A 110,120-nucleotide genomic window follows, 5' to 3' on the forward strand; every position below is an offset into this window, starting at 1 on the left:
CATAAGGCTGAGGTGTGCCATCAGTGTGGTAATTTAAATATATTTAAAAAAATGCACAAATCTGCTGCTGCTTAGAACACTGCAGCTTCTAAACCCAGTTTCTTTTACTGATTTAAATTTAAAGAGAAAGAAGTTGTGCCTGAAGTGAATACATTTTTTTCTTTTTTGCAGCCGGCACCCAGTGTACTGTAAAAGAATAAATACTTAGGCTTTCCATAGCTGTATTGAGACTTTCATCAAGGTGAAATAGTTGATGTCTGTGTGCTTTTTTTTTTTTTTCCCCCTCCTCCTCCTCCCCCTGTCCCCCTTCCCCCACTTCCCTCATCACACTTTATCAAGCAAGAAAACTGAATGATTGGTCTAAGTATTACTTTAACCAAAAAGATCAGGAGTTACTTTCTTTGAATAGAGGGCAGTACTGTGTTTGGGTTTTTTTTTTTTTTGTTTGGTTTTATTTTTTTTTTCATGTTACCTCTATTCTCAATTTAGGGTTTTCTTCTCTGGGAGATGCATTATCTTTGTAAAACAAACATTGCTTTCTCCAATTTTTTCTGTTAATGGCAAAGAATGGAAATAGAATAAAGTTTTACTGATTTTGAAAAAAGCTTCCCTCCTGGCCCCTGTCTTCCTTCCCCGGGGACGCCGCTCCCCGCCGGCGTCACGTGCCCGGAAGCGGCGGGGGCGCCGCGCGCATCTTCCGTCGGCGGGTGATGACGGCGCGCCGGGGCCGGAAGCCGGAAGGGCTGCGGGCAGGGTGTTCCGCCTTCGCGGGAGCGGCGGGAGGGGGCTGGCGGCGGCGGGCGGCGCCGCGCTCCGCCCGAGACCGCGGGGAGGGCGATGACCGAGTACAAGCTGGTGGTGGTGGGAGCCGGCGGCGTCGGCAAGAGCGCGCTGACCATCCAGCTCATCCAGAACCACTTCGTGGACGAGTACGACCCCACCATCGAGGTGAGCCGGCGCGGCCAGGGCCGAGCCGGCGGCGGCAGCTGCGGTGCCGCCGGCGGGGACGATCGCGGGCCGGGAGCTTTCCGTGAGCTGGAACGGGAGGCCGCTACCGGGTTTGGGGTTTTTGGGTTTTTTTTTGTTTGTTTGTTTTGGGGTGGGTTTTTTTTTTGCTTAAAAAGCCAGATGTGAGATCAGAGCGCACAGATAAGAAATTCCGGGAAAACTCTTGCTTGTTCTACTTATTGCTTCCTAAAGCAGAGTGTAGGCAGCCAACAATGGCAACAAAAAAAGTCACCGCCATCTACGCAGATGGTAGATTCTAGTGGTAGTGTTGTAGTGATGGTATTTATAATGCTTATTTTCTGTCTACCAGTTAAGGAATTTATTAGGAAGAACAGGATTTTTCTTTTTTGTGAGAAAGGTTTGAGGGGGCTTAGAGTAGCCGTTTAAATGCTGATTGGTTTAGATACTGGTATTTTTTTCGTTGGGGAGGCGGGCTAGAAAAGCTTCTCTGAGTCACACTCTCCTTTTTTATTATTATTTTTATTTTCCCTTGATAATGCATGAGGCAGAAAGTAGTAGTACAATTTTTCTCTCTAATCTAAAATTCGCATGTGTATTTTGCAGGATTCGTATAGAAAGCAGGTTGTTATCGATGGAGAGACGTGTTTGTTAGACATTCTGGATACTGCGGGACAGGAAGAGTATAGTGCCATGCGTGATCAGTACATGAGAACTGGGGAAGGATTCCTCTGTGTTTTTGCCATTAACAACAGTAAATCGTTTGCTGATATTAACCTTTACAGGTATGATATGCATCTTTACCGCAGGGAGGGAAGACTGGAAAAGGCATCAGACCCATTTGCTGTTTGACTCAGTGAAGACTAAGTAATAGGCAAATATTAAATCTCCCACTTCTTTCAGAAATTTTTTCAAGTTTATCTACGTTCTGCGTTAATACATTATTAGTTAGTTGAGAGTGGGGCAGTTATCTGGGTGGCTGTGTTAATCAAATGATATTTAGAGCATACAGAACATGATCTCTGAGAAAATGAAGGCAAACACACATTGGAGTGGAGTTATACAGAGACTAGAAGATGGAGTGTATGAAGTTATTAGACATACTGCTGTAGGTCAGAACCCCTGAGGTCCCGTCCAGCTTTAATATATATTTTTGTAGCACAAGGTTGTTTGAATACTGAACTAAAACAGCTTTTATATTTAGAAAATAGTTCCTAACTTTTTTTAATTTGTCTTTTTAAAGAGAACAGATCAAGAGAGTGAAAGATTCGGATGATGTGCCGATGGTGCTAGTTGGGAACAAGTGTGACTTGCCCACAAGAACAGTAGACACAAAACAGGCTCAAGAATTAGCAAAAAGCTATGGAATCCCCTTCATAGAGACGTCTGCTAAAACAAGACAGGTAAGGTGCATCCATTCTTAGCCTGACTTCTTCCTGTATGCTAAACACAGAATGCTCTAACTTTTTCCTATGTACTTTTTTTCTTATCTACAGGAGTAAGCATTTTTTTTAATACATTTGCAATTTTTAGCTTTTGATTTCCCCACTCACTTTTAGCTTGAAAGAGTTCTGGTTTTATCACTGGGCTAGGTTAGTACGCAAATCACCTCAGACTTGCATTGACTTTCTTTAAAGTGGGTCATGTTCGTAAGAAGAAGAGAGTTTCATCTGCTCTTGCTGAGAAGTGGTCAGACTGTGTGGTTAGTCATCCCAGACCTGTTCAGTTTTCTTGGCTTCTTAATGAAGGCCAATTGTAAGATTTATGTTTACAGAAAGAATTTCCCAGACCGGACTAATAGACTTCTTCAGAGTTGCATTGAATATGTGGCTCTGTCCAGTCAGCCTGTGTTCTACCTACATCAGTGTGGAATGAAGCAGAAAAGGTGCAATTATTAAGCAGTAGCCAGAAAATTCTAAGAATTCTAAAACAGAGGTGGTTAGTTAAGAAGTAGCTTGCTTCCTGCATGGGACCTCTCTACAGTTACAATTTGCCTTGTTTCTTTTAATGGCTGTTACCCTGGATGTTTGCCTTAGAGGAAGAGTTAAGAGTGTAATTGGAGAGTTTGGGACATAAGTGCTAGTTTCTTCTTATGAACTATGGGATAAGTTGGCTACTACTCTTCCTGTAGAAGTATGTCTTTCAAATATATTAAGGGATTCTGTGATGGAAAGAATAGTGATCTCAAACGCTTCAGGAAAGAACATATTTTACCTGGATAATTTGCATTCAGGGTGTGGAAGATGCTTTTTACACGCTGGTGAGAGAGATCCGGCAGTATCGGATGAAAAAACTCAACAGCAATGAAGATGGGAATCAAGGCTGCATGGGATTGTCTTGCATTGTGATGTGATAAGGTGAGCTGTAATTTAAGATTTTCATTGGCTTACTGTCTGTATGTCTTTCTGTTGTTGATAAGCATGGCTTAGAAATACTAGCTGCTATAGCTGGGTTTTTTCCCTATTATACAACCCATTGATACTCAGAGATTTAGATCCTACAATTAATTACTTCTCCAAATTACTTCTTTTCCCTTCTAAGTAGATAGCAAAGCTTAAGAAAAGGAAATTCTATTCATAGCAACATTTTGGCTCTAACGTGTGGATTTCCACTGAACTGATAATTTTGCGATTCTCTGTATCATTCTTGTCAGTGTCCCCTTCCTTTGGTAAACCATTCTGACTGTTTGGAGAACATGTAATTTCTGTCTCGTACACAAGAAACACCATAAGTAGAAAGAAGAGTGTGCACAATTCTGCAGTCACCTTTTGCTGATGATTGATTGACTTCTGCACAGCTTATCTTGAGCTGTGTTCCTCTGAAATACGCACTGTTCAAAGATTAACCAAATAAAATAATGCGAGTAATGAAATTTATGAGTTCCCCAACTGACTGAAGTTCTTTTCAACAGTTACGTAAAACATGTTGCTCATCACTGTAAAGACAGGTAGACCAGTTCAGGACTTGTACTATGCTGTTGCATTACACATCCATCACAAAGTTGGACAGCAACTAATGAGAGTTGCCTTTCTGTTCCAGATGCCAAGAATATGTGGTTCAGATGTAGCTGCTGGACGAGTCTCGATGCTACTGTATTGCGTCTCATGCTGATGCCCTGCAGTATTTTGGTGCCAGTGACCAGAATCTTGGTACCAGTTAATTAGCACAAGGTCCTTTTCTGTGCTCCATCTGAAGAGAACATCTATGGCGTCTACCTCCTTGCTCAGCTAATGGAGCAGTTGCATCTCTTGGTGTACTGGGATTCTTTCCTCACTGTGTATCTGAGTTTGTTCAAGAAGAAAACCAGTCACAAGAAAAGTGAACTATAGAGACTAAATGCTGTGAAAAAGATGACACTTTACCTCTAGAGTAAAAGCTAGAAGTGATGTTTGTCCCCTTTCTGTTGGATTCTGATTTGTAGTGCTGTCAGAGGAGTGGCACTAATCGTTGCTTGGCAGGTAATGTCAGAAATGGTTTTGCCACCATGAATGCTCCTGTCACGTATCAGATTGGTATCTGCTCTCTTTGCGCCCGTACAGCATATTTGCAATATCTCCTTTGTGCCAGGAGTACCACTTAATTGATCCTTCTCTTTCTGTAATAAAAAGGAGATATCTTTTCTAATTTAAGTGCCTGTTTGCTAAGAAGATTTGAAGTTGTCCCCTGTTGCCTTGGGTTGAGGAAAACCTCAAGGACTGGAATTTCTTGGGACCTCATTGTCTTAAGCAGGCAAGTCTTGTGTGGGTGATCTCTTTGCCTGACAGGATACTAAAACAGGAATTTGTAGGCTGGAAATCTAGCAGGCGCTTGTGAGACGCTTGAACTAGGGAGGGGGACATACTGCATCTGTTTTTTACTTTCTTTGTAGGTGGAACTGTTTATATTCTATATTGTTTTTCTGCAGCATTCAGATCTCTTCCAAGTTGGACCAAATTAGTCAGCTGTTCATTTTTAACATTAACTGCCAACATTTATGGGCAGCTTCTCAATAGTTAATCTAGTAACTGGAGGTTAATTAGTCTGGACAGCTGTTATTCAGCTCTGTCTGTAACTTGCAAATTATTTTATTCTGAATTATTTTCTTACCACCAGACTGTAAACATAGTCTCTTCAAAATGTCTCTCTCTAATGTAGTTGGAGAGCTTCCTTGTCAGAGGAGGAGTGTGGGATTTCAGGTTGACTGTAGTTGGTGCAGTGGTTATCACAGACTTGGTATGTCCAGACTGGGGGCAGAAGGCAATGAGCTATAACAGAAAACTGAGCTAGCTTCTGATTGCAGCATCCTTGCAAAATGAGGAAGGAAGTGAGTTCAGTGATGGCTATGCAGAAGGTGTATGATATACTGATGGGAATTCTGGGTTTGTTCTAAGAGCCTCACAGTATGAGGGAGTTACTGCATAAGCTGTGTGAGTTCTTCCTAGAGCAAAACATTGTCACCGCATATAATTGGGACGTACAAGTGTGATCACTGTTGCAAAACCTACCAGTGTTCCTTGGAATACCGTGTCCTTCCCTAGTTCTTGTGCTTCTGATACTGGATTCTGTTCTCTGTGGTCAGACTGTATCCCACAGCAAAGTTGAATTCCCAGCTACTCTCTGATGGAAGAGTAATGAGCCTTCAGCCAACAGAGGGAGCGTTCAGTCAGTCTGCCGAACCAGTGTAGGCAGAGAAATTGCAAGAGGCTTAATTTCAGTTTGTTGGTGTCAGATTAATACATCTTAATTTGGAATTCTCAGTTTCAAATGGAAATTAGAAATCAGTAAATACTGAGAGAATAAATTGTTCCTTTTAATATTGCTTCCTTCACTACTTACATTCTTAATTCTCTTCTTGGAATGAAGAGGGTCAATCTGCATCACATTTTCTTTATCTGTGATAATCCTTGTAAGTACTTTTTGCAATTTATTTTACCCTAATAAGAATTAAAACCACAACATTTTTACATAAAACGTTATTTTCCAGCAGCATACACAACGGTGGGCAGCATTATGGATAGCACTGGCTGTGACTCGAGTTGAGTTCATTTGAAGGTGACCTCATGCCTGCAAGTTAAACGTGACAGAATTACCATTACTGCAAGCTGTCATGTCTGTAATCAGCAAGGAGTGTTTTTCTTTTATTTGGTGCAAGAAGAGAAGTTATTTGTGAAAGCATTCTTCGAGCACTGTGGCAGGAGATGACTGTCTGCTTCTAAAGAGATATGTGACATACTGTTGTCCACTTAATAAAATTACACGTGGAAAATGATAGCTTTTGGGATACACATCTGGTCACATAGACTCATTTTGGAAAGACAGGAGTGTGGAGTTTGCAATATGTTGAATGGTGAGATCTTGTCATCCAGGTCTATGTATGTTTTTTGGATTATTTGAGAAACTTGGGGGTTTCTTTCCTGGCAAGCAGGATTGCAGAGTTCAGAGCATAACTGCCTGCTGCCTGTGGCCATGGGAAACCTTTTGCAGCTGGCATTTGATGTTTGAAGGTTGTGTAGTCAAGTATGGAAAATTACGTCTTTTGGATGGAGGTTCATCATAATAATTCTCTACATTGCATGGTGTGTTCTAGTTGTCATTAAAAATGTACTAGCTGTAATTCTAAAAGCTGTGAATTCTCAGAATTGTATGGGAACTGGCAAATGCATCTACCTTCTCTTCGGTGTTTGCTTTCTCTTGGGCTATATAAACTCTTAAAAGGGAAGAAGACCTGATAAGGATAGGTCAGTATGTATTTCACCTTGGGAACCTTAGAGGGGATGCATCAGCTTTTAGGACGCTGCAGAGCTGACCTACACAGGTGGCAGTCCCATCTGCATTATTATGGTTTCAAATCTAGCAAGTGATACAAAATCAAGGTGTTGTACTACTAGTTGTGAGTATGAAGTAAATGGTTGTACTTTGTTTCCAGCTGCCTATATAAGAGAACCCTGATTTTGGTGGCAACAGAGAGCAGGCTGTGGAAAGACAAAACCCCAAGAACTTTTGGGAAAATTATTTAGAAGATAAGCACAGAAGTTTTTGCACAAGACAGGTCCCTGGAAAAGGTGTTTTGTAGACTTAGTCCAAATGTTGTTATTTAGAACTAACAGCACAACACCATGTTAGTGCCAAGCTAACTTTACTATCCTGACTGGGAAGAACAAGCATAAACAACTTTGAGGTAAAATATAAAAAAAGAGTAAAAGCTCTTGTTAAAAAATTATAAGTGCTAATAACTGAAAGAAATGTTTCTGTTATTAGGGACTGAGAACAGCTGTCTAATGAGATAATATATAACTCTGTGGCTTGTTACTGTTAATGTCCCCACTCCATGGTCTTGTTCAAACAACAGTGCTCAAATTTTGTTCTTATTGTCATTAGTAGGACTTTGGATAGTAACCATGATGCTTAAGCCATCATAATTTTTAGTACAGTTCAATGACTTAGAATTCGATTTGACGCAACTTCAGGCCTATGGGGGGAAGGGGAGTAGCGGAAGTTTGAATTACATTCTGATCCTATGTGTGTGTGGTCCTTCATTCCCCAAGCCTTGAGTGACTGTTTGTGTATAACCTCCAGGATGGTAGGGAACTGTTGGGATCTGGACTTTTTATCCAAGGGCTAATTTGTTGTTACTTTGTATAATTATTTGCTTTCGATAATGCATCTCTTTTGGTTTGAAGTAAATTATTTTGCTTCTTAAATAACTTTTTTAAAGAATAAACTTTGAATTCTTTGGTTGTTTCTTTTGTGGCAGTGATTTGGGCACGGGATCAACAACTGGCTTACAGAAAGCTAATCACAATGCCGTCTGCTTTCTCTGTGGTTTACACAAATTGTCACTTCTGTAATGTGGCATGAACAGCTGTATCATATATGTTCAATATAGCACGAATAAGCAGTGAGAGTGGCTTTGAGATGTACCATAGGCTTGCTCCAGAGTCCGCTTTTAATGACTTCACCAACCTGTGCCGTCATGCATCTTGCATTAATGTTGAGTCTATTTGTAGTGGAGTCCCTCATAATATTTTTGCTGACCTTGCCCTTGGAAAGGATGCTTGCTAAGTCAAAAAAGGGGGGAGGGGAAATTTCTTTACTTGGTATTCCAAGAATGAAATCAGCTATAAAGTTATTGCTGTGTCCAAATTATGCTCTCTGTTAGGCTTTTCAGTTGCTTAATTCAGTCTTCTAAAATACTTCTCTGTTGGCTTTCCTCCTGCAATAAGGCATATTGTGTTGGACCACAAAATAAGTGTGTTTTAAGTGTGTTTCTCCTAAGACATTGTGTCAGGCCTCTGGAACCCAGAGTCCAGTCTGTTTTCTGTGCAAGGAAGAGAACAGACTCCTAGTAACAGGAATATAAAACTCCTTGCACTGTGGAGCTGCAGTAGTTGCTGCCTGTTCCAAAAGGAGAGATTCAGAATGTGAGTACAGATGGGTGCTTAAAAGCAAGAGTTTTCTTGGCTTATTAGGAAAGCTTTCCTCCAATATGATTGTTATCTGTAGCAATCTGTTCCTAGAAACTAGTTCACACCTTAAGGACTTAGTGACTTTTGTTGCATACTGGAACAGAAGCTGATTTTAAAAGCTCTAGAGGAATCTGTGTAGGGAATGACTAAGAGCAATGTGGGGAGAGAATAACTTGCTGAGGCTTTTCTTAGTGCAAGGTGCTGTTGGTCAAAGGCACAGCACATCAAGGAATGCCCTTGTGAGTTTCCACACTATCTCCAATCTGTTAATACTTCTATTCTTCAGGAATTGAAACCATTTTCTAGCAAAACTTGCCCCTAGGCATCTATTTGGACAGCTGTGATACAGCTGCTCTGCTAGGCGAACTAGAGGGAGATCCTGCTAAATACCCTAACCTGCCAAATTTCTGGCACGTTTGGCCATTTTCCTTTGGCTAGACCTAGGTGGAGTGAAGGCAGCTCAGAGATAAAAGGGGGGTGGGGGAGGTTTAAAGCCACTCTGAAGCCTCTGGGTGTGAATCAGTCACTTTCCAGCTGAAAGAGAGTGGGAAGATGGCTTGTTTGTATTCAGTACTTCAGTTTAAAGAGGCTGTAGATCTAACTTTAGCACAGCATACCCAGGCTTTACTCATATTTCTACCGTGAACCCAACTAAGTTGACCCTGTGATTTACAAAACTAGGGGATCAAGAGACCTCTTGAGGAAAATGACCTCTGCATCATAAAGGTTATTTCTGGTTTCAGATGTGAATCCTAAGATCTTGATATATCCAGAAAGGTTAGGGGCAGATAGAGTACCTGTGGGACAGCAAACAAGCAGGAGCCAGTTTTTATTGACTATAAATGAAATAGTTAAACAATCATGTGGTGTGGAGACTTACAAAGTGGGGAGTGAGTAAGAACAAGAATAATTAAGAAACTGCAGACTATCCGCATGAGAGGGGAGACCAGATTACAGATCAAGACTGTAACAGCATCCCAGCTCTGCCCTATCAGCTGCACCTCTGCGTGTTGCAGGGGGGGAAATCAGTTTATATTCTTGGGGAATATCTGGGAAGTGGGGCTAAACCTCCCTGAATTCTGGAGAATTTATCAATTGTAACCCAGCATGTCTTGAAGTTGTGCACATCAGACAGTGACCTTTCAGAGAGACTTTCTGGATGCTCTGGAAGTTATCTGAGCTGGAGATGCTGTGCCATTTGACTTCACTGACTAGTTGTGCCACAAGCTTCCCATGCACCTATGGACAAAATCTGACTTGTTATTTCTAGCTCTGTATCTTAGGCAAGTAACTTTCACTTATTGGAGCTGCCTTCTGGGACAAGGCTTTTTCATAGCTGTTCCTACAAAATATAGCACAGGAAGCCCTTACATGCATGTGTAATTCCAGACAATGTTGTCTTTTCCAGGGGTGCTAATTTTTCTGTTCCCTTCAATATTATGACCAAAGTCAACTTTTAAATCAGCAGCAAGACTGTGCTGACTATAGCCTGAATGCTTTGCTTGACTTGTCCTGATTTCAGTGCAGTTTTTCAACTCCATCAAGAAGTGAAGTATACACAAACAGGAAAAGACTCTGTTTCAAATCAAAACTATTGTATCCTTCTGACCTGTTTAGGCTCACCGCTTCCCATCAGGAAGCTGAGTCAGAAGCTCAGAGTTACCCTGGCAATATGCAGGGCACTACAAATTCTGGCCATTTTCTTCAGACAGGAGGTGTTTTCCAACTTCATGTGAGAGATTTGAAGTAGGTTTGAGGAGACCCTGAAGGACCAGGTACAGCCCTCAACACCTGTATGTTAGAAAGAATCTACTTAAAACAAGCCAAGAGGTACTTCCCAAACTGATACCCTGCTCTGCCAAATCCAAGACACCATGTGCAGCTTAAAGGAGGAGTTTCTTGCCACATCTTGGATTGTACTAAGTGCTGGTCTCTGTCAGGTCTGCCTTGGTTATGGCTCACTGCATACAGAACTGAGTATCGCCTTACTATTATGATGCAAAGTTTTATAAAGGCAATTCCTGAAAAGCTCAGGAAAAAAATACATAGTTCTTTGCACTTCCCTTTTGTTTGATTCAGCTGGGAAGATGCGAGGACATCTGTGCAACTCCTGTTGCTAAAATCCAGTCTGTCAACTAGACCCCTCACTCAGGAAAAATCTTCTCTGAATAGCACAGTGGTTGGTGAGAAACTTGTGGCACATCATTTGTACCTATCCACAGCTCCTGTTCAGATGAAAACATCATCCCTGTGCCTTAGGGATTTCCTTTAAACCTTTGGTTCAGCACATAAGACATCAGTTTTAGTCTCTTAAAAGACTGACTTCCACAGTCCACTTTAGAAAGGTGCAGCTGTCCTGAGTAGTAGTAATCTGGCCAGACAACAGGTGAAACTCTACTAAATGTAAAATGAAAGTCTAAGGGGAAAAAAAAAAAAAAGTTAAATTTGAGCCTGGGTTTCACCTGTTTCAGTGCAAGTGCTTGTGGTTGCACTTTAAATAGTCTTATAGTTGACCTCTGTTCTCCTTTTAGAGTGGGAGAGTCTAATTACAGGGAAGGGAAGGTGGTAAAATTAGTGTTAGGCTGCTGTGCAGTCAGTCAGCTACTTTTGCTCCGTTACAGTAGGGCATTACTTGAGGCTCTGCAAGCTTGCTGCAAAGATGTCACGGGTGAAAATTCCAGGTAGGTCTGAAAGCAAGTAGCGAGACAAGGAGCCACAGGGCAGGCTGTTAAGCCTGCAGCCTCTGGGTTTTTGATGGTGTGGTATCTTTGCAGTCCAGGGGACCTTGCTGGGGACTTTGAGCATTTTTCTTCCTGCTTGGAGTCATTTTTGGATAGTGCAGAAAGAAATAGCATTACTGTTTAAATCTTGCTCTGCTTGTACTGAAGAAAAATATTGTCCCTCCTGCAGTGTAATGTATCCTGTAATGATACTGTTAAATAACTGTGGAAGGGGTCAGAGGAATTTCAGGAGTCTCTGGTCAGCCTTGGTAAGCTCAGAAGATGTGGGGTGCTGCAGTCCTGAAGGGATGGGGAGCACAAGCTGGGAAATAGAGGTAGGGCCAGCCAGGCTTTGCAGAACAGTACAAAGGGACGTGTGACTGCTATTACAGAGCCCTGAAGAGTATCAGCACCAAACAGTCCTGATAAGAGCATGTTTAAAATTGCAGTGCTGTGTGGTGTGATAAATACTGTCCTAGTACGTGAAGCTAGTATTAAAACCTGGCCCTGCAACATCAGTAAGAGTTTGTTGACCTTCATGAGTGTAATTTTCATCCGCTAAAGAGATGAAAGGTCAAACTAGGCATTTCTGGGATGCTTAGTTTGCAAATGAATACATGAATTCAAATGCCAGGAGAGTATGTTCTGCAGGCTGGAGTTTGGGAAGTCAGCAGCTGGTGACTTGTGATGCCAGAGCTGCAGTCTGAATTTTCTGGGTCAGATGGAAAGGGCATGAGTTGCACCCCCAAAATGTTGATGCCACACTGTATGACCGGGAGTGAAGATCTGTGGAACTGCAGTGCCTCAGCTGTCTGATCCTGTTAGTGAATAATTGGAGATGTGACCATAGGTGGCAGGAGAATGAAATTTAGCATCTTTGAAATGACCATCTATCCTGATCTTCACAAAGGATGGCGAGTCATGGACAAAAAATAGCAAAGCAGCTCCGGTGCTCCGAGTCACTAAAATATTTGCTTTCTTGTTCAGGAAGAAGAATGCCATTCTGCCCTCTTAAGTTGTTCCTATGCTCTTCTGCATCCCTGTTCCTGGAGGCAGGTATAGGCAGAGACCTTCCAAGACAGTCAGTCTTATTAGATGACTAGGTATCTGTTGGTTGCTTATAGTGTTCGCTGAAGTGATCTAGGTTCTAGAAAATGCATTCCCCTTGGACAGCTGCAGGGAATTCCAGAGACTGCTGTAAGGCAGAAGCTCTGCCAAAGAGCCTCAGGTTGGATGGCATCTGCAATGTGGTTCATTTACGCGCACACCACCGAGGCTGTATCATGGAACAGTCAACGCTGAACTTACATCTTTATGTTGTACGAAGTGACAAGTACTGTTCTTTCAAGTGGAAGACTTTGGCTAAACTTGTACTTTACTAATCCCTTTTTAATCGCTGATGCGATGATTAGGCAAAAAGGCTTAGATTTTGAAAGGCTGATCACATCTGTTTTTATTTTGTTTCTGTTTTATCTCAAACAGCAGAAGACAAAGGTGAGTATTGCTAGGCTTTTTATATGCTCTGCTGTGTTACTGCCTAGATGCGATCACTGGAAACAAACAGCAGTTACGTGGTCATGGTGATCTTCAGCGGTTGAAGATCCTATTTTTCAGCAGTGCCAGCTGTGCCCCTCACTGCTTCATGGAACGGTTCTGGCTTTTTGGTCCTTTGATATATGAAGCTGCTGTTTGTTAAATATTGTGCTAGCACCCCTGAGCACCTGCTTAGGAGATTAACTTTTTTTTAGCGTAGTTCTTTGTGGCAGAAGTGAAACATTTTGCAATTTCCTTTGCAGCTATTCACACCTTTGCTGGTTTTGGGGGTTGGGGGTTTTTTCTTTTCCTTTTTTTTTTTTTTTTTAAACAGAGATCCAGCCTAAAGTAACTTCTTTTGAATACATCCTGCTCCTAGTGGATTTGATCTATGAGGGGACAGATCCAATGCTTCATCTCCTTTATTCAGGTTGAAGTCCACAGTATGGTGCCCCTGCCCTCTTTTTCCTACTTCACGTTTGCTGAGGCCTTATGTGTCAGCAGAAGAAATTTCTTGCTGAGATACCTGTCATCCCAGAGTCCCTAACAATAATGGGATAGTACAAAAAAAATGCATTTTGTCTTCTAAGAAGCATGTTGGGGCCCATTGCTGATAACAGCAGCAAGCAACTTTTGTTACCAAAATTCTGTTTTTGTGACATTGCACTGCTGAGAAAGGGACATAGTGCCAGAATTTTCCCATGTGTTTTTAGCTCAGCACAAGCCCTTTTGCCTTACCATGTAACAGCAGGGAAAGGAAGCCTCTGTGTTACGACCCCCACTAACCCACAGTTAGGACCTTGGAACTGCAAATTCAGAGCTACAAGGATAAACTGTTTTCATCTCCCCCCCCAACACCCTGTAGGAGGAAAAAAAAAAAAGGGCTCATTTTAATAATGGTTCATTACTGCAAATCTGTTGTAGGTCTGGCATACTTCTGCCATGCATGTCAGTCCTTTCTGCTTTGGTCCTCTTCTGCTGACCATGTCCTGTCTGACATGTCAATGGTGTGGCCCATCTTTCAGCATCGATCCTCACTATGCTTCATGCTGAGCTGCCAACTGCTGGCAAAACCTGCTCGATTAGTGTCCATATGCTGCTATGCAAATGTGTGCTTCTGGGAGATGTTGCCAGAAGAGCCCTTGGATTGTTCTGTTACAGTATTTTGTTGGCAATGGAAGGGCTTTTAACCTCCTTTCTCCTACTTCATAAGGCTCCAGCCAACCTTGTGTCAATGGCGATTTTCACAGGGCCGTTATTAGCTGGCACCTTTGCAGCATGCTGCACGTGATGGGCTGAGAGGGGTCTAGTCCCCACGATGATTCCCTAGCTAGGAGCTCTTCAGCTGCACTGTGATGGTGGGAACTAAATGCTTGGGCTGCCAGCTCTTTCCATCTCCTTCTACACCTCTGTCTTCATCCTGACTGGAAGCCTTGTGGAGTAAGTGGGTCTTAGGCTTCCTAGAGCTGTAAGGGCTCTGCCAGTCCTCTCCTCTTTCCTCCAGTGCATGCTCTCGTAAATGCTTTTCCCAAGGACTTGCTTCTTTCCGGGCATTTTTGCACTACTCTTGGACTGTGGGTTGTACTACCTTTTCTGGTGTACTGGGGGTGCCTAGCTATGTCTCCAGCCCACTGTGTGTGGCCCTGCCTCTGTAAGCTTGTTGCAAATTTTGAAGGTTGCTGAGTCTTCCAGGCAGCATGGAGGTGTATGTGTCATAAGGAAATGACAGCTGAGCATTAAGCTGACTGCAAGGGGCACCTGCCTGTTAGGGTGGCTGAGAACCAGATGCCTGTGTGACCCTGCACTCTGCTCCTTTTTGCAGAGATGGATGAGGCAATGCGCTCCTTTGCAGAGAAGGTCTTTGCCTCTGAGGTGAAAGATGAGGAAGTCAGGCAAGAGATCTCTCCTTTTGATGTGGAAGAGATCTGCCCCATCTCACGCCAGGAAATGAGAACGTACATGATGCTTCAGGAGAGCTCTGGCACAACAGAAAAGCGGTGAGCAACAACCAGGGCAGTTGGGGAAAGGAGAGGAGCGTTGTCTACACATCCCCAGCCAGAGCTGGAAGAAAGCAGGGGGAACACAAATTGAGGCCTGTGAAAACAGCTCACCACACCCACGGGATAAATCTGTGGTAGTCCCAGGGCATCTGTCAGGCACTTCAGGGTTTCCTCTCCAACTGCTCCCACTGTTGGACAGAAAGACACCCTTGGCCTGTTCCCTGGGTGTCAGCACAGCAATGGCCACTGAGCTCTTGGAGAGGGAGACTTGGAGACCTTTCTCTGGAAAGGTGCAACTTCCAAAGACCATGCGTGAAAGTCTGTGACTACTTTGTGTGCTGTGAGCTCTACTCTTGCCGGTGTCTGTTTAAGGTGCTCAGAACACACCACTGAGATGATTCATGTTGTGCACAACTGGGACATGGCTGTGGTATGTGCCCCTGACCCTGCGCCTGCGTGTGGCCATGGAGTTGGGGTGGCCATGGAGTTGGGGCTGTTTGCCTGAGGCTTTCCTCCCTGGCAGGAAGAAGCGCCTGCTCCGCCTGAAGACAATTGCATTGGCAGTCCCTGTGGCTCAGAAGTCTATAACCAGACTGTCTACTATTGATGAGGTCATCTCTACCTCCCCTGTCTACCAGACTGTGCCTGACTTCCAGCGGGTACAGATCACAGGGGATTATGCCTCTGGGGTAGGTACTTGTATGGCTATACCCTTCCCCAAGCTGACTACCATCTCATCTAGCCCCTGCCTGTCCCTTAGTAGTGCCGAGCGTCACAGGACTCTGTACCAGGTGCAGTGGGGATAGTCTGCATCTTCCAGCTCAGTCTATGTCTCTTGAACATCTGATGGTGCCTTGCTGCATCCCCGGAGGATCTGGAGCTGAATTCCTGAGCAGGAGTCTGTGGGGTGCTGCATGCTTCCCATGGGATTCTCTGGACAGGGCAAGGGGGCAGCACGGCAGGGTAGGCGATGCGCGTTGTGTCGCAGCCCGCTCCTGCTTGCACACAGCTATACCTGTCTGAGACCTATGCATGTCATAGAATCCCAGAATGGCTGAGCTTGGCAGGGACCTCTGGAGGTCATCTGGTCCAACTCCCCCTGCTCCTTGAGGGGGTCACCTAGAGCCAGTTGACCAGGGCTGCTATTACATCCTGTGCTAATTCCTCCTCCTCCTCCACAGCCTCCTATTATATTTGTGCTGCTTCTGAGATACTGCTGGCAGGTTGCTCCCTCCTGGGCTGGAGCAGGTTGCTCAGCTTGGAATCACATAGCAGAGGAGCAATTAGGGGAAGCTGAAAATCCCTCCATGCACAGGCACATTCCTTCTGCCATGACTGTAGCTAGCTGCAAGTGCTGCATGGTATTCTCCCATGCTGCTCCAGTATGACCTCTCTCAACTGCCCAAAACACTTGTCTGTGCAATAAATAAAAAATTCTTGACACATTGGGTCAGTGTATGTTGTTGGTCCTGCTTCAGTTTCAGCCTGTGCTCCAAAAATAGCTTTTAGTGTTTTGCCCAGGCCTGGCTTCCATTTCAGTGCCAACTACAGTTTGCAGTGAGGAATATAAGAGGGGATGATGGCTGGAATTCATTGGTTCTGGTGTGAGGAACTTCCCTTTGCCATGTCTAGGACTTTGCCTATCATCCCTTTACCCTGCTCAAGCAGAGCAGTGGGAAGGAGGGGATGATAAGGTATGTATCTTACTGTGAACAAAATGGTCCTTTTTATGTCTTGGTGCACCATGGTATCTCTCAGGCAGCTAGGTTCCAGTTGTGTGGTTGTGTTCAGCAACAGCCCTCTTGCAGGTGACAGTTGAAGATTTTGAAGTTGTCTGCAAAGGCTTGTACCGTGCCCTGTGCATCCGGGAAAAGTACATGCAGCAGTCTGTGCAGAGGTTCCCCAGGACCCCATCTCAGTATCTGCGTGCTATCGAAGGCGAGGTCTGGAGAGCGAGTGATGCTGGCCCAGGTATACCTAGGCACCAGGAGGGTTTTCCTCTCTGGCTTCAGCATGGGGTGGGCAGGGGTCAGAAAGGGGTTGTGGAAGTGCTCCACAGGGTAGTCGCTTGCCCAGGCCTCCTCTTCAGTGTCACAGTGGCAGGGCTGCCCCTGCCCTCTGCCTGGGGTGGAGGAGCATGGCAAGCTTGTGGGGTTTCGGCTGGCAGCCTGTGCCTCATGGTATTCTCCTTTTGGCCCAGTGTTCACCCCACCAGTGAAGGATGGACAGGATCCCTTTGAAACTGGGAGTCTTGCTGAGAACCTGGGCTACCATGTCCAGATGAAGGACGGGGTGGTTTACATCTATGGAGACAAGGCAGCGGTTGGCAGAAATGAGCCAAAGGACCTGCCCTACCCCAGCCTTGAGCACTTCGTTGATGACATGAACTTCCTCTTGGCCCTGATTGCACAGGGGCCTGTGTAAGTGCACAACCCGGTGCCGCTGGGTGCAGCTGAACAGGTCTTGCCTCTGCAGGCAGAGGGAGATCAGGGCAGAGCCAGGGTTGCTCCCTCCTCTCCCTGGGAGGAGGGAGGAACCTGCTGATGACACACCTGCAGCCTGCTGGCTACCAAAGTGTCCTTGGCCCTTGTTAGCTGTCTCGATTGGGGTCTTAAGCAAAGTCAGCAGTCAGGGATTGGAGACACGGCCTGCAGGTATGCTCACACATGGCCAGGCCTTCCTTCAAAGCTCTGTACTAGAGCCAGGAGAGGCACCATAGGGAAGCAGGCCAGGCCAGCATGAGCTCTCCACCTGAGGTGAAAGCTGCATCCCTGCGTTTGATGTGCCATGCCCCTGTGTTGAGGGGTAAGGAGCCTAGTCACTGTTCTGCCCTTTGCTTTCACTAGTAAGACTTATGCTCATCGGCGCCTGAAGTTCCTCTCATCCAAGTTCCAAGTGCATGAAATGCTAAATGAGATGGAGGAGATGAAAGAGCTGAAGAACAACCCCCACCGAGACTTCTACAACTGCCGGAAGGTAAATGGCAAGGCTTACAGCTGTAGTGACTCTGAAGACAAGCTGTCTTGGTGCCTTCCCCTCCCTGAGAACTGGATATGAGAGTCAAGGTCTTTGGCACCTACATTGGTCCTGCTAATGGGATGGTGTTCTTGGCCTAGGCCTATTGTGTTCATCTGCTGGGCTCAGCTGCGCCCCTCACTCAACTTGGACTCACCTACGGGGTTTGTTAGCCTCCCTGTGATGGTACCCGAGCATCCCAACTTGAAGCTAGATAGCTCTCCCTCTGGTTTCTCAGGTGGACACACACATCCATGCTGCAGCCTGCATGAACCAGAAGCATCTTCTACGTTTCATCAAGAAATCATACTGTATGGATGCTGACCGTGTAGTTTATGATGCCAAGGGCAAACGGCTTACCCTGAAGCAGCTTTTCCAGCAGCTCAATCTGCACCCCTATGACCTGACAGTGGATTCCCTGGATGTCCATGCTGTAAGTGGTAGGGCATTTACTGTAAGACCACTCTTGGGTCACTGTTGTCCACCCCTGTAGGCATGGCTTTTCACCTCCCTGTGTACCTATGACATGTTGTGCATGTTAGTGTTTGTAGCAGGATGTAGCAGCTCCTGGCTTTCCCATTTTGGGTTGTTCGGATCAGTCCCTGCTCAGCTGGTATGCTTGGACCCATTCTGTGTGTGTAGTATTTGCCGTGATCCTCCCTACTCCAGGGGCGGCAGACATTTCAGCGCTTTGACAAGTTCAATGACAAGTACAACCCCGTGGGTGCCAGCGAGCTGCGTGACCTCTATCTGAAGACGGAGAACGTTATCAATGGCGAGTACTTTGCTACCATTATCAAGGTGAGAATACAGGGGAGGAGAGAACAGCTAAGCTGTGGTGCTGCTGTGCCCAGGGCCTCGAGGGTCCCCATGCAACTGTCCTGGTTTGCAGGAGGTTGGCTCTGATCTGGAGGATGCCAAGTACCAGCACGCGGAGCCTCGCCTCTCAATCTATGGGCGATCAGCTGAGGAGTGGCCCAAGCTAGCCAGCTGGTTCAACAAACATCGGGTCTATTCCCCCAACATGAAATGGATGATCCAAGTACCCAGGATTTAGTATGTGCTGTGGGTCTGAGAGAGCACTGTGCCTTACAGTGGACTATACCTCATTTTTTTATCCTGAAGGGATTATGGGGACAGTGGGCCGTGTTGTTCCTCTGCTAGCAGCTAATCCCTGTCTTTGTCCACAGTGATGTGTTCAGGTCTAAGAATTTCCTCCCACACTTTGGGAAGATGCTGGAAAATATCTTTGTTCCTGTGTTTGAGGCAACTGTCAATCCTCAAGCCCACAAAGAGCTGAGTGTCTTTCTACGCCATGTGAGTGTCACCTGATGATGATGTCAGGGTGTGGCGAGCACTCACATTCCTGTTTGTGCACAAGAAATGGCATATTAGCCCTGACATGGAAAATGTCATCAGTGTGCTTGTGGCCCTACTGCCACATTCTGGGAAAGGGGGTGTGTGTCCAGAAGTGCCTGGAGGGATCAGACTCCCTGAGCTGGCTGCTGTAGGGCTGTGAGAAATGCTGCCCACTCACCTCCTGGAGAAGTGGTTTGGTGTGAGCCCTATTTATAGCCCTTGATAGAGCTTGGGGGTTTGTGAGAAGCAAGGTCTGCAACCTAGCCACTGACTCTGTTCTTGGATGAGGCAGGGGTACAGGGTGCAGCTGGGCTATGGCAAGCTGCAGTGGGGCAGGGTGAGCCAGCCTACCTGGGCATGATGAAGTGGGGAGCTTTGAGGCACAGCTTTTTTGTTACCTTGCCAAGCAGATTACTGGCTTCGACAGCGTGGATGACGAATCCAAGCATAGTGGACACATGTTCTGCACTAAAAGCCCAAAACCAGAGGAGTGGACTTCTGAGAAGAACCCATCCTACACCTACTATATATACTATATGTATGCCAACATTGTGGTGCTTAACAACCTCCGCAGGTGAGGCCCAGGATCAGCTAAGGGACCTGCGAAGGGCTGGCAGAAGGGGGGCTGCCTCACGAGTTGTCTCAGCTCTTTGATTGTTGGTGTGGAAGAAGTGGGGCCTTCCTTCCTCCGCCACCAGTGTAGTTTGGAGCTTCATGTCCCAGAGCAATCCAAAACCTCCTCAGTAGGAAGTGTGACGGATTGGGGTGAAAAATTTGGGATTGCAGAGATGCATCTATTGCGTGCACAGAGGAGAAAAGAGACCAAGTAATGTGCTCCTAGGTCAAGCTGGATTCTTGGGTACCCACTGGTAGGGGCAGAGTTGGACCTAAAGTCAGGGGATCTTGGATCACATGCCACCTAACCCTGCTGCTTACCTGCTCTGAGTCCTTCTTCCATGTGCCTAGGCAGCGTGGTATGAACACATTCCTCTTCCGTCCACACTGTGGGGAAGCTGGGGCCATCACGCATCTGCTTGCAGCCTTCATGACAGCAGATAATATCTCCCATGGTCTCAACCTCAAGAAGGTAAGTGGAGTAGTCTGCCACAGAGCAGCCCAGGCGCGGCAGAGGAGAAAAACATGTTTGCAGCTGGCCTCCACTGTAGCTGACAGTTAGTTGTGCCTCTGCTTTAGGCTGGCATAGAGAACCTGGCTTCAGGCAGGTGTTCCATGATTCTGTGGGTTTCTCCAGGCATGTTTGGGGATGTAGCTGAGAAACATATTGAGATTGCAGGGGTTCAGCCTCACAGACCTGTCACTGGATATGTCCGTTATCACTGGAGCTGGCCAAGTTCTGAAATCAGACAGATTTGAACTCACTTGGCCTCTTGTGCTCCGTGTGGGCCCTGGAGGATTGCTGGCTTGCCTATCTCTTTTCTTGCACACGTGAGCTCTGTGCACCAGATTTCCTGGCTGGGGCACTGGGCTGATCTGAGGACTGACTCTGGAGAGGTGAAGGGTGCAGCAACTTTATCGCTAACCTGGCAACTCTGCTCATCTTTGCAGAGCCCTGTGTTGCAGTATCTGTACTTCCTTGCCCAAATTCCCATTGCTATGTCCCCACTCAGCAACAACAGCCTCTTCCTGGAGTATGCAAAAAATCCATTGCCTGACTTCCACCAGAAGGGCCTCATGGTGTCCCTTTCTACAGATGACCCCATGCAGTTTCATTACACCAAGGTACAGTGTGAGCTGATCACCTCCTCCTGTCTGAGGTGCTGGGGCTGGGCCCGTATGGGCCTCATTTTTCGGGGAAGCCAGCAGTATTTGCAGAGGGTCCGGCATGCCGGGCCATCGCTGGGGCAGCCCTTGCAGCAGCATGGGCTGTGCTGGCAGAAGCTACTGGCCTCTAACAGTGCCTGTGGCTGCAGGAGCCTCTGATGGAGGAGTATGCCATTGCTGCCCAGGTCTTCAAGCTCAGCACCTGCGACATGTGTGAAATTGCCAGAAACAGTGTCCTGCAGTGCGGCCTGTCCCATGAGGTAGGTGCCCTTCTGGGGAGGGCAGCTGTGGCCCTGCCTGCAGTGGTCCCTGCCCGCCTGCCTGAGAAAGGGGACCAGGACAGCGGCTCTGCCGGCGTCGTGCTCGGGGCAGGGCTCCTGCGCCAGGCCCGGAGGGAGCCTGGCAGCCGCCAGCGTTTCCCTCAGGTGCTGCCCGCGGGGGCTTCTGCCGTGTGTACCGCTGTCCTCGTCTCTCGCAGGAGAAAGTCAAGTTCCTGGGTGAGAACTACCAGGAAGAGGGGCCCCAAGGCAACGATATCCGGAAGACAAACGTGGCGCAGATCCGCGTGGCCTACCGCTACGAGACCTGGTGCTACGAGCTCAACCTCATTGCCGAGGGCCTGAAAAACGACTAGGAGCGGGGACGGGCTCCTGGACCCGGGGGCCGGCGGCGCCGGCGGCGGCTGAGGCCAGGCCGGGCCCGCCCAGGGGCGGGGCGGGGCGGGCTCTGGGGCCGCGCGGCGGCCGCGCAGTAAAACCCCGCCTGTGAGCAGCTGCGTGCCGTCTGCGCGGGAGAGGGGGGGCGGGGCTGCCGGCTGAGTGACGGCTGCGCGAGCCAATGGGCGGTGGATCGGTGCGCGCCGCGAGCGTTCCTGAGGGAGAGGGGCTGGGGCCGGGCCGTGGCACCGGGTGAGGCGGGGCGGCGAAGGGAGGTGGCGGCGGCGGGGAGCGGAGCGGCGGGACTCCTCCCCCGCGCCCCATCGCCCGGGGCTCCGGACGGGCAGTTCGGCCCGGCCCGGCCCGGCCCGGGGCGGGGTGGAAATTACGGCTTCCCGCGGGGTCGCGGTCGCGGCCGGGCTCGGGGCTGCTGGACGGGACGCGCTGGCGGCGGAGCCGGCCGGGCCGGGGTGCTGCTGGCCGCGGCGCGGTCCGATCGCTGCCGGTCCCGGTCCCGGCCCCAGCGAGAGCCTGGGACTGCTGGGATCGGGTAAGGAAGCGCTGCGGCGTCGTTTCCCGCCCCTGAGCGCGGAGGCGAGCGATGCTGCAGCCAGACGGCGGCCCTGCTGCGGCACGGCGTGCCTGCGGGGCGGCACCGGCCAGCGCCCGGCCGGAGCCCCGCCGGCCGCAGAGCTCTCTAGGGCCTGCGGCGGGGCCGGCAGCTCTGTCCCGAGGGGTCCCCGTGACTCGGTGTCCGGGCAGGCAGGGAAGCAGCGACTGGACGCTTTCGCCCGTGGGCAGGGCAGGGCAGGGGGCGAACGAACGGGAGCTGGACCCAGGGGGAAGTAGGTCCTGCTCCAGCCTGCCAGCTGCCCTGCATGAGTCGCCAGCCTCGAGTTTCACCACGGTCACTCGGCCCCTTCAGCCTGGAGAAGGCTCGGGGGGCGGGGGGTCTTATCGGTGTATCCAAAGGCCTGAAGGGAGGGTGCAGAGGGACCCAGCCAGGCTCCTTCCAGCGGTGCCCAGTGACGGGACCAGCGGTGATGGGCACAAACTGACACACAGGACCTTCCCTCTGAACATCAGGAAGCACTTCTTCACTCTGAGGGTGACCCAGCACGGGCATAGGTTGCCCAGGGAGGCTGTGGAGTCTCCCTCTTTGGAGATACTCAAAAGCTGTCCCGAGACAGTGCTGGGCAGCCTGCAGTAGGTGCCCCTGCTTGAGCGGGGTGTCGGACGAGGTGATCTCCAGAGGTCTTCTCCCACCTCAACCACTCTGTGCTTCTGTACAGTTTCTCAGGGGCAAATTATTTGCTAGTAGGCTGTGATGTTTTGGGTAGCACTAGATACTTGTGCTTTGTTGCACTGAGGTACGCAGGCCTGAGTAGTTACAGAGGTCCTTCCTGGCAGTGCTGTCCTAGAGCCTGTGATGTAGGCTGCCATGCTGGACCAGTCTCCCCTTGCCTTTCCCAGTTCACTGTGTAGACCCCTCTGTTCCAGTTACCATGGTTGAACGCAGCCTGTCTGAGTGGGCACCTGGCTACCACAACTCTGATAGAGCCCTAGTAGTGGTGGGAGCTCTTCCTCTTGACAGCTAGGACTTGCATCAGCCCTAATAATGAAAGAAAAGTAGGAGTTGCAGGAGAAACAGCCCCTGGAATTGTGTGTTCAGGCAACGGTGGTTGTGTTTTCTGCTGTCCCTGTCTGTCAGAGTTACAGAAGGGAGGGATGAGGAGTGAGCCGTGACTTTGCTGTGTGGAAAAGGAGAGTGGAGCGGAGAAATGAGAAGCTGCTGAACAAACCCATGTGCTGCCCTTCCAGGGCTCTGTCATCCAGAGGGGAGGTGCAGGAGTTTGGTCCAACTGTCTGCTCAGTCACTGATGGGTGGGTGAGGGAAAGGCCCTAAGCAGGGTATTTGCTAGAGCAATGGAAGTGGCCTGACTAGGGTCAGGAGCGCAGTGGCTCTCCAGGAGTGTGGTGTGTCTTTCAATCACTACTCAGATGGCTTGTCCCTTCAGGGGCTTGCAGGCAGGATTGGGCGAATTGTTTACTATCTGAGCATTTAGAAGTTAAACTTCTGCAGGGGTAGGATGTAGTGAGTGAACAAACAGACCCTGAAAGATTTTGGGCACCCTGTCCCAAAAAGCATGTCTTCTGGGCTGTATGCTCCAGTTTGCCTTGAAGGGAAGGCATGTGCAAAGAATGTCTGGGGGTGTCGGGTATGGGGGGAATAAATGGTGGTGTTGGTGGCCTTGTAAAACATTCCTGCTTCGAATAGCTGGCTGGAGGATCTGTCCTAGAGTGCTGAGTCCTAGTACTGTGTGTTGCTGCTTGGCAAAATTCTTATCTCAGTCTTCCAGTATGTATGTAGCTCTGGGAACACGTTATCTGGATGTGTGTCTGAAAGGTTTTCTGGTGCTGCCTTGGTCTGCAGCCTCTGAACCTCTTGGGGCAGCAGCCTCCATGCTGCTGAGACTTCTCCAAGGGAATGAGTGGCTGGTTGTTGTGGCCCCACGCAGCCTATCTCTGGCAACCCTTGTAACATAAAGGTGGTCGTGGCTTTATGGTGATGTCAGCCCTGGGAGAAGCCTGGAATCTCACGTCTGACAGTTGCACCAAGAAACAGCTCCAGGATAACTCATGTTTGAGTTTAACTTTTCTCTGTCTCCACCTTAGGTCTTAGTTCTTGTGTGAAGCTGCAGCATTCCTGGGGCATGCAGCCAGCCTGTGGTGTAGTGTCTGAGTCAACTGCTGTTTTCAGTATTGCTAACCTGAGCATTCAGATACTATGAGTCAGGTTAAAAAACTATGACTTTAAAAATAGTATGTTGTGGGTTCTGTATGTGTGTCCTCTGGCATAAAACCCTTCAGGGCTTATATGTTTAAAGTGTTGGGTTTTTTTAGCGTGGGTAAAAACTTACTTTCAAGAAGCTGAATTTCATCACTTCAGAAAAAGACTGAAAGTTGAAAGATCCAGATACATGTTTCTCATCAGTACAAAAGTCTTAGGACCCATGGCAGAGGTCAGACTTAACCTCCTTTTGCCGTGTAATTAAGATTAGCATCACATTTACTATGTCCAGGGGCTGTGCTCTACATGGCCATGTATCTGATGAGGTGAAACTCCATTCCCCAGCATGATATGCAGAAGTTTCGAACGAGTTAACAACTAGAGTTGCTTTGTATTGAGATGGATATGACTAAGCATACTGCATTCCTGAAGTGTTACTTATTTTGATATAAAATCTGCTTGTTTGGTACTGCCCATGTCTTTCAGACATCAGCATGGCAGAGTTTTGTTCAGTAAAACATCAGGTTTGTTCTGGAGCTGAACAGAATGGGAGTAGCTGAGAACTCTGGAAGGGGTCCTTGCTGCTGTGCTGGCTGTCCCCTCATCCCTCCGGGACAGAGCTGGCAGGTTCCTGAGACTTCAGAAGACCAGAAACTGTCTTTTATTTGGCTACCAACACAGGAGGCTTGGTGACAAGGAGGTCTCTTGGGTGGTTTAGAACTGCACAGCTCTCAAAAGGAGGGAAAAATTGCTTCAGAACTGCGTGGGCTTGCCAAGTCCATGATCTGCGTGTTCTCATGTCTGTTGTGCAGCAGGATAAGGTAAGGTGGTGTGTTAGTGCCTTTGTTTAGCTAGTCAGGTGCTGGTGTGAGTGTGGTCGGGGGCTTGTGGGGTACCAGCAGCACCTGCTGTGGGTGGGCTTGATCTCAGCATCAAAGAGTATTTTATTCTTGAACAGCACTGGCCACATTCTCTTCTTGAGTATGTGGTTTCAGGAAATGGAATTGTCTTGAAACTTTGCATGGAAAATGCTTAGTGTGCTCTCTGGCTTTCAGAATTGGAAAAAGAGTTAGGGCTGCCTATCATGTGGTGTGAATGTGCCTCATTCTTCTGCTTTGGATAAAGATATGGAAGCTGTCTTCAAACAGTGTGGATCAGAGAGGCTGTCTTTTTGGAGAAATGTGTGATACTTTGTCTAGAAATTATTTAATTTCTCTTTGCCCAAAACTACTGCTGTCAATGAAATAATTCAGTGTTCTTGACTACACTGAACTACTTACTATAAATACTAATGCAGTAAGGATGATAAGTTTGGCTTCTGTGGAAATACTGGGAAGCATACTGGGGCCACTGAAGAAGTTTGGAAGGAGTGGTCAGGAGAGCAGCAGTCATGTTAAGTCTGGTTAGCTTGTGAAAGGAATGGTGTGTGTGGTCCCTGAGACACAAGTGCTGGCTGCCTGACTCAGGTGGTCTCTACCCTGTGTCCCTAAGCTGTGTTTTGGCCTATCTCAGACTGCCTCAGAGGGTTACTTAGCTTGGGTCAGACCACCCCAGTCTGCTCTTTTTTTCACCAAAGATCAGTCTCTACCCTTGCCATGGCTCACATGATGAGCTTAGATTAAACACCTAGTTCTTGATAGCAGCCACCTGCCTTGCACGCCTGGACAGGTAAAAAGCTGCATTCTTCTTCTTGAATGGTTACCTTGGAAGATACAGTTCAGGCCTGTGACTGGCAGAGCAGTACTGAGCAGGAGAGAATGCTGGGTGCTTTAAGCTTGTGCTCTACTGTCTGTGTTTAACATAATCCAGGAGCCATGTGTTTATAATTGTATCTAGTAATTCAAAGATCAATGACATGCGTTGGAAGGTCCTTCACTGTTGCACTCAAAACTGTATGGCTTCTTAGGTGAGTGAAGCTTATTTCTTCACCTGCTAAGTCATACTACTTCACCAGCCAGTGTGTGGAGCTTCACTGGCTGGAGAAGTAGTATTACTTGGTAGGTTTCTGCTGAAGGAGAGGAAGTAAACTCAGTGTGGATTCTGTTTCTGCGTATGGGTCTATATAGCTCTGGATGCTAGTGTCAGGTAATTGCTTGAGCATGGGGTGAGCTGCCTGAACTCTGGGCATTCTTCAGTGAGCAGAATGGGTGGCAGCACCGCAGACGTAGTCTCAAGTCTTGCCAGTACCTGTATGCTAGCTGGGATTGTGTTGCTTCACTGTGTTTCTCAGTTGCTGGTTGTGCCTCATCATGGAAACACAGATGTGGACAGTTGGAGAGGTAGGAGCATTAGCCTGACTTGGGCCACGGCTCTATATCAGGAAGCAGAAATATGGCAGACTGGCTGAGGAAACTACAGCAAATGTACTTTTTGTTGCTCCCTTACCAATGTGAGTTGGAGGAAGGATATGGGGGCAGACTGGCAGCCAGCAGACCTGACCTGCTTGAGTACTGGCAGCCCTGCACACTCTGAGGTGGACCCAACTAGAAAGCTACTGAGCAGGGCTACTCAGTCTATTCTCTGCAATGATTTGCCCTCATGGATGATGCACGCAGACATTTTGCCAGGCTACTGGTCTGAGCCCAGGGGGAGCTGACAGGTGGTGTATTCGCAGAAGAAAGCTGCCAGTGCTGTTAGGAAGCAAGGGAGCATTTGGTGCCGTGTCTCGGCTTGCTGTCAGCATGGAGCAGCATGTGCTCCATGGGTGCATATCCTGGTCTCGAAGTGCTTAGTCCTGTGAATAAGCCCATTGCTCCACACTGCAAGGTCTTTCAGGTAACCCATGCAAGTTCTGCATCCAGTGGTCCCGTGTTTGAAGACATGGCTGGGGGTAAAGGTGCCTGGTCTGAAGCTGTACTGGCTGAGAAGAGGCCGTTTCACACCTCTCCTAGCCTGGCTTTCCCCATCAGACCCTTAGCTTCTTTGCTAGCTTGTGCTTCAGGTCCTCAGGAGCGGCCCTGAGCACTGTTGCTGTAGAGTAGTTGCAATGGCATAGGAAAGGGGAGAGTTGCTTTCCTGTTTGCTAATCAGGGCTGTGCAGACAGGGATTGAAGAAGGATGGCTCTGCACTCCCTCAGGATGTTTTGGAAACAATACCTATTTATAGGAGAGGGCAGGGGGCCCTCGCTGCCTGGAGCAGCCTGGCTGTGCGGGAAGAGGGTCTTGCAGTGGGGTGTGATAGCACTGCAGTACCCCAGGCAAGGGAGTCGGTGGGAGTGGGGTAGGTGTGGTTTGCTGGTTTGGGTGTTCTCTGTCATTCTCAAACTTGTTCTGCTCTCTCCCTGCCCCTCTGTTGGATCAGCAGCCCTCTTCTGTCCCCTGCCTGCACCTTGCTACTGGCAGGAGTGGGGAGGGGGTGCTGTGCTGTGCTGGAGCTGGTGCTAGAGCTCCAGGGCCATCTGCACAGTAGTAGCTTCACCTCGCTTCTTTGGGGACGTGCTGGGTTGTGGTCAGGAGCGGTGTGGCTATGAAAGTGTTGGGGACAGGGCGGAATGCTGATGAAGGACAAGAGGGCTGATGATGGAGCAAATATCAGTTGCAATATGAGCAAGTTCAGTTGCTTACCCAGATTGTCCAAGTTTAGCCCATTCACTGCTGAGTGGGAGAGTTACCGGTAGCTGTCTGGGACAGTGTGATAAGCAGTGCCAGACTGCAAGAACCCACGCTGTTCTCTCTGGAGACAGGCAGCAGTGAGCTTCTTGCCACAGCAGGCAATGCTGCTTTGGTAGAGAGTGTGAAAGTGCAGCAGAAAGCTGAGGCTTGGTGCCATGTGTGCCCAAGCCATCACTGGGTTGCTTGGGGAGCCCTGGGCTGTCCTGTGTCAATGAGCTTTCTCACTAACTATATCAAGTAGGTCTGCCAAGGCCAGTGCTTTTCTATTAATTGCACCTCATATGCCTCTGCCAAGCAGATCAGCAATGCCAGGGATAGAGCCAGGGTAGCGCTGGAGCCCTGGAATTTGAGGTGTGGTATCAACGGTGGGAAGGATGCGGGCTTCTGCTGTGGTAGGGGCTCTCCACACCCAGCCTGGTCCGTGGAGAGCATGAACCCTTGTCAGGCAGGTTTAAGCTCCTGTCTTCCAGCTTGGTTTGCTTCCCATCCTTGGTTCTGCAAATTCTTACAGGCTCTGGTGAGTCAATGAAGACTGGGTGTCGTAATAGCAGTTTTGGAGGACGCATACCCAATTTTTGGCAGTAAGGGCTAGCTGGATCTGTCAGGTGGAGCCTGAGTACAGGGTTTGTTTGACTTATGACCTGTGTTCCCACCTGGAGCAAGTCTGGCTTGCTTTCTGCAGAGGTCCTCTGTTTTTGCTGTATGTTTGGAATGGGGGCTGCTTGCTGCTCTTGTTCTGCCTTTTGCAGGGAGAATTCTTAGTGCCAGGGGAATGTTACTGAAGCCAGCGTGGCCAGGCTTACTGCATGGCAACCTGGCCTGAACCCAAGCTTTGCTGAGTGCTTGTCTCCTAATACAAATGGAGAACATTAAATAGACCTGGAGGGTTGGAGCTTCTGAAATGGGGTAACTGCCTGGAGAACAGGAGGGACAGAGTATATTAGAGCCGGTGGGCTGCTGTCTACTGTCCAAGATGAGTTTTCAACCGTGCTGGCATATCTGAAAATGTTGGGGATGCCTTGTAAGCTACAAGTAGAGCCAAAGGGCTCCGAGGCTGGGGACTCCGCATATGAAATGTCTCTGCTGAGGTCATACAGGACCTGTAGGTGCTGGGTCTTTAGCATTCCTTCTCCTCTGCTAATCTAAACACAGGGCTATTTTCCTCCTGAGCATGAGAACTCACCGGTTTCCTCAGTCTTTTGGCCTCTGTTGTATGCCTTTTAAAACTTCCCTGGCTGCAAGCCACAGGCTGGGCACCACTGCCCTCCAGTCTCGCTGATGGCAAATTCAGGTCAGGTGTTGACAAGCAGAACATCAGACAGGTTTTTACTTGTGTTGTGCAGCAGAACACTTCTGGGAGGAGGAGCGCAGTTTGGCTTTTCTCCACTCATCACAACTGTCCAAGTCCTCTTGTGTGAAGCAGCAGCTGTCCTGCTGACTCTCTGGAGAAGATGATGTGGTTCCCTTTCTATAGAGCTGATGTGGTATCTTGTATCTTGCTGTGTCTCTGCTCTTGTAGAAACATCGTGCTGCAGTGGTTTAGCTATGTACTGCCTGAGGTGCTCTGAGCAGTACGGAGCATTGGAAGAAACTGAGCACTCCTGCCTGACCTGCATCGGTACAAGCAAACTGCGGAGGGGCTGGCTGAGAGCTCTGTTGCAGACAGACTGTGCTGCTGTGTTCCTGTGTCATTAAATAATTTCCTTGAGTTTGGACCCTTGGGATCCCCGGCTGTGTTTTGTTCCTGTTGTGGTGTTTTGTTTGTTTTTTAAGCTGGTGAGATCCCTACTTCCTTTGGTTAACCCTCCCAGATCTGTGCTACAGAAACAGGCTTCGTGGGGAGCATGCTCTGGAAGCCAGTCTTGAACATGTGATTTGGGGAGGAATGTTCTTCAGCAATTGCCAGAGAGCAGCTGGGAGTGCCCAGTGGTGTGTATGGCTGGAGTGCAGCTGATGGTTCTTTTCTTTTTGTCCGCAGGTTGTGCTAGCAGGCAGTCCTTGCAGAGCTGACACCCAGGGGCTCCTGGACACTACTGGGTGCTTTGGAGTCTCATGCCAGCTTGATGCGTGCAGAACACGGGTGGACCTGGACAAGGCTGGAGATGGGGTGTTTGTAAGCACATTGGCACTTGCCATGCACCCAACAGGGTCAGTGGACAGTAGCTTCTCCCGTTCTGCTGTGCAGACCCTCTCCCGGAGCCACTGCCGCAACATCAAACAGAAGATCTCCCAGTGGGAGGGGAGGACACGAGAGTGCTCCAGCAAGGAGAAACAGCAGTTGAAGGACTTTGGAGTAAAGTATGATACCAGCTGCAATGCTGTACCCAAAGTGAAGCCAGAACATACAGAGAAGGGCAGAAAGACTGGGTCCAAAGATCCAAAGAGCCTGGGTTTGGACTTCAGGGAAGATGCACAGAGCTTCATGCAGACTGGTGACTGTGGTGACCTCAAGCCCTGTGCGTGCAGCCTAGCTTCCCAAGGCAAGGAGAAAGGAGAGTGGCAAGCAGGCTTCCTGGACCCAGGGGCGACACTGCCCCCAGGGAACTTCTATACCTCACAAACTCTGTGGAGGAGAGTAGATCCCCTTCTGTCTGGCAGAGCCCCACCATTTCCCTTGGCCCTTCAGAGGAAGCAAGGGAGCTGTGGCTCCACAGAGAGAGAACTTAAAGGAGTGGACTCTCTCTGCAGGGCAGAGAGGAGCTTGAAAAACATTTACTCTGAGGCTGAGGGGCAAGAGGAGCCAGCTGCTGTCCCACCACCCAAGCCCCGTAGGACTTTCCGCTATCTTGCAGAAAAGGGTGCTAGTAGCTGTAGTGATGCCAGCGCTACCAGGGAATCTCCCCTGCAAAAGCAGCATGAAGGAAACTTGGTGTCATCCTCCAACAAGCCTGAGAAGAGAATAGCCAGCAGGAGGATCAGAGGGAGAACCCAGAGGTACATCGATTCATCTCTTGTGTCTGAAACATATTTCCTTAAATCGCTTTCTAAATGGGTTTAAACAGCTTGCTTGCCACGATATCCTTGTGGAAGTGCTAGTACTGATGATGCCTCTGTTGATGGGGAGAGGATATTTCTGGATGAAAGTATCCCTTTTCCAGCATTGCGTGTGCACTGCTTTTGCTGCTGATAATCTTGCAAAGAAGGCTAAAAGCTCCAAACAGATGTCAGTCCCACACCTTAAAACAGAGTTGAGCGACAATATGCTGGCCCCAGGGAGAGTGCTGCCTGCTTCTTGCCCTGAGCTTGTCCTCAGCTGCAATTTGTGGATTACAGAATAGCTTTCTCTTGGGGCGGTATGGCTGCTAAATGTTCCGGCTTTCCTGTGAGTGGAAGATTCTCTTGTTGCTTAAAGTTGGAGGCTGTCAGCTGTGGGTGACTCTGTTGCAGTAGGTTTGGCTACTCTTCCCTCTTTCCTGGATGTAGGTCCCTTTTATAGGGTAAAAAGCCTCTGAGCTAGCTTGGTGGTAGTTCTGCTTACAGACGAGCTGCTTATGGCAGCTGTGCTAGAGAGTAGCATGAACATTATTGATGGAGATGTGGCTAGGACTCCTGAAACCTTCTTTCACTGTGGCAAAATGTGCAGCAATAAGCCAAATTTTTTGATGATGGGCTAATACCTGCCAGCTCTTTTGTGAGCTCTTTACAATGATTTTGAAATGGAGGCCAAGTGTGTAAAAATGCAAACTCGCAAATATGGTAACACCTTAGCATGAGCAGTAGGAGAGGTCCAGTAGAGAGCAGTGCCCTAATTCAGAGTACTGCTGCAAGTGCTTAGCTGCAAAATGTGTTTTGGGTTCTTGCCTCTGTGACAGGATGGGACTTGCCATACCTGCTTGGAGTGTGCTTGGCCATGGAGCCTCCAACTTCATTTTTAATTTAAAAATCTCCCAGAGTAAGTGAGTAGGACTTGCTTGGTGTGCTGGTTTTGGCTGGGATAGAGTTAATTTTTTCTTCGTAGTAGCTTGTGTGGTGCTACATTTTGGATTTCTGATTAAAATAGTATTGATAACACACTAGTGTTTTAGTTATTGCTGGGCAGTGCTTACACAGTCTTGAGGCCTTTTCTGCTTCTCAAACCACCCCACCAGCAAGCAGGCTGGGGGTGGGTAAGAAGCTGGGAGGGGACACAGCCAGGACAGCTGACTCCAACTGACTGAAGGGATATCCCAGACTATATGATGTTGTGCTCAGCAATAAAAATTGGGGGAAGAAGGAGCAAGGGGGGGGATGTTTGGAGTTACAGTGTTTGTCTTCCCAAGTCACCGTTACGTGTGATGGAGACCTGCTTTCCTGGAGATGGCTGAACACCTGCCTGCTGAGGGGAAATAGTGAATTGTCGTGGTTTAAGCCCAGCCAGCAACTAAGCACCACGCAGCCGCTCACTCACTCCCCCCTATCCAGTGGGATGGGGGAGAAAATCGGGGGGGGGGGGGAGTAAAACTCCTGGGTTGAGATAAGAATGGTTTAATAGAACAGAAAAGAAGAAACTAATAATGATAATGATAACACTAATAAAATGACAAAAGTAGTAATAAAAGGATTGGAATGTACAAATGATGTGCAGTGCAATTGCTCACCACCCGCCGACCGACACCCCGCCAGTCCCCGACCGGCGATTCCCTGCCCCCCACTTCCCAGTTCCTATACCAGATGGGACGTCCCATGGTATGGAATACACCGTTGGCCAGTTTGGGTCAGGTGCCTTGGTTGTGTCCTGTGCCAACTTCTTGTGCTCTGGCTGGGCATGAGAAGCTGAAAAATCCTTGACTATAGTCTAAACAATACTGAGCAACAACTGAAAACATCTGTGTTATCAACATTCTTCACCTGCTGAACTCAAAACATAGCCCTGTACCAGCTACTAGGAAGACAGTTAACTCTATCCCAGCTGAAACCAGGACATGAATGTATCCCTTATTTTGCTTTGCTTGTTTGCGCAGCTTCTGCTTTACCTATTAAACTGTCTTTATCTTGACCCACACTTTTTCTCATTTTTACCCTTCTGATTCTCTCCCCTATCCTACTGGGTGGGAGTGAGCGAGCGGCTGTCGGGGGCTGAGCTGCCAGCTGGGGTTAAACCTCAACACTTGGAAATCAGAGAGTCCAGAGTGGAGCATCCATGTGCTTGATGGCCCCAAGGAGGACCATAGTCTGTGTGGACTGGAGACAGCAACTCACTGGTACATGCAAGTGCCTTTAGAAGAAGTTACACTGGTTTTCCTCTAGGAAATCTTTTGAGTTTGAGGACATCCAGGGCTTCCGCAACCGGATGGCAACCACCAACTCCCACAGACTTCGAGAAGAGACAAATGGCACTACAGGATCCCGGCTAGTCTACACACAGTCAGAAGACAACATCTACGAAGACATTATCTGTACGTGCCTGTGCTTCTGGGGGATGAGCTCACTTTATTTAAGGGTAGCAAATTTGCTGGGGGGGGAGGAATGAAGATGAGAATGCACTGAGGCCCTTTCCAGCTCTGTGACTTTTAAGGTCTTCCCCATCTGGGGTGCTTTGTTGATGTTAGTATCTATCTGCATGTGAACAGCCTGATTTCGGATGTCATGGAAGGTTGCTAGAATTGGCCTGTGCTAAACTGATTTCTTTATTAGCTCTTCAAACGCTTTGCTTGAGTGCTGCACAGAGATCAGTGTGAACACTGACAAAATTAGCTGCTTTGCAATAGAGCTACTTTCTCTGCAGTGATAGAAGTGTTTTGTTTTCCTGAGTCTGTGTACAGTTTGCTAAGTTGATGGTAGCGGGTTAGAAGGATCTTTTGAGTGGTGGGAACCTAATCCATCTTAAACCAGGTCTCCCTCAGACCCTGGCTAAAGCTTGGCAGACAGCTGCACGCTCTCCCTGCTTACATCCCTTACAAGAATGCAGGACTTTATCTCCTTCCATAAATCCCCCATCCAATGCTTTTTCCAGGTCCTGCAAAAGAGAACCCCTATGAAGATATTGGAGCACTGCCCTTACCCCTGTGGAAGGTCCCATCTGTCTGGAAGCTACCACCCCCCCGGGGCACCAGTAGGGCTCCCAAGGTACGGTGAGGGGATTAACTTGTCATGTGTGTACAGAGTCATCCTCACAAGGACCCTATTTTGTGCTCCCCACTGGCCCCACATTCTCCACTGCTACGTCCTTGGTTTTCCTTATTTTTTGTTGTTTGTTATTAATGCAAATGGAAACGAACAGCCATGGCACCGGCAGTTGATTAAGCTGCTAAGGAGCAAAAGAATAGTAACAAGAGAGTGTTGATGAGATGCTTGAGTGTGTGGGCTGGGGCTGGGATGGAGAGCTTGGTAGAGCAGGAGGCTGCAGAAAGTTTATCAATTGTAATCTGGCTCCTTTGACTCTGAGCTTGGACCAAAGCTTAATCCCATGCTTAACCATCTCTTCCAATTCTGTTTTCTAGCCTCCCCCAAAACCTCCCTTCCTCAGTCGCAAGACCCTTGAGCTAAAGCCCTCCCAGACAAGTTTCCAAGGGAAAATGGTGAAGGACACAACCCTGCCTGTCACGCTGACTGAGTGGAAGCTGTTCCGAGCAGTAGAGGCTGCTAGCAGGAAAAAGAACTTGCCCTGGGTGAGATTTAAGCATGATACATTACTTTGTGCCTGGCATTTCAAACTCTTGCTGCTTTGTCTAGCACCTTCTAAGTGCTTTGTAAGTGGTCATGGAGCTATGTGTCTGGCAGGTGAACGCTGGTTAGCACTGCTGTATGTGTGGACAATTGACCCTGCTTGAATCGTTTCCTCTCCAAGTAGTAGGGCAGGTGTTTGAGGATCAAAAAAAGGAGTGCCAGTTCTAGGTGGGGCAGCAGTGGTTTTGTTGGCCAAGAATCTGCAAATGGAGTACTAGGTCTTGACCTGGAGATTAGTGCTGTGTGTGAATACTAGCTTTTGCTTGTGCTTTGTCATTTAAGCCTTGTTCCCAGTGCTTCCATGAAGTGTCATGATGCTGGTTTTGTGCTGAATGTCGTGAAGAAATGCAAGGAAGCTCTCTGTGAGTTAAAGGGCCAGCTCTGCACAGTTGTGTGTATGTGTCCCTTGCTCCTGATGACTTCTCAGACTGACCCTTACGTTCTTGCTGCAGGCACTGAGCTGTTAGATGACTGACAGTGTGAGGCTGCTGTGGGGAGCTGGCTGGGCCTTTGGTTACTTAGTGTGTTGGCTTGGAGTCCTTGACTTGCCAACAGGAACATACCCTGGCAGCTCTTTCATAGTCTAAAGGTGAAGAGCAGCTGTTAGGGATAAGTGCATTTCACAAAGCTTTCATACAGTTCTCCCCTCTGGTGCCTCTGGCTACTCCCTCCTGCCTGTGTGCAAAGGCAGATATGCTTCTGAGGTGAGTAGTGAGAAAGGCTTTTAATCCACCTTCACGATAGAGGAGTCTGTTGTCATTCTCATTTGATGCATTGGGAATCTTTCTAGATACTAGTATGGGTTACCAGCTCATGTCCCTCAGTGATAAAATGCAGCATGTAGTAGCACTTTGTGTGTAACACTCGAATTGCAGTTGTGGAGGTGGCAACAACTTAATTTTGCCATGGTAAAATCATTTAACTTCTGCAGATCTTTATTTCTTGTGAAAATTGGGTGTATTTGCTCAAATTGCACAAGGCTGAGGTAGAGGTGGACAGCTGCAAAGTACTTCAAACATTAAGTACTTTAGAGTAACAAGTGACTTCTGTATTGTTTTTAAACAAACTGTAGGCCTGGAAAATCAGGAAGGAGATGGCAGGATTATAAAAATGCTGTGATGAAGAGTATCTTTCATTTGGAGGGGGAAAATAAAACAGTCTCCAAAAGCAAACCTATCCAAAAATCTGGTAACAATTTACATGCAGGAAGCACACTTTACTCTTTTTGCTCACAAGGAATTGAGCCAAGATTGCTTGAGAGATTGAGAAAAGGATTAGAGTCTGAAAAAACCCCCAACTTTCTTATTGCTTAAGAAACACGTAGCTGCCTTAAACACACCCAATATCTTTCACTAGTGACTCAACTACAAAAATCAGACCAGAAATGGAAATCCTCTAGGTAAGGCTGGATGGTAGAGGGGAAAGAAGGCAGATTTTGCAGGAGAAGCACTGCTTTCTGCTGTGGGCTGTTTTCTTTCTTGCAGCCTCATGGTGCTAGGAGGACTGGCTAAAGCAGAAAATGGGGAGAAATAGATCTGAAAAGGAGAAGAGCCTAAGCCTAGTTTGCTGAGCTGGGGATAAAGGCTTGAGCTGAAAAACAGGTTCTCTTGCTGAATATCTTCCTTTTTATGCATTATTTGTGGTGACAAATGGCTGGGCCCCACCCTCCTACATTCAGTGGGAGCATTTAATGAATTCTTAACTTGAGACAAGAATGAACTTGACCTGCTCACTGCATTTAGCGTAAATCCTTCTTCACAATGAAGTGATAGCTGTCTTTGACGTGCAGAATCAAGGAGCCACCTGCAGCGTTGTATACTTGGTGGCTGAGGTGGAGGGGGGAGTCTGGAGAGGCCCGTGACAGGAGTAACAGAAAGCATTAGGACTTTGGTTTTAAGGCTGTTGTGACCAGTGGAAGGACGGTTAACAGCATCGACTTGGAGTGTCTAATGTCTGTAGCTTAGTCTGCACTGGGCTATGTTTTTTTCCAAATTTTTTCTTTCAGTGGACCAGATCTTTGGTGTCCCTGCAGCATAGACCCATTATTCTGTCCCACTGTCTTTCTTCACCTATGCAAAATGAAAGTACATAATCCTTTCATTTTAGCAAACTACCCTGCGACAAGGACTGTGCTTAGAGCAGCCTTGTTCTGTGCCTGACATGGTGCTTTGGAGAACTTTAGCTAGAACTTACTCTGCTGACATCCAACTACAGCAGCAAACCTAAAAAACAAAACAAGACAAACAAACAAAAACCAAATCCCAAGTTACATTGAGAGAGCTCTGCTTTGTCTGGGCTTGGAAAGAATTGGGATGCTTGAGAGCATGCGGAGTTCAGAGTTCTTTGTGGTGGAGGGTTTCTAAGATATGCTTGGAAGTGCCTTTGCAGTTGGCCCCTCTGATAGAAAATGGAGATCTGATGCCAGACAGTTTGCCGCTTCTGCTCTCTGTTTGGTAAGCAAAGTATGATAACTTCCAGAATGCTTGTATGGTTTGGTGTCAGCTTTGGGTGGTGCTAACAGTAATCTCTCTCTTGTAGGAGAAATTCTGTGCTCATCTATTATCCAGTGAGCTGTGCTAGAAGTAGTCTAGCAAGCAGGACTTGGGCAGCCTTTCCCAAGTGTTGTGGTGCTAGATGGTAGCCGTTGGGCTGCAGTCCTGTTGGCACCTGGACCCTTTTCTGGACCCCCACATTAACCTCTGCTTCTGCTTTGGATTTCAGCTGGTACTAAAAATACAGGAGATCTTTGATTCTAAGCGTGGAAAGAAGAGGGTGAAGTTGTGCAGTCCTGCTGGGAGAGAAGTGCCTCCAATGAAAGGTATAGAGGTCTCCAGCACCATTCTCTTTACTACAGACCTCTTGAGTGGCACAGTTCCTGTACATCCTCAGGTACTCCTAAAAGGCCAGGCACCACCACCTCTTGCAGCTCATGCTGGGCTGACTCGACAGTGCTAAACCCCATGTCTTGCAGGTGAAATTGTTGAGCTTTCGGGACAGCTATAATTGGGAACACTTGCATAAACAAAGTTTAACACTGTCACAAATGGAAGATTCTGCTATGGTCTGGGTCTGAAGAGCTGGGGTACTGGTTAAACGTGCTTTTTCAAAAAAGCAGAACAAACCCCAAGATTCTGCACAAAACCACTTGGCACAAGAACTACCACTGGCTACTCCACTCATCGCTTTTGTGCCTCTAAAGTGATATTCTTGTGTTCTTCTGATTCCATAGCTGTGCTATGGTCTTTACAGTATATTCTGTTCAGCAACTCTGTCAACTTTTATAACAGCCTCAAACAACGACCTGGTTTCTGTTCTTTGCCTGCATTCAGCTGACCTACAGGTGGTTTACTGGAAACGGTGACTTGATATCAACTCAGCTTTTTGAAATTTACTGTTGTAGCACATTTGCCAGTACTGGCTGTTCTTTGCTGATGCTTTGAGCAGGATAGGTGGGCAGCCCTGAGTGATGTTGGTCTGATGAGTCTAAAGTTCTTTCTCTTTCCCAACTTTGGGTGTTGCCTGTCTTCCTTCTGCGTGGCTAATAAGTGAAAACTATGTGTTACAGGTGAAACCAGTGGGAATGAAAGTGATACGGAAAATCAGCCAAAAAGTGAGTGAATCACAGGGGCTGGTCCTGTCCCCATAGCACTGCACATTTGGCTAAGGCTCTAATGGGATAATCACACTGACTAGTTGTGGCTTCTGCTGAGACAGAGAAAGGCAACATCTAAGAGGCAGGGTGGCCAAGGCAGGGGAGCTGTTGCTGTGATAAATCAACCTTTATTTCTGCCACTTCTCCTGAGCCCTTGAGGTTTAATGCCGTTAATCTACCAGTCGCTAGAAGTAGATTCATTTCTGGGTTGGTAGAGTCACACTTAACTAAAATATGTCTTGCAGGAGATTGTCCCTGGATCACCTTTGCTGCTAACACTTGAGGTTATTTTCCCCCTACTTCCTTCCCTTGGTTCAGTTTTCTATGTTGTGAAATGCCCTTTTCTCTGGGGAGAAATCACTTGGTTATTTGTCTGGTTCCCCAGTCCTGAGTTTGATCATAGGCCCAAACTACAGATTTGAAATACTTACTTGGTTTTAGCTGGTGTGGGAAGGACCAAAGAGGTCTTAGCTTCTATGCTGGTAAGGTTTGAATGCAAGATGGTAATGGTTGGCCAGCAGCCCTGATGAGTGATTCTGCCATGTCTCTAAGCGAGCATCTAGTGAAGAGGACCAATGGAATTGTTTTAGGTGTTTCATTTACTTGGAGGGAAGCATACAGAAGGCTTTAACTTGGAGCGAATAGGGAAGTTCTACTTTTTTATGTTAAGGAGAGTAATGGAGAATGAAGAGTCTCTGCAGAAATACAGTGAATGAGTCACTGCCTGATTTCCAAAGTGTCTGGAATGCATCAAGGTGCCTGGGCCACAGGGATTTCTTACATCAGAGTGCTGTGCCTGTGCTTGTGAGTCCGTACTGCCTGTCAAGACGTCCAAGCCTGGAGGTTTCTTGGCCAGGAAACTGGCTCTTGCCCCTTTTGAATGCCCATGCTGCTTTACAGAGTAGCTGCCTGAGACCTGGCAATTACTGAACTGGTGGAGCTGGGCTGCTTCTCACAGCTGGGCTTCCCTCATTGTTACCACAGCATGTTGCTCTGAGATGTGTGGAAAGAATGTCAGAACAGCAGAAGAATGCTAGCTATTGGTCAAGAGGGAATTTGCAGAGCTGCTGCAAGGCCAGTGCTTCCCTCTGTGGAACAGCCGTGCTTGAGGAGCACATAGAGCGCAGTACTGATGTTAGGCAGATGCACCCATTTCTTTTCCCCCTTCTTAAGGTGGTGATGAGTCCTCTTCTGTGACCTGTAGGTTTGTGGCAGTGATAGCCACAGGCTGGTTTTGGATTTGTTCCTTTCTTCAGGTCAACACAGGTGCCTGCTGCAGGTGCAGTCAGCCTCCAACAGGAACCCGCACTACCAGACTTTGGAGAGGGATTTGATAGAGCTTCAGGAGCAGCGGCTATTTGAGCTGTTTGTGGTGGTATCTCTGCATAAGAAAGCATCTGAGGTGACATACACACCACAGATCATACAGCAGTTTCCCATCAAGGTAGGAGCTGCAAGGAAACCTGCCCACAAAACACACTCAGCAGCTGTTTATTTCCTCTCGCAGTGTGTATCCCTTCCTAAACTCTATACTAGTAAAGCTGGCCCACTGGTTAGGATACAGGCTTGGAATATGAATCACCTTGCTCTGTTATAGATCTAATATATAGAGTTGGGCAGTTGTTTAATATCTTCATTGATAATGAGTTTACTGTCTTTTTTTGGAACTAGGAAGGCTCCACCTCTAATTCTAATTGCCTGGAAATATAAAGCCATACTGTATTGTGATACACTGCTAAGGCAATCTGCAGGAGAGGAAAGGGAGTGCAGTGCTCTGTTCCCAAAGGTGGTGTGACCTCATCCTGGTAGTTTGTGATTTACAAACAAGGAGTGAAGCAATTTGACTGATGGTGCACAGGAACTAGAATCCCAGGCCTTTTATGCTTATTTATACTGTTCTGGAAAAAACCAAAAAAATTAAAATGGCGAAGCCATGTGTACTAGCCCCCAAAAAGCAGAGGAGAACTGTGGAAGTTAAAGTACTGTAGCTAGAACAAGCCATTTGAAATAAGCTTTCTTTCTGTCTGTTCAGCCCAAATGGATGACAATATCAATATGTGACTCGGAATTATGACTCAGTGTACACAGTAGGTACTGTGAAGCTAAGAGGATGGAGCCTTGATGCTTGCTTCTGTGGTTCCAGATTGAAAGGACTATTCAGTTTTCACCATCTAGGTTTGTACCTGCTGCCTTCCACTAAAAACCAGAACAAAACTAGTAATTCTAGCAGTGCTGTCAGGAGTAAGCCAGAGATTATGAAGGAATCTGCATGTCATCCAAATAGAGAAGGAGATGTCAGATTCATTAAGGGAGGTTATGTGGGACTCCAGCAGGACCCATAGTGTCCAGCTGTGTAAGGGATTTGTGTGCAAATAACTCTAGTGTCTTAAATGTGTAAACGTTTTGGATTCACAAAATGAATAAGGGACTACAGCCAGAAAGAGTGCACAGTCTTAATTTAGTGGGCAAAACTGAACATACATAAGTAATATTTGCTAAAAGTGCAAGCTTTAGGGTGTTAGGAGGAAGAAAGGAATGTAACCAGATTTAGCTTTTCCCTGGTGCAACCTCTCAATCTGTTCATCGCCTTTGGGAAGGGCAGTGCATTGTTCTTTTCCTGCTGCCCTAGCAGACAATCACAACCAACTGTACCATGTGGCTCTTTGCGGGCTTTTATAAATGCACTAACAAACCAAATTATTTTCTCGGTGTTTATTTATCCTCTGCTCAAATTAAAGTGTTTTGGTGAATGACTTTATACAGGACAGTCTGTCATGGGATTTTGCAGGAAACATTGCCTAGTAATAATGGAGGTGTTCTGATTACAGAGTTGTCTCCCTTCTAAAAATAGCTTTGCTTCCAAGTAATCTGCTTGTCACCCTCTTCTTTGGGCTGCATTGCCAAAGGACATAAAAGCTTTTGTACAGCTGTTACTCTGTGAAAATGCTGTACTGTTTTTCTAACCACTCTGTCCTGCTGTCACAGCTTGGGACACTGGAATAGCCTAGATGTGCTGACTTGAGAGTACAATGTCTAAAATCAGCTTTATGCAATAAACTTTCCTCATGGGCATTTCCTACCTAAATGTGATCTCTATTATTTGAAAACCTTCCTTTTGCCCCTTCTGGGCAGTTTTGGGCATGGAAAGTTGTTCTGTAATCTTTGAGGGATTTGACTCGAGCCCACACATGGTAACTGGAACATGTGACTCAGACTGGTTTTGCAATTGAATTATGACACATTACAAGCTGAAAATATTCCTGTTCCTCTTATTGTCTTCAAATCTCCTAGGAATAGACCTGAGGCAAGCTGACACAACCATCATTTGGGGGCTCAGTTCTAGCTTCATTCCCCAATGAACTTGGCCGTGCTTGTAAATCCTTACTCAGTTTTTACCAAGACCAGCTGGGTAATTTTACAAAGGTCAGGTAATTTCACAGCAGGAAAGATGCAAGAGGGAACTGGGAATCTGTTATAGTTAGAATATGTTCTCCTATACTTATGCATTAGCTATCTGATGGTTCAGCATTTGGATTGTCAGGAAGATACTGTCTCCCATTATTTTAAATGCTGCAGCTGTGCACCACACTTCAGTGACTTCAAATGCATGTGTTACCCCTCCAGCCTGAACATCCCTTCAGACAGTCAAAGGATACTGAAGAGAGGCTAAAGGTCATTCCCAAATTCTGCTTTCCAGATCCCAAAGACTGGTGTCCTGCATCAGACCTTAAAAGGTAAAGACTTGTTTTTGAATACTCATGCCTGAAACAGGCAATGCTGAGAGCTTAGGTGTGTGCCAGTTTCCTGGACCAGAAGAACTGCAGCCAGAGCAAGGAAAAAATGGAAAAGGCTGAATCGCTAACTCCTGTGATAGAGGGAGATGAGATATGGAGGTGGACTCAGGAGTGCTGCTTCTGCCTGAGCACTGTCTTTGCTCTAAGAAGGAAGTTTGTAACGTCTGTTCAAGGCCAGATCCCGGGGCTGGCAAGTGCTTCTGTTGCTCCTTGGCAGAATGGAGAAGCAGCTGGGAAGGAGAGAGCTGTAGTAGCTCAATGATAGTCCATGGGCTGCAGGTTTTTACGCTGAATAGAGCCCGAAGTAGCTTGCTAACCACAGCAGGAGGTCTTCAACATGACCAGAAAAAGAATTTTTTGTAGTTTGTGTGCTTTGTTTGTTGGTCTCTTCTTTGAACTGCATGGTGAATTTAACCCTGACTGTTCTTTGGTTCCCCAGTGAAACATTTTCTTTTGTCTTGACGGGTGAGGATGGCAGCCGCTGGTTTGGGTACTGCAAGAAGCTCCTGGTAAGCATCTGTGTATTGGGTCGAGCGTAAAGAATGCACTGATAAATGCAGAGTCAAGTGCAGGACGTGAATCAGCGGTAATTTCCCGTGTGGGTTATGTAGTGCCTGTGCTGTTGCTGAGGTTACCAGCCCTTTGAGTGCATAAGGGAAGGAGCATGGTGATGCCCAGCAATACAGTGATATGGGCTCTGGGTGTGAAGGACAGCTCCTGGAACTGGTCATTCCTCAGGAATTTTTTAAGTCAGAAGTGTAGAGGGAACTACGGCAGAAGGAATTCTGCGAATCGGCTACAGTGTAGGTGCTAGGTTCGTTATTGCATCCCTGTTCTCAGTATAACTGTTCCTGTTGCCTTTCAGCCAGAAGGGAAAGGGAAGCGCCTTCCTGAGGTACACTGCATCGTTAGTCGCCTGGGCTGCTTCAACCTCTTCTCCAAGGTGAAGTGGGGAGAGCCTGTTAGTTCTTATCCGACTTGAGTCTCTGACAACCTGCAAGCTCCGGAAAGTAACTGGATGCTTATGTCCAGTCTAGAATTGCTTAGCGATTGTAACGCATCCCAGGAGGGTGGTGCTTCCTTGCCACCTTTGCTTTGACAGGGCAAATAAAATGATAGGAGTGCTGAGACTTGTCAGCCAATACACAGATGACTATTCCTTCAGCAAATGACTGTCAGGAAGTGGCTTCTAATACCTGATATTACTGACGATGCCCCTTCATCCTCTTCTTCCATGACTTGGAAATGGAAAATCAGTTTGGGGGGTGGGGTGGAAATCTCAGCTTGTTTCTCCTAGCACCATGAGGAGAGTAGATAAAGAGGTAAAGACTGGGGAAAGCTATTGCAGGTAAAGGGCAGCTATTGCAGAAGAATATAGGGGCAAGCTTATGATGAAAGCCAATTTCTAATTGTTGTAGCACAGAGTTTCTAGAACAGTGTTTCAGGAAGATTTCTTGTTGAAACAGATGGGGTGTTGGTCTTCTTACTCAGAGGAGAAGAATTAGTTAATTAATTAATTCTCACGAACTAGTCGTGAGAATTTGATTACTGCATACAAAACATTTCCTTGCAGTAGCAGGAGACTGGATTTGAGAATGGAGGGTTGTACTCACATGTATTTATTCCCATTTGATTGTGCAGACATTTGACGGGAGCTTTCACGGGGATCCCAAGTGAGGGAGGAGAGGGCTGTGAGTCTGTGTTGGAGCCTTCACATGTAGCTATGGCATGGGATACTCTAACAGAGGCTCATGTCTCTTCTGGCTCACCAGCAGGCATTGAACCAATGTCCGGTGTATTTTCTTGCAGATTTTGGATGAAGTGGAGAAAAGGCGAGAGATGTCCCCAGCCCTAGTACACCCATTTATGCGCAGTGTAATGGAGGCACCTTTCCCTGCTCCTGGACGCACGATTACTGTGAGGAGTTTCCTGCCAGGAGCAGGACATGAGGTAATGGAAATCAGGATGGGCTTTCCTCTGTCGATGGTATCTCTGGGAAGGGCTGCTTGGGAGTCCTCTGCGATGCCAACTGCCCAGGCCGCCGGGTTCCACTGGTGAGGAGCCACCAGTTCTGTGGTCCAGCCAGGCTGCCCCTCATCCGCCCTGGCTCTGTGCCGTGCCTTTCTCCTCCAGCGCTCTGCATCTCTGCTTGCCTCTCAGGTGATGGAACTCTGCCGTCCACTGGATTCTCGACTTGAACACGTTGACTTTGAATGCCTGTTTAAGTGTCTAAGTGTCTCTCACACGATTCGGGTCTTTGCCTCTCTCCTGCTGGAAAGGAGGGTGATCTTTGTTGCTGACAACTTAAGGTAAAAAATGAGTCTAAGCGACTAGATCTTTCTGAGGATACTACTTTTATTTCTGTGTTTGGCCCTGTTTCATGTACAAGTTTGTCTAACTTCTTGTAGTTACATTTAAAAGCTTTTTCCAGACTTTCCACACAACATGTGCATGCTTAGAATTTGGAGTATGTTATTTACCCAAGAGGGGATAAGGGAACATTTCCTTTACTGCTTTAGTCTGGGTTGATGCTATTCCTAGCTCCCCATAACTGACTTTAAAAGTGGATGCATGGGGCTTCTGCTGATGCATAAACAATGTATGTGAATTACATTTTCCCTGAGCATTTCTAACCTGTGTCTGTATCTGAGTGTACTGAACGAGACGTTGACAATCCACTCTGTGCTTCTCTTGCCTTTCTAGCACTCTGTCTAAATGTGGCCATGCTGCAGTTGCAACGCTTTATCCCTTCACTTGGCAGCACACCTACATACCAGTCCTACCAACTTCTATGATTGATATTGTGTGCTCTCCGACCCCGTTCTTAATTGGCATTCTCTCCTGCTCGTTACCACAGCTCCAGGACCTGCCCATAGAAGAGGTGAGAATTGGGTGAAGCACAAGTGGAGGGACAATGTCAGTGGTATGAGGCTGACTTCTGGAATAATCTTTCTGGATTCTGTCTTAATATAAACTCTTAAACTTTTCTGAGACAGATGGTGAACTTGCCAGATACATGTCAGGGTTTTCCATTGTTATCAAAGATAAATAATATTCACTGCTCTTATAGACAGGCTGCAGTTACGCAAAACTTGAGTTTCGTGTGTGACATCCCCTGCCACTGGGGACATTTAAAAAAAAGAAAAAAGTTATTGTTTTCTGTACAGCAACATACCTGGTTATATGAGTCAGTGTGTTTTGTACATCTTTCCCCAGGTTCTGATTGTTGATCTTTGTGCTGACAAGTTCTTGCAAGAGGTGAGTGAAATAACAGTATCAGTCACTCATGGTTATATGCCAGGAAAAGGCATCAATGAAAGAAAATGAAAACAAGAAATCAGCAAAAGCTAGTATTCATATGTAGACTCCAGCGGCTGAAGAAATATCTTGCGTTCCTTTTGATCAATAGAGGAGAGAACAGGCTTACAAATCCTTGTTGCAAGATTGAGGTCGCATGAGGTACAGAGCTCTGCGAAGCCAAAGATGCTGTTTATCTGAGCTGAATTTAAAAACAGCTACTAGTTGGTTCATTATGTGAAGTGAACCACCAAGATTCTTTGCTGCTTTCTGGCTGTCTTTCTGTGTCCTTGCTCTCTACAGGGCTTTCTCCTCTCTTGTCTAGCTGGGGTGTGTTTGTTGGTTTTATTTTTTATTTTTTTTCCTCCCTGGGAGGGATAGTCTAGGAGACAAATTATCACAGTTCACTTGTGGTTCTCTGCTGAAGTTGTACCTAATGTGCTTCTACATCACCAAACAAGTTGCTATAAACATACTGGAGTATTACTAGTTCAGGAGGATATTTCCATGTCCTTTTCCTTGCCTTACTGTTCTATTTTGCATTGCAGCCTGCAACTGGAGAAAGGTATTAAAGGATTGGGGTTTTTTAACTATAATGTTGAGACTTGTAATATTTTCTCAACAGACTTTTGTTGTTCTTGTGTGTTTTATCACTGGTATAATAAGCCTTGAGTCTGTCTTGTGGATATAGCACACATTGTTCTGTGTTGGCCAGTTGTGTGTGTGACACTAATAGTATGTAGTCAGAGGGTGCTGAGCAAACATTTTTCATTTCTGTGGCTACAAGACAAATGTATTGTCTCCACCAAGATATACCATATCACAGAGTAACTTGTAACTGTTTGAGGCATGTTACAAGTATTCCCCATCTGTTCACAATGAGAAGGTTCTACTAATGATAGATATAACACAAAAATGCTTTCATGGCCATTTTTCTCTTTAGGTATCAGATGAAGATGAGATCCTGCCTCATAAACTCCAGGCTGCGCTTGTACAAATCTTGGAAGAACGAAGTGAAATCTTGTCACATGAGCAGAGTGATGCACAAGGTAGTTCTATGGAAAAGTGTTTTCACATTAGCAAATCTCTACAGCTTCTATGTAGTTGATATAAAAATGAGTGAACAGAAATACATTAGGAAGCGACATTTTAGAAAGCTATTTTCCTGTGATCTTACTGAGAACATCTTTCTTGTGAACGTGTCAGAAAGAAGCTTGGTGTCCTAACAGTTGTTCCTCTTTTCACGATCAGTATGTGTAGAGCTCTAGTTTTCCTTGGGCCAAGTGCATCAGTTCCCACGGTTTGAGTGTTCTTCGATTTTTTGTAAGTGGCAGAGAGAACATTTTTCTGAAACAGAGAACGTAGCAAGTTTCTGTACTTTAGAGGGTAATCTGACAGATCATTTTCAAAGTTGAACTGCTTTATACATAATCTGTCAGATAAATAAGTGTGAGAATTTTAAAAAGCATTGAGTAGCTTGCGAGAATGGCATCGGCAAATTATGTAATTCCATGCACATCAGAAGTAACAAAGTTAGTTTTCCAGTGGGTTTGTGTTCTGTAATTTGCCTAATTTTTTAAGAGAATTAAATTTAGACTGTTAAGAGCTTACGGCTTATTAGACACTAGGTGTTTAACAGGGGAAAAGAACTTATGAATGCTTTAGCTACTGGAAAAGCTTTAGAATGGAACCTGTCTCAGCTGCAGCGGAAAGTTGACATGGAAGAGAAATCTTAATATTTGGGTTGTGGCTTCTCTGATATCAAACACTCATCTGAAATTTCATAGTCTGAGACAGACAGCCTGAAAAGTAACTGCTGTTCCTCTTTTAGAAGAGGAATGACCGAAGTGATGAATGTAAAGGGAAATTTCTCCTCTGTGGTCCTCTTCTCAGGTGACATGCCTCTTAACTCCCTGGTCTCTGAAGCTTTTGTGCAGTTCTTTGTGGAGATTGTTGGACACTACTCCCTGCACATGAATGTCACAGAAAAAGGGGAGCGGGTGTTTCAGCGGGAACTGTTCCGTAAATCTCACGTGTCACGCAATGTGCGTCATTTCTTGCACTTCTTCATGGAAACGCAGATGTTTGCAGGGTTCATACAGGATCGAGAGCTAAGTAAGAACGTGGCCAAAGGTGAGGTTTGATCTTAATTTCTTGTTTTACAAACTCACTTTCAAAGTATAATGTCACGTGACTTTGACTCTTAAGAAGCCCTTAGTCCTGGCAAGTTACCCCCTTGGCACTTTGGTATATGTACTGGCTCTGTGCCCTTCTAAGTACGCAGCAGAATTCATCTTATGAAGCAAAGAATTTTTGCGTTTCTTTCCTTTCTGGGCTTGATCCTGCAGCTTACATTACATGCATGATTTCCTTTTCCTAACCTCGTTAATGACATAAGATGCCACATGGTAAAGGGTGGAACAGCTCATCCAGGGGAATGTGTTTTGTTGGTTTTGGTTTTTTTTTTTCCCTCCCTTCTCTTTAGGCCTTTTTGAGGTCCGTGCCTTGGAGTATTTGGAGAGTATTCCAGAGACGGAACCAAGTGGAATGAACAAAATCCTTCGGAGTCTTGGTAAAGGGACACCCTTGCTTATGTGTGTGTGTGGGGGATCGGTTTGTATGTTTTTTTAAATAAATTTAGCTGTTGAACAACTAATTGCATGCACAAGAGAGCAGGGCCGATTCTTTGCCTTGTGCGCTTGTGTTCCTTTTGTTCACGTTTGCCCCTTCAGGGGAAGCCGAACACTTTTTCTTTCATTTTTAAGCTTTTGCATCTTTAGATGCAGTCTGTGGAACTTGCCTAATCTCAGAACTTTCTAGACTAATTTCTTAACTTTGGTCTCGGCTGAGAACATGCTATAAGGGGGCAGGAGTCGTGTCTGCCAGCAGAGGTGGCCACGCCTGAATTTCCACCTTAAGACGCTCCTCAGCCAGATGACTCCCGGCATCTCTTCAGCCCCTAACGCTGTTTTTTCTCCCTAGGAAGTAAAATGAAATTTCTTCAGAAGAAATGAACGTGTGCTGCTGCGGACCAGCGGAGCGGCGGCAGGCCGGGGCCGGGGGCGTGCCGTGCCGCCTGCCCCGCGGCCGGAGCCGGACTCCTCCTTGCCTCCAGGAGGGCTGGGGCTGCCCGGGGGCGCGGCCCCCCCTCCCGTGCCGCTGCAGCCGCTAATAACCGACCACCCCGTGGCTCTAATGAGCACCCCGTGGCTCCAATAACCAGCCCATGGCTCAAACCGCTCCCGTGTCTCCCTTCCTCTCTGCGGGCGACGGCCGCTCCCGCCCCGCCGCCGGGGGCGGGGCCCGGGAGGGCGGGGCCCGGGAGGGCGGGGCCCGGGAGGGCGGGGCCCGGGAGGGCGGGGCCCGGGAGGGCGGGGCCCGGGAGGGCGGGGCCCGGGAGGGCGCTAGGTCGCGGCTTGTGTCGCGGGGTCCCGCCGGCAGAGGGCGGGTGCGCACGCCGGGGCGGGGGCGGGGCGGGGCGGTCGCGCAGGCGCTCTGCAGCAGCGCCGCTTGGCGGGCGGCGCAGGCGCAGCGCCGGGCGCACGATGGCGGGGCCGGGGCTGGTGGCGGGCGACGTGGTCGTGGACGCGCTGCCCTACTTCGACCAGGGCTACGAGGCGCCGGGCGTCCGGGAGGCGGTGAGTGCGGGCAGGGGCGGCGGGGGCGGGCCGGGGCGGCGGGCGGCGGCCCTGCCTGACGCCCCGTGTGCGCTAGGCCGCGGCGCTGGTGGAGGAGGAGACGCGGCGGTACCGGCCGACGAAGAACTACCTCAGCTACCTGCCGGCGCACGACTACAGCGCCTTCGAGGTGAGGCGGCTCGGCCGGCCCCACGCCCTTCGCCCCGAACCTCCCCTGCACCCCGGCCGGCTCCCCCACCCCCCGAACCCCCCGGTCCTCCCTCGTCACCGCGGCCGGCCCCCCCCCCCCCCCCCTCCCGCCGCCTCACCGCTGCCTTCCCCGCAGACCGAGATCATGCGGAACGAGTTCGAGCGCCTGGCGGCCCGGCAGCCCCTCGAGCTGCTCAGCATGAAGAGGTGAGCTGGGGCGGCCCGAGCAGCCGCCCGCCCCCGGCGCTGGCCGCCGCGGCCCCCGGGAGCGCCGGCGGGGCAGCGGTGCCCGCCGCGCCTTCTCCTGAGGCGGGCGGGCGGGCGGCGTGTTCTAGGTACGAGCTGCCAGCCCCGTCCTCCGGCCAGAAGAACGATATCACTGCGTGGCAGGAGTGTGTCAACAACTCCATGGCGCAGCTGGAGCACCAGGCAGTCCGCATCGAGAACCTGGAGTTAATGTCGCAACACGGTTGTAACGCTTGGAAGGTGTACAACGAGTAAGGCTTTCATCTGCTTTGCTTAACCTAGCTGAAGCTCTGGCTTCAATTCCTGTGTCTTTCTCACGTTTTCCCGTGTAAGTCTGGTGGGGATCTTTAGAACGTATCCTGGAATGACTGAGCTCCTTTGAGAGAGCTGTATGTGGAAGAAAAGGAGGCTGCTCTGAAAGAGAAGGAGCCGTCTCTCTGGCCAAGAATCAGACTGTGTTTCAGTACGTTCCAGTCTTGAATTTCGTGGGTTATTGTTTGGGTAGCAGTTGGTGATAATGGGCTTTAAGGGAGGATAACTAAAGGGACTAATGACAGCCTGCAAAAGGGTAACTCGGTAGTGGAAATAAAGATGACACCACTGATCCCACTCAGCTTGGAGTCATTATTAATAAAGCTGTCGTAAAAGCCAAAAAAAGTTGTAGGCAGTGTGGCTGCAGGAAGCACCAGGGCTATTTCAGGCAGAGAATGTTAACATCCACTTTAGAGAAGGGTTAGCTTACCCTTAGATAAGTGTGTGGAGAAAGGGAAGGTGCAGCTTAACCTTTGAGAGAAGGCAAAGGGTTGCTTAGCTTAGGAGAAGGGTGGCAGGTAGAGGATCTACTAGCTTGTGCGTATGTTAGGAAGTGAAAAGAACTCTGTGTTCTGACAACGTTATGTGAGGGAAGCAATAATACAAATTCGTTATGGGTAGTTTTAGAATTAAAATTAGAAGATGAGTGATAAGGTAGGGAGATGTTACAATAGCATTCTAGTCAGAATAGGACAAGCATACAGTAACAAGCTTGAAGATAAAACTTGATCAGCTAATGGATATGTTTTTTTGATGGTATCTGATGGCAAGGGCTGACCATAGCGATTATTGAAGGTTTATGTCATAAAACTGCATATGTTACAGTTGGAGCATTTTGGCGTTGTGTCATTCCCATCAGGAGTGACGAGCACAGGCTGCACTGAGAACAAGTTGTCTGGTGTTCGCATTGAAGCAGCTTGTTGCTTCCTTAACTGAAGAGTTAAATTGCAGGTTAAATGGGTCCGATCTAGCAATTGTACATTTTCCTAATGCTTTGCTTGCATTCTGCTATTAGACATCTGGTTCATATGATAGAACAAGCCCAGAAAGAGCTTCAGAAGTTGAGGTGAGTTATTCTTTTTCTTATTTTCATACTGAAGTTGGAGGTTGAAAGTGAACCCCTCTTCCCACCCCCCACCCCAAGCTATACAAAGGCTTGTGTATATGCTGCTGCTGTGATCATAGGAAAAAAAGACCCAGTAATAACAATAGATAAGGAATCTGACCCTGCCTTCCCCAAGTGGTTACATTCATAATGCCTATGTCACTCAAACTTTTGTGTTGAGTTTTGTTTTGTCCGAACCTCTGCTTTGAACAGAATGGATTGTGGTGGAATCCTCTTGAAATGCAGTCATGTTTTCTTTTTGCTGCTGATAAGACACTTATTTAGTGTGCAGTTGTCTCTGCAAAGACATGTTCCCCGATGTTAGGCTCGGCCTGTCATTTTAAAGTGGATGCTTTAATGAGTTTACAGAGATGGATTATTTGAGGATGGAGGTTGTAGTATATTGAATTGATGGGCCTTCATAATTCACTCTATTTAGACAGCATGCTATGGACTGGGCAAGTAACGCTTTTCAGCTTTCAGATTTAGGTCAACTACTGTCATTTTTAGCCTGAAGATGGGAGTGTATACTGGGACATGGGTAGAAGGCAAGTTGCATAGTGATTTGTATCTTTTATCAGTACTTGCGTGTTGATTAGCTGGAATTGCTGTCTTGAACAGAATTGGTGTGGGAAAGGGTAGAAGCAGAACTCAAGTTGGGAAGGCTAAAGGAACACCACGATGTATGGCAAGGAGGCTAACAGAGTACAAGTGTTAGCAGTGTGAACTAAGACCAAAGTATTTCAAACATTCTGCACTTCTTGGGTGCTTCATTGTATTACTGAATTTTGTGCACGATTAGCCATTCATCTTTCCTTTTCTGACTTTTTTTTTCAGAGAGAACAAAACATTTTTTCTGTTCTGGACTTGTCCAGGAGCAGTAGGCTTGAATGTTTGAAGTTTTGCTGGTAGCAGAGTGGAAGATGTTTTGTTGTTGTTTTTGTTGTATTGGGGTTTCTTTGTGTTGTTTTTTTTTTTTTTTTAATTATTTTTTATTTATCTCAGGGTTCTGTGTGCAGCCCTGTACTGGGATTTGTCCATCTATATGTTGTAGTTATGGTCCTGGCTACGCAAGTGTTTTCTGGTAGTACTTTTAGGGATTAGGTATATTTTGAAATTAGCAGCAGATACTACAAATTGTAAGGAAAGTAGACAAAAAAAATACATGGATCTTTTTCTCCCCAGGAAAAACATTCAAGATCTGAACTGGCAGCGAAAGAACATGCAGCTCACAGCTGGGGCTAAGCTACGAGAAATGGAATCTACGTGAGTATCTAGAATTTTTCTGTTAAATCTTCCACAAGTATATCTCTTGCTTGAAATTCTTCCATGCAGAGCATCAGTGATCTTTCAGTAGTATTGTAGGATGTAATCACATGAATACTGGTGCTTTGCACAAAGTGTTTTAAAGGATTTGTAATTCAGGTCTACATAATAGTTACTGTGGTGAAGTGAATCAATGAGCAACAGATATGAAAAGGAGGGCACATGAGCTCCTTGAAATTGCCCAAGTTGTTTCTTAAACTCTTCTTTATCTAAGTATTGGAAGTTAGTGAATTTGAGTCTAGTAAACTAAATTTTGTATGTAAGGTTTAACAGGGTTAAAAATTACTTCTTATCACTTTGATTGTTCAAATTACCATTGATATCAATTGAGACTTATCATGTACTGAGAAAAATACTGCTTTATTCTGTGTCTTTGTGCTTTCTTTGGAGCAATAATTGTCTTTTATTTCAAAGTCAGAGGACTGTTAAATAACACTTGAAGGCTTTTTTATTTCTTTTCTCTTCCAGATGGGTGTCTCTTGTCAGTAAAAATTATGAGATTGAACGAACTATTGTGCAGCTAGAAAATGAAATTTCACAAATCAAACAGCAGCACGGGGAAGCAAACAAGGAGAATATCCAGCAAGACTTCCAGTGACTTAATCTCTCCTGTGTTACTGCAGCATGTGTTAAAAAACAAAACAAAAAACTTTGGAGATGCTATGTGTTCGTAGACACCTCTAGTTGCAGTTGTGTGAGGTGATACAAAGGTATTTTCATTGTTTCTTGTTTTACATTTTGTGAAGGTGGCAGGGTGCACTCAAAAGGTCCTGTTCAGATGTACTATGGGCACTGTTAAGCGTACTGTGAATTGTTTCCCTCCTGACATATCTAAAGCAGGAGCTCTTAAAAACACCTATTTCATGTTTCTGCGTTTTACCCTATGCCTGTAATAAATGTCGTTTTGCTAAATGTATGGCTTCTGCTTCATGTTCACAACATGGCCCGCGTGCTGTCAACAAGGTGGGCTTTGCCGAGTGAACCCACCACGTAGCACTGCATGGTTGGGGTGCGTAATCTTGAGTTCGGCGTGGGAGGCTGTGTCTGGGGAAGAGGCTGCTGCTTGGCGTTACGGCATTCCTAAATGGCCCGTGCCAACCCGGGAGGGAGGCTAGTACGCAACGTTGCAGTAGCGCTGCAAAGGTAAATGCTCGTTCCTGTGCACGAGGTGTCCCAGCCGAGCGGCCTGTGCACGAGGGGATTTTCGTTAGGGGTCTTATCCCCCGTGCTACGAGGGTGCGGTGTCAGTCGTCCGGTTACCTCCTCATGCGTGCTTCTAATGATCTGTCGTAAGCGCGGTGCAGCACAGTGACTGTATTTTTGTAGGTCTCGCAACCTCGTGGTACGTCACCCTCCCCGCGGCTCGCCTGCTCCTCCCGACCTCCGGCGCCGGCTGCCGCAACCTCGGCCAGGACGCGCGTGTCTCTGGGGCACGGCCCCCTCGGTTCCCGCGGTGAGGACGGAGAGTTCCTCGCCGTAGGCGATGGCTGGTTCCTCGGCAGGGGTACGTAACGGGCCTCGGCTCTCCCCGTCACGACGCAGCCCTCGCAAACGCCGAAGCTCCTCCCGCCTGGCGCGTCTCTGCCGTTGGCGCCGCGGCCGGGCCGTGACGGCCTCCCGCGCGGCAGGGCGCCGGCTGCTGGAGGCGCGGGGCGGCCGCAGGCGCGGGCAGGGCCGCGGCCGCAGCGGGCGCTGGGCGCGGGGCCGGGGCCGGGACCGGGGCGGGGGGGAGCTGCCCGGCGGGGCGGGAGCTGCCCGGCGGGGCGGGGTTCGCAGCGAGCCCCGCCCCCAGGGCCGCCAGCTCCCTCTGGGGCGATTGGTTGGGAAGCCGCCGACGCCGACCACTGGGGATTCGCCCCGCGTTGCGGTGACAGGCCCGCGCCCCGCCCTGCCCGGCGGAGCGTCACGACTCCGTCTTCGCCGACGCCCCCCTTGGCGACGGAGTACGCGCTCCCGCGCACGGTCTCTCGCGCCGCACCGAGCGCGCCTGCGCCAGCCTCGGGCCCGCCCGCCTGTCGGGGCGCGCGCACGGCGCGCGGTGACGCCGTGCGTGCGCGGAGCGGGGAGTCGGGTTCAAAGGAGGAAACATGGCGGAAAACAAAGGAGGCGGCGGCGGCGGGGAGGGGGCTGCCGAGGCCGGGCCGGGCGGCGGCGGCGGCCTGGAGCCTGCGGCCGCGTCCCCCTCCGCCGCCGCGCCGCCCGAGGAGCGGGAGAGCCCTGGCGCGGCGGCGGCGGCGGCGGCGGAGCGCGCTCTCGGGGAGGCCGAGGCGGAGGCGGCGGCGGGGCCCGGCGTCGTTCCGGGGCCGGGCCCCAGCCCCGTGCCCCCGCTCACACCGGCGGCGCCGGGGCCCTTCTCGCTGCTGGACACCTGCGCCGTTTGCGCGCAGAGCCTGCAGAGCCGGCGGGAGGCTGAACCCAAGCTGCTGCCCTGCCTGCACTCCTTCTGTCGGCGCTGCCTGCCCGAGCCCGAGCGGCAGCTCAGCGTGCCCGTGCCCGGCGGGGCCAACGGCGACATCCAGCAAGGTGAGGGCGGGGGGCGGCTGGGCGCTCGCTCGCCCGCCCGCGGCTTCTCCGCGTTGCTCGCTGGCTTCTCGCTTGTGGCGGCGGGCGGCCGGCCGGCTTCGCGTTCCCGGGGCTTGAGCCCGGGGCTTTTCTCGGCCTTGTTCGGTAGCTGTACCCGGAGAGGTTGCGTACGTGACCGCCGGTGTTTCTTCGTCCTCCGCGGTCCGTCTTAGGACGCCCGCCAGCAGCTGACTCTGTATTTTCAACCGACTCAGGCTGAAACTTGGAAGTTCTTGGAATTACTTGGTGTGAGTTGCGTTGTGCGTTTTGTTTTGCTTTGGCTTTCGGGGTGTTGCAGTAGAGGTGTGTCTGCGAGGAGGTGTTCAACTGCCGAGTTGTACAGCACTCCAAAAAAAATTTGTTTGCGCCGAATCTAATTAGCTGTTACAGTATTACACGCTCACTTGCAAGTGGTGTGTGTAGCACACCTGCTTTCAGGTATGTGTTTCCTGAGGACTGAGTTGAAACACTGCGGTGCTGTTTGTCACTTGACTCACTGTGCCTGTGTACTCTAGGTGTATGTAACTTTCGTGCCATGGAACAAGCACAGACTGCTCCTTCCAGGTGTTTTTATTGAAATCACAGCTTGAATTTAATTTTTTTATTTTATGTGTTCAGGGATGGAATTGAAAAGCTTCTGGAGCTTTTAATGGAGTGACTCACACGCTGTGGTTTACAGACCAAGCTAGGGCCCTGGTAAGTGGTTTTACAGGTCTTCACTGGGCCTTGTGATCGAAGAGACCTTGTTTGGTGACATCTTTCTGGTTTTAGCAAGGACTCAAGCCTTTCCTGGGTTGCATAGTGAAGGAATTAACCTGGCTTGGTAGTGGTTCTTTCATCCAAACTGTTCAGAAGTGGTTCATCTAGGATGTGGTCTTAGAAAGTCTGTCAGTTTTGAAAAGATAGTGCATTAAATATAGTTCATAAGTGTATTAAATAAAGCACTAGGTTGGTCTTCTGATCCTTCTTGTTAAATTCAAGATTCTATGTTTTGCGTTATATATGCTGGTGATAGGCACAGAACTTGGAAAGCTAGGTTTGCTTTATTAGCAATTAGCAGGAATTATCTGAATCCTGCTGTGCCTGTTAGGATACAAGTGTGGGAACAACATGAAGTGTAGCTTCTGAAGTATATGTAAACTGGAATGTCAGTCCTTGTTATACACACTCTAAGAATCCTTGGTTGTGTGCTTTGGAGAAGTAAGAATTCATCTTTGGATTGCTGCATTGAAAACTTTTAGATGATGTGAGCAACATGTGCCTATAGGGTCTAGGAGAGAATACTGGTAGAGATGTGGATGATCCATCTGTAGTACATAAATCTGTGTGAACAAATGTATTAGCTCAGCAGGTCAGTTAAGAATGAGACATTGACCAACCAGAAGATGCAGTTTTGTGGACAGCTCTCTCTGCACATTGTAAATGGAATCAGTTGAATGGCACATGAAATGCTTACCAGTAAATCAGGTATAAAATGGACATTCTCAACATATGGAGAAGTACCACATTGCTTAGTTATGTAGGTTCCTTTCCTGTTGGCATGGGTTTTGATAGTCATGAGTGTTACTTCCACTTCTGCTTCTCTAGTCTCCTTAACCATGAGCAGGTGTTTTTTCATGAGGGAAGAATTACTGGGAAGTGGTACCCATAGCTACACCTGAAGCAGGTTACACTTAACTGCAGGCTCTCACTGCTGGATTATGTACTGTACTATTTTATATGTATTTAAATTTGCCTGCTATTTTTCAGTGTCTCTACACCTAGATGAGAAAACTACAGGTGCTATAGAAAAGAACTGGATTTTTCTTTTGACAGTTTTTCTGGTTGCTTTCTTAATTAGTTTCAGATTTTGCTCTGTAAGATCTGTCAGTACTTGAAATAGTAAATATGTGTATTTATTGGGTAATAACTGTAGAAGCTGCTTACTAGGAGTTGAGTGTGAGGTGAGTATCTACAGAGCAGTTCTCTGAGTGACAGTACCCTTCCCTGATGAAAGCATGCTGCTGCTTTCATAGAGAAAACAGTAAGGATGCTTGAAGGCAGTAGTTTGTGGTCTATATCAGCATCTCTTCTTCTACCCTGTTGCCACTCCGTTGAGAGACACTGCTAATGAAGACAGAAAAATGGTCTCAATTCCTAAAAGTTTGAGAAACACTGACTCAAGTTTGAAACAATTACGTAAAGTTGTGGTTTGCTGTATTATAAGGAGGTAACTGGTAGGTTCATACCTATTGCACTGGCGAAAGAATTTGGGGGGAGGGGGCTGTTGTTTACATTTATGTTGGGGAAAAAAAATCAGAAGTTTTGGGGCTTATACGTTTAAAACGTATTTTCATGACATTTAACATAAAAAGTAGCATCTTGTATTCAGTTTAATGACTTAATAGGTCATTGGAATGTGCATTTTATTTGGTGGATAGATGATTTCTTTACTCCTGGTGTTTCAGCTGTCCAACTGGATTCTTTCTTTCAGATTGAATAGGTTAGAAGAAAATGCCTTCTTGTATTTGTATCACAGTATTCTGAAAAATGTTTATTTCTAAGTTAGAGATTTCAGATAGTTACAGATACTGCAAAACAACTTTTTACGTACCCACTGCTGTTCCTGGGACGATAGGTTGTTTTGAGGTTTCACTACCTCACCGAGATATTTACAATCTCTCTTAAGAAGATTACCTCAATAGAGAGAATGTGTGTCTCTCCCAGCTCCTTGTGAATGTCACAGTATTCATTAGGCTGAAAAACTAAAAAAGAGCTGCAAGATGCTTTCAGAGGGCCTCAGGGAAACATACACAATTGGTTAATGTGCATGTATGTATAATTTGAGGAATAATATATTTACTACTGACTCCTATACTGTATAGTATTGTAAATTATTTTGATACGCTGAATTCAACTCCCATACCCAGTGTTTGTGTATTTAGAAACTGTGTATTAGACCTTAAATTACGTAGTAACTTTTTAATTTGCTTTGGAAGGGGGACATAAAAATGGTATGATGTCTATGAGAATGTGACATAGCACTTAAACCGAGTTCGGTAGTAGTTACTGTATTTAGTCTAGAAAGCTGAAAATTCCTGCATCAAATAGTTTGCTTAGGCTATGTAAATGCAGGCCATATTAGTTTCAGTGAATGTTAGTACACATCACCTGAACTCTCTTGATTCTTTAGCTTTCTCCTGTGTTGATGAATGAGGGTCATGAATATATGCTGGAGCCCAGCAAAGGCTGAGTCCTGAAAAATGTTCAGTTCATATTCTGGACTTACTAAACATCTTGGTCTGAAACTTAAATTTCAGTCTAAGTTAATAGTGTATTTTAAAATAATGTTTTTGAGAACATTCTAGGTATGTGTTATTTTTATAAGAATTGATGTCTGTGACTGCTATAAATCAGTTTTTCATATAAAATATGATGTGTTGTCAGTTCAGTGCATGACAGCTGTGATATAAGCAGGGATTGTTTGTCAAAAAAAAAAAAGAAAAAAAAGGCTGAGTTAGGAGTGGACCTTGAAAGCAGTTAGTTTATTTTTTAATGTATTCTGATATTTAGTCTGACTGTGTCATCCACTTGCCCCGTGAGGGTTTGTTTCAAGGTCTAATAACTGAAACTAGAACAAGGTGTTTGATGTATGGCTATGTAGAATCGTGTTTTGACCCTTACATTTGAGAGAAGTAAGTATTATGCATGTGCAGTAAGTACAATTGGTGTTCTCAACCAATAAATGAAACCTGGCAGAGATTCATTCCTTAGAGGACTGCATACATGCCAAGTTTGAACTTAAAACGGAAGCTTGAGTTACTAGATTGCATGAGTGCTTGCAAATATTTCCTGAACTGTGAAGCTTTATCATCATTATAAAAATGTGAACATCTGAAAGGATTTTGAATTTTCTTTTATTCGTTTAGTACTTTTGTGTTGGCAATCAGCCTGAGACATTTCAACAGGAAACAAAGATGTGTGTTTAAAACCAGGTGTCTAAAATGATGCTGTTCACTCAACAGTAATTAGGGTTGTAGAGGTTGATGATTTGGTTATCAATGGATGGTGTGGTAGAGTTTTAGGCTAGTGCTAATTGAGGTCTCCTAAGTATCAACAGAAAATCTGAGCCATTTCTTTAAAATGAATATTCTTGAAGGAGCACAGTATTGCATAGGTTGGTAGGGACTTGCAGATGTCTAGCTCGACCTCTTGCTCAAAGCAGGTCTGGTTAGAGGAGGTTCTTCAGGGCCTTGTCTGCTGGGATGGCAACTTCACAACTTCTCTGAGCCTCTGTTGCAGTGTTTGCCTATCCTTGTAAATATGTGAAATACATTGTGTTGAAGCAAGTTTTGCCCTGTTCCTGCCTGTATGTGTTAATACCTGTCCTTTCTCTGCGCACCCCTGGGAAGAGCCTGGCTCTGCCCTGCTGCCCCGTCGGGCAGTTGCAGGCAGTGGTGAGGTCCCGGGTCTGAGAGGGGCGGCCTCTCCTCATGTGTTGTGTGTTCCAGCCCTGCTCTGGGCTTGCCCCAGTTTGTCAGTCTGTCCTGTACTGGGGAGTCCCAGACGGGCCCGGTATCCAGGTGTGGTTTCCCAGAGTGCTGAAAAGGGAAAGGATTGCTGTCCTGGACCTGCTGGCTGTACCTGCTAATGCAGCCTGGGATGCATTGGTCTTTTTTGCTGAAGAGTGTGCTGTTGACTCCTGTTCAACTTCTTTTCCATAAGGTACTGTAAACATTGTATTTTAGAGTATCAAAGTGAGGTCAAAGTTACTTTTTTATACTCGTGTTTTAGGGTTTTAGTACTCTTGAATGTCATAAAGTGACTAAAGAATTTATAAAGATTTTTGTATTACAGACCAGAGCTTATGTTAAAGGAGTTGGATCTTATGAAAATACAAATTTTACTGTGTAAGTAGGGATATATAGGAATGCAAGTGTTTGGGTTCAATATCTGAATACACTTTGAGAGATACTTTGAATTTATAATTTTGAACTACTGGAAAGACTCCTTACGTTAGCCCAGTGGTGGAGGGGATCCAGTGGTGAATGGTGCTACTGACGTACAAAGTGCTTTTTGTAGCATCTTATCCCTTCATCGTGTACATCGTGTGCTTGCCATGCCCTCCCCCATTGAGATCAATGATCTCCGCACCATCAGCAATACCCTTTATTTTGTTGTCAAAAGCTGTCTTGGAGTTAGAACTTCAGTGACTTTATTTTCCATTATGGCTTTTTGTTCTCTCTGAGGTTTAAGAAGTGTTTGGTTAGGCCGTGACATGTTCATTTTAAGTTGGCTGAAGTAAACTTATACGTTAAGTCAACAAGTGAATGTAGTGAATGTATGGATGCTTTAGTATGGAAGCTTCTTACAAAAATTGGCTATTTTGCTTTAGCTAGTATAATGTTTGTAGCAAGTAGGTAAGTTTCCATGGCTAGTTCTAACTGTGTTCCCCTTTCTTCCTCCCCACTTCCCCTTTCTCTAACCCCAGGGCTACAGTGCTGGAGGCTCCCAGCCAGCTTCTCTCTAGTGTTTGTAAACAAAAACTAGAAGACCAGATCGAGAGGATGGTAGTATGTGGGTTTGGCTAGGAAACAGGTTGATTCTTACTGGCTCAGGAAGCCTTGCTCTTCTACAGATGGTCTCTGAAACATCTGATGAAATTCCAGAAGGGAATTTTTAGAAGTGTGCATAGGGAGCAATGAATAATATTCAGAAAATTCCAGGTTTTTTCTTCTTGTGCAAAAGTAGTAGGTATGAGTTGAACACATATTGTCTTACTGGGCAGGATGTGTCTTCCCTAGGAAAGATGTACTGGGGACAGATCAGTTGATTTCAGTTTATGTTAAAAGTACCAAGAGTCTGAATTCCTTAATATTAAGCTGGAGTGAGTATTGTAGCTGAAGACTTGACATAAGCTTTCTCTGGAGACGGTTTCTCTGGTTTGATCCTACAAGACTGGAAGTATAGAGAATCAAGCCTTTCTCCTTCCATCTCTGTAGCTCTCAAGCATTTTTAAAATTTGGAAGAGTTGTAGTGTTGTCAGGATTAAGATGTCAGACTTGAGAAATGAATTCTAAGGAAGTTTTGAATACATTTCCTGTTGAAACTAGTTCAAGATGAAGGCTTTCATAGTCATGTCAACCTGTTGGAAAAAATTGCCTGTTTTGAGATGTGCACAAATAGCCATCAGAGAAATGTTGTTACCCTTGGGAAACTTTAAACAAAACCATATACAAGGTAATTCTCATAGTTCAGAGTTACAATTAAGAAAAATACTTTTGTTGCAGGCTTAGGTGTTAGTTGGCAATGGTAGATTAAAAGCATCTCCTTTTCAAAAATCTTAAGTTCTTTGAAATGTTCCATCGTGATTTGCTGCTGGATTATGTTGCAGATGTTTTAGCAGTCTTTCTGTTTTTATGAAAACAGAATTACTTTTTCTCCTCTATTTACTTCAGTTTTGCACTTTCTGACATCCTTTGATGTCTGTGGTCTAGTTTAGTGTGCTTTAGCTAAATCATAAGCAGTTAAAAGGATTACATAGATGCTACTCTCATTAGTGTTCTTAATAAAGTCTTTGACAAATAAGAACGTCTAATGTGCAATGTAAGGAAGATGTGACTTCTAGCAGTTGTATAACCAGCAGTTCAACACGTGTTGCATAGTAAAATTTGTGCGACTTGCCTCTCTTTGCTCTGACAAAACTCTTCTCTTCACCTGAGGTATTCTGTGTTCTGCTTTGGTTGGAAGTGTAGGTCATAACCTTGACAGGAGTTGCCAAGAGAGCTGGAGCTGTACCAAAATGTTCTTGTTGTGTGGCTTTTCCTTGGTTTTGCAGTTGTGATCCACAGCCTGATTTGCAGAGATGTGGACTCCCATGCAGGGCAGGGTCAGCCCTTCTCAGGGTAGTGACCGTTTTGGGGATGTGGCCAGCATTCCTGATTCCATCTGCTGTGGGCTCTGCCTGGAGTCCCATCAGTCTGCTGGAGAAAGCTGGGGTGCAGGGTGGCTCAGGCAGCTCCCCAGGGCTAATTCCTGCCATAGTTCTTACAGATCCATCCCTGACTGCCTTCTTGCAGGGATATGCTTCTGTCCATCTTCCTTTGTGGTTTTCTTCAGCTCAGAGTAGTGTCTTGGACTAATTGCTCCTCCTGACTGTGTCAGGAGACTCCTTAGGAGCATGTCTCAAGGAATCTGGGAGTTTCTTTTCTCCCTCTGTTGCAGGCTTTGGAAACTCTGGTAGGGAGGAATGGCTCATGATGTGAGAAGATGGCAAGTGAAACCTGTCTCCCTTTGAGTGGGGTTGACAATGCGAGGCAGGCTTTTCCTGCCTGCTGGATTGGTGACTCTCAAACCAAATTTCCGGGTAAGAAATTATTCCTGCTTCTCACTTAAATCAGCCAGAGGTAGGGTAAAAGGAGAGAAACAAAACTCAGTTTAGGCTACATGTTGTATGTAGCAGTGGATGGCAGACAGTAAACATGTAGGACTGAAAAGATTTTTGCTGTTCTGTATAAAGTCTGGAGAATTGTGTGACAAAAAGTAAATCTGATCTTAACTGCTCAATTAATTGAGAGTAGGATGTAGTTCATTTCACCACAGTTACTGGAAATGGCAGGGAGGGGAAAATTTGATATGTATAGCTGTGTATGTCAAGTACTGTGGAAAAGAGGTAATAAGTGTTTATGCTCATGGTTGTTATGGGTCTTATATACCATTGTGAGGTTTGTGATATAAACAAGTAGAAAAACCAGTGATATCAGTCGTCTTAAATGCAGAGTAAGAACTTAGAAGCCCACTTCTGTTATCTGCATCTCTTGTAAAATAGTTCATCATTTTCTGTGGCCTTTTAGGTCCAAGGCTGATTGTTCTTGGATTTCTTCACGAAGGTACAGATATTCACAGGAGTATCTGTGGATTGCTGGTGATATTTGTGGGATGCTTTGGGGGGGGGGGGGGGGAGTATAACTGTGTTCCTGTCGCTAATGCTGATGACTATATTGTGATGATCGTGTACTGTAAGTCAGGAATGAACTGCTGTTTAAAATGTTTTAGACCCTCAGTGCAGAGTTTCATGTGATGCGGTCAATACTTACTATTTCCTCTAAAATTTTTTGCCAGGGAAGAAGCATTTCTGTCTTATGGTTAGGTGAAACTGAGCTATATGGGATTTGAAAAGTTCCTGATTTTCAGCTCTTCACTTTATTGCTGATGTTAACCTGTGGATATCGATTTATGGCTTCAAAATAGTGGGAAGCCATCACTGAGAACATAGGAAGTCTTTGTGGTAGTAATTAGGATTGGGGGGACATCATAAACCAATCTGACCATCATAATTTCTATGAATATGTCTAATTCTAATTCAGATGTGATTTAGAAAAAAATTGATCTGTTAACAATATTTTTTTGTTGTGTGCTGTCTGATACATTCCTTGGAAGTAGTTACATGCCTGTTTTGAAAGCAGAGTTACAGTGGAAATGTGTGTACTAGGGCTAATGTGTTTGATTTGGGTTTGTTTTTTTAAACAGTATTAAGCTTCTAATTTAAAATTATGCAGAAAAACAATGTAATAAGTTCTGCTGGAGTATAAGTGGGATATTTTTACTTCATTTTAATTTTCTTACCTAAGAATTTTTTTGGACTGAAACTGGCAGTGAAACCTTGTTTTTTCTAGTAGGTTATATAAACATTTGAGCCTTAGTTTGTCCTAAAATACATTCTCATTAAATTTTTACCATAAACTTTGTTAGCTTGCAAATTATCTCAAGTTTTGACAGGTAAGGATTTCTTTCTGTTTTTCTTCTATGTAAATGCTATTTCAGTGTGATTTTTCTCTACTTTTCCCTCTCCCCTCTCAAAATGAGCCACATCTGTATCTTTTCAGTACTGCAGTTTGGTTTCTAGTACAAATGATGCTGCATTAATTTGTTTTATATTAGGTTAAACGACCAGGATATGAGTGAGTATGGGATGTGTAGTGGCTCGTATAATACTGGAAAGCTACTGTTGGAAATAATGGGTATTGAGATGTGAAAAGGAAGTTTAATATACTGAATGAGAATTGCAAGGTCTTGTCTTAGGATTGTGATCTATTGAGATATGTGCAGAACACAGGTGGCACCTTGTGTGCAAACTGTATTTGAACATGGAGGTGCAAAAAGTCAGTGTTTGACTGAGAGAGCAGTATTTATGGATTACCTGTTTGTTCCCTATGTCTTCTTGGACAGAAGAAATGGGCAAGATAGAATTATCCGTGGTCAGAATGCAGCCCATGGACTGCCAGTTGTATCGTTCTATTTTATTCAAGCTTTCAGTGTTTTGTCTAGTTTAAAACCAAAACTAAACCTGCCTTACAGGAGGCAGTTTGCATCTGTGGAATTTGACTTTGCATTGTATAAAGTTTATAGATCTTGGGCTGCTTTTTTTCTTTCTTCTTTTTCTGCAGTGTTTTGTGTGATTAACCCAAGGCAGCACTAAAAGTCAGGTTTAGCTGTGGTCTGTTGTAGATAGAATAATTTTAATGGCAAATGTTTGACATTTTTGTTCTGTAAGTCTATACGCATCAGCTGATAGAGATGGCTTTTATATAGTATTCCCTAAAGAATTTTGTCTTTCAGTAGTAAGAAGATCTGAAGGCTCTCCATATGCGAGAGGCTTCATTGTGTATATGAAAGCTCTTGTACATGTAGGTACTGAAATACTGGTTATTTTTCACATCCTGCTCTTGAAGCGTGTTTGGTTTGATGAGACAGGGAATTCTTAGTTGGATTATTCTTGTTGCTCTGCAGTGAATCTTCTGTCTTCTGAAGACATTGTTAATTTTAGCACTTGAAAAAATTAATGCTATTTTACTATAATGTAATTAATCTCCTGAAATAAGTCTTACTGTTCTATCTGAATATCCACAAAGGAGTTGAGCATCACTTAATTACAGTTACTTTTCAAAGTTGTTTCAGGTGTCCCAGTGTATAGAAATACCTAGTCAATTTGAAAGCTTCTCCTTGAAAATTATGTTCACAATAAAATTGTATAGGAAGTTGATTTAAGACTAGATGACACCTGTGGGAAGACAGTGTTAAGCACTTACCTTAGTGGTAAATAAGTTTTTAAACCTTTAGTGTAGGTTGTTCATAGAACATCTTTAAATGTGAATTTGGTTCATGTAGTAACTTCTTTTCAGCCCTGCTGAGGACTTAAAACTCTAATTTAGCAATTACAGAGCATAAAAAAGCAGGATACTGGAAGGGAACTAGTCTAATTGATATCCAGTGTTGAAGCTATGTGTGTTTACATTTACATCGATATGAGCAAAGTTTTCTATGTGCTGAAGAAAGGCAGATGTAGTTGGCATGAGAGGATTTTTTGCTATCAAGTCGTGTGTGTTTTGGTATTGGCCTTCCCTGCAGGACACTATTTGAAAAAACACTGGAACCTTCAGGTAGTTTTTGTTGCTGCCTCTGCCTCACTGACCTCATGGAAATAGGTTATGTTAGAAAACATCCTCTGTTGTGTCTGGGAGAATATTGTGACACACTGCTACTTGGACATTTTCATGAACATCACTAGTGTCACACCTGACTATCTAGGCACACCTCTCTTGATGCTTGTCTTGAGACAGACTGGACAGTAGACTTTTTCTGTTTTGCAGTTGGCGTAATCAGATGTCCGATATGCCGCCAAGAATGCAGACAGATAGATCTGGTGGATAACTACTTTGTAAAAGACACGTCAGAAACGCCAAGCAGCTCTGATGAGAAGTCAGAACAGGTATGGCAGTTTCCTGCTTGCTGCAATTCACATGCTGGTTTTGTTTTCTGTACATGTTAATGCTTTCCAGGAAAATGATGGTAACTGACTGTTCCCCTTTTGCAGGTGTGTACAAGCTGTGAAGATAATGCTAGTGCTGTTGGATTTTGTGTAGAGTGTGGGGAATGGTTGTGCAAGACTTGCATAGAAGCTCATCAGCGTGTAAAATTTACTAAAGATCATATGATCAGAAAAAAAGAGGATGTATCTTCAGGTGAGTGTTTGGATATCATTTAGTCCTGCCTGTAGTAAAAACATTTTCTCTTTGGCACATGTCAAAAGAGAGAGGGAGGATTATTTAGGTAACAACAAGCTGGATGGCTTTCCCCAAAGATTTGAGAAAAGTTTAGTAAAAAGTTACCAGTGCAAAATTGGTAGGTCTAAAAATAGAGGGAAAACCTAAATTTTAAACTAAAATGGGTTATTTGCTAATACTTTGTGCAGTTTGATGTCCACTGTAAAAAACACCATAAGTATGGAAGAAACAGAATGAGACCACAGTCTTTGGAAAGGATTTAGATCCATTCTTAATAATCCTTTTATTCAGTAGAATAACTAACTAAATGGAGGGGTTGAAATCTGGAGAGAACTGACATATTTGTGATCTTATCCATTGGTCAAGGAAATTAAATTATACATTTTGCTGTACTTGGTTATAAGGACAATTATAGTTCTCCCAGTAGAGAAGTATATACAGATAAGCTTATAGTCATATTCAATATGATGTTACTGTTGTATTGATATTGCTGAGTAAATGTGGAATTTGAATTTATTTTAGGTTTAATATCTCAGTTAGCAAAATCGAATGTGCAAAGTGTGCGTACAGTTTTAGGCGTGCAGCTTTATTAGAAGTTAATTCTTAAACTATCATTTGACCATATGTCGTTTGTAACCTACTGAAGTAATGTGGAAAACAGTCTCAAAACAAGTAAAAGGTAACTGGATTTTAGCTTAGAAGATTTTATTTGTAAATGGGATAAAAATCCTGATTAGAAGACCTGTAGGTTCTACACAGTCTGGATGTATATGAAGGCTGATCATATTGAGGAAGAGATATCTTGACATTTTGCTCACTCTCTACGTTTAAAATAAATTAAGATCTTCATGGTTGTTTCATTGTGCCATTTCAAAGGAGTAACACTGCTTTGCTGTCTGCCAACTCTTGTCAAAATCATATTAATAGTTTAAAAGTTTGCTGTTGAGCTTAGTTCTTTTAGACAATGATCTTATTTCACCTGCTCTATCAAATAAACTTCATTTTTTGAGAGGTTTCCCTGTATTTCTTAATGAGTATTGTTTAATAAGAAATATTACCTATTTAAGTTTAAATGTATTAATCATAGTAGACAAGATACCCTTAAGGTGAAATCGAATTACAGGGCCCTACAAAGAATTACTAATGTTTTTCATTAGGTGTGCTATGTTGTGAATGTCAAGGTGATACTATAGCTTCGCTTCCCCTTCAGTAATCTTAGTGCAGAGGTGCCAAAAAATGATGGTTCCCATAAAGTAAACTTTCTATCAGAAATTTAGGTTAGTGTTTATGAAGATGGAAGCTCACGTGTAGTTGGTATGCTAGCACATGGCGGGAACATAGCCTTCCTTTGACCTGACATACAGCGATCCTTAGTAACTTTCTTGATTGTGGTGAATGACTATTCATTATTTTCTCAGATGAGCTTGTTCTGTGCTTTTGTGTTAGAATCTAAGATATGCACTGGAGACTTTAAATTTCTATTAATGAGTGTCAGCTGTAGATTCATGAGCTCTCTTTCTTTACAATAACTTGCATGATATAACAAGCTTCAGAAATGGTGGAGACTGAGGAAGACATTAATGTTTCAAACCTTACCTGCTGTATCTTCCAAAGGCTGCTTTCCTCTGTGCTAAGCTCAAAATATCTTTAGAAGACTGTGCAGCACTTTTTTGTAAACTCAGAACTATTTTTTTGACATTACCTGTTATTTGCTTAAGTGGAAAAGTTAAGCAGTTTAGCTGGGGTTTAAGTAGCTTTTAACATGGGCAATGTTTGCTTTGCATTTACCACTTCAGTTGCATATGACTGAATGAGGTTTATAAAGGTTCTGAAGTGATAATTTAGAAAACCTATGGGTGTTTGACACTATCTAAGTTTGTGAGGTTTGATCCATCCTTCAGTATGTCAGAGGTGAAATTACAGGCAATTTAATCTTTAAACATGTGTACACGATCCTAGTGTTTGTGTACAGTTTTTACATTCTCACAGGTGCCAGTGTCTTTTGAGTTTTTGTGATAGGAGAGGAATTCCTTCTCTTTGAATACAATAAAGCGAAAACAACTATAAAACACTGGCACTGTAAATTTTTCAATGAGAATGTATTCACAGTAACTTTAGGGTAACAACAGGTCTGTAGTTGTCTTTGTCCAAATTCTTAGTTATTACTTAGCTTGGAAGTTAGTTGCTTTGCTCTTCAGATTGTCTAAATTTTATTTTAAAATGCACAAATGGTTTATTTTTAAAAACAGAGGCCGTGGGAGCATCTGGTCAACGTCCTGTTTTCTGTCCTGTCCACAAACAAGAGCAGTTAAAACTTTTCTGTGAAACATGTGACAGGCTGACATGCAGAGACTGTCAGTTACTGGAACACAAAGAACACAGGTACAAATATTACCATGTCTTAATTCCTGTGGTGCAGTTTCTCAGAGGATGAAATGGCATTGATGTAAAACAGTTGTGTCGTTAAATACTGTTGTATTTACTCTTTGTCAGGCTGAAATGATCCCTTGCAAAGGAGAATCTGTGTGGAGTACTGAAAACTTTAAGTGATCCGTTGGTTGAGCTTTGTCAGTATTTTAAGAGCAGATTCAAAACAACATGGTCTGAAGTGATTTGGTGTGATTAAGGTGTTAACTTGCCTGGCATTTACCAGTGCTGTCACTCTATTCAGGACTTGAATAGAAATCGTTACAGCCCTGAACACCTGGTGCTGTAAAGAAGCAAAAGTGATATTGAGTCATGGATGAGGTAATTTTTTGAAAGGGCATATTTTATTATGCAACAGTCTTTCAATTTAGGGTAATTTTGTAAAAGGAGTTATAAATTTTGCCTCATAGATTAATGTATTCTTCTAGTACAGACAGAAAAATTGTTTTTAGTTGTTGAAAGTTGCCTCATTCCAAGTAAAAAGAACTGATGGGGTTTATCTCCAGAGCTTGCATTTCTCTTAGCTGTGAGAAAAAAGTTGGAACCTCTTAAAATACATTAAAACTTCCTGCTCTTTAGCAGTTCTGTCATATAGTTGTTTGAATGTTTGAAAAAGTATTTTGCAGTGCTATAATAGAGAATCTGGGGATAAATATGAATTTATCAGCCACTGCAGCACTGCATTTCCTAGTCAGGCTACAAATAACTTCTTTATAGAGGTGCTTGGCAGTATATTGCAATATTGAATTTAGTGTTGTGGGGTTTTGTTTGTGGGTTTTGTTGTTTTTTTTTTCCCTAGAGTAGTGATTACTTTCATAGACTGCAACAGCAGCCTAATGGAGAGCTTCTGCTTTTGAAATTAGTACTATTAAAATATTAACAACCTCGAATATTCTTGCTCTGTTCTTTCATAGGCTTGATCATAAATATCCTGGCATACTTGTTCAGAAAGCGTGGTCTCCTAGGATATGTTAGCTAACTTTTTCTAGTTGGTTTCTTTGCATCTATTTTGCGCATGATGCTAACTGATTAACAGATGTATCTTGTTCTACTTACCTGTTCTCTTCCAGTAAGAGAAGGGAATACTTTGCTATTAACATGCTTTGTTGCAGAATATTCTTTTAAAATTGTTCTGTCTGCAGATGTCAGTTACAGATGATTAGGGCGACTGCCTCACCTGCCATGAAGTACAACTGAGATTTTTATGAAGTTCCCTAAATCATTGAAGGAAAATCATGCCAGGTGGAAACAAGAATTGACTCTAATCTCCTGTTTACTTCTTACCTGAAATCCTAATAGTTTGCACCAGAGGAGGATGAATCCTACCATTTCAGTAGCAATATGGTCTACTGTTCGGTTCAGGATTTCAAGTGAAAGAATTGCTGGTGATTCTGTAGACAGCTGACATTCTTTTTAGCAGCCTAATGGTGTGCAATTCCTCTAGTTTAGGTAGTTTTCAGTCCACACGCTTTGGAAGCTAGAAGTACAATACAGTATTTAAAAAAAAAAAAAATAATAAAAATTTGGCTGTAGCAGGAGCTACAGCAAAATTTTAGCAGTACTAGGTTAAATGTAGGTTTTTTTCTCCTTAAAGTGGAAATCTGTTTTTCAACTTCATGAAAATAGTTTTAGCAAATCTGCAGATCTCCAAACATCACAAATTTTGTGGCCGTTGGGCTTTTGTAATGCTACTTTTTGCATTATAGGACCTAAAATTTTGTGATGCTGTCTGTCTGCAAGAACTTTAGACTGTACTTAGAAAAAGCAACGTTCTAACATTAAGGCTGAGGAATCTAAACTCTTGTAGCTGAAACTTGTCTGTTGCTGGTACAAACTGAATGAACAGGAGCAGAGTCATTTCTGTTGTGAATAGTGTTCTCTTTGCCGAAGTCTGTTATCGTAATTATGAGTAATTTGAATCAAGACACAGTGTTACCGTAAATTTGCTCATATATCCAGTCTTTTCCTGTTAGATTAGATTGTAATGTTCTCCTTTTGACAAAAGATGATGCTACTTTCTTTTTCAGTTGTGGTTGGGAGATAGTATAGGTTACTTCTAATGCAGCTTATAAAATGTTTCACTTCAATTGTAAGAGTTTTCTGCCAATTTGAATGTTGGGATTTAGTGTAGTGAAGAAGGGAAGACGTTCTGGGAACCTAAGTTTTCCCTGTTGTTAACAAATTATATTTCAGGAGCATGAAGTTTACTTACTGCCAAGACAAGAAGTGGTAAGTGACTAATAGGAATCCTCGGTTTTGAGGGGAATCTTTTGATAGTTGAGCAGTCAATCAGAAAAGATGAAAACTCTTGAAGCTACTTAATTCCCATTGCCATTTCCAACATAGGTGTTTTGCTTCTGTTGCATTATTAATTCATCTTCTGATGCATAGTATGTTAGGAAAACAGCTAATTTCATTATTTTCCTTCGATGTAGCTACTTGCACTGTTTTCAGATGAAGTAATGGGAGGTGCTTTTGATACAATAACTGTTTGGTTGAAGGGCTTGGAAGGGAATGACATGTTCTTCACTGGGAAGTACCAAAAACACAGGGGAAAAAAAAAAGATTTTTTTAATAGGAATATTTTCTTTCAGATTAATTCAGTCAAATATGAGCAGTATAATCTCAGCTGAAAAACTGTTTTTCTGGGACGGGGCAGGGGTTGCATCATCTAATGTGTGTTTAAGCTATTAGTGCATTTTCCTCATCTAATGTTAACAATATGATTTGTCAAACTCTGAAGTTTCTGGTATCTCCTTTAGCTGGTGTTCCATAGCTTCCATAGCTTGTGAAACGATGCAGTGCATTGTCTCCCTGTGTAGTTGAAATTAATAAGTGATCCATAGAAGTTTAGTCTTCTGGATGCTTAGTAAGGATTTTATCAGTACTGAAACATTTTGCACACTGATTAGCATACGTATACTTTGATTTTTTTCCTGTGTGTTTTGTCACGTTTTTTTCAAAATCTTGTAGCTTTACATCTAAATTTGGGACTCTTAGTTTCAGCACATTACTCCTTGGTAATTGATATCTTCTTTTGCATGTTTAAAAGGTATCAGTTTCTGGAAGAAGCTTTTCAGAACCAGAAGGGTGCAATTGAGAACCTGTTGGCCAAACTTCTTGAGAAGAAGAATTATGTAAATTTTGCAGCAACCCAAGTTCAGAATAGGTAAGTACCCCCAAATTATTAACGGTTACTATTACATTGCCTTTTTAATGAATCACAGTAAGATGAATGATGGTACTAGAATTATACTTACGTTTTAGTTGATTCTATATCCTTAGTTGTATTGGACTTAAATACTTTTTGTAATGTTTTCTTATGTACAGTACTGTGCATCTTTTGGAAGTCGTTACAAGAAACAAATGTCAAAAATGATGTCTTTTGTGGCAACTTTGAGTAGAACCAAAGATGTGACACATTTATTACACTTGGGGGAGGGAGGAGGAAAAAAAGGGGAAAAAAAGAACAGGAATAAAAAAAGCAAGGCGAACACATCTTATGGTTTCTGCTAAGTTCAGCTCTAGGTGACAGGAATGTTGTCTGTAGAGGTAAACAAATTTTTCTTGAAATATTTTTGTTCCATATGAATGCCTCTAACAAACTTGTTTTGAAATTGAATGGAATTTTTTATTATTTTTAATTAGGCAAACAAACTTACAGTAATTATCTGAAAGGAAGACAAGCTTTTCCTTAGGTAGTTTCACTTAAGAATTCCAGGGTTAGCTTATATTCCAAGTCATATAGAACATTGAATATAGAAACAGAGAGAGCACGTGATTGCTGCTGGCTTTTCACCCACTTGTTGTGTTATGGTGTGCTGGAGGTCAGGGAATTCCACTGTGATTCTCAGTGGTTTTGTGAGCCTTCTGCAACTTTTAAGTCATTTGCAACATGCCAGATCATCTGGAAATCGGAAGTACAAGAGTAGAAGGAAGTCTACCAAAGATATATAAGGAGAAGTTCTGGTACAGATTTTTAACTCCCAGTGGTACCATGTACATTAAAAAATAAAAAGTTGTAAGGGAAGGAGAACATATGACATGACACAGGCAAATGTGTGAAGATGGAAGCAATGAAAATGGAAATTTTTATGTGCTCATTTGGCATGGAGTTCTTTGAAGGAACCTCAAAGAGAACACCATCGTGAAGCAGGAGGACCAGCTGTAGAATTGTTACATGCTTGAAGATGACACAAACCTAGTTAAGTGGGAAATAATTAAACTGAATGTCATGACCCGCACTGGATAGACCAGGGAGTTGTGTTGAATTCAGAATTCCCTCAGGGTAAATTAAGGTGAAACGACACCAAACGATCAGTTAAACATTTTATTTATGACAGAAGCAACCTAAACTTGGGAGGCATAACAGTAGGTAGTGGGGTTTCTCACAAGAGGAATTAGCATGGAACTACCTCAGTGACCTGTGCAACCCGTGGTAACCATATACATCAGTTCAGAGAAGATGATCACTCCCGTTGGGTCAGGAGGTTCAGAGCAGACCCCCTTGCTTTCTAGACTCCTCCACAGAGAGGAGCCCAGGGGCAGCTGGATCCACTCCTAGTCTCAGACTTGGTCAATGGTTTATGTCTTAAAGGGATGAGGTGTAGGGATTATGAAAAATGAAAGAGAGAAACAAGACAGAGAGAGAAAAAGGGGAAGAGAAAGATTTCACCAGTCCTGGGTCCAGTGTTGGTTCAGTCAGCCAAGGGGTCCAGTCCACTGAGGGGTCCAGTCCCGGTGGACGCATGTACCTGGGGCTTCATTTGTGTCCTTTTATCATCCTTGCCCCTCCTTTGGGCAGACACTCAACTTATTAGGCAAATTAGGTGTCATGAGCAGTTAGTGAGCCTTTGGGACTTGGGAGTTGTTTGGGGGATAACTTCCCCTTCCCTGCAGATGTGATCTCTTCATGCATGGTGAGCTGTCCTGCTCAGCATATCAGAACAGTGTATCAGAACAGCATGGTGAGCTGTCCTGCTTAGCGTATCAGAACATCCTCTCAAAATGGCATGGTGAATTGGCCTGCTCAGCATATTAGAACAGCATTATCAGAACACTGGAGCTATGCACCCTCCAGCAAGACCTCCCGGTGCTGATGGGCTTCTTTTCACCTGTGGTTCCTTGCTATGCAGTTCCTTGTTGTGCAGATTTCGTTGTTAAGCAGAACTTGCCCCACCACAATATTTGAGACATTAACTCTTTCAGTCTCTCACACCGAAAGCTCAAGAAATGTCATAAAACAGTCTCTGGTAAGAATTAAAGGCCAATAATGGGTGGTGCATGTATGAGTAACATATTGTGATGGTTTTTTGCCTAAGAGTTTCTGTCTTCACTGAAAAGTCAGTGAATTTCTGCAGCATGTGATTGGGTTAAGATCATGATGATCTGCTGAGCCAAATGGGTAGTGCAAGTGGGACACTAGGACACTAGTTTGCTTTGACATGTCATTCAGTTACTTTGTTGAAGTAGGGCACAAAATCTGTTATCATAAAAGCTTCAGAGAATGGGAAAAAAAAGTATATTACAATAATCATGTCACTGTCAGCAGATGGTATGAAATTGCCATCATATGTGATCATGAAGCGTAAAACAGTGTTGAAGGAATAGCTGCCTACTGGAATAATTGTTAGGTGCCAAAGCCAAGGACGGGTGCCTACTGACTTAATGAAGGGTTGGTTGAATGTTTTTTGGAGTAGAAGACCAGGTGGTTCTGTCACGAAAAAGCACGTGAGTCTAAGATACCTTAAAGGGTGTATGACACCAACAATGAAGATCATTGTCAGAAAAATGAGCATTGGTCTTGTGATCATATCAGGATGAATGACATCACAAGTTCAGATGCTTGATCCAGTAGCAAAGAAGCCCTTTAAAAAAAGGACAGTTTAAGTCTTTGCACTCAGACTGGCTCATGGCAAGGTATTGTGCTCTGACTCCTACAAGCAAAGTAAAGAATCCTGCAACAACACTATGTTGTCATTAGATTAAGGCAGCATAGGATCAAATAAATCCAGAATTTACAGTGGAGTTTAAGAAATGCTGCATTTCAAATTCTGTGGACAGAGCTCAAGATGATTTGCTTGAGTCTGAAGAAGTTGAGACAACGAAGACACTAAAACTGAGGAAGAATGACAATGATGGAAATGATGAAGAGGTGTGAGGTATATAAAACTGAAAGGCAGTAGTACTGAAGCACAAAAGAATAATGTAGACTAGTGGCAGGCAAATCATTAGTGAAATGTTTATATCCTTATTGTGTATTGATTACAGGTATGTAATAACCTTTTGTTACAAGATTTTCCGGAGGAGGTGGAGGGGTCCATCTGAAATTCAGGCTTGACTTCCTTTCTGGTTAATATATAATAGCATAAAAGTTTAAGGCATCATATGTAAACTCTTCATAGTGAAAGAGACATGATATGGAGATAAATATCTATGTGTACATACACACACATGTGGTCTTGGCTGGGTATGTCTCTATGTGTGTTTGTGTAAACATAAAAATAAACTGTATAAACCACAAGGACTGTTTCATATTACTTTAAGTAAAACACAAGTTGTTAACTGAGATATTATCTTGATCTCAGACTGTTTAATTTTTTTTCCAAAACTGAAATTCTAGATGGCTTCTTTGAAAAAGTTGATTAATTATGATTTCTCTGTTAGAAATAAAACAAGCTATAAATTTTGCACTTACCAGAACTACTTCAATACAGAAATTGCACCTTCACTCTTCAAGGGTGGGAAGATGCGTGGGTTGTTTAGTATATGGTGGCATAGTATAAAGTGACTGCCTGACAATACATTTCTCTTTTTTTAGGATAAAAGAAGTAAATGAAACTAACAAACGAGTAGAACAGGAAATCAAAGTGGCTATATTCACCCTCATCAATGAAATCAATAAAAAGGGAAAGTCTCTTTTACAGCACCTTGAGGTACAGTTAAGAAAAAAGAATAATAGTGTTGTTCACTCTTTCCAGTCCCCTATTGAGAACTCACATTCCATGTTTGAAAACAGTTTGGAGCTGGCAGTTTTGTTGGGCCCCAGTCTGGGTCACTCCCCCAGTTCTTTGTCAGGCTGCTATGCCTCTGGCAACATGAGGAAGAGAACTGGTCTTGGTTTAGTAGCTGATATTTTCCTGGAATGAAGCAGAGGCTCTTCTCTGAACCCACTACTTTCCCTGCACTTTGGTACTTCAAGGAAGAATGGTAGAGTGGAACAATAGAGAATTATTACTTGATGGTTCTAGCCACTCTGAATATGAGCATTATTATAAGCTGCTTTGCTTTATTTCTTTTTTCTGTAAGCACTGTGATAGTGGTTTACATTTTCCCTGATAAATCTGAAGCCCCCATTGTAATAAAGTTTTTGTTTCTTTGTAGAATGTAACAAAGGAGAGACAGATGAAGTTAATACAACAACAAAATGACATCACTGGTCTTTCGCGACAAGTGAAGCATGTGATGAACTTTACTAATTGGGCTATTGCAAGTGGCAGCAGTACTGCTTTGCTATACAGTAAACGGCTGGTAAGGAAGCATCCTCTAACTTGTCTGTACAGTGCAGAGAATGTTTAGTCAAAAGAATTTTCTAAGTATCGTGTAGCTTCACTAGATTATACCCAAGGAAGAGACAGTGAGTTGTTCATGCTTCATTTAAAAAAACAAAACAAACCATTCTGTAATAATGGGATAAATTTTCTAACTTTTACACCACTTCATTTGTAAATTAAGGACTTAACAGTATTATTGTAGAAGGAATGGGGTCAAGCTCTGTAAAGGTACCTCATTTGTTTCACTTGAGTCATTGCAGAAGTTGTATTATTGTATAACAGTACTTCTCTGTAGTCCTCTGAGTTGAGTAAAAAATTAGTTGTACAGTGGATGATTTTCCAGTGGTGAATTGAGTACTTCCCAAGCTACTAAGCAAACTTGCTATTGACAGTTCTCGTTGGTGATCTGGCAGTCTAAACTTGTTGGGCAAATGCACGCTTCTTAACTTTCTCATTCTTTATTTTGTTGTCATCAACAGTCTTGTTTTTGTTTTCCATTAGATAACATTCCAGTTACGTCATATTTTAAAGGCACGTTGTGATCCTGTCCCAGCTGCCAATGGAGCAATACGCTTCCATTGTGACCCTACATTCTGGGCAAAGAACGTCGTCAATTTAGGTGAGAAAATTGTGTTTGTTTATTCTGTGTTGCTTGAAAAACTAGACTGAATTGGGGGTGTTCATCCAACATGAGTGAATTGGAGTGCAACACATCTCTTAATGCAGAAGAACAAAACTCTATTGACATAACCCATCTAGACCTGATTACCCTCCTTATCTGCTCTGTTCTTTCTGTTAGCAAAGCTTTCTCCTCAGGTTTTGGTTTCCAATGGGAATGGTTCTAGGAATGGCCCTTTTTTTCCCCCCCTCTTAAAGTGGTTCTGATGGTTATAGTATAACACACTAGTGCTAAATGGGTGCTTCAGTTTCTGGGTTAAGCTTTTTTGGCAAGTAAATAGAATCAGTTTTGCTTATCTGAACGTCGTATTTAGCTGCGTATGGAGTAATACTAGATGTCTTAATGTGTTGCAAGTTGCATGAACAAGCATAATTAGGAGGACTTGATATGAGCTAAGTTCATGGCTAAGTACCAAGCCAGTCCATGTGATTGCTGGAGAGGCAAGTGAATTAAGAAGTAGTGTTTAAGTAGTTTTGTATTCCAAGATGTCCAACACATTTATAAAGGTAAAGAAAAACAGAGCCTCATAATGGGAGATACACTGCTGTTCCTGTGTGTGTGTTGCTTGCAACTGCCACACGGTAGGTTATGGCACCATAGCTGTAAGCTTTTATATCTTACATGGTTCTTATGAGCGCAGCTATTTATTCTTTCTTTGCCCTAAAGCATTAGCTGCCATGGGAGTTTGTAATAGTCTTTGTGAGATAGGAGCTTTGAGTGCTCATGTACTGCATGACCGCTTAGTGACAGCTGGGATCATTGGGACATTTGCAGTTACGATTACTGCACATTGCTGCTGTTGTCAGATGCAGTAATAATGTGTGCTCTTTTAAGGACGTAAGGTGTTTAATATCTTAGCCTCTTTATTATTGCCTTATCCTGCAGCAGTGTAGTGTCACAGTTTTTCTTCCAAATTAATCCCCTAATCACTTAAGCTTTTCAAAGAACAAGTTTTAAATGAGAGAGGAGGGGAGGTGAGCTAGTGGGGAGAGCACAGTGAGACAGAGGTATCTGCTAGCACCTGCTTGTCAACTTTTCTGTTGGATAAAAATCTATTAGAAAATCTGATAAAAATATCAGCTCTTCCTGATGCTTTTGTATGTACTTGCTTCTTGCTCGATAAGTCTCCTAGCTATGTTTTGGTGTTCCTGTCTTTAGTCAAGGAGGTTTTATGTGCAAAATAAACAAACTTTTAATTGTGTAAGTAATGGTTTAAAATTGACACTATTCCTTCATGGACAGTTCCTCAAGCAATTTTTGAGCGCTGTTTCTCTTGGAGATTAGTCAAGAAGGAAAAAGCAAGGCTTTCCAGGGCAGAGCTTCAAAGTTTGTTTGACAGGGACCCAGGTCAGGTGGGGAAAGCTATATAGGAAACGGAACAGAAACTGTCAGCCTCAATAAGAAGTGACATGCAGATTCCAATGAGTACATGTTCAAAGAAAAAAAATCAGCATTCTGTCTTTTCCCTTTAATAATAGGACTGGAGATAGCTATAGAGGCAATGTGGTCCATTGCATTGTATCAAGGCGGGACTCACCTGTAGCAGTGTTTTGTGTCATGGTTGTATAACCTGTTCTTAGTCATTCAGTGATGGGATACTCTCCACTGTCCCCCAAATATCTTTTCCTGGGCTTTGCTTCCTTAGGTATAGAAACTTTATGCTCAACATGCTTTTTTCCTATTTTGTTTCTCATCTTGTCTGTTTGTTGTGAACACAGAGAACAGTCATCTCTGTCTTGTCTTTTAGGCTGTGTAGTTTCAGTTCTTTCACTCTTTCCTCACAGGTCATGTTTTTAGTTTTGCAATTTCTTCTTGTAGTGTGAGTATTCTTACTGCTTCTCTCGTGTGTGGTTATGGAGACCTAAAAAGAAAATTTCCAACTTAAATTGCTTTGTTACTACCCCTGAGGAAACTGAATTAGAAACATCTGAATATTCTGCGTTTATCAACCTTTGGATGATGTTGGAGATATAACTGTTTACTAGTTCTTTTTTTGTTTTATTTAGGTAACCTTGTCATTGAAAATAAACCAACTCCTAGTTACACTCCTAACGTGGTGGTTGGTCAAGCTCCTCCAGGAACAAACCACATCAACAAAGCTCCAGGACAAATCAATCTAGCACAGCTTCGACTTCAGCATATGCAGCAGCAAGTGTATGCACAAAAGCATCAGCAACTGCAGCAGATGAGGATGGGACAGCCAGCTGGGTCAGTTCCCAGGCAGACGAGTCCACAAATCTTACAGCAGCAGGTAAGTCTCTTATATGTTCTTATTTCACCTTTTACCATAACACCAAAACTTAAAATTGCCCTATCAAATATAAACTTAAAAAGCAGTTTGTAAACGTGAAAATCTTTTGAAATTTGACATACTTTAAATGTGACAGCTATTGGCTTTTCTTGATGTTATGTAACTAGTAAACCTACTACTGTGGAAAGAGATTGGCTTCTTTTTTCCATGTTAAAAGCAAAAATTTTAAAAAACAAAAACCCTTGCAGCCTCCCAGGTTGATCAGCATGCAGACCATGCAGAGGGGTAACATGAACTGTGGGGCTTTCCAAGCACATCAGATGAGAATGGCTCAGAATGCTGCTCGTATACCAGGAATACCACGCCACAATGGACCACAATACTCCATGATGCAACCTCACCTTCAAAGACAAGTATATCCTGTGTACACGCTTCATTTGTGCCATTGTGCCAAAGTTTCATTACAATAGATGATACCTCCAGCTGTAAATGTGTCTCTGTAACACTTATAACTCACAGCTACACACATTTATATGCTTTTTCATGTTGCATACAGTACTGTGACATTTTTGCTGAACATAAGAAAATTCAAACCTTAAGAATGAAAATTAATTGTAATGTTTGTATTGCATTTTAGTTCTAGGAAACAAAACATTTCCTTTTTAATTTTTCACTGACATTCAGCTTTTGGGTTTTTTAGAGAATAGTCGAGAATAGTGAAGTTCAAAGTGATGTAGTTGAGGGGTTTTAATGAAACCAAATTCTGAAGTGTTTTTAAATTCAAACTTGAAGCATGATGCAGAGCTCTGCATACCATTAAGAATAAAAATTCTTGACAATGAATGTTAATGTGACTGGAAAGCCAAAAATGACTTTATAATACTTGAAACAGTTACTCTTTTCTAAAAATAAATAAATAAATAAATTAAAAAAAAATTGTAGACAGACATGGACTCTAAAGTTGTCTTTGGAAGAAGTAATTGCTTTAAGAAAAATATAACTAGATAGGAAAATAATTTGGTGGAAGATGTGCTCTATATTTAAATATCTAGCCACATAAAGTGTTTTTTCTTTCCAAGTAATTAAACATAGCAGTTGCTTTGCATTCAGTGCTATCAGGTTATGTTGATACAAATGTGAGTTTATATGTTGTTGTCGTCCTCCCCCCCCCCCCCCCTTTTTTTTTTTTGTTGTTGAGGACTATCATATAATGCACATGTTGCAATTTTACATGCAGTGGCTGTCTGATTTGTCCGTAATGCAGTCATGGTCTCTCTTCTTTTCCTACAGCATTCTAACCCTGGGCACGCGGGGCCTTTTCCAGTTGTTTCTGTGCACAACACCACTATTAATCCAACTAGTCCTACTACAGCAACAATGGCGAGTGCAAACCGTGGTCCAACAAGTCCATCTGTTACAGCAATCGAACTCATTCCTTCTGTAACAAACCCAGAGAATTTACCTTCCCTGCCAGATATTCCGCCCATCCAGGTCAGTGGAGAAGATCAGGCACTTACACTGTGGGTGAACTAATGATTTGCTTTCCTTTCTGTATCTTTTTTTATTTGGATACCAGTACTTGTCTGTGGAATGGTATAGTTAGTTATCACTTAAAGTTGAAGAATTTAAATCTTCAGCCTTTGGCTTGGGCATGCAACTGTTTTCACTATATAGGGCTGACCTGCTTGACCTGTGTTAACCTTTAGATTAATGAGTATTTAATGGCTGTCCTATAGTAAAATTCATACTTAGATTAGTTAATCCCAAGTACTGTGTTCACTTCCTTTCTTCCACAAGATTATCACATGAGTAGATACCACTATAATAGTTGAATAGTTATGTACGTCGAACGCCCTGAATGGTAATTTATTCAGAGTTAAAGTTGCCTGGCGCTTCTCTGTGATGTTCCTAAACATAACAATTAAATGCAAGAAGTACAGAGAAAAGGTGTCCCACTGCCCTGCTTTTCTCTCTCCTCACGTTTCCTCTGTACCCCAGTAGTGTGGCTGTAATCATTTCCTTGTATATAAGAGGCCAGCATTTACATTAGGCATTGGATCCTGGAAGATGCTGCAGAACATTTAAGCTGGCCACTGTGATTAGTCTTGAGCTGTGGTGGTGTCTGCCTGGAAATTCTTGCTTGCACAGAGTGTGACTGTTTCTGCTTCTGTAGTGTTCACTTCATCTGCATGCTGTTTGTACTCACGGACTTGGAACTGCAGTGTGTGCCCTGTATTTTTTGCCCAGAGAGGCAGTAGATAGTACTGCACACAAGCTGGGTAGATTTTGAGGAAATCAAGCTCATTTGGAGAGGTCAGAAGCATAATCTAATGTATGAGTGGCGCAAAGGAAGTAAAAGTAATATGTTTTCTGCAAGAGTATTTGAGAAGCCACGGAGGGGAGGATCATGACTTCATCTTGAGAACAGAATATTTATGTTGAAATGCCCATGTGAAGCACAGGAGACTTGGTCATGGTACAGGAAACAGTCACCTTAAAAACAAAACCTAAATTTCATCCAAGCAGATGGTCTGCTGTAATATCAGTAGCTACTTTTTAACTCTTAATCTATAGAGAGTCATGTTCAAGGGTTGTACATTCAGTTTTCTCATGAGGCTGCAGGTAGTTTGCTAATGTAAGACTAGTGGGGAGGGGGAAAGGATCACATCTCAATGTGATTGATCTACAGTGCTGAAGCTTTGTTTAGTCATTAGAACAAAACACAAGCATAACTAGTTATGACTGGTTTAGCTGTACGTGTCTAAAGTTCATGATATACCAAGTTAGAAATAGTTGTTAGTGGGATAGTCTAAAATATAAACATGCAACTTCTAGGTGCACTGAAAATGCAGAATTCTGTTAAGATACTCTTTTTTTTTATACCTCTTCATGTAATAGCTGTTAGGGATTTTAGTTGATGAAAGAGTTGGGTAGGACTTTCAAGTTGCTTGCACAGTCATAAAAACCCACTTTGAATACAGTGTGTTTCAATACATTATTTGCAGTTATGCAGTCTTGCGGTTAATAGCTTTAAGCAGTTAAAGTAATAGGGTACCTGTTTCCTTGTTTTTAATAGATACTAAAATCTGTGTAAAAAGTGAATGGGAGGGAGGGAGACTTCACATCATGCTAAGGAAAAACAAGTTCGTGGTTTCCCTTAATATCTTAATTGTGAAATAACTCTTGTAACATTAGTAATCTGGTAGTTCATATGACTAACAACATTTGTATGACTAACACACTGAACATCTGGAAAGCTGAAAGTCTGGAATCACCTAGAGTAAGTGCAGCCTATGACCATACTGGAAGAACTCAGATATTTAGGAGCTTTTGAAAAAATCTGACTTTAGGTTTCTGACTGTGGGTTTCTCTTCTGAAAGACTGATCTCTATGACCTGACAAAAATGTTTGCTGATGTTCTGAATCCTTGAAGGGATAGTGAACAACTCTGGTAAAGATAACTGGCCATAGTTTAAAGATGAGGAACTATTAAGAAACTTTAATTAGACATCTCTGATTCAGACTTTTGTTTTTGCTTCTTAGCTTGAAGATGCTGGTTCAAGTAATTTAGATAACCTACTAAGCAGATACATTTCAGGCAGCCACCTACCCCCACAACCTACAAGTACCATGAATCCCTCCCCAGGACCTTCAGCTCTATCTCCAGGGTCATCAGGTAAATGTGATGGGTATTTCTGGTATTTAAGTTGAAAATGATTACCTACCATTTCCTGCCAAAAGGGAAGCGATATTTTGTTAGTTTAAAATTTATTTTGCTGAGAAAGAAATTCTGGAAATTTAAATTTTACTCTCCTTCAGAAATATCTTTATAGTAACAAAGTGCTAGCACACGAATGCAGTATTCCAGATACATGTATAGACTATATTTTTGTCCTATGTTACCACAATCCTTTTTTTCTTTTTTTTGTGCATCAGAGGACGTGGTTCAGTTATTGCCCCCAAATGATGACTGGCTAGACCATTCTGTTAGTGACAGAATCATTTGAGCAAGGTCATTCTAAGTATAGCCAATTGATGATAGAGCTTTCGTTGTGCATGTGAACAAATTAAGTCACCAATACCTAATGCTGAGTTATTTAAACATTGAAAATGTCCATTTCTATTAGTAAGGAGCTGATTTCGGTCATTTGATACCTGTTTCTCTTAGTCTTCTCTCTGCAAGATTATTGTAAGATTCTGTGCATGAACGGTTGCAGCAGTGGAACTTAACTATATTTCTCAAAACCTGCATGCAAAACGTACAGATTTTCTTGATTTCATTGGTGGATGTCAGTGGATAAAATTTGAGAACTTAATGGGCTGAGGGTATAGCACTCTTTGGATTAGGTGAAATAATTATCAGGCCTCTAACAACAGTGTGTTGTCTGTTTTTTTTATTTAATGTGGTGTGCTAGACCTTTGCTCTGACCAAACGACTGAGAGGGCAGCTGACTTGTGTGAATTATTAAATTGGGATATTCTAGCAGCACTTCTGGCATTACTCAACTCTAGTCATTTATTTTACTGCAGAATGTAAATTTGTACCAAGTCAACTTCTATGCTGCTTCTTTGCAGGTTTATCTAACTCCCACACTCCTGTGAGGCCACCTAGTACCTCCAGCACAGGTAGCAGAGGAAGGTGAGTATGTTACATTAACACTGCCAGGCTGAAAAATCAGACACGAAGAATTAAAAAAATGAATTGGCAATGGGTCAATAGGGCTTTGATATAACTGTGACCCAGTAATAGAAAAATGCTTACATGAAGAAGATTGATTATTTTATTTTTTTCCTTTCTTTCACTATGATTCTCTGCTGTCTTGTAAACTTGAGCTATCTTGTAAATGTTCTGACATGCTTTGCCTTTGAAATTGTTCAGGAAACGGTCACTTAAATGTCTTTTGCTCTGATGAGTTTTCCTCTTATTTATGCTGGTATCTTTCTAGCTGTGGCTCCTCGGGCAGAACTGCTGAGAAAACTAGTGTTAACTTCAAGTCTGACCAAGTGAAAGTCAAACAAGAGCCAGGGACAGAGGAAGAAATATGCAGTTTCTCAGGAACAGTAAAACAGGAAAAAACAGAGGATGGCAGAAGGAGTGCTTGCATGGTAAAGTTAGTTTGTGCAACAGTATGTTATGGCTTTCTTAGCAGCATGCTTAAGAATTTGGAAATAATGAAGCAATTTTACCTCTAAGCCTCATATTCTGTTAACAGCCCTGAAGACCAAGAGATATTTTGCTCCCTGGCAGTATGTGTGAATGTTAAGTGTGGGCCAGCTTGAGTGTTGAGCTGTCTCTTTTTGTAGTACTGCTAAGACTGCCAGTTACTGGGGGTTTGTGACATAGGTACCGATAAGGTGGCAGTGGGACTTGGACAGTAGCTTGCTGGCTTATGTTGAACAAATAAACATTAAATTATGGCAGATATTTCCCCTTCTGATTTGGATAGGACTTGACCTAGTGATGATGTGGATGCAAAACACACCCAGTTCTTGTCAGTTTTATGTATTGTGACAGGTAGTTGCACGTTGACAGTAGTCCGATGGAAAACGGAACTTAATCCCAGTTTGGTCCCTGTTGAGGACTTTATTGTACCCTTTAATACTATAGTCTGCCAGACACAGCGCAGTCTGTTGTGTAAATTTTATATTTAGCTATTAAAATCAAATACCACCAGCAGTGTAGAGTTTGCTGCTTTTAATCCCTAACTAATAAAAGCTGTAAGTTACCCTTTGTTACTAGTTCCTGAACGCTCATACGTATGTAATTACATTGAGAAATCTTCCAACCAGTCAAAAGTTCTTATACCAGAGCATAAATAAAATATTTATGTAAGTGAGCATTTTTCAGCGTTTCCCAGCTATGCTTGATTTAATAGGATTGTGTACTGGGAGCCGGGTGATGGATTTGAGGATTTTTCCTAATGACAGTGAAGGTATATTTTTAACAATTTTTCATTGTGTTTGGCTTGAAAGCTTGTTTATCGTGTTATATATCAGTAGAAATGAGTCTGTTCTTAAAAGGATGGACTTGTGAAAAAGTAGTTTTCAATACTGTATGCTACTCAGGTCTTCATAATGATTTGCCACACATTTTGGGAAGTGAGTATAGTACCTTTAAATGGTGGATGGCTTTTGACTTCCAACATATGAAGAAAGATGCCCTTGTAAAATTGACTCTCTCTGATTTTCATGTGCTACTTTCATTTCAGCTTAGCAGTCCTGAGAGCAGCTTGACACCACCACTATCCACTAACTTGCATCTGGAAAGTGAATTAGAAGCATTAGGAAGTCTTGAAAATCATGTAAAAACTGAACCAGCAGATTTAAGTGAAAGTTGCAAACAGTCTGGACATAGCCTTGTAAATGGAAAATCCCCGGTGCGGAGTCTAATGCACCGATCAGCTAGAATTGGAGGAGAAGGCAATAACAAAGATGATGATCCAAATGAAGACTGGTGTGCTGTATGCCAAAATGGAGGGGATCTGTTATGTTGTGAAAAGTGCCCGAAGGTGTTTCACCTGACTTGTCATGTACCAACACTCCTCAGCTTTCCAAGGTACCAGAAACAGTATAGTGGTTCCTGAGAAGAGCTCGGTGGTCTTACTCGTATGGTAGATTGCAACACAGTACCAAAACTGGTGTTTCATCCTGAACATCAGCTAGTTCTGGATGATTTCTTGACAGTAAAAAAAAATCTGACATTTCAAAGGCCTGCCTGAATTGTTTTGTGTGTAACTGGTCAATGTTTATCTGATAAACACATGGTGTCTCAAAGTGTGATTCTGTTATGTAAAGTGCACTTTAAAGTCCTAGGTGAGAAAGGTATTTTAAAGTATTAGAACATACTTGGGAGAGGAATATGAGGGCAGGAAAAATGGCCTTGACTGGCAGAATTCTCTTGAGCTTTAAGTTATTCCTTATCTTTGGATATCCAAGTCTTTACTGCAGTACAATGTGAAATGTTTAACAGCTAATGAAAAAATCTTTGTAGTCATCACTGATGATACTTTGTCCCAGGAGATCTGGAATAATTGTGTTCATTTCTGTTTAGTGGAGAGTGGATATGTACATTCTGCAGAGACCTGAGCAAACCAGAAGTAGAATATGATTGTGACAATTCACAACACAGCAAGAAGGGGAAAACAGCACAAGGCCTGAGTCCTGTGGACCAAAGGGTATGTCTCAGATCTGTAGGAATCTGTTCCTAGAAAAAAGTGCTTTCTCACACTAGCAATCCCCCACTGTTTCTTGAAGATGTTTTTGCTGTGGCTGCAGCAAACTAAATATAGTTGTGGCTGTTCCAAAAAAAACCCAGAAATGAGTAATGAGATTTTTCTTGCTGTGACCACATATATAAGTGTTGGTGACCATGTGGGAGTGTTCCATTCATCCAGTAACTAAAATTTGCATGTAAACACATATTCTGTATTTAAATGCATCCTTTAACATGCATTAATCTCTTCAGTGTTCTTAATTAGAAGTTCTTTGCATTTAACATTGATATAACCTTCATAAAATAGTTACCAAAAGTTTCATATGTTAAGCTTATGCTGTGAGAGGTGCTAGAAGTATTTAGGTACATTCTTGTGGAAGGTGTAATGACCTTGACAGTCAGAATTTATTTTTAGCTTTATCAATCAGCCTGTGCATAAAGAGTTAGAGTTATCAAATCAAATTCCTCCAAAGGAATTGCAAGCAAAGAAAGAAAAATATTTTAAGAGGGAATTCATAAAAACACTGGCTTTGGTTTCAAATTGTTTAATTTTGTCTTGTGGGGAAAAGGATAAAAGTCTGCAACTCAGTCCTTTCCTGTCGCATGCAGTTATGGTTGGACAAAAGTGGCTGTAGTTGGTCTCTCTTTTTTTTTTTTTTTTAATTTGACTGTACATTAGTGTGTCTTTTCATGTTTGACTTTAGCCCTACTCTTTTGTTTAGGAAGAAGGAAGCAAAAAGGGAGTATATTTCTGCTATGTGAACAGTAAGGTGGTGTTCTACCCTCTTAACAATGCCCTCCTAAGAACTCGACATTTTATAATTAAGCTTGTGGGGATTGTATTTAAATTTTCTAGTACTAAGCTGCTAAAGTATAAACCTGTTTAAAATAGGGAGATATGAACTTCTGGGCTGAGGATAAATTAAAGATATTAATGTGAAGCTGTTTATTTCTTTGTAAGAAATGTGAACGTCTGCTGCTTTACCTGTATTGTCATGAGCTGAGCATTGAATTTCAAGAGCCTGTCCCAGCTTCGGTGAGTCTCCTGAAAAATAGTTTGTGATTTATTTTTGGCATAACATCTCTAAAAGTCTAGAGTTCAGGAAGGAACTGACTGCTTTTACTTGAAGCTTGTTGCCCTTGATCAATCTAAAATTTCTGGCAGTCATCCAGTATTTCATGATTCTAAGAGAGACAGAAGCTGATTCTGTAGCTTCTCCATGCAGGGACTCTACACCCGGTCTCAAACCCAGGTATTTAAAAATACTTTCAATTAGCAGTTGTTGAATTGGAAGAGGATGTTTCAGGATACCCATGAAATTCAAGATGCTTTAGGAGAGTTTTGTGGGTGTTTTGTTTTTTTGGGGGTGTGTGTGGTGTGACCATTTTTTAAATGTAAAAGTAGTAACTATAACAAAAAGCATTACCGTGCTATGATAGACACTGAAGGTTAGAAAGAACTTCTTCAACAATTTGAGGAAAGGAAGTTGTTCTCGCTTGCTGAACATGGATACAATGCGTGATGAGATTAGCTGATTGATACTTTGATAAGTGAAGAAATTCAACTGCTGCTGTGAACTATGCAGTCATTGTAGTAATAAATCACTGGTTTTTTACAGATACCAAACTACTATAAAATTATAAAGAAACCAATGGATTTATCTACGGTGAAAAAGAAACTGCAGAAGAAGCATTCTCAACACTACCAGACTCCTGAGGATTTTGTGGCAGATGTCCGGTTGATCTTCAAGAACTGTGAAAGGTTTAATGAAGTATGTTAACTTCCAATCTGTATACGTTTTTTTAGATTAAGATTTATTTCAACATGGTTATGCAGCTTCTCCAATTAAAGGCTCTGCTTCCTGTAGTAACTTCTGCTTATGGTGCAGATGCTGAATCAGACATTTAAAAAACAAACAAAACAAATGCAATTACAGAACTATCTCTCAGTTTTAAATAAATGAGATCAGGCAGAACTTTTAAAGTGCATTCACTGGTGCGGATATATGACTAAGGAGCAGGGTGACCTTGTTACTGTACATCAAATAGATTGTAGAAGTGCTGAGGAAGGGTGGTAATAAAGACAATCAAGCAGTCCTTAAAACTGTCTCAAGTTATACAGCTAATTGTTCTTACAATCATGAAACATGGTAGACCTCTATTGAAGAAACTTCCTGTACTGAGGAAGAGTGCCTTTCTGAAGAATATTCTGTTGGTTCTAGTACCTCTTGCAGGCTGAATCCAGAAAAGCATTGTGTTCATTATGTCTACTATTAAGCTTAGTGCTTTATCTTATGGGTATTTGGGCTCTCACAAAAATCAATTTTCAGTAAATAACTTTTGTATGGAGTCATGCTTTTGATGAATGTGGAAAGTTGACTTATTTTGCAGTGAACCCATCTGATAATGAAATATTTGCACTTTACATGTGAAATGTGACTTGGGGAGATAAATTAGCTAAATGTTATTATTAGGTGGAGCAATGGAAAGAATATTCTGATATCAAAAACAAATTGTGGTATTGTGCTGAAACAAAGTAGGAGCTGAGATAAGGGGTTATCCTTGTTTCCTTGAAGCAAGGATGACAAAGCCCTGGGGAGAAGTCATTGCAGGGAATGGCTTTCTTCTGATCTTAGAAATGCATAAAACAGCCAGTCTTTTTCTGTAAAATGTAATCTGAGTTTTGCAGTGTTTGGACTGTATTTCTGGCTCTGTGAAGAAGTAAATTTAGGAAATACACAAGCCTACAATTAATCTCAACTGTTTCACAAGTACACTAGTGAAAATCAAGGTTAATGATGTAATGCTGTAAATGCTTACTAGCATTTGGGACTTTGACACCCCCAACTCCCTTATGTCTCTATATTAGGTGGAGGTTAATGAGCACTGTGGAAGAAGTTGCAATTATGTGAACTTCTCGATCAAGGGAATTAATGAAGCATCTACTGTAGAGGAAAACATGCTGCAGCTCTTAGGGACAGAGTAAAACAAGGGAGCAAGGATTGATGGAAGTGTTTTGTGTTGATTTTTTTGTTGTTGTTTTTTAAAAAGGTGTTTCAGACTTGTCTCACTGTTTGAAATGCTGGCTCATGGCAAAAGATGAGTCACCCTCACCCCTCATAATAGCATCATGTCTAGTGCCTCTAAGCCATATGCTTTTAAAAAATAGAAATCGGAGTGTGGTAAGACCCTCAAGAAAGAAGTCTCATGGAGCACTTCTCTCTAAAGTGAGACTTTTCCACAATAATGCCCAGGCAGCTGAAATTTGTAATGAAGAAGGCAGTCACGAGTAGAGCGCAGTTTTGAAAATGACTGGGAGACATTTGTACAAAGGTTGTGTGTTTTGTTGAAGGTTTATTTACCTCATGTCACCCTCCTAAGACTTGTTTTAAACCTGCTTCTGCTAAGTTTGAGAACTAAAGAGGTGTAGTCCATAACAAACTGTTTTGTTGTTATGGCTGACTTTAGTCATCCAATCCTATGCAATCTCGTAACTTTAGAAAGGATTATAATTTCATTTTTTTTGACTCTGGTATCCTTTTTAGATGATGAAAGTTGTTCAAGTTTATGCAGAAACACAAGAGATTAATTTGAAGGTAAGCGTTTCAGACCATGCACACTTGGTGAAGGGATGTGCATTTCCAACAGGTGAATATTCCTGTCTTCTTTTATTTACAGGCTGATTCAGAAGTAGCACAGGCAGGGAAGGCAGTTGCATTATACTTTGAAGATAAACTTACAGAGATCTACCCAGACAGGACCTTCCAGCCTTTGCCTGAATTTGAGCAGGAAGAGGATGATGGTGAAATAACTGAGGACTCCGATGAAGATTTTATACAGCCACGTAGGAAACGCCTAAAATCAGACGAGAGACCAGTGCATATAAAGTAATCTAATGATATGGACCTAAAATTTATTGTAAAAACTGTTATTTAAGTGTTCCTGGAATATTATCATGCCTACAGTGGCCATCTTGAAGAAGCTGATAGCTTTTTAAACAGTATTAGATTACAAAAAATACTTGTACAGAAAAGCATTCTCATCAAAAGGGGAAAAAAACTGTATTGTAAATTTTTTGTGGGTTTTTGTTTGGTTTTTTTTTCCCTTGATTATTTGCTATATTCTTTCTTTTCCTGATGGAGGGGACAGACTCATCCTGGTCTCACAGATAGAGGTGGATGAATGTTGAAGAGAAGCAGATTTGATAAGAGATGTTCCATGTACAGATAAGACTGCTTAGTAAAATGTTCTGCAGGACTGGACCAATACAGTTACTGTATCTTGCCTTCATGCTGGACTGCAGTGTAAACTGTAAGCAATGTTCCTGAAATCCCCTCTTTGTGTGAACTTAAGTGCGTGTTGGTCATTGCTTTTATAATTTCATTTAAACAGTATTGTGAATAACTGATCTTCTGTGTTGATCCAATTATCTAAATTTTACTTTCTTTACTACATTTTATGTATAGCAAAAGGAAAAAAAAATCATTAAACTGTTCTGAATTGGCAAGTGCAGGAGTGTGAGTTCTTGACAGACGAAAGACTAAACTGGTGGCAACAATCTCTTTTCAGTAGGACTAGGTATATTTATTACGAATCCTGTACACAGAACATTTTAATGGCATTCATGGCAGAAGTCTTAGCATTGTCTCATCTGTCCCTGATCCCCCGAATGAGGCAGAATGTTATCTCCAGTATTCATTGTCTAATTTTCTGTACTTAAAATATAGACTGAAGAGATAATAACTGGTTGAGGTGTTTTTCCAGTCTTCCTAAATATCAGTTTCTAATAGACCACTCGGCAAACAATAACCTATTAACTACCAAATGTGTAAAATTTCCTGTATTCACTTTGTCTTATTTGTAAATAGTGAATTGAGATTTCTTGCAGATCAGCAACATTTGCTGAACTGTTTTTAAGCTAATATGTATTCTTATTAATTGTTCCTATCAAGAAAAGATTTGTAATATATGCTATTTCTAACATTGCATTCATTTTGAGGTTCTGTCTTATTTTTATTATCAAGTACTACTCAGAACTTTCTTCAGAAGCAGCTTATGAGCAAAATGTCTAGAAAGATTGGAATAAATCTGTTGAGATGGGGTTACTTGTCCATTGAACAAAGCACTTGCACAGACCAGGATTTGGCTTTGAGTGGTTTCTGGTCAAATACTGAAAACAGAACCATTTCCCTGTTTCCCTAAACCCTGTGGCAGGCATCTCTGCAGTGCCTTCCCATTGCATACTGCCTTCATTCCAGCATTTCTGGTTAGAAATGAGGTCCTCACAAAGTAATTATAGTTTGAACAGTTGTTTCCTTTACTGACAGAAATCAATACTAGAAATAATAAATGTAATTGCTGGCCTTCATATAGATTTTGTTAAAGATGAAGAAATCACATAATTGGATGAGGTCAAGTTGACAGACTATAAATTTGCCATAAGATTTTGTGTGAATACAGCAATTCTGTGGTAAATCACTGGGGTTTTGGTATACTCAGCATGAGCAATTCCTGTGACATTGTATACACTTTACCATAATGGTAAAGATAAGTATTTTAGCACAATGTATTAAACTGAGATATGCTCTCAGCAATTTTTATGCAAATCACTTAAGATTTGATTTCTTTTTATAAGAACAAAGTATATGTACATTGTGACTATACCTCTTAAAATAAATGAGGGGACTGAAGGTATTTGTAACTTCAAGCTCACTTCTTTAGATTACGCAAATGTTACACTTAAACAGTTTGGTTTTTTTTCAGTTCTCAGATATTAACATAGTACCAGTTTAAATTTATTTTTTACCAGTTTGTATGTGAAAGGAAAAGTAATTCTACTTAAACATATTAAATTGATAAATAGCAAAAACTTTGCCCGTAGAAAGGATGATGCGTGTGAATAGGACACTAATAGTAACAAGGGATCATTTAATGGCTCGGTGTATTGCCTATTTATGCATTTCTAGTTTCTCAGCTTCATTTTGCAAAGAAATATTATTAAAATTATCATGCAAATAAGATTTCGTGAATTCTCTTCAATTGGTGTTACTATTTTTATGGCGCTTAAGCACTCTAGCTTCTGTACCTTCAGGCCCCAACTTTTTAACTGTTCGCCCTGTAAGGTACCAGTCATGGATTCAAGTACCACAGACACTCACTGCCTGAACTGGAGCGTAGGACAAGCTTGATGGCATCCTAGACTGGGTCACAGAGTGGGGGAAGGACCACACTACAAAGCTGCAGTTCAGGGGTGGCATATGCTCCCTGGCTGCTGCAAGAGCAGTACCATCTGTTTTCCACCCAGACCCCAGAGCAGAGATCTAAATGTTTTGAGATAGGCTAGTGACAGCCTGTATTCCACTAGTTCACCTGCAAACCACAAATGATGCTAAGCTTTGACCTTGATGAGGGTTCAGCCTCTACTCTTGCATATAACCCACTGAACTAAAATTGGTCCTTCCCTTCAACTCATCAGTGCTCAGTAGTATTATGTGGAATTTTGACTTGTGTGCAAGAAATAGTAACCATTTCTTTTTTTATATAAAAGAAACAAAACAACATTCTCTTCCCCCACCCACCCCAGCCTGCCCTTCATTTTGGAACTCCCAATACAACTATTCAATGATGGTTTTGAAATTAGCTAAGTTCTATTCAAAAATATTTGAAAGGATAGATAAGCTCAGCTAATACATTTCCTGATCCTATAGTGTGTAAATGTTCATCATGGAACCTGGTAAGGGTTTGTTCAATCAAAACACTTTTGGTGCCACACTGTAACTTGTTCAAGAGCAAATGAATGGGGTTTGTATCAACAGGCCGCTGTGTTACTCTGAGCATCTTCTCTGTGCCAGGTGATGCGTGTGCAATACGTGCAAGTGATGGTGTGTTTTACCCTGGGAATTGGAGCATAGCTTACATCAATAGAACTTCTAGCAGATAAAAGATGTGGTGGGTGCACTTTGCGTGGCAGCTCTTTTGTCTGCGTGATAGCAGTATTTGAACATGATAGCAAGAAAATAGTCTGGCACTTGATGTAACTATATGCTCTCATTTAAGACACTTGTAAAAAAGACCATTCATGTCTTGATTTTTGTTGTGAATGACCCTGACGTTTAAGTTAATCCAAAGAAGTAAAAGGCAACTTGCTTTTGAAATAAGAGTGAAAAGTGTACAGTATGCTACTTGTGGACTTCTCAATTACCTCAGCAGGTATCCTGCCATGTAATTACTAGTGATTAGTGATAATGTAACCAGCTGAATAGGTTCAGGTCTTTTATTTAACTGTACCCTGGAATTAAGTTGCCTATAGCGTAATAAGGCAGAGTTACTATCCAAAAAAGGATGTTCCCCAAACTTTTGAAAATAGAAGTGCTCTGTTAAATGTAGAGAGGTTGGTTTTTTTGTGTGGAATGTCACCATTGCTACTACTTGTGACATTTGACTGTGTTGGCACACTTAACACTGGATCATTGAAATGTTTTATAAACATTTCTGCAAGCCACTGGAACAGAAGTCCTTAAAATTAGCCCAAATTTATCATTCTGGTTTATAACCTAGTTTATTGGCTGACCTGTAAAAATTTAGGTAATGGCAACAGTATTTTAAAGCTGTATGTATGATGTACTGGAAGTTGGCTTTTTCTTGTTTTTCTTACTCTCTTCCTTGGAAAAAGCAATAAAACTGCTTTGTCTGTTGCCTATTAGCATGACAGGAATCCTTTCCTTTGGATAGTGATTTTATAGGAAAGTTTGTATGCATATCACCAAGTCTAGCTTTTAAAAACAAAGTGTGCAGGAGTTATTGACAATATAGTGTGGCATTTTATTTAAAAAATTGGGGAAAGTTACATATTTTTTTAAAAAGTAGGTGTTTGAGTAAATAATGGAGGTACTTTTTTAAAAAAAATTTATATGCCACAGTTTACATAGACATATTTCAGATTGAACATATTCATTGTATCTTCAGATATGGCGATTTCTTTTATTTTCTCAAAGTGCTGTACAGTAATTCTTCCATCTAGTTCCTGTGTTTGCTTATGAGAATCCTACTTTATATGCTTTCTAATGTATCTGAATTGAATTAGTTTTCAAAAATTGCAGTTAATTTGGGTATCTTTGTTATAAGTGAACTATTAAACATATGAAATGCAGTTTTGGCCTTTTCTATTGAGTGATCTTACAGCTCAAGGCTGCTTTCTTTAGAATTTATTGAATTTCTACAAGGAGAGGTAATAAAATATTTTATAAGTTCAACTTGCAGCATTCATTAGAGTGAGCTACATTTAAGAAAAAGAAGTGCATGTCTGCTAATGGCCTGCAAATAGGGGTATTTCTTAGGTTCAGAACACCATGAAACATGTATATAAGCCTATAAAGATTTGTGCAGTTGAAAGCCTGTTTTACATGTAAATGTACTCCTGGAAGGGTTAAATTCATGGCATTCTTTGATTCGTCAATTATTTCTTGCTTCCAGTAACTGAACTGGTTCTTTTTTGCACATAGGAAACTTTGCTCATCTTTTAATATGATTCTTCAAAAAAGTGCTGTTTCTGTGGTATTGTATTATCTGAATAATCATATTTAACTTTTTTTCAACGAAGTTACTGTTTCTAATTGTTCTGTTCCTGTGTTTTTTGCTGGTGTGTAATAAATAAAAAAAAGAAGAGTTTTTCTTTACATGGTTATTTAATACGTTAGCTGCCTGTAAATATTTCTTGTTAAGTGCTCTGGAATGTGCTGTAGAAGTTGTATTAGATCAGTTTAAAGCATTGTTTGAAAACCATTTTGTTTTGGTTATTTCTATTAAATTAGAAAAATGAGTCTTTCAATTTGAGTTTCTTTTTTGCACATCTGCGTTAGGTCGTTAGATACTAGCTCATGTCTGGTAAAAGACTTTTCTGATATTTGCAGTGTGGAAGTACCTTGATGAAATTGTAGCTGCAGCAGTTGAAGTATGACCATCTGAGGCTGCATGCTCGGCAGCGATCAGTAGTTCCAAGACAGAAAATACAGAAGCCTAAACTCGATTCAAAGTTTGTGTTGGGGATGCTGTGATTTTGCCACTCTGCACTTACTTTTCCATGAAATGTTTTGTCACATTTATCTACACCTAGTACATGAAATACAAGTATTTTAAGGTTTTCTCTAGGGTTTTTTGTGCTGCTGTCACCCTGAAGTTTGGTGCAGCCTTGGAGGAGACAGTTCGGAGGTGTACCGTTCATGTGTGTACAGTTCCTGGAGCTGGGATGCTTTCCAAAGGCCCGACAGACCTGATGACAGTCTATAGGGAGATGGCTCTGCAGCTTTGTTCCCTGTCCCCGTCCCCCGTCCCCCCCGTCCCCCCCCCCCCCGCCTCCCAGTAAGCACTGGAATGATGAAAAGGGAGCTGAACTTGATTGCTCTGTAACTTGTTAACATTTACACCCATAGCTGTATGATGCTCCTTATCTGCCATCTCTGTCGTACTCTGCTCTGCATGGTGGTTAGTGTATTTTACCTGTTGGAAGTGAGTCTGCAGTGAATGCATAGCTAGGGTCAGTGTGTTCCTTTGCTTAATAAATGTGTATTTTGGTATATCAGGGACCAGATCCATGCAGTAGTATGACGTGTGGCCCTGCACTGGGGTGCAAGGTGTGATTCAAAATACAGGGTAATAATGCCAGCAGAAGCAATCTGGTCAGCTGGCCAGCGCACCTCTCATGGATTCAGTAGTGCTGCGGTCAAGGAAGTAAGGTTGGTAGTCTTTGTAAGGGGAGAGGAAGAGGTTGCTCCTGCATCATCAGTACTTTTTGCATGCAGTGAAAAAGCCACACACTTGCAATGCTGTTGTGTTCATTCACCTTTAACTGCTGTTCAGTGTTTATGCCTTGAGCTGCTCCCTGCTACTGATAAATCCATTTTTTGTCCTGATGTTGTTAATGGAGTGGTCTCGTGACTTACCATATCAGAACTAAAGGCAGAACTGAGCTTACATTTCTTGGGATATGGCCCAGTTCAACTACAGCTATACAGTTTGAAGTAGGAACTAGTCTGGTTTGTTCTAACAGGAGTCAGATTAAATGGTCGCAGGTCATTCCAGGCATCAGTATCAATTGCACTGTAGCTGACCAGGCAGACCTGCAAGAAGAAAGTAAAGGGAGCATGCACATAAGCTAAAACTACCTCAGTAATTCTGCAAGCAATGAGAGAGAGGTCTAGTAACCTGGAATGGCAACCATCTGGAAGGTATGTTTGTACTTTTCATAACCTTTGCAGCTGGTGAAGGCTGTGATCTAAACATGTCTGTTACATATCAGAGAACTAACTTCAGGCTGAAGCTCATAAAGAAGTTGAATTTTTCTCTTACTGTTTATTCTTTAAGTGCTTATGGTGCTTAGTATCACAGAAGCTTCATGATAAGAGAGCTGTCTTCTAGGAAAAGGTTTAGGTAACTTCACTAAAGTACACATTTATTCTTGCTAAAACTGAGAACACCTGCATTTACAATGAGCTCTTGAATGCGCTTGCTTGCCTTTTGCAATCTGCAGCAAAAGAACAGATGGTTTGAACCTAAACCATTGCACTTCAGATGGGTTTTGCTGCTAGACCAAATACCGCCTGTGTGAGGTGATGCTTGCTCTGCATGTGCTTGACACAAATGGACGGCCGGATGCCCTGCTGACCCTTCTGACTCCTCTAGAGCTGGAGTTTGGTGCTTTGCTGGCAGAGGAACAATGAGTAGTTCTCTGGGTGGATGTTTCATTTCTCTTTGCCAGGCACTGCAGCGCTGCCTTGCTGTGTCCAGAGCAATCTCAGCCTTGCCAGTCCATCTGCTCCAGATTCTGACAGCCCATCTGCTCCGTCTCTTTCTGTGGCATTAGTGTGGGCTGCCTTTGTGGCTGGGCTGTGATCTGTCATTTTCAGCACCTCCGTTTGACTTCACTTAATCCCCTGGATTCCCTCAGTAGGCTTGAGTAAAAGGAACTAGGCCTTAAGCCTTATGGTTTCTAAGACTATTCATATCAGACATGTAACTAATGATTAGAAATTGTTTTAGATATGATTAATAGAATGCAGGTGCTTATAAAACAATATGTATAAGCTGCTTATTTGTCCTATGTGTCTGCCCCTCCATGGCTGGCTTGAAACCTAGTCAAGCTGAATCAACAGAAGAAGGATCATACATCTTAGACCTAAGACATGGGAGTAAGTGATTAAATTTAGAGCAAGATAAATTAATAGAATAGCCTAAGTGATTTTCAGAAATTCAAAGGTAATCTTTGATGGTTAAGAAGATAAGTGATCGTGGTGACCCAGGACTTTCTATCTACGACCACTAACTTCAGAAGAACCGGGACACGAGAACTGATGAGATATATTGATGAATGATAACGACATGGGAACCGAGATCGACTGGAAAATGACAAAGGCTTTGGACTGGGACAATGGGTGGGAAAAAGGTATATAAGATTGGGAAATTTTTGGAAGGTTGCCATTCTCTGCGGTGGTGGCCCAACTCTGAGCTGTTAATAAAGCAAACCTAGAGAAACCCACGTTTGAAAATTCTTTAACAGCTTGCTTGGTTTTTTTTCCCCTTTGTGTCCTAGCTAAACTTCTCCTGGCTTGCTCCAATGACACTGAGCTGTTCGCCACCTCACAAAGAGCTGCAATTCAGTTGCCAATTTTTTATTTCCCCCTTCAGGGGGGCATATCTTAATCTCCTCTTTCCATCCTGAAATGCTACGAAGAGTTAGAAACTATGCCACTAAACTGTTTTACCATTTGCTGCCATTGTAGAATTCACATCTGTATCTCTGTAGACATGTGATTTTGGAATTACTGCCATCTTTCTCTGAGGGTTGAGATTATAAGCGTGGATCTTCAGAGCACTGGCCTTCTCTTCCCTTATTGTTAATCCACTTCACTGTGTGAGCTTTTTTGATTGCTTCAGTGCCTGAATATGCATACAGGGGCTGAACTGCATCTCGTACCATTCTTGTGTCCTTTGCTCTGTGTTAGTGGAGCAAAGCATGCAGAACTAAGCACTTTACGCTTAGAATTGCTCTTTGCAAAATCACCTTCCAATGCATTCCATGAGCTACCATTGCAGCTAATGATCACCAAGCACTCTTGGTGATCTTCACGTGATTTAATGATTAGGAACTAGGATAATGTTAGCTAAATTAGTGGGGATTAAACCCAGGGATATAAATTCCTGCTCCTTTCATTAACACATCAGAGAGATGAGCATGCTTAGCTTTTGGAAATCACGTCTTTTGAAGGTTTCCACCACTGCAGGGAATATGGGGTTGGAATATGCCATTAAGTTGTGCCAAAGCTGCGAATTTGACACTGGGATCTGCATGGCAGTGTGTATGTGTTTCATATCACTTTCCTATCAGGAAAGAGTTAGCTCTGAAAACCCCATTCACTTGAAATTGTGTCTGGAGACCTGTTCAGTACAGTTCTGCGGCTGTTACTGGGTGCAGCTACAGGGTCTGTGCCATGGATCTGAAGAGTGGTTTTGCAGTTGACTGCAGGACAAGCTGCAAAATGCCAAACTGAAGTCTGTTTCCCTCTTGGAGGTCATCTATGTCTCCAGGCAATCCCAAATGTAAGTTGTTTACCTGCTCTATTGGCCCTAGCATATTTTCAAAGGAAGGAGATGTTGCAGCAACAAGTCCTTCTGACAGCATGCTGTAGGGACCATGCTCAGCGATGAATTCTGCTTTCTAAATGAAGACAGATGATCTGCCGATCTGAGGTTTAATCAGTCAACACAACAGGGAAGGCACATGTAATTCAGAGAACTGCAGCAACTGTGTTAGGAAACATGGAGCGGTCTGTGAATAATCAGCCTTCTGTAGTCAGACATACACCCTGCATGAAAGAGATCATGAACTGTAAGTTATGCATCATTCTGCTAAGAATTTGTAAATTAAACTTTCATTCTTTAAAATCTCTTATATGGAATGTGTCACCAGATGGTGCTCTTAACACAGCTGTCTACATGCTGGTCTCCAAGGGAGCAAATAGTTTTTGTCTTGGGAAGAAATTCTCAGGCAAGGCTGGCTTTGATTTCTGCTGGCGTGAGAGGTACCTGCTGAGGATCTGTCATTTGCTGGGAGCGAGGCATGGGTGGTGTGCCGAGATGTGCGTGTGTTGCATTATATCCCAGGGTCAGTGTTCATGTTTAAATGGAATGTGGTAACCTAGGGACTTCAATCTCATTCATTTCTCTCTCCATCTTAGCCTTAATAGAGTGTTGTGCTTACTGCCTGGATGTGCGAGCAGAGAGCTGAAGGCAATGCTGTCACATTGCGTGCGGCAAGTTGGAAACGACTGCACTGGGCACAGCTGGCAGCAGCAGCAATCCCCCTGCCTCCTGCTGCGGAGAATCTCTGTGGACCATGCCTGCTGGGGAGGAGGTGCGTAAGAACAGCCTCAGCTGGCGACCTGCCTCCTCTCCTCGTTCTCTCCCCTTCATCTCTGTGACTGCAAGGCACTCGGGGGTCGGGGAAGCTTTCCACAAGCAGGAGCTACTATGACGGCAATCAGCTTTGTTCTCCTGTCTCTGGCAATTAATTTGAGCACTGTTAGTGCCGACCACAAAGAACAGTGGGCTTTTTGTTTGAATCAGGCATGTAGCATAGGCTCTGGGTTCTCTCTGCACTGCTGAAACCTGTCCAGGAAGGAGATGCTCCTCAGTAATTTTTTGTTGCTAAAAGTTGTGTCTCGGGTTCCTTTTCATGAGCAGAGCAAGTAACCAAGCTAGTAACCACTGGTGTCACCATAGGCTTACTGTGCACTCCTGAAAGAAACAAGGTCTGAGCATCACCTGTAGACAGGAGCCCTGTGCTCTGGCCCTGCATCTGATGCTGTCTCTTGGGTTTGTGTGTTCTTGATGCTGACCAAACAGCTGAGACTAGGTGAGATCTGAGCCTGCCATCGATCCTAGCCCTGGATTTTTGTGCTGAATCAGGCCATGCGGCAGACACTGGATAAGTTCATCCTGCTTTGAGGTCTGGCACAGCTGTACTGGAACACTGAGTGGTAATAATGACCATGGTGTGGACTGGATTTTCACCGTTTTCATCTCTTTTCCTGTTGCCCTGCATCTAACATAAAGGAAGAGCTATAACTACTGTGAATGAGTTAAGGAACAATACTTAATGCTGGAAAGACAGGCAGGGCAAAGTTGGTAATACTGAGGCATTTCAGTTATTCCTTCAGCTGGCAATTGGAAGAGCTGACTGGGGCTGTAGAAGAGCTGTGTGTGGTCTGTGTCTTCTGAGGAAGCTGCAGTGTGTTCCTGGGTTTACCACCCTTGTGCAATGCTCTCCTTCCCTCTGGAAAACATGATTAATCAGAATGCATTGTCAACATTCAGTACTCTGCGTTGTTATTTGGAAGTTTTCTTTCCCTAGCTCGGTGTCTGCAGTTACAATATGATCTTTGTTAACTCTACAATTTCTCAGCTCCCTTTGACAGCTAGTGATCTGATACTCAGTGTGCTGCTGCCTCATGGGATGAATGTGGACATCTCAAACCAGTTTAATCTTCTGCCCAATTATAATCAATCTAATTCTCCTCCAGATATATACACACACACACGGTATCCTTTTAGTGTCTGAGCAGAACATAAATGTGTCAGGCCATCTTATTTGCTGCTGGCTGTTGAAAACTAAATTCTGTAGAAAGTAATTCAACATTGCTATTGCTGGGCCTGGAGACTCTATCCTACTCTGTACTTCCAGGGAGCCCTCTCTCTTTCTTGCCTTTACTGTATGATGAGCACAGTGACTGGCTTCACAGAGAAGGCTTTCTGGATGCATGTGTCTGAGACATGATTTATGGGTGCCAGCTTCATCAAAGTCAGTGGAAGACCTATACCCTCATTTACTTGATGACTTAGTTCTTACTTTAAACCAAACAATGTTCTTTCTTGTTTGTTCCTGAGTTCTAGTAATAACGTGCAGAGATGACTTTTGCAGTGTGACCCTAGACAGGAGGGCACTGGCATGGCAGTCCTGAGCGTCTGGACAATGTCAGGGGCTGGGACCCCTGGCACGCTGGGAGCATGTACCACCCAGGGACAGGGTGGTGGAGGCTTTGGGCCAGTCAGCCTCTGCGTATCTGGGCTGGCCATGACTGGGGTTATCCCCTTTGACAGCACTCTGCTGTGATGACGGAGGGCACTTCACTGGCTGAGAGCAGTGGTGGGGAGGATGTTTGACTGTTATCTAAGCAGACCTACTAAGTAAACAACCTTTTGCCAGTGATAATGGCTCTGTGTCCTTGCCTCTTGTCATTTTAGAGCCTTGGAAAATAATGGTATCAGTAAGTAAATAGATTTTTAAAAAAAAGAAAAAAACAACCAAAAAACAACTCAGTGCAATCTTTTGTCCCTGAGATTTGTTGCTGGCAGGAGCAGCAAACACCCTGCAATGAGGCAGACCTTTTTCCTTTTTCCCCAGCCATTTCCCCAGGGTGAGCCCTTGGGCACCAGTGCTGGGCTCTGAACCCTTGTGCCTGATGAGAGCAGCCTGTTGCTTTTTTTCTGTTGCATGGCCCTCCTGCTCTTTCCATGGGCAGCTGGCAAGGATACCCTTATTCCAAACTGCAAGACCTGATGCTCCTCTTTCTGGGGGATATGAAACTGTGGGAAAGTAGATGCAACAGAAACCAACAGCTTGGGAAAGTCCCATATGCTGCATGTCTAATAGAGGAAGCTGGTTATATTTCTCTATGAGGATCCTCAGGAACTGAGATGATTGCCAACACATCTGTCATTTAGGATTAAGTCTTCTGTCCATTGTCACCTGTGGAAGGAGATTATTAAGTAGTGAAGTAATTGGCAAGGGTTTCTTTTTTCCTTTTTCACTAATAGGAGTATTGCAAAGGCTGCTTTGGGCTCCCAGGAGAGATCCTTGCAGAGGATGCTCTGAGAGTAAGCTGTACATATAACAGAGATCTTCGATGCAGATCTGTATGTCTCTAGCCAGAAAAATATTGCTGGCTGTGGGTCTTCTGAAAGAGGTTTGGAATTGTTATCCAGGATGTGCTAGGACTGCCTGTGCTGCAGCAAGCGGGCCCGGCAGCAGGCAAGCTGCCTGGGGGAGTAGGAGAGACAAGGGGTAGTGAGACGCAGTGGCCAAAGACCCGATGCTAGGATCACTTCGGATGGGCTGGATACTGCAGAACACGGTGTGTGAAGAGCTGTCGGTGCCTGTGGGGCAATGCGCGGTGATGCAGGGCAATGCGGGGTGATGCGAGGCAGCAGCGGTCTGGGAGCGGGGGCTGCACCTGTTGGGAAGGTGCCGTTGGAGAGGAGACCACCCGTGTCCTTTGGGATGTTGGATGGGAAGCATCAGCACGGGATGGGGTTGGAGCTGGGAGCAGATCCTCTAGTTTTGCGGGGCTCTCTGGAGGCTGATTGAGCAGGTTAATCAAAGAGCTCTCAAGTTTCTTTTCACATGTTAATTTTCTCCTGAAATAAAAACACTACAGCATTTTCTCTCAAAGGCACAATTGTGCACCATTGGTTTTGTTTTCTCTGTTATAGAAATATTGCTATTTTTATTACTTGTATTTCCACTGGGAGGGATGAAAATAACTAGAATACGGCAAATACTTTGTAAGCACACTAGGAGAAAAAAACCCCAACTTATAGCTCCTTATTTTCCATTACGGATATCGGCTTAGCTTGTTTCTTCCAGAAGGCTGAGATTAAATATATTTTGCTTTGCTTTTCTGTTTCCATGAAAACAATTGTGGTTTAAAGCCTGTGCTAATTCCAAGGAGGGTTGGGATCACAGCCTCCTGCACTCACTGCCAGGTGTTATTGCCTACAGTGCAGGAGAAAGGTGTTTGCAGATGGATGTGTTCAGTTTCTTACTGTGCTGTGCAGACACATGGGATTTTTCCAGATTCTTTTATCCATCTCTCTCAGTGTCTAGCTCTTTTTTTTTTTCCTGATAGAAGTTGTGCCGAGGCAAAGCCATATGCAATGTGGTCCAGGGCTGTTTCAGATCTAAAGACTACCCACCTCATGGCTGCTAGAGCTGAGTGCCTACATGGGCTTGAAAGTGTCACATGAACTGTCAGTGGAAATCACTGACCAAAGTCTCGTTCTGCTCTGGAAACTCTTAATGCCACAGGGAACACCTAGAGACTACTGCAATTAGACTTAAAAGGGCCTCCTCCTGCTTTCCTGAATTACAGTGGCTGAGGAATGTATGAGAGCAAAGGCTTCTCAGGAATCTTTAGCACTTTATTACTGAAGACAAATTTTTATCTGTCTTCTGGGTTCTGACACCAGCATTTTATTGGCCTTCGAGGAAAGTGCAGCCTTTTAAAAAAAATTATGCAGTGATACTGATAATAGTGTCCATGGCACAGAGGGTTGAAATGAGACCCTAAAAGCAGCAGTTTTTTATCTGTTCTCAGAAAAAGGGTGGGTTAACATCTGTCATTAGCGCTGGCCAGCAAAGGCCAGCTTAATTCTTCTCGTAGCTGTGTACCAGACAACAGCCACATTTTAGGTTTTTGCAACATTACAGAAACATGCTTTTGACCTGGGGGGGGGGAGATAATGACTAACTAACTTTATAAATCAGGCTGAGGAACTGAAATGGGTCTAATCCCAGCCTAACACTCATTCCTTTGAGGTAGTAGCATGTTCAGGTAACAGGATTTGCTGCCATAATCTTCCTGAAATTTAGGTCCTAAATAACCCTAGCTTGTCAAACCGACACAGAGCTGACAGGTCTTTGTCGCGGTGTGTGTCACTGGTACTGTGCACACAAGGCTTGTGCCTTGCACAGCCGCCTCGGCTTGGAGGCAACCAAGATGTCAAGTCCTTAGGCAGGTACCCCAGCATGGGCCCTGGGCTCTCAGTTCATTAATTTTATTGAGATTGTGCCTTGTGTTCAGTGCAGATGCTTGGAGAATGGAAGGTCAGCATTCCCCAAGCTATTTAGGTAACGGCTTTTGGGCATGGCTGATAGCTTCAATACTCACAACCACATCTTGCTGATACAATCTCATCTGATGTCTCTCAGCCATCTGATGCTGCTGGAACAGAAATGGCTTTTTAGAGCTTCCAGCCCTGCTAAATCAAGCCGTAACTGTTCACCTTGAGCACATGCAAAGATTCCAGGTCAATAAATATATATTCAGAAGTCCCATCACCAGAAAACAATTTTTTATGATAGTCCTGCCCCTAGAAAGCTTCTTGCCTGGGTGCAGTCAGCTTCAAAGAAGTCTGTCTTTGGTGTTCATTTTTTTGTGCAATAAGCTGCACTGCCTCTTGGAATCAGTGCTCTTCAGGACACCAAGCCACATTTTCTTGCCATTAAACCAATGAAGCTAGCACTACACAGCAATACCTTGCTGACACTTTAGGACAGGAGCTTGCAGCAGATACTGCTGACCCCCTGCTGCGGTGGCCTTCTTGTTATGCAGGTTCATCATGTACTGTGCTGAGGAAGTGAATGAATTTTTTATCTTTAAATTTTGCATCTCAGAGTTTGCTTGCAGTGCAGTCCAGGGATTGTCACTTCAGGCTACAAGTTCAGGATTATTCTTCCTTTCTTCTTCCTTGTGTTGCCAGGATATTCAGGGAGAGGTATGTCTAGAATTGAGTAACTGCTCCCAAGAAAGCTGATACAGGGAATGAGCAGCCACTATGCAGCCAGGAGAGACTAGGTATATACAAGGGGGGAGCCAGCATTTCCTTTATATTTCTAGTATTGCTTTGTGCAATAAATGAAGCCTTGGCAAGTTTTATTGCTAAGCAGTATGAGGGACCAAGTCCTGGAGACATTTCCGTTGGCGAATGTTTCTGCTGGAGATGAACAGAGGAGCAGACTGTGCTTTTTTGTGCAAAAAAGGTGTAAATCTTTGCTCTTTAAGGAAAACACAGCTCTGCCTGACTACCCTCTCCACCATGGGAGGTGCTTCTTTTTTTTTGCTGCACTCTTACCAGCAGAAATGTAAAGCTCTGTCTGCTCCATATGGTCCCGGGAGCAGAGGCAGGAGACTGCAGTTCTCTGGCAGCTCTGTACTGCACGCAGTCCGGTACAGATTTAATACTTAGCGCAGAGCTTGTTTAGATATTTTTTTCTAAAGTTAGTTTGAGCTCAATTCTTGCTACTAGTATTGGATTTACACTAATTCTTAAAGCTCTGGCTCCATCATGATGACAAACAGGGTCATCTCTTCTCTGTGCACAGAGATCGGGTGAGGATGTTGGTTTTGCTTGCTGCTTGCGTACTGTCAGCCACCACAGAAGATCTGCATATCAAAGTGGTGTGTGAAAGTGCACAGCAATACACATTACATTTATACAGAGATGGCACATTGATGTTGCCAAAGGATCAGGTCAGCATCGTTTTTCCTGGCAAGCAACTCTGAATCATTTTTGAACTGTTTCCAATTATCATATTAACTGGGAGAGTAAACAATATCATACTTAGTTAGAACTGGCATAAATAAAGGCTGCTGCTCCCTCTCCAGACTTGATTATTATTTAAAAAAAAAAATTTAAAAAAATCAGCTTCAAATAGATCCTAATCCAAATTAAATGAATAGCATGGACAAATAAATTTGTGATTCTGCCTTAGTAGCACACATTCCCATAGGTGTGACCAGATACATTGAATAGGAAAAAAATTTGTACGTATCGTTAGCCATGATGGACTCTAGACATAAATAGCCTACAATTAGATATGTATTGAACATACTCTCATTAATCCAACTGCAGTGTGCTACAAAACTTTCTAGTTCCTCAAATGTTTGTGGTAATATCGTCTTTGGTGTTTGTCTTCTGCTTTACTGATGGGAAAATTATCATCCTTTCTCAATCTTCTCACTCTCAGATTATTATGAATTTTACCGCTTTCAATCTTGGTTACTGAGCAGTATGTGCAGACCTCCAACTGAGGCAAGCTATAGCCAGTATTTTCATTCATTTTGTGGTCTTGTCTGAAGTTATTATTTCAAAGGTAACTCAAGAGCTGTGTTGTTGCATATAACTCGTTTCTCTATGCAATCCAAGTCCATTGAGCCATTTTTCCCTAACATTTATTCAACTCTAAGCCCTTCTGGTCTAGCTACAGATACAGCTTTTTCTATTTAACTGTTAGCTTTGCCTCTCTAAATGTAACATCAGGCAACTGGACAGGGAGAAGATAAATGATACCATTTGAGAGGAAGGCATGCCATGCTTTCCTAAATGCCATGTGAATGCAGCTGCAGGGAAAAGCTTGCCAGACACGGGAAGCCCAAAATGCCAGGGTGGATGCGGACGAGACAAAGCTGCTGAACCCCTTCAGAGATCATCAGCTCTGCCCGGGTCCCTGGGAGCGTGAGGGGGGCACTTGCCTCTGCTGTTCATACTGGAAGGTGGAAACACGACTTAGGGGAGCAATTTGGCCTCCGAGTACAAATTCAGTCTGAGGCAGGCTGCAAAAAGGATGCTCTGCAGCAGTCTAGGAGCCATGCCTGTGCCCCTGTTCTGTGCTCGTGCCCCTCCACCCTTTGACTGCGGGGTTCCAGCATGGCTGGGGAGGGGGGCACAGCACAGACTGGAGGGTGGTGGAAGCTGCAGTGCCTGGGGAGAGCGGTCTGGCTTCTCCAGAGCTTTCCCTGTGCGGCTCCATGTGGCAAAGTGGGAGCTTCCCAGCCAGAGATGAGAGGCAAAATCCTGTATCTCAGCAGCCATACGTATGTGTATATGGGAGAAGAGAAGTTGGCACCAGAGTCCTTGCTTGGGAAAAGCAGTGTTTGGATTTTCAGACATGGCAGCTGCTACCTGGCTGTTTTCTAGCCATCTATGTTGGACAATAAACAGTGCATATGACATAAATTCAAAGTTACAAGATGCAAAAAAAAGTCTGGTTTTCTGTTCTGAAGAAATATTTGTTGAGAGTATAGCTGCTAATACCAGGGTCTCCTGTTATTGCTACCCAGCAAGCCTGGAATCCTCCGATATGTAAATGAAGGTGAATAATTGACCCAAGGTGACTTTAGATTTAAAAGTAAAAAGTTCGTGGTATTACCTTTGAAATAAAATTAGCTTTTTTTCAAAATAACTTAATTTTATTATTGATTTCTGTGTTACAAGCTCTCAGTTGGACATTAACCTTTTTCTAAAGGTTTGGTTGGCATGGGGGGTTTTTTTTGTCTGTTGAAATCTCTTTAAGTTAAATGCAAATTTCAAATGCAGTACTTGACCGATGTATTCCAGGAATGCCTCTCTTAGTGCCAGTTTTGGTAGCTCAGGCAAAAACTGTTGCTGTGCTGGGGAGAGTGATGGTATCATTAGCCAGGGGCTCACTTGCATCCCCTTGGGTCTCACTGTACTTTGGTTTTGGGAGTCTGGGCCACAGGTGCCCTGGAGGAGGAAATGAAAGGAGGAGCAGCGAAGAGGTGCTGCTCCCTCACCAGGTCCAGCTCAGCTCCTTTCTTGCCTGGCCAGGAGCACGACAGCACCCACTGCTGCAGTGGTGCTGGCAGGCGTGGGCTGATTGCCAATAGCTCTTACGAAGCATCATCTGAGATGCCTGTGTGTGTGTCAAGGCTGGTCACATGTATAACTTATGGGTTTCAGTGATGCAGGGGGCAAAACTGCTCCATTTAGAAAAATCTTGAGAGGCTGTGATGAGTGCTGATGTACTTATTCCTTGCTTGTTACTGTCATTAGCTCATATTTTGAAGCTTGCTGCCAAGCCTGGGACTCTGTTGCTTGTGAACTGTAGGTGGTCACTCAGCAGAGGAGTTTATCACTAAATCCCAATGTACATGACCTCCGCTGAGCTCTCAGGACAGGGTGTGTGTAAACCATAGCTACTTGATCCACTGCTCTGTGGAAGCAAATTGGGTGCAATCTTTTGTGGGGGGAGTCACAGTGGCAAATGTAAACTTGATTGCTACTTGGGGATGCTTCGGCACTCTTTGCTAGAAACTATGTGATCCTGGTTTGGGATGGTCTGGTGCTCTGTATGCATTTCCCACACCTTTTATTAAGGTATAGATGGCTTCCAGGATATGTGGTGTTTCATGCGGCTACAGAAGCTATAAGACTGGATTTGCAGTGCTCTAAAATTTAGCATGGCTTACATCCTGCCTTGCAGAACAGTCTTCCCCAGCTCTGAGAAACCAACGGCTGATGTTTTCTGCCCTACAGTGGCCTCCTGGACACTGCGGGCACCTGAGTTTTCCTAGAGGAGGGTAATTTTGTCCTGAAAGGCTGGGGGTTGTTTTGCTAATTTGTCTTTAATCACTTTTGCATATGCTAATCTGGTTCTGGAACTGCTTCCATAAGTGGTGCTTTCAAGCAGTGGGCAGCAGACTACTACTGGAGAGGGATCAGATGTTTGGGATCCAGTCACCCTGAGGAGGACTCTAACAGGGAAGAAGCAGCACCAGCACAAGGTGATTGTATCTTAACCTATGTAGTCTTATTGTTTTTTTCTTCGTGTGCTGATTGATGTGTCATTAATCTGCCCAGGTGAGCAGCATGCTCATTACAGTAAATGAGTTAGGCTTTGTCACAGGTGCCGAGTAAACATCATCTCTGATCCTTCCAGCCTCCCCATGGAGATCTCAGAGCCCCAGCTATGGCTTTCTTTGCATGGGCTCTTGCAACCTGCTCTCAGGACTGCAAATCCCTGTGCTGCATCGTGACTGCATCTGCAGGGTGGACTCAGCTCAATGTGTGTCACATTCCTCTTACATCTTCTCAATCACAGGTGGAAAAAATATTCTGTAGGACCCTCTGCAGTGGCACTTTCTTCACATACATGAGTGTACATATGCAAGTTTCTTCTCTGGAGCAGGAGGCAGAAGTAAACCAGTTGTTCAGCTTTGGAAAACATCCTGGGCTGAACTGTTGAAGCAAAACCGTCATGAAGTCCTTCATACTTCAATACATGTAAGAGGCCGTAGCAGGGTAGGGCCTAGCCCCTGGTAGAGGTTGTACGGACCCAAATCAGGGAGGGAAAGGCCCTTCTGTAAGGGCTGTACAGCCTAAGGAAAAATACTGTGCAATGAATAAGGAAAGACAAAGGCTGGGGGTGTCGGTGACAGGAATGATTGGTTCTAAAGACAGGTTTGGGGCATAACTTCAGTTTCAAGTTTCTTAAAAAGATAAATAGGTGGGTGGTTTTAGTAAGTTTATCATATAAATGTAATGCAAACTATACCCGAGCTTGAGCTCCTGGCGAATGACTGGTTTAGCTTCCAGCCTTGAAAGTCTGGAATCTCTACTCAGTAAACATAGACCTCTGCAAGCCGTGGTGCTGCCAGCAAGCAGCTGGTGATGTTGGTGTTTGTTTGCATGTGGTAAACATTTTCAGGAATACTTCCTAATCTGCAGATATGCCTCAAACTGTTTGCAGCAGAAGGTTATACAGCACTGACCGGGAGGTGGTAGTGTCTAATTAAAAGTGGCTCTTTGTGACCAATTGTAGGATATTGCTGTGTTAAGAAAAGATTTCACTCGTGTTGTCACGGCAACAGAAGTTTTTGGAGGGAGAAGTGCTTAGTAGGTAAGTTGCTCTTGCCAGAGAGAGGTTTCCATGCTGGATAAAGCACTGTGGCAGAAGCCTGTGCTCAGCTAGCAAGGGTAAGGTGTCCAAAACACACTGGTCTGGGCAGGGAGGCAGGAAGGACTGGTGTGACCAAAAGGGTCCCGTCTACAGCTGCACAGGGATGTTGGAGCAATGCCTTTAACCGTGTGGCTGGCACATGCACCTCAGCTGCTACACAGGCCCTCTGTGCTGGCAGTGAGTCGCTAACCCAACAGTTGGAGGATTTACAGTAGGTTTTATCCAGCCAGCCAGGGAGTGGGAGCTCAGGGCTGCCTGCCGAGTGGGGGCCGGCAGCCCCCCGCAGACCTGCAGCGAGGTGGAAGGGCACCTTGCTTGTGCTGAGCTGTGGGGAGGTGTGGGGCAGCGCTGGGGCAATGCCAGCCCCCTGATGCCCAGCCTCTGTTGTCCCCAGGCTGGTCCAGGGCAGCAGAAGTGGGCAGGGAGCAGGCGGGAGGAGGCAGCGCTAGAGGCACCTGGGGTAGATCCCAGCCTGCAGACTGAGACACAGGGCTTCTGGGGGGGTTGCAGCCTTGCAGGAGCCTGCGTGGCTGGGCTGGAGGGTTGTTAGAGGACCTGTGCTCCAGGGGAGCCTAGTGCTGCAGTGGGGTGCTCCTGTAACTCCTGGGACTCATGCGGTGTGACTGCTCAAAGTGCTTCAGCAAGCAATTAACAACAGGCAAAATAGACACAGTGGCATGGATCTAAACGTACTCTGTTGCGACGTGGGGCTGAGGGACC

General features: G+C 43.9%; 5 protein-coding genes across 10 annotated transcripts; all 5 read left to right on the forward strand.

The window, feature by feature from the left end:
- The first annotated feature begins 681 nt into the window (after positions 1-681).
- On the forward strand, positions 682-7,678 carry NRAS (NRAS proto-oncogene, GTPase). Of its 2 annotated transcripts, XM_049831682.1 has the most exons (5): positions 682-948; positions 1,573-1,751; positions 2,210-2,369; positions 3,200-3,323; positions 4,006-7,678. In XM_049831682.1, the coding sequence occupies exons 1-4, from the start codon at positions 838-840 to the stop codon at positions 3,317-3,319; spliced, it is 570 nt and encodes a 189-aa protein (XP_049687639.1). In that variant the 5' UTR covers positions 682-837; the 3' UTR covers positions 3,320-3,323; positions 4,006-7,678. The 2 variants fall into 2 exon arrangements, with proteins under 2 accessions (XP_049687639.1, XP_049687640.1); XM_049831683.1 differs by lacking the exons at positions 3,200-3,323; positions 4,006-7,678 and adding an exon at positions 2,463-3,188.
- A 3,366-nt stretch (positions 7,679-11,044) lies between these two features.
- On the forward strand, positions 11,045-21,504 carry AMPD1 (adenosine monophosphate deaminase 1). Its single transcript, XM_049831685.1, has 15 exons — positions 11,045-11,092; positions 14,487-14,661; positions 15,188-15,353; positions 16,473-16,635; positions 16,865-17,084; positions 17,511-17,640; positions 17,918-18,112; positions 18,349-18,480; positions 18,572-18,735; positions 18,870-18,996; positions 19,449-19,612; positions 20,005-20,125; positions 20,605-20,778; positions 20,970-21,080; positions 21,299-21,504. The coding sequence occupies exons 1-15, from the start codon at positions 11,071-11,073 to the stop codon at positions 21,452-21,454; spliced, it is 2,220 nt and encodes a 739-aa protein (XP_049687642.1). The 5' UTR covers positions 11,045-11,070; the 3' UTR covers positions 21,455-21,504.
- Positions 21,505-21,679: 175 nt separating this feature from the next.
- On the forward strand, positions 21,680-48,536 carry DENND2C (DENN domain containing 2C). Of its 4 annotated transcripts, none has more exons than XM_049832434.1 (19): positions 21,680-21,728; positions 29,858-30,813; positions 33,106-33,254; positions 33,812-33,924; positions 34,299-34,466; positions 37,246-37,342; positions 38,090-38,134; positions 39,433-39,620; positions 41,801-41,910; positions 42,410-42,479; positions 42,836-42,913; positions 43,780-43,920; positions 44,131-44,279; positions 44,674-44,851; positions 45,187-45,228; positions 46,211-46,316; positions 47,161-47,400; positions 47,753-47,839; positions 48,250-48,536. In XM_049832434.1, the coding sequence occupies exons 2-19, from the start codon at positions 30,014-30,016 to the stop codon at positions 48,279-48,281; spliced, it is 2,793 nt and encodes a 930-aa protein (XP_049688391.1). In that variant the 5' UTR covers positions 21,680-21,728; positions 29,858-30,013; the 3' UTR covers positions 48,282-48,536. The 4 variants fall into 4 exon arrangements, with proteins under 4 accessions (XP_049688391.1, XP_049688392.1, XP_049688395.1 ...); XM_049832437.1 differs by lacking the exon at positions 21,680-21,728 and adding an exon at positions 21,760-22,026; XM_049832435.1 differs by lacking the exon at positions 38,090-38,134.
- A 215-nt stretch (positions 48,537-48,751) lies between these two features.
- On the forward strand, positions 48,752-52,995 carry BCAS2 (BCAS2 pre-mRNA processing factor). Of its 2 annotated transcripts, XM_049832993.1 has the most exons (7): positions 48,755-48,905; positions 48,982-49,074; positions 49,231-49,301; positions 49,430-49,591; positions 50,668-50,718; positions 51,943-52,023; positions 52,552-52,995. In XM_049832993.1, the coding sequence occupies exons 1-7, from the start codon at positions 48,813-48,815 to the stop codon at positions 52,679-52,681; spliced, it is 681 nt and encodes a 226-aa protein (XP_049688950.1). In that variant the 5' UTR covers positions 48,755-48,812; the 3' UTR covers positions 52,682-52,995. The 2 variants fall into 2 exon arrangements, with proteins under 2 accessions (XP_049688951.1, XP_049688950.1); XM_049832994.1 differs by lacking the exon at positions 50,668-50,718 and having other exon boundaries at positions 48,752-48,905.
- Positions 52,996-54,170: 1,175 nt separating this feature from the next.
- Positions 54,171-94,594, forward strand: TRIM33 (tripartite motif containing 33). The gene is made up of 20 exons (XM_049832111.1): positions 54,171-54,606; positions 65,274-65,392; positions 65,498-65,645; positions 67,937-68,069; positions 71,167-71,283; positions 74,935-75,049; positions 75,498-75,644; positions 76,169-76,286; positions 78,353-78,597; positions 78,846-79,010; positions 79,888-80,088; positions 82,141-82,273; positions 83,173-83,236; positions 83,544-83,703; positions 84,807-85,153; positions 85,649-85,772; positions 86,772-86,846; positions 87,430-87,582; positions 89,356-89,406; positions 89,489-94,594. The coding sequence occupies exons 1-20, from the start codon at positions 54,171-54,173 to the stop codon at positions 89,699-89,701; spliced, it is 3,264 nt and encodes a 1,087-aa protein (XP_049688068.1). The 3' UTR covers positions 89,702-94,594.
- The last annotated feature ends 15,526 nt before the right edge of the window (positions 94,595-110,120 follow it).

Source organism: Accipiter gentilis, chromosome 29, assembly GCF_929443795.1.
Source record: "Accipiter gentilis chromosome 29, bAccGen1.1, whole genome shotgun sequence".
NCBI lineage: Eukaryota > Metazoa > Chordata > Aves > Accipitriformes > Accipitridae > Astur > Astur gentilis.

Excerpts from the sequence above, each read along its gene's own strand:
- NRAS (XM_049831682.1), top strand. The coding sequence starts at position 838 with ATGACCGAGTACAAGCTGGTGGTGGTGGGAGCCGGCGGCGTCGGCAAG. Across the intron at positions 949-1,572 it reads AGTACGACCCCACCATCGAG|GATTCGTATAGAAAGCAGGT; the intron begins GTGAGCCGGCGC and ends TGTATTTTGCAG. Across the intron at positions 1,752-2,209 it reads GCTGATATTAACCTTTACAG|AGAACAGATCAAGAGAGTGA; the intron begins GTATGATATGCA and ends GTCTTTTTAAAG.
- BCAS2 (XM_049832993.1), top strand. The coding sequence starts at position 48,813 with ATGGCGGGGCCGGGGCTGGTGGCGGGCGACGTGGTCGTGGACGCGCTG. Across the intron at positions 49,075-49,230 it reads ACGACTACAGCGCCTTCGAG|ACCGAGATCATGCGGAACGA; the intron begins GTGAGGCGGCTC and ends CCTTCCCCGCAG. Across the intron at positions 52,024-52,551 it reads CTACGAGAAATGGAATCTAC|ATGGGTGTCTCTTGTCAGTA; the intron begins GTGAGTATCTAG and ends TTTCTCTTCCAG.
- TRIM33 (XM_049832111.1), top strand. The coding sequence starts at position 54,171 with ATGGCGGAAAACAAAGGAGGCGGCGGCGGCGGGGAGGGGGCTGCCGAG. Across the intron at positions 65,393-65,497 it reads CTGATGAGAAGTCAGAACAG|GTGTGTACAAGCTGTGAAGA; the intron begins GTATGGCAGTTT and ends CCCCTTTTGCAG. Across the intron at positions 85,773-86,771 it reads TGAGTCCTGTGGACCAAAGG|AAATGTGAACGTCTGCTGCT; the intron begins GTATGTCTCAGA and ends TTTCTTTGTAAG.
- DENND2C (XM_049832434.1), top strand. The coding sequence starts at position 30,014 with ATGCACCCAACAGGGTCAGTGGACAGTAGCTTCTCCCGTTCTGCTGTG. Across the intron at positions 34,467-37,245 it reads GGAAAAAGAACTTGCCCTGG|CTGGTACTAAAAATACAGGA; the intron begins GTGAGATTTAAG and ends TTTGGATTTCAG. Across the intron at positions 41,911-42,409 it reads CCTGCATCAGACCTTAAAAG|TGAAACATTTTCTTTTGTCT; the intron begins GTAAAGACTTGT and ends TTGGTTCCCCAG.
- AMPD1 (XM_049831685.1), top strand. The coding sequence starts at position 11,071 with ATGTCACGGGTGAAAATTCCAG. Across the intron at positions 14,662-15,187 it reads TCTGGCACAACAGAAAAGCG|GAAGAAGCGCCTGCTCCGCC; the intron begins GTGAGCAACAAC and ends CCTCCCTGGCAG. Across the intron at positions 18,113-18,348 it reads ATTCCCTGGATGTCCATGCT|GGGCGGCAGACATTTCAGCG; the intron begins GTAAGTGGTAGG and ends TCCCTACTCCAG.